This window comes from Oncorhynchus clarkii, chromosome 16 (genome assembly GCF_045791955.1).
Source record: "Oncorhynchus clarkii lewisi isolate Uvic-CL-2024 chromosome 16, UVic_Ocla_1.0, whole genome shotgun sequence".
Lineage (NCBI taxonomy): Eukaryota > Metazoa > Chordata > Actinopteri > Salmoniformes > Salmonidae > Oncorhynchus > Oncorhynchus clarkii.
The window spans coordinates 50,578,248-50,702,567 of record NC_092162.1 but is presented as its reverse complement, the minus strand read 5'-3'; the positions used below and the strand labels follow the sequence as shown (position 1 = coordinate 50,702,567).

Here is a 124,320-nt window from a genome sequence, read left to right as displayed (position 1 = left end):
AGATGATTATTTATTTAATGTTGGTGATTTCATTACTTTTTTTTCCTTCTTTTTTTTTTAAACACCTGTCCCTTATTTTATGGTCAACCCTGTTATTTGAAATGAACTCTCGTTTTAATATGGTGAAACTATTCCATGTTGGAAAAAAATGTTTCAAAAGAGACATTGAACATTTAATAGTAAAATCTGAAAGCAGGTGAGCTAGTTCTACTCATTTGGCCGTTTTGTGTTGGAAAACTGAGTGGGTCGAGTATGATACGTCCACCCTGTTACCCATGGATAGACAGGCTAGAAATCTTTTAACAATTTCATGGTTTGTGAAATTGCCACTGCTGCACACAAGCTTCCATTCCCTCTGTCACAAGGGGATTTATGGCTGCTTTAAGGTTAAGTCGTCAACCCTGTTACTTTATTTGACACTTAATAAGCAGTTAATATAGTCATTTTTTAATTTAACCTCTGAGATGGGGATTTTTTTAAATATATATTTATAATTTGAACATGTGCTCTTTATGACGGAATGTTATAATTATGTGAAATAAAACGTTTATTTTCACCAAGTTACGCTACTCAAAAGGTACCTATTTGGTGGAACGACCCATTTAATGATGGATTTAATTTTGAAAGGTATTGTGTCAAGCTTTATCAAGTCAGGATTACAGGCCTTTTTTCAAAGTGGTTTGAAAATACAAATGCCCAACATGTTTGAATTAAATAGATGATTTAGGATTAGAAATGCTTGTTGTGATGATTTCAGAGAATGTAAAGTGTAGTTTGATATGCAATTTCAATGTGACAGTAAAAGTATTTTTTTTTAAATCACAACTTAGATTTACCATTCTTTTCTTGTTCTAATTGCTTTATCCTTATTTCTTATTTGGTGTTTAGTAACAAGTGTTTTATGGGATGAAACTATTTGCTTTGAGAATGCAGATAACAATACCATTGTATTATTTTTCCTCTCAATGCATTTCATTGATAAAGTACTTGCTTCTGGTAATGCCAAGAAAGTATCAGTTTTCTTCAGTCTTAATTGACCAGCTCATCCATATCCAATAGTTTTTCCAGATCAGTTTGTGCTCTTGCCAACACACCAAACAATAGAGTTGGCAAGAGCACAAACAGATCTGGTACCAGCCTATATCCAAAAGACTGTGTGCATCATTTATCCCAATGCTCTAAAAAGATGACGGTTTGTTAGTGACTCTCTCTTCACTACTTGACTTTTTGCTTTAACTTTTTTGGATCGTCTTATTTCACATCTTATGCTCCTTGTTTCATTTATGAATATAGAAGTCTACAGTACTTTTTTTTATTAGTTTACTAGATTTTCATTTGGAAAAGGGATTTTCTGGGGGGGAGGGGTTTATTGCCTTTTGTATAATTGAACTTTGTAAGCATATTTTACTGCTTTTTATAGGAAAATTACAAATTTTATGTTCAATTTAGGTAACTTTCATCAGTTACATCACTCTTATTGTTGCTGTCTTACAGACAAATTAACAATTTATTGATTTCAAAAGTAAACTCTTTGTTTTATACTTTATTTAATAGTCTATTTATTTTTTACTTGTATTTATTGTTCATAATTACACTGAGCTGGGATTTATTCGAAATTGAAGGCTGTCTTGTCATAAACTATTCGTTGCCCTTCATTCATATTTGATTCCATTCGTTGCCGTTGACCAATGATTGACGCGCCAAAAAACACCACTTACAATAAAGCCTGAAATTTGACTTCCTTTTGCATTGTTCACTTATTGATTTGTATTTTACACACACACAGTACTGAGGATTTAGGTTTTCTGGATCCTTGTTTTTTTTCCCCAGATTGGCTACATGGGAAAGAATGTGTAAACTAAACATGGATAGCATTTTAATGTGGCTGTTTACTCATTTTGAGTCACAAACATCTATTTGCTTATGTTAAAGAGTAGAGCGTTACAATAACTTAATTCCAGTATTGGCTTGATATGAATGCAGTTCGTGTCAACATCACTGAAAAAATTTGAGATAGAAAGGGCATTAGATTATCATAGCAAATAAATTAACAGTGAAAAGTTGGACTTGATAACAGATTAATCACAGTTGGTCCAAACGTTAAACATTCTCAATTTCTTGATCATTATCTTGTGTTTTTGTTTGTTTCAAAAGAGATGATATCTTGATCTACAATTAAATGACTTTCCCCATTTGGGAAATCACCAGCGTAGTATCAGAACTTCTCCCAAGAACTTTAGGCTTATGTTTAACTCAAAATAATAAGACCGATCATTAGCCACTTACTCAACTGGCATCATTGACTTTTCGAGATTTAAGATCTCTAATGAGTCGGGTCAAAATGCAGATAACTGAAAACCGCTGTGCCATGCAGTCTAGCAAGACCAGACCTGCCCTTCTCTAAATTGCACTTTGTGGTGTTGACCAAGCCTCTCCTAATCTCATTCAGGCTGACCTTGGGGTCTGGCGTTGTCCATTTTGAATTAGCTGGGATTGATTAATGCAGGTAACAAAGCCTATAATGCCTTCCATTAGATAAGATGAACATAGGAGAAAAGTTATGTAAATGTTTAAATACGGAATTAATATAGCTGGGAAAGTCGGCCAACACAGAACTAACAGGTAGACGAGCATGGGAACAGTGATAGTCATGTAAGCATGACCTTGTCATGGTCTTTGTCCTTGACTTAGCCTAGAACACAGTGTGTGTTCTAAGGCGCATGCAATGCCTAGAAATGGTCAAGAAAGTCTACCATTTTCCATCCTTAGGGTTCTCATATGTGGTGGAACCTTTCTTTAAATGGTCCCAGAGTGAAAAACAAGAGCAGAACCACAAACTATTTATTTGCTAAATGTGTGTATCGATGTTTGTGTGGGAATCCATGTGAATGTATTTAAGCCAACAAACAGTTGCTGTGACTACACAGACTGAATTGACATTTTGTATTTGTTTTCTTATTTTTGTGCTGTGTCTCTGTATCCTGACAGGGCCCTACACACTGATACTCCAACACACATACAAACACTCCATCATTTGCTCAAACACACATAATATGCACATGCATTTATAATGACCCTAGACACACTCACATACAGTCATCATATATGGCGGCATGTAGCCTAGTGGTTAGAGCGTTGGACTAGTACCCGAAAGGTTGCAAGATCAAGGTAAAAATCTGTTGTTCTGCACAGAACCAAGCAGTTAACCCACTGTTCCTAGGCCGTCATTGAAAATGAGAATTTGTTGACTTGCCTGGTAAAATAAAAAAACATACACTGCTGCTACTCTGTTTATCCTTTATTCTGACGCCTAGTCACCTTTCCCCTATACATATCTACCCCTATCGATCCACTATCACTGCACATTGTGAATTTGGTACTGGAACTGACCTTGTAAGTATGCTTACTTACTTTATCGTGTTTTTCTTATTTTTATATTGTGTGTTTTTGGTCTACCTTGTTATTTTTGGTATTACATTGTTATTGATTAGTGCATTCTTGGGTTTGGAGCTTGCAAGAAAGGCATTTGACTGTATTACAACATGTGACATTAAAACTTGAAACTTTTCAGTGACTGTATGTAGAGTAATTTCATTGTGCGTTTGTGTGTGTGTGTGTGTGTGTGTGTGTGTGTGTGTGTGTGTGTGTGCATGCATGCATATATTTGTGCGCGGCTTAGCTGCAGGCCACAATAGTATGTGTGGTGATTGTGTTGAAGGCTGTGAGTTGATGCCTGCGAATGGGACACATGGTTAAAGTAAAGCCTACCCTGTGGATTCTTCTGTGTGGTGGCCCGCTGTGGCTTTCCCTCTTTTTAGCTTTCCTGCTTTTTGTGGCTTTAAAGATGTCTCTGTTCTTCTGGAAAATGGCCATTGTGGAAAAGAAATGACCATGCTACTGTTCATGTATGACTTCTCCCGTCCACTCCTTTTTTATTCTGCCATACTCTCATTTTCATGTGTGGATTCAAAACCGGCAACACTGTGGAATTTACATCCATACTAATTTTAGAGATGGGTTCCTGACCAAAAAACACATCCTCCAATTTGTGTCTATATTGGTCTTCCTTCTTATTTCAGCTCTCCTTTCCTTCCCTTACTCTCATGCTTTTGAAAATGATTCTCTTTCCCCAATTTTCCAGTTTTCTTTGCATTTTCATCTAAAAAGTCCTATAAGATTTTTGCAGTGTTTCCGATTGCATACATTTTTTGGGGTACTTTTACCCCTTTTTCTCCCCAATTGGTAGTTAGTCATGTCCGATCGCTGCAACTCCCCTACGGACTCGGGAGAGGCATGCCTCCTGCAAAACACAACCATGCCAACCCGCACCGCTCACTTAACCCGGAAGCCCGCCGCACCAATGTGTTGCAGGCAACCGAAGTCAGCTTTCAGGTGCCCAGGCCCACCACAAGGAGTCACTACAGAGCGATGGGACAAGTAAATCCCAGCCGGCTAAACCCTCACTTAACCCGGATGAGGTTGGGCCAAATGTGCGCCGCCTCATGGGTCGCCCGGTCACGGCCAGCTGTGACACAGCCTGGGATCAAACTTGGCTCTGTAGTGACGCACTGCAGTGCCTTAGACCGTTGCGCCACTTGGGAGGCTAGTGTTTCTGATTGCTAGCACAATTAATGATTTAAATGGATGCCTGAATACTGAAGGTAAAAGCTACTTTTTGTCTCTGTTGTCTAGTACTAGGCTCGGGCCCCAGAGACACCTTTTCATACCGGCGCGGTACCAGAAAACAGAGACAAAAGGTTTCAGTCTGTGCTTCTGAAAAAGTCTTCACTCAAGAACTTCTTTTACCTATTTTACAGAATACTGTTTAATTGCCATTTATATGTCTGTGTGGAGTCTCATTGGTGCTTCATCGCAGGAGGATTTTGCTCTACAAAAGCCTTTTGATTTTAACAACACACAGCCTGGGTGGTATAGTCTTAAATAGTTGTACATATGGGGTCCAGGTTCGGTCTAAATTATATTCAATTTGGATTAGCCATTTAACCCCCTGGAGTCGATTGACGCACCATCTAAGTAAGTAACCCACACAAAAAAAAATCCCCATCAAAATCTGTCAGTTTAAGCTATATTAGTTTTTTTGCTTTGGATGTGTCTCAATCCACCATAACCGCCGATTTCACACTTCCGCATCTGCGGTGAAAGGTGGCAGAGCAAGAGCAGTGTGTCAGACCATGAGACATCCTGAAAATCGATCTTCTCATGAAAACTTCTGCAGCGTCCGAACGGTTTGACCTAGAAACTATTATGGTCACCACTCTATGGAAAGGGGAGAGTGACTCTCCCAAACATGGCAGTGTTCTCCGTTTTGCTCTGCGATCACCACAAGTGTCACGGGACTCACCTGAAGGTAACCGGTACCGGTTTAAAAAATGAAAGGAAGTATGAAGATAGTTTTGAGCCTACCCAAAAAGGGGTAAAATATGTGTAAAGAAATAAATAAATAAATATATATTTCCTGAGCTTTCCTATCGCCTAGATATAGGACAGACACCTCAAAACTTTGTTTCTTATGATTTATATTTTGACTGTCTTTTTTGCCATTTATGAATGTGTTATTCAGTGCATTTCTCTAAACTATAGTAGTAAAGGCCAAATTCAATATTTTATCAAATACATTTTATATATATATATATGTTTTATACCTAAAGGGGTCCTAAAATTCAAAATCAAATAGCTAAATGAGCCATAGTATGACCATCTTAAAACAATTCCATATGTCAGCTTAGAACCCCCCACCCCTCCCCCAACAGTTTAGACTTTTAAGAATTACGCCTCAATATTATTCACTCTCCAGTGTTGCTACCTCCTCTGGATATAGGAACCTTCAGGGTTTAGCACATTTCACAGAAAACAAAGAAACACAAAAATGATAAGACCATTCTTCCATTTCTCGTTCTCATTTCTCCACAGTCTTGCGCAGCCCCCCCCCCCCCCCCCCCCCCCCCTAATTTCCTCCTGTCTACATATGTTTTGGGGGCCATTAATCGTTGGTGCACAATGTGAACTCCACCAGATAATTACAGTCATTAAACCAATTAGGAGGCAGATGGAGGAGGAGGCTTCGTCTGGCCCTGAGGCCTCCTGTCCCTGTTATCAAGGACTGAGCCTCGGCTCTGGCATCGCTTTAAGAACCAAGGGAAATTACTTCAGCCCAGTTTTGGATTAATGCAATTTCCTGACAGTGCAACCAAAGACCTTGCCAATTTAGCTGCAGGCAAGGCATCATAGCCCAAAAGCCCACGTGTTTGAGGACAAAACGGCCATTTAGGCTTGTGTCATCGAAACGTGTCGTGCGGAGCTAAAAGTGCTACCTGTAGTTTTGCAGAGGAAGGGAAAAAAGGGAGAAGTAGATTAGGAAAGACAGGAGAAGGGGAAAAAGAGAGCAGTCAATTCTCTCCACGTAAAATAATCTCCTTTTTTTATGGAGGTATATGAGAGAGTTTCTAATTACATGAGGCTTATTTGATCGAGTAGAAGTTTCATAATGTTTAAGCTGTTATAAATGTACTGATATAAGTGGATGCACGTGGAATTCCAGCAACTTTGAGAAAAACAACTTAGTTGTGTCTGTTGTTCACTCGCGCATCTGCCCTCTCATTGGCTAGAATGGTCCCACCTGATCTCACCTGCCTTCCATCATTGAGGACATGTATTCAAGCGGTCACTTGAATATCTTGTCAATATAATAGATAATCTTTCCAGTGGTTTTCAATTCCATCCTGCAATCGTTGAGTCAATGTTTTGGTTTCATTGTGCTAGGAACAGTAGAAGCATTATGCATGTTTAGGGAATACAGTTCTAAGCCATCAGCGAGTCAAATGGGGTAAAACTCTCAAGTAGCAATCCACATGTTGGGACAGCCACAGACACCTCCCTGTAAATCTTAGTGGGCCCCAAAAAAAAGTGGGATGCATGCCAGCAAAGCCAGCAAAGCCAGTACACAACACAACACTAAACAATACATTAATTGCATTAATTGCACTAACGGTGATAAACGGTGCCCACAAACTGTTAGGGCCTACATAAAGCTGTCCCAACAGCAGTCCCAACATCTTACTGCTGCTACACCTGGCTAACATAGGAGCTTTGTATGGCAGCAAAACAGTTAATTCAGCCTCATTTACTGACTTTTAAACAAACATAGCTGATATGGCTGACTTGCTTAAACAAATATGGTTTCTAATGACAATTGAGATGTACAAGCTATGGCATAAGGGGACGACAAGCGGATAAGAGGCAATACGTAATTTAGATTAAGACATTAATGAGCGAGCTAGGGCGGACATAGTCAATGTAACTATTTGTATAGCACTTTTGAAACGTACAGCGACAGAATTCAAAACATGGGCCATTCTTACAGTGTTCTCCCTGTACACCAATTCCGAACCGTAGGATAAATGAAGGGGGCACATAAGCAGACAATGAAAGATCTTACAGTATTCAATGATTACATTTCTCTAAAACAGGTTAAAGGCTACATGTGCACCACCAAGTCAGAACAGTAGGCGAAATTAAGAGGGGTAAATAGACCAAATTATTAGGGTGAGGCACATGGGCTACTAACATCTTACTACACAACATACACTTAGTATTAATCTCTTGACTACAGTGTACATATATCCCTGGCATATTAACAATATTTATACAGCAGCATACAATGTATTTTTGGATTCACCTTGTTGTGCTTCAACAGGAAGGTGGCGCTGCGGTCCTTCGTGGGCAAATGTTATCATCAAAGTCTGGCATTCTCTGGATTTATGGTACTTTCAAAACAACTGGGAACAAGGTTGAATCATGATGACGTCATTGATCTTCAGGTCGTAACTCTTGAAAGAGGCCGGATTTACAATTTCGAGTTGGATGACCGTTCAAAATGTATTTTCCCAGTCGGAGCTTGTTTATTCCCGACTTCCCAGTTGTCTTGAGCTCACTGAAGTCAATTTTTCTCAGTTCAGAGTTAACAGTTGTTTTGAGAGCGGCACAAATCATGCTTCCTTGACAGCATGGCCAATGTTGAATGTTTATCATTTTAAACACGTAAAATATCCCCTTAATCCCAGATTTGGTACCAAAGAGCCACTGTCATTGATTCCTTCCAAACCACTCATTGTTGAATTTGCGATTTCCAACTTGTTGTGTAATGTTTATGACCTATGGATGATGAGCACTGATACGTTTTATTTATAATTTCTCTTTATATGACATGGATTTAAAAGGATTTGTCGACTTTATTCATGATGATGACTGCTAGCTAAGATTTTGAAAGTATGATGTTGACATGTATGATGTTGTCAGTCCAATCAAAGCTACTGTAAATATAAAATGATTTGACGTCAATTTATCTGTGGCCAACGACCTTGAACCTTCTTAGATAGGCACTTCTAATGTAAGTCTATGGTAGCACCCATGGGGTGAGAATTTTCAAGGTCTCCACTTAGACTCGGCGGTGACGTAGTGTCCCCATGGGTGACAGAACACTGAGCCAATCACGGCGCAATGCTCCGTATTACCTGCTGGCTTGCCTCACCACCACAGAAAGCACTGAGCAAGGCTGAAACACATTAATTTTGGAGCTGCCTTACTCAAGAAAGAGACCAAGGTTTATTTCTTTTTTATTTATTTTTATATAAAAATGTTTGCATAAAATGTGGGGTGGGTTGCTACTGTATGTTGGTCATGTATCTGTACCCTTCGTTGTTTCAGTCAAATGTGCTTGGCCTATGTGTCGGTGAACTCTGAAAAGAGTGCAGTTGTGATGTTAGCAGATTGAGCAAATAATGGTCTTCATGGAAAGTCTTTTGAATTATGGCACTTTTTAAATACAACTAGTAGATGGCCCCGGCAGAGATGGTCGCCTCGCTTCGAGGCTTCGAGGAAACTATGCAGTTGTCACGTTCTGACCTTAGTTCCTTTGTTTTGTCTTTTGTTTTAGTATGGTCAGGACGTGAGTTGGGTGGGTTGTCTATGTTAGTTTGTCTATGATTTTCTATTTCTGTGTTTGGCCTGGTATGGTTCTCAATCAGAGGCAGCTGTCAATTGTTGTCCCTGATTGAGAACCATATTTAGGTAGCCTGTTTTCCATTGTGTTTTGTGGGTGGTTGTTTTCTGTCTTTGTGTGTCTCCACCAGACATAACTGTTTCGGTTGTTTTCTTCGTTGTTTTGTTATTCAGTGTTCAGTTTACATTTAAAAAAGATGAACACGTACCACGCTGCACATTAGTCCTCACCTTTTTCCCAAGACAGCCGTTACAGCAGTATTTAGTTTTTTATGTATTACATTAAAAAAGATGAACACGTACCACGCTGCACATTAGTCCTCACCTTCTTCCCAAGACAGCCGTTACAGCAGTATTTAGTTTTTTATGTATTACATTAAAAAAGATGAACACGTACCACGCTGCACATTAGTCCTCACCTTCTTCCCAAGACAGCCGTTACAGCAGTATTTAGTTTTTTATGTATTACATTAAAAAAGATGAACACGTACCACGCTGCACATTAGTCCTCACCTTCTTCCCAAGACAGCCGTTACAGCAGTATTTAGGTTTTTATGTATTACATTAAAAAAGATGAACACGTACCACGCTGCACATTAGTCCTCACCTTCTTCCCAAGACAGCCGTTACAGCAGTATTTAGTTTTTTATGTATTACATTAAAAAAAGATGAACACGTACCACGCTGCACATTAGTCCTCACCTTCTTCCCAAGACAGCCGTTACAGCAGTATTTAGTTTTTTATGTATTACATTAAAAAAGATGAACACGTACCACGCTGCACATTAGTCCTCACCTTCTTCCCAAGACAGCCGTTACAGCAGTATTTTGTTTTTTATGTATTATTTCTTACATTGTTATCCCTGAAAACATACAGCCCAATTATTACATACAGCCGGGAAGAACTATTGGATAAAAGAGCGATGTCAACTTACCAACATTACGACCAGGAATACAACTTCCCCAAAGCGGATCCTTTGTTCGGACCACCACACAGGACATTGGACCTAATCTCAGAGGCCGACCCAAAACAACATCGCCGCAGGAGAGGTAGACGGAGCGGCCACCTGATCAGACTTCGAAGGCATGAACTCCACCCACCACTTCTGAGTATGTTACTTGCCAATATCCAGTCTCTAGACAACAAGGTGGACGAAATTAGGGCAAGGGTTGCCTTCCAGAGAGACATCAAGGATTGTAACATTCTCTGTTTCACGGAAACATGGCTTTCTCGGGATATGTTGTCAAAACCACAAAGTCTCTTTTAATGAACTTTCTGATACATTTTTGTCCATTCATTTGTGTCGTTTTTGGCGTCAGAAGCATGTCAACACACTGGCGACAGAGAGGAACATGGAGAGTCAATTCAAGCTTCTCAGTAATAACACACTCTGACAATAGAAAGTTGTTGATTTAGGCACAGGATTTGAGAATAGTTATTTATCTACGCTCTCTAGAAAGAGGTTTCAAAAGGCGTGGGGTTGAGACAGGTTATGGGATAGAGGGGAGAGGACATGAGGAGAGTTGAGGGCCAGGCTAGTGCACTCCAGGGAAGGCAATGATTGACACATCTGGGATTTCTCCAGAAGACATATTCTTTGAGTGTATGTTTCAAGTAGAATCCTTGGCATAAAGTTGGGTGACACGTGTGTGTGTGTGTGTGTGTGTGTGTGTGTGTGTGTGTGTGTGTGTGTGTGTGTGTGTGTGTGTGTGTGTGTGTGTGTGTGTGTGTGTGTGTGTGTGTGTGTGTGTGTGTGCGTGCATGCGTGCATGTGTGGTTATTTAATTTATTCAGTGTTGGAAATGCTGCACTTTTATCTGAATACCAGCAGAGGTCAGGCTCCTCCTACATACTATTCTTCCTCCTCTTCCACTTAGATAATATAACTTAGCCACATCGCCTTCAAAGCTTCACTGCTTTAATCTTGCTACTTTAAAGGATATCTTTGCAGGCTATTTTCAGTTAGCTGATCCTAGGAATGCAGGAGATTTTCAGTAATTACTCAATTTATCACAACTAATCTAGTTCTCCATCTTCAAACACATGTCATCACACATTCACCTCCTCCCTCCTTACCTGACTAGCACAGCAAAGCTGGAACACATAGAGTAGGGGGTTGTCATGGGAACATGATTTTCCCAATGAGGAGGATTCAACCATTGCAGGGGATGATGTCACCACATGGAGACCCAGTTAGAACATTATAAGGGTTTGTTGGAACTTTGATGGGTTGAGACAAAGTAGACAAAAGGAATATAACATGTGTGTTAACATCTTGTGTTAATTTCGCTCACTAGATTTTACAGCTATATAACACTTGGATCTAGGAGTTTAGTATTGTGTAGACAGACACCATAAAACTCTGTAATCTCAACTGGCAATCGCGGCTACCGTCATGGTTCCATGTGTATGACACATTACTGATACATTTGGCACTCAAATCCAATGTACGCTCATGGTCAATGTGTGTGAACTTAATTATTATTATTTTATTTATTTATTTAACCTTTATTTAACTAGGCAAGTCAGTTAAGAACATACTCTTATTTACAATGACGGCCTACCAGAACACAAAAGGCCTCCTGCAGGGACGGGGGCTGGGATTAAAAAATAAAATAAAAATATAGGACAAAACACACATCACGACAAGAGAGACCTAAGACAACAACATAGAACTATCAAGCATATTGTCTGTGGCTAGATACTAGTATAATCATATCACCACATCACAGCAGTGTTGTGGGCATAGCTCTATCTCTATATGTCTCCTCTCTCCATAAGTCAGAGGTGGAAGTGTGAGTGTGAAAGAATATTTCAGGATACACTCAGGTGCCTCAGCAGCCAAAGGGTGCAGAGAGAATAAAGAGAGGGGGAGGAGAAAAGTGGAGGGGAGGGACACCAAGGCGGCTGCAAACGGGCATTCAGGCTTTCCCCCATTTCACACTCTCCTCTCTCTCTCTCTCTCTCTCTCTCTCTCTCTCTCTCTCTCTCTTTCTCTCACTGTCTCGTTCTTTCTCCTCTCCAGTACGAGAGATGACAGGCAATGATTTGGCATACTGCAAGAAATAGACCTGGCGTATCATCCCTCTTTAGTTTACTTTGTTCTCGCTGCCCCTCAGCTTCTTCCTGGACCAGTCGTCATATTTGGTTTGTTTCTCTCTCTCTCTCGCTCTCCCCTTATCCCCACATCTCTCTGACATGATGGTAAACCGATAACTGACCGGCCGTCTCGTCACTATGGGTGCCTGCCTATGCAAAGGTCACAAAGGTCAGTGCCTCTGTATGTTTGTCCCTCTGTGTGTCCGTCAGTCCCTCCTTCTGTCTATCCTCTCTGTCCAGGGATCTGTGTTGATTTATCTGTGCTGACTTGATATAAGAGAAAGGGGGATACCTCGTCAGTTGTACAACTGAATGTATTCAACTGAAATGTGTCTTCCGCATTTAAACCAACCCCTCTGATACCTAACCTTTGTTGGGAACGTCACAGTACAAATGTAACTTTTTAGGAGATCAACAGCACTTTGAAAAGGAAATACAGATGACTTTCTCCACATTTTGTTCCGTTACAGACTTATTCTAAAATTGATTAATAAAACAATATCCTCAGCAATTTATACACAATAACTCATAATGACAAAGTGAAAACTGTCACGCCCTGGTCGAAGTATTTTGTGTTTATCTTTATTTATTTGGTCAGGCCAGGGTGTGGCATGTTTTTTTTTATGTGGTGTACCAAAACATGTCCGCAGCATTGAAGGTCCCCAAGAACACAGTGGCCTCCATCATTCTTAAATGGTAGAAAATTGGGAAAACCAACATTCTTCCTGGAGCTGGTTGTCCAGCCAAACTGATTTCCAATTTTGCAAACGCCTCATGTTGTGGGGGAGCTTTGCTGCAGGAGGGACTGGTGCACTTCACAAAATAGATGGCATCATGAGGTAGGAAAAATATGTGGATATATTAAAGCAACATCTCAAGACAGTCAGGAAGTTAAAGCTTGATCGCAAATGGGTCTTCCAAATGGACAATGACCCCAACCATACTTCCAATGTTATGGCAAAATTGCTTAAGGACAACAAAGTCAAGGTATTGGAATTGCCATCACAAAGCCCTGACCTCAATCCCATAGAAAATGTGTGGGCAGAACTGAAAAAGCGTGTGTGAGCAAGGAGGCCTACAAACCTGACTCAGTTACACTAGCTCTGCCAGGAGGAATGGGCCAAAGTTCCCCCAACTTATTGTGGGAAGCTTGTGGAAGGCTACCAGAAACGTTTGACCTAAGTTAAACAATTTAAAGGCAATGCTACCAAATACTAATTGAGTGTATGTAAACTTCTGACCCACTGGGAATGTGATGAAATAAATAAATACAAGTTTAAATAAATCATTCTCTCTACTATTATTATGACATTTCACATTCTTAAAATAAAGTGGTGATCGTAACTGACCTAAAACAGGACATTTTACTAGGATTAAATGTCAGGAATGGTGAAAAACTGAATTTAAATGTATTTGGTTAAGGTGTATGTAAACTTCTGACTTCAACTGTATGTATATATATATATATATGTGTATGTGTATATATACAGTGGGGAGAACAAGTATTTGATACACTGCCGATTTTGCAGGTTTTCCTACTTACAAAGCACGTAGAGGTCTGTAATTTTTATCATAGGTACACTTCAACTGTGAGAGACGGAATCTAAAACAAAAATCCAGAAAATCACATTGTATGATTTTTAAGTAATTAATTTACATTTTATTGCATGACATAAGTATTTGATCACCTACTAACCAGTAAGAATTCCGGCTCTCACAGACCTGTTAGTTTTTCTTTAAGAAGCCCTCCTGTTCTCTACTCATTACCTGTATTAACTGCACCTGTTTGAACTTGTTACCTGTATAAAAGACACCTGTCCACACACTCAATCAAACAGACTCCAACCTCTCCACAATGGCCAAGACCAGAGAGCTGTGTAAGGACATCAGGGATTTAATTGTAGACCTGCACACGGCTGGGATGGGCTACAGGACAATAGGCAAGCAGCTTGGTGAGAAGGCAACAATTGTTGGCGCAATTATTAGAAAATGGAAGAAGTTCAAGATGATGGTCAATCACCCTCGGTCTGGGGCTCCATGCAAGATCTCACCTCATGGGGCATCAATGATCATGAGGAAGGTGAGGGATGGGTCGTGGCTGGGTCTTCCAGCATGACAACGACCCGAAACACACAGCCATTGCAACTAAGGAGTGGCTCCGTAAGAAGCATCTCAAGGTCCTGGAGTGGCCTAGCCAGTCTCCAGACCTGAAGCCAATAGAAAATCTTTGGAGGGAGCTGAAAGTCCGTATTGCCCAGCGACAGCCCCGAAACCTGAAGGATCTGGAGAAGATCTGTATGGAGGAGTGGGCCAAAATCCCTGCTGCAATGTGTGCAAACCTGGTCAAGAATTACAGGAAACGTATGATCTCTGTAATTGCAAACAAAGGTTTCTGTACCAAATATTAAGTTCTGCTTTTCTGATGTATCAACTACTTATGTCATGCAATAAAATGCTAATGTATTACTTTAAAAATCATACAATGTGATTTTCTGGATTTTTGTTTTAGATTCCGTCTCTCACAGTTGAAGTGTACCTATGATAAAAAATTACAGACCTCTACATGCTTTGAAAAGTAGAAAAACCTGCAAAATCGGCAGTGTATCAAATACTTGTTCTCCCCACTGTGTATATATATATATATATATATATATATATATACAGTGCCTTGCGAAAGTATTCGGCCCCCTTGAACTTTGCGACCTTTTGCCACATTTCAGGCTTCAAACATAAAGATATAAAACTGTATTTTTTTGTGAAGAATCAACAACAAGTGGGACACAATCATGAAGTGGAACGACATTTATTGGATATTTCAAACTTTTTTAACAAATCAAAAACTGAAAAATTGGGCGTGCAAAATGATTCAGCCCCTTTACTTTCAGTGCAGCAAACTCTCTCCAGAAGTTCAGTGAGGATCTCTGAATGATCCAATGTTGACCTAAATGACTAATGATGATAAATACAATCCACCTGTGTGTAATCAAGTCTCCGTATAAATGCACCTGCACTGTGATAGTCTCAGAGGTCCGTCAAAAGCGCAGAGAGCATCATGAAGAACAAGGAACACACCAGGCAGGTCCGAGATACTGTTGTGAAGAAGTTTAAAGCCGGATTTGGATACAAAAAGATTTCCCAAGCTTTAAACATCCCAAGGAGCACTGTGCAAGCGATAATATTGAAATGGAAGGAGTATCAGACCACTGCAAATCTACCAAGACCTGGCCGTCCCTCTAAACTTTCAGCTCATACAAGGAGAAGACTGATCAGAGATGCAGCCAAGAGGCCCATGATCACTCTGGATGAACTGCAGAGATCTACAGCTGAGGTGGGAGACTCTGTCCATAGGACAACAATCAGTCGTATATTGCACAAATCTGGCCTTTATGGAAGAGTGGCAAGAAGAAAGCCATTTCTTAAAGATATCCATAAAAAGTGTCGTTTAAAGTTTGCCACAAGCCACCTGGGAGACACACCAAACATGTGGAAGAAGGTGCTCTGGTCAGATGAAACCAAAATTGAACTTTTTGGCAACAATGCAAAACGTTATGTTTGGTGTAAAAGCAACACAGCTCATCACCCTGAACACACCATCCCCACTGTCAAACATGGTGGTGGCAGCAGGGACAGGGAAGATGGTTAAAATTGATGGGAAGATGGATGGAGCCAAATACAGGACCATTCTGGAAGAAAACCTGATGGAGTCTGCAAAAGACCTGAGACTGGGACGGAGATTTGTCTTCCAACAAGACAATGATCCAAAACATAAAGCAAAATCTACAATGGAATGGTTCAAAAATAAACATATCCAGGTGTTAGAATGGCCAAGTCAAAGTCCAGACCTGAAACCAATCGAGAATCTGTGGAAAGAACTGAAAACTGCTGTTCACAAATGCTCTCCATCCAACCTCACTGAGCTCAAGCTGTTTTGCAAGGAGGAATGGGAAAAAAATTAAGTCTCTCGATGTGCAAAACTGATAGAGACATACCCCAAGCGACTTACAGCTGTAATCACAGCAAAAGGTGGCGCTACAAAGTATTAACTTAAGGGGGCTGAATAATTTTGCACGCCCAATTTTTCAGTTTTTGATTTGTTAAAAAAGTTTGAAATATCCAATAAATGTCGTTCCACTTCATGATTGTGTCCCACTTGTTGTTGATTCTTCACAAAAAAATACAGTTTTATATCTTTATGTTTGAAGCCTGAAATGTGGCAAAATGTCGCAAAGTTCAAGGGGGCCGAATACTTTCGCAAGGCACTGTATATATATATATATATATATATATATACACACAGTGGGGCAGAAAATTATTTAGTCAGCCACCAATTGTGCAAGTTCTCCCACTTAAAAAGATGAGAGAGGCCTGTCATTTTCATCATAGGTACACTTCAACTATGACAGACAAAATGAGAAAAAAAATCCAGAAAATCACATTGTAGGATTTTTTATAAATTTATTTGCAAATTATGGTGGAAAATAACTATTTGGTCACCTACAAACATGCAAGAATTCTGGCTCTCACAGACCTGTAACTTCTTCTTTAAGAGGCTCCTCTGTCCTCCACTCGTTACCTGTATTAATGGCACCTGTTTGAACTTGTTATCAGTATAAAAGACACCTGTCCACAACCTCAAACAGTCACACTCCAACCTCCACTATGGCCAAGACCAAAGAGCTGTCAAAGGACACCAGAAACAAAATTGTAGACCTGCACCAGGCTGGGAAGACTGAATTTGCAATAGGTAAGCAGCTTGGTTTGAAGAAATCAACTGTGGGAGCAATTATTAGGAAATGGAAGACAAGACTACTGATAATATCCCTTGATCTGGTGCTCCACGCAAGATCTCATCCCTTGGGGTCAAAATGATCACAAGAATGGTGAGCAAAAATCCCAGAACCACCTAGTGAATGACCTGCAGAGAGCTGAGACCAAAGTAACAAAGCCTACCATCAGTAACACACTACGCCGCCAGGGACTCAAATCCTGCAGTGCCAGACGTGTCCCCCTGCTTAAGCCAGTACATGTCCAGGCCCGTCTGAAGTTTGCTAGAGAGCATTTGGATGATCCAGAAGAAGATTGGGAGAATGTCATATGGTCAGATGAAACCAAAATATTACTTTTTGGTAAAAACTCAACTCGTCGTGTTTGGAGGACAAAGAATGCTGAGTTGCATCCAAAGAACACCATACCTACTGTGAAGCATGGGGGTGGAAACATCATGCTTTGGGGCTGTTTTTCTGCAAAGGGACCAGGACGACTGATTCGTGTAAAGGAAAGAATGAATGGGGCCATGTATCGTGAGATTTTGAGTGAAAACCTCCTTCCATCACCAAGGGCATTGAAGATGAAACATGGCTGGGTCTTTCAGCATGACAATGATCCCAAACACACCGCCCGGGCAACAAAGGAGTGGCTTCGTAAGAAGCATTTCAAGGTCCTGGAGTGGCCTAGCCAGTCTTCAGATCTCAACCCCATAGAAAATCTTTGGAGGGAGTTGAAAGTCCATGTTGCACAGCAACAACCCCAAAACATCACTGCTCTAGAGGAGATGGATGGGCCAAAATACCAAAATATGCATGGAGAAATGGGCCAAAATAAAAAAAACGTGTGAAGACTTACAGAAAACGTTTGACCTCTGTCATTGCCAACAAAGGGTATATAACAAAGTATTGAGATAAACTTTTGTTATTGGCCAAATATTTATTTTCCACCATAATTTGCAAATAAATTCATTAAAATCCTACAATGTGATTTCCTTGATTTTTTTCCCTCATTTTGTCTGTCATAGTTGAAGTGTACCTATGATGAAAATTACAGGCCTCTCTCATCTTTTTAAGTGGGAGAACTTAAAATCGACTGTGTGTCTTTTTTGCACAATTGGTGGCTGACTAAATACTTTTTTCCCCACTGTATATATAAACTCCAGTTTATCAAAGGCCTTCTCAAAGTCAGCTATGAATACCAGGCCTGGTTTCCCAGATCTTTCATTGTGTTCTATTGTTTCAGGTACTTGTCTTGTATTACCTCCAATGTATCGTCCATGTAAAAAAACTGTCTGATTAGGATGATTAATATCCGACAATACCTTTTTAATTCTATGTGCTAAGCATTTTGCATCACGACGCTGAAGTGTAAGAGGCCTCCAATTGTTTAGGTATGTTAAAGAGTCCCGCTTCGGTAATACAACATACAACTGCAAGCACAGATACAAGACCCTCACAGAAGACTGCAAAACAGAAATTCCAAGTTCCATGTTCAAGAAAAATATATGGGAGACTGGGGTTGTCTAACGGGTTGATCGCCACAGTGCTAATTAATGTGTAATATTTTCATGGTTAAAATGTGTACATTCTTTAAAATAATTCATCCACCTAGTCAATTCTTTGAGGTAATTGGAATTTGTGTTTTTCATAGGTGAAAGTAAACTACATTTTTGGTATTTTCTTTGTAAATGTTTGAATTATGGTAGTATCCATGAACATATGTAAAACCTAAATCTAGGTCAAGCCATGTAGTAACTAGCATCTTAATTCGGGAGGGGTGATTGTCACATGGAATATGGGGGTTGGTTGTCATTATCGACTGTGTGTCTTTTTTGCAGTATGTGTGTGTGTTTGCATCTGTATGTGTGCGTGTGCATGCGTGTGTTTGTGTACTCTAGGGGGCATCTTGAGGGGACATCTACAGCAGTGGAGGCTGCTGAGGGGAGGAAGGCTCATAATAATGCCTGGATTGGAACAAATGGAATGGCATCAAACACATGGAACACATCAAACACATATTTGATACCGTTCCACTGATACCACTCCAGCCATTACCACAGGCCCGTTCTCCCCAATTAAGGTGCTGCCAACCTCCTGTGATCTACTGTCCAAAATGTTTTATTGTCTCATACACCGGATAGGTGGAGTGGAACATGTTGTTATACAGGATGAGTCATAGTAGCACGTCACCCATGGAGCAAATTAGGGTTAAGTGCCTTGCTCAAGGGAACATCGAAAGATTTTTGACCTAGTCGGCTCGGGGATTCAAACCAGTGACCTGACCCAATACTCTAACCGCTAGGCTACCGGCTGCCCTCCCCAATTGCCCACAGACACTTTTCACTTTCCATTACTAGTGTGGGATGCAATTTGACCCCACAAGGACAACAGACTTGCTATTGGTTTCAAAGTGTAAACAGCTCCTTATAGAGCGTGATAGAGCCCATCTGCCTGTATGGATGGATGCGGGATAGATTTGTAAATCTTTGATCCAGCTGGGAGCGATTTGTTTATGCGTGTTTGTGTGTGTTTGTGTTTGTGTGTGTGTGTGTGTTCGTGACTGAAGTAAATTGATTGGGATCACTCTCCTTCTGCTGCTCCCATGTTCCATAGCAACAGCCAATTGTCTTGACAACAACTCCTGGGGGACCCCCAATGTGTGTGTGTGTGTGTGTGTGTGTGTGTGTGTGTGTGTGTGTGTGTGTGTGTGTGTGTGTGTGTGTGTGTGTGTGTGTGTGCGCGCGCGTGCGTGTGTGCGTGTGTGTACCTCATCTGATTACACAGACCCCAGAGAAAAGACTTGGACCGTATTAATTCATGTCCCTTGTAGATCTCATCAACATCAATTAACCAACACAGAGGGACCATGTTAAAGATGAACATTGTGCCAAGTGGCTATAGCTAAATGACTGCATGTAGATTCAGCGTGGCTACCTCATCCTCTTCACAGGTACTCTACATGCACACACGTCACAGATAACTGCTGAGGGGAGGACGGCTCATAATAATGGCTGGAACGGAGCAAACGGAATGGCATCAAACACATGGAAACCGTGTTTAATGTATTGGATACCAATCCACTCATCCAGCCATTAACATAAGACCGTCCTACCCAGTAAGGTGCCACCAACCTCCTTTGACGCACGCACACAAACACATAACACCAGTGTGTTTGATTCCCTACAGAGCTCCAGAGTGCTCCCCAGCATCCCATGGAGGTGCTGCAATCCCAGCCTGTCAAGGTCTGTTCTCACAACACTGTTTAACGAAACAACATTGTTATTCCCAGACTATTTTCTGATTGCCATTATTTAACTACTGAAAGTTGAAAGATTGTTCAAGTCTAACATAGAATATCACCATAGAAAACGTTCCAATATTGCTTTTAAAAAAGCATTCAGAATTTACTCTAGTCAAAGCCCCAATGTCTGTCCAATGTCTAGTCGTGTCTAGTCATTGAATATCCATGAGTATTGATGTGTCTATTCCTCATTTTATATTTTAGTTGAGTTTTTGTTGCAACAATTTAATTGGATCTCACTCACTTTTACGTGTTAGCGGGAGTGCAGATTAAGATCGTTAACTGTCACTTGTTTTCCTCATTATCACCTCTTCCTCTGGGAACTGTGTAGCTTGGGTGTCTGTGTGCATGTGCGCGTGTGTTTGTGTGTCAACTTCAGTGGAGGCTGCAGAGGGGTGGACGGCTCACAATAATGGCTGTAACGGAGCAAATGTAATGGCATCAAACCATATGTTTGACGTATTTGATACCATTCCACCCATACCGTTCCAGCCATTACCACGAGCCTATCCTCCCCAATTGAGGTGCCACCAACCTCCTGTGGTGTACTTGTATGTATGCCTGTGTGTGCGTGCATGCCTGTGTGTGTTTGTGTGTGTGCACGCATGTGTCTGTCCTTGTCGGTGTCTGTGTCTATTTGAGTGCACAGATGTAGGATCTTAATTTGACCACCCTGTTGTTGCAGGAAATGTCCTGCATAGCAGGAAATGCAAACTTATAGTGTATTCAAGGTTTAAAAAAGTTGTAATTTCCACTTTAAAATGTCAAACTTGATTTGCCCTAACAAAAAATGTATTCACCCTTACAAAAATGTAAATTAATTATAATCCACACTATAATTCACATTTCCTGTTGCTGCAGGATTATTTTCCTGCTGTGAGAAACTGGTCAAATTAAGATCCTACACCTGTAAGTATATTTGAGTGCATTTGTGTATTTCTATATGTATGTATATTCTAGTATGAGTGTGTGTACCTTATGCATTTGTGTGAGTGCCTAAAGTTGCCCTGGTGTATTGTGTGTGTGCAGGGCGGCCACGCTCCATCTAACGGCAATATGTCAGAGAAGAAGAGCAGCAGTAGTTATGACATTGGGGAGTTGGCCACTTCCTCCCTGATGGGTGAGACATGCTTAGATTGACTTCTGTTTATGCTGTTCTCAAGCTCTGTTTAGTTTTCATTATGAATCGTTCATTTGAGACGGAAAAGCCAGCCAGTCTCTCTGGGAGATTGCTAATGTAATTTCACTCGCCCCATGTGTCATATCTCTCTCTATCTCTATGCATGCACACGCACACACTCACATACACACTCACAGACACACTCGCTCTCTGCTTCCCTAGTCTCTTCTCCCTTTGTTCTAAACTCCTTTACCCTTCCATCTGTTTATTTTTGCTTCACCTCTTCAGAATCTCCAGCTGGAAGGTAATCATTGTGACTAATGTGTTCTGGCTTTTTTTCCAGAGAGAACCCCCTTTAATCTTTTATAATCATAATATATTAATATATTCAATAAATAGAGTGCTGAGGGGCTACTGTAACTGCTGAAAGGTTCATAGATTTTCCCTCTAATGAAGACTGCCTTCTTTGAGAAAAGGCAGAAAATTGCTTTGTCAAAAGGCTCTCTCAACTGATGAGAATTCAATAAATGGTTTTTGTAAGATCACCAGGGTCAGGAAGAATTTGAAGACGTATTGTATCATATTTAGGTTACTGGTAACATTCCCTCCCTTTGTAACCTTAATGTAGTAGCTTCAGTCTTGTGCTGTGAAAAACATTTACAGTCTCCATGGCTTCTGTCTTCATTTCACCTTCATCTATTACTCTTCTTGAAATGCTCTCCCATTCTCCCCTACATGCCCTTTCCATTTTTACATCTTTCCTCTCCCTCTTTTCCGTCCCATCAAGCCTTTCCACCTTTCCTACTTATGTAATTTCCACCATTCCCTTCCCTGGTTCTCTCCCTCTCTCTCTCTCTCGCTCAGGACTGGTGGCGATGATCAAGGAGCACATCACCAAGCCCACGGCCATGGCCCAGGGGCGTGTTGCACACCTCATAGAGTGGAATGGGTGGGGGGGCGGGTGTGAAAGAGGCGGCGACTTGCAGGAAGATGAGCAGCTCTATTCCCACCTGACCGACGAGATCAAGGAGGCCCGCTTCGCCGCAGGTTAGCAGAGAGGAAACAAAGCCTTGAGTATGTCCCAAATGGCACCATACTCCCTATATACTACCCTGGTCAAAAGAAGTGCACTATATAGGGAACACAACCCTTACATTTCAAGCTTCTGCCTCTAACCTCAGGGAACTCTTTTGCACCTTTTCCTCCCTCCTTAATCCTTCTCTTTCTACCCTCTCTCCAGAGCAGAGAAAATAATCTCTGCCCATCTTCCAAAAACATTTGAAACCCTAGCTCTTCAATGAGTATCTTAAATAATCCCAATTGACATTTTTTCCTAAAAACACTCACTTTGATGATAGCTACTATATTGAGGAAAAATTTACTTATTATGACTGAAATAAGTGGTTGTCCCACCTAGCTATCTTAACCTCTACAGGATCGGTGCCACCCCCCTGCTGGACGGTTGCGCTAACGTTGGCTAATGTGATTAGCATGAGGTTGTAAGTAACAAGAACATTTCCCAGGACATAGACATACCTGATATGGGCAGAAAGCTTAAATTCTGGTTAATCTAATTGCACTGTCCAATTTACAGTATCTATTACAGTGCAATAATACCATGCAATTGTTTGAGGAGAGTGCACAGTTATGAACTTGGAAATGTAGTAATAAACCAATTAGGCACATTTGGGCAGTCTTGATACATTATTTTGAACAGAAATGCAATGGTTCATTGAATCGGTCTAAAACTTTGCACATACACTGCTACCATCTAGTGGCCAGAATCGGAATTGCGCATAACTTGGAATATTACATTTTGGCCTTTCTCTTGCATTTCAAAGATGATGGAGCAAAGAAAAACAATAAAACACACGTTTTTTCTTTGTATTATCTTTTACCAGATCTAATGTGTTATATTCTCCTACATTCATTTCACATTTTCACAAACTTCAAAGTGTTTCCTTTCAAATGGTATCAAGAATATTCATATCCTTGCTTCAATCCTGAGCTACAGGCGGTTAGATTTGGGTATGTCATTTTAGGCGAAAGTGTAAAAAAAGGGCCCGATCCTTTTAAGATGAATACACTAACGGTATGTCACTCTGGATAAGAGCGCCTGCTAAATAACTGAAATGTAAACGTAACATTTAAAACTAGAGGTAGACCAGTGTCTCTTGTTCCTGGTTCACTTTGTCACTGATGCAGGGGCACAACTTTGGTTTTAGAAGTGGAGGGGGCATATATGGATTTTTTTTTTTTTATCCTGTCGGATGAACACTCCAAACAGGCTATCTGACCACTCAGAGGCGTCCGTATGGTCCTAAAGCATACCGTAGCTTTGTTTTCCTATCACATTCCAATGATAAAACTGGGGGGACAGTTTTACCCCCGTCCCCAGTGAATGTTGCGCCCCTGCACTGATGAGGGATGGAGCCGGTAAGCCAACAAGCGGTCTTCTTACCCATATGTCCCTTGGTTTCTCAGGAGTAGCAGAGCAATTTGCCTTGGCTGAAAAGGCCATGAATGTCTGGTCGATGTACGAAGGTCCAGAACAGCTATCCTCCAGCTTAGACCCTCTGCAAGGTACTGACCATTCACTGACCAGTTCCACATCAAATGTGGAGGCTTCTTGTATTTAGTTAAATACCATTTCTAACCCATCTTTCACTTTTTTGTTTCACTAACTGTTTTAGCCCATGTTGTCATGTTCTCTTATGTAATAACCCCTGAATGATAATTTCTGTATTGTCAACTTCCTGTCCCCCAGACAGCCACTTTATGTCTAACTTTCTGTTAGACGTTGGCAACGTTGGGCTCCCACAGCAGCTGTACAGTATCCACACAAAGGACAACAACAGCTACGATGCTGGCTACCTGGGGCCTCCACACCCCGTCTTTTCTGTTTCCCCCATATCTCCCCCCTCTCGGCCAGACAGTGAGCGGCGCCCCCCAGAGGACGGGAGGACTGGAGCTTCAGAGGCCACCCCCGTTCAACACGTAGACAGTAGCTCCCTATATGAGGATGAGGTTTTTTACAACTAGCAGAACAGAAGAGAAGACACTGTTTGGGGGACACTTCCATCCCCACCTTTAAAAATGGAGATGAAACAGAAGCACTAATTTTGGACCGGTGACTGATCAAAATTCATGTAATCTAAAACACAAAATGAGGAACAGTTCTCAGAAAGGAGAGGAATAATGCCACCGCAAGGAATTGTGACGTAGACATATCTGAGTGAGACTTTTTATTTTCAGTTGAAATGTACAGGTTTTAGACACAGATACGGTGTACGCAGAACCACCTGTAGCCTTTGAGAAACTTTTTTGAATGTACAACATTGTAAATTTTCAAATCATGTGAACCATGGAATTGTACATAGGAAAATACATCAGTCAAGAATAACTATTCTTCTTTGTGTGTATATATTGTGTTCATTGTACCATAATACGTTCAATTATGTGACACGTATGGTGGAGTTGCTCATTCACATTGCAGTTTTTGAATGAATCCAATTTCAATTAAATGGACTGAAAAGATAGATAATCAGAAAAATTGCCACAATGAAATGTCAAGCTTGAATTAGCGTTACACTCCAGAATGTCTCCACTCAGGGTCTTCCTATAGCTCTATGAGAAAGGAGAGCGGGAGAGAGTAGGGTGGCAGACATAATGTGTGTACCCAATTATCTGAGTCCCCATCTATGATTAGACATTATTCACACTTGTCTGCTAGGGAGAAAGGGAAGAGGGAGCAGAAGGAAGGATCCAAGGAAAAGAGAGAGTGAGAGAGAAAGAGAGAGAGACAGGGAGATAAAGGGAGACTAGAATATTACCGTTATCTCGCCCCTTGTTCTTTCAATAGACATTTACACAATGCTGTAGTACACATTGGGTCTGTGCTTTTGTTCCCCTGTTGCAGCCCTACAAAGTCCAATTGCGGAAATGGCAGAGGTGTAACTATGTTAGAGCTGTCAAATCGCTGAGCAGCTGCTTGTGGGTCATTGTCACTAAGCCAGACCCGTCCCACTCGCGTTAGAAGTTCAGAACGAGAAAGTGTAGGCTATATATCAAATTGAAAATCATTAAACAAAATAATGAGGATTCCTATCAGCCTAATTGAGGTGTAGATTACATCTAATTTCGAACATACATTTACATACATTTCGAACAGGTAAACAAGGCTGCATGGGATTTCTCTTAATGCGACTCCATTTAGCCAATGGCAATGTCCGCTTTAGGTATAATGCCGGAAGCCGCTTGTGGATGTGATAGCTCTAACACAGTTTCACTTGCGACACCGCCAAAACAACCACTATGTGTGTGTCGGCTACCGTGGATCTCATAGAATCTAGCCCTAAATCAGACCTGTACAACAACAATGGGTCCTTCTGCTCAAAGTGAAAAAGGACTGAATTGAAGGGAGAAAATTGCTGGGAGCAACGGATAAGTAAATAATGGCCTGAAGCAGAAGAGAAGTTGTTTGCGGCATCACAGAATCCACTATTGGTTGAAGTTGCTCTAACTCACAATAAGGCATAAGAGCACATGCAATATCCTGATAAATAACACACTAAGGCTAAGGGATGTTCTTGAGCACGACGTGTAATTACTTTGAATATCACAGTGTCCTTAGAGATATCTCTGGGTCAGTAAACAAGATAGTCCAAAACCGCAAGGGAGTTACATCTCCTCCAGCAGAACATAACATTGGTGATTAGCAAAAAGCTTATCATTACAAAATTAAGACAAAGTATCATTATTAGCATTATGAAAATCAATATTATTCGGCGTAGTTAGGGATAGGTCCTTGTTGGGAGTAAATAATAGCTTAGAGGTCATCAGCCAAATCTGCCATCATTCTCTTCATCTGTGAGAAAGATAGAACAAGAGATAGAGAGAGAGTGAGAGAGAGAGAGAGAGAGGGAGAGAAAACAAGAATGAGAGCTGATGGAGATGTACTGTATATGTATTAGTATGGCTGTGTATGGAAAAAACATACAGTACCAGTCAAATGTTTGGACACACCTACTCATTCAAGGGTTTTTGATATTTAAAAAAAAAAACTATTTTCTACATTGTAGAATAATAGTGAAGACATCAAAACAATGAAATATATTTTACATTCTTCAATGTAGCCACACTTTGCCTTGATGACAGCTTTGCACACTTGGCATTCTCTCAACAAGCTAGTAGTCAGGTAGTCACCTGTAATTTCAATTAACAGGTGGGCCTTGTTAAAAGTTCATTTGTGGAATTTCTTTCCTTAATGCGTTTGAGACAATCAGTTGTGTTGTGAGAAGGTAGGGGTGGGTACACAGAAGATAGCCCTATTTGGTAAAATACCAAGTCCATATTATGGCAAGAACAGCTCAAATAAGCAAAGAGTAACGACAGTCCATCATTACTTTAAGACATGAAGGTCAGTCAGTTGCTTCGTGGTCTTATGGAAGGGTTCCAGACCTTGGCTGAACGCCTTGACCAACTGTTGAACACATTGCTGGAGCAATTCTGCGAGTTGTCTGTTAGGCAACGTACCATGACGGTAACCTCCCAGCCCCTCAGTAACCTGGCTGTTAGCAGTGCAGCCTACCTGGTCACCCCGGTTTCCCAGGAACCCTGCTTACCTCCCCCGGAACACTTTGATGGAGAGTTGGGCACCTGTCGGGCATTTCTCGCTCAGTGTTCCCTCATCATCAAGCTGCTGCCCTCCTCCTTCCCCTCGGACCGCTCTAAGATAGCGTACCTCAACACGCTGATGTCCGGAAGGGCTCTTGCGTGGTCTACGGCAGGCAAGAGGAGTTCGATGCTCCATTGTCCGGGACAGAGGCTGCCCGGAAGTTACTCCGGCAAGACTCCCGCAGTGTGACAGACTATGCAGTAAATTTCCGCACGTTGGCAGCTGAGAGTGCCTGGAACCCGGAAGCGCTGTTTCACATGTTCCTGCACGGAGTATTGGAGGAGGTAAAGGACGAGCATGCAGCCCGGGATCTACCGACGGATCTCGACTCGCTCATCGCCTTGACCATTCAGATTGATTGGCGATTACGGGAACGAAGGGAGGAGAGGAGATTTGATTTCACTCGCCCGTCCAAGGATTCCACCTTGCCCGAGTTCCCCTGAGAGTCTCCGAAGACTGCCAATTCACCTCTTCCCGAGCCTATGCAACTAGGCAGAGCTAGGCTGTCTCCAGCTGAATGGCTATACAGTCTTCACACTAAGAGTTGCCTGTATTGCGGGACTACTGGTCATTTTGTCTCCACCTGTCCACTAAAAGACCAGGCTCACCTGTAGGAGTGAGTACTTTGGCGGGCAATACGGAGAACTTTTCCTCTCCCCTTACTCGCACCCCTTTTCATGCCATTTTGCTGTGGGGGAACCAGCCGAAATCTCTGGGGCTGATGAGAGCTGGTCTGCTGGTGCCATCAAGGGCTGGAGCCCATTCTGCCATAACCATTGCCTGAAGTCAGCGCAGCCTGCCCCGGAACGTCTTCCTGGTGGCTCGGAAGTTGCCCCAGACCTTTTTGCCATTACCGTGGAGTACCAGGACCTCCTGGAGGTGTTCAGTAAGGCCCGGGACACTTCGCTTCCGCCACACCGACTATATGACTGCGGGATTGACCTTCTCCCAGAAACCACTCCGCCCCAGGGACAACTGTACTTTCTGTCGGGTCCAGAGACCCAGGCGACGGAGACCTACATTAAGGACTCCCTAGCTGCAGCGTTCATCCGTCCTTCTGCCTCCCTTGCCGGCGCAGGGTTCTTCTTGTGGAGAAGAAGGACAAAACCCTGTGCCCGTGCATTGACTACCGGGGTCTCAACAACATCACAGTGAAGAACCGCTACCCCTCATCTCCTAGGCCTTTGAGCTGCTCCAGGGGGCCACCGTGTTCTCCAAGCTGGACCTACAGAACGCCTAACACCTGGTGCAGATACAGGAAGGGGACGAGTGGAAGACTGCCTTCAACACGACAAGCGGTTACTACGAGTATTTGGTCATGCCATTTGGCCCCTGCTCTGTTCCAGGCTCTGGTTAATGATATTCTCTACGGCATGTTGAATCGGTTCATCTTTGTTTACCTCAATGACATCCTTGTCTTCTCCAGCTCCGCCCAAGAACACGTGCTCCACGTCCGACAGGTTCTCTAACGCCTCCTGGAGAACCAGCTTTTTGTAAAAGCAGAGAAATGTGAATTCCATCCCTCTCCCATCCCCTTTCTGGGTTGCATCATAGCTGCAGAGAGTGTACAGATGGATCCTGGAAAAGTGAGAGCGGTGGTGGATTGGACCCAGGCTACATCCAGTGTGCAGCTGCATTGTTTCCTGGGGTTTGTCAACTTTTATCGCCGCTTTATGCAGGGTCACAGCACCCTGGCCTCCTCCCTGTCTGCCCTCACCTCTCCCAAGGTTCCGTTCACGTGGTCCCCAGCTGCTGACCGGGCGTTCAGCTTCACCACAGCTCCCATCTGGGTTTATCCTGACCCGTTCGGCCAATTCGGGGTGGAGGCCGATGCTTCGGATATTGGAGTGGGGGCTGTCCTGTCCCAGCGTCCTGCCCTGGACCTTAAGTTACATCCCTGCGCCTTCTTCTCCTTCTTGTGTTGGAGGAGTGGAGGCACTGGCTGGAGTCGGCGGAACATCCGTTCATTGTGTGGACCGACCACAAGAACCTGGAATATCTCTGCACCGCCAAGCGCCTCAAATACAGGCAAGCTCCCGGCTTCAACCCCAGAACCCGAGACCATCCTTCTCACCTCATGCCTGGCGACGGCACTCAGCTGGGGAATAGGGAAGCAGGTTGTGAGGTGCAGCATTCGCGACTGAACCCCAGTGGGGACCCAGATAACCGGATGTTTGTTCATGACGAAGTCCGCTCCTCGGTCCTGGAGTGGGCCCACTCCTCAAGTATTGCCTGCCACCCAGGCTCCAGGTGGACACTGGCCTTTGTGTGACAGCGCTTTTGGTGGCCTACCATGATTCCTGATGTCTTCTCGTTCGTCGCCGCATGCACGATCTGTGCACAGAACAAGACTCCTCGGCAAGCTCCGTCTGGTCTCCTTCAACCTCTGCCTGTCCCTCACGGTCCCTGGTCTCACATATCCCTGGACTTTGTCACAGGTCTCCCCCCGTCTGATGTCTACACCGCCATCCTGACTGTAGTGGATCAGTTTTCCTAAGCCGTCCACTTCATTCCTCTCCCCAAGCTACCCTTTGCCAAAGAGACGTCACAGATCATGGTGCAGCACGTCTCTCGGATCCATGGACTGCCAGTGGACGTGGTCTCCGACCGGGGTCCTCAGTTCTCGTCCTGGTTCTGGAAGGTATTCTGCACACTCATTGGGTCGTCAGCCAGCTTGTCCTCCGGGTTCCATCCCCAGTCCAACGGCCAGTCAGAGCGAGCCAACCAAGACCTGGAGACGACTCTGCGCTGCCTGGTCTCCGCCAACCTCACCACCTGGAGCCAGCAGCTAGTGTGTGTTGAATACACCCGCAACACCCTTCCTTGCTCTGCCACGGGTCTATCACCCTCTGAGTGTTCCCTGTGGTATCAGTCCCCACTCTTTCCTGAGCAGGAGGAAGAGGTCGGGCATGCCTTCGGCCGAGATGTTTGTCCACCACTGTCGTCGTACCTGGAAGAGATCCTGGTCGGCCCTTCTCAAGACTACCTCCAGGTATCGACGACAAGCGCATCGCCACTGTACCCGGCTCCCCGGTATCCTCGGAAGACCCAGAGTTACCTCTGCTGCAGAGGATACGTTCATTAGAGTTACCAGCCTCAGAAATTGCAGCCCAAATAAATGCTTCAAAGAGTTCAAGTAACAGACACATCTCAACATCAACTATTCAGAGGAGACTGCATGAATCAGGCCTTCAAAAGGACAATGACCCAACACACCTCCAGACTGTGTAGGTGCTATTTGACCAAGAAGGAGAGTGATGGAGTGCTGCATCGGATGACCTGGCCTCCACAATCCTCAGACCTCAAACAAATTAAGATGGTTTGGGATGAGTTGGACCGCAGAGTGAAGGAAAAGCAGTCAACAAATTCTCAGCATGTTGTGGGAACTCCTTCAAGACTGTTGGAAAAGCATTCCAGGTGAAGCTGGTTGAGAGAATGCCAAGAGTGTGGAAAGCTGTCAAGCAAGGCAAAGGATGGCTACTTGAAGAATCTAAAATGTTAAATATATTTAGATTTGTTTAACACTTTTTTGGTTACTACAAGATTCCATGTGTTTTTTCATCATTTTGATGTCTTCACTATTATTCTACAATGTAGAAAATAGTAAAATAAAGAAAAACCCTTGGATGAGTAGGTATGTCCAAACTTTGGTACTGTATGTCTCATATAATGTGTAGCTGTCTAGGCTAGTAGTAGGCGTGGTAATGTCTATGTGTGTGTGTGCATGCGTGGGTGCATGTCGGGAAGCACTCGTCACCTCTGGCCATGTGACAACACCAGATAGCCTCCCCCTTTCAGTCACAAACAAGCTCTCGCCACACAGCACACTGAGGACGCCATGAGCCTGACACAAGTGAGAGAGAAGAATTCACTGGCAGATGAAACTGACACACGTCCAGCTGAGACGGAGGCTGGCCTTATATTGACACCATACACCTACACAGATGTGTCCCTGACAAGTGAGTGTCTCCTCAAACTCCTCACCTCCTGGACAGTGGTATCAGGAGAGAGCTGGACAGAAACAGGCCGAATAGAACACATATCCACCAACTGTTTCTTCAATACCTGATAAATAAAGTAATGGTATGTCATGTTTAAAAACAGAATGTGACATCTTGTCAATGTCGAAACACCTAATAAGAGTGATAAGACTCACATACCCTTCCTTCGTTTCCTGGTTGAATCAATCCACTGACCTTATTGTGGTTGTGGCATAGAAATGTCTGCAGGTCCGATCTGTTAATTGATCCCAGCAGAATCCTTGAGTCTTCAAACCAAGAGCGAACCAAGAGCGAAGCATAGGACAGGGACGAACACAATTAGTACTGCAGTGTTATTAAAATCAAATCAAATCAAATCAAATTGTATTTGTCACATACACATGGTTAGCAGATGTTAATGCGAGTGTAGCGAAATGCTTGTGCTTCTAGTTCCGACAATGCAGTAATAACCAACAAGTAATCTAGCTAACAATCCCAAAACTACTATTAACTGCAGTATTGTGTAGCTATGAGAAACACAATACTCTTTCAAATGAATACATACAAATGCCTACAACTTATTTAATTGCTGTCATACATCTCACCTGACCTGATGGACCTTTTCTCACTTATTTCTTAATTCCCCATCTCCTATCACAGCACTGTCATATCAAACTGAGACAGTAAAAGCTTTTACATAGTTCATCATTTCTATCTCATGCCCATAGCAACATGGCGACTGCCAGTTGACGTATAAGTGATAGGTGGGTTGCCATTAACTATTGTGGAATAATGTCACAGGGACCCCGACCATATGTTGGACAAAAAACCTTCAAACTAGGTTTAAATGTTGTAAGTCTGTCCCAGTAAACAAATCAAATCAAATCAAATCAAATCAAATTTATTTATATAGCCCTTCGTACATCAGCTGATATCTCAAAGTGCTGTACAGAAACCCAACAAGGCAAGGGAGGGCAGCTGTCGTTTTGCCATCAGAACCCCCCATGCGGCAAACCGCTGTTCTATCACCATCAGGTGGACAGGGGCTTGCCGCTATGCTAATTATCTCTACTAGGTTTTGAAGTGGGTACACTCACCCAGTGTGTCAACCACAGGGATTTGTGTCTGGCTGCAGGTGTTGAGAACCTGCTGAACCTCCGTTGGCCCAGCTGTCCTCTCCAGCACTGGACCTCCAGGACCCAGGACCTTCCCTATTGGGACAGAGAAGAGCCTGGGGGAAACACAAGATCTCTCATGTCAATAACTGGGGTATTTACTTTGATTCACTTATGAAATGCAGCTGTAGTCCAATCATTTAAGGAGGATCCATTAATACAGTGCCTTGCGAAAGTATTCGGCCCCCTTGAACTTTGCAACCTTTTGCCACATTTCAGGCTTCAAACATAAAGATATAAAACTGTATTTTTTTGTGAAGAATCAACAACAAGTGGGACACAATCATGAAGTGGAACAACATTTATTGGATATTTCAAACTTTTTTAACAAATCAAAAACTGAAAAATTGGGCGTGCAAAATTATTCAGCCCCTTTACTTTCAGTGCAGCAAACTCTCTCCAGAAGTTCAGTGAGGATCTCTGAATGATCCAATGTTGACCTAAATGACTAATGATGATAAATACAATCCACCTGTGTGTAATCAAGTCTCCGTATAAATGCACCTGCACTGTGATAGTCTCAGAGGTCCGTCAAAAGCGCAGAGAGCATCATGAAGAACAAGGAACACACCAGGCAGGTCCGAGATACTGTTGTGAAGAAGTTTAAAGCCGGATTTGGATACAAAAAGATTTCCCAAGCTTTAAACATCCCAAGGAGCACTGTGCAAGCGATAATATTGAAATGGAAGGAGTATCAGACCACTGCAAATCTACCAAGACCTGGCCGTCCCTCTAAACTTTCAGCTCATACAAGGAGAAGACTGATCAGAGATGCAGCCAAGAGGCCCATGATCACTCTGGATGAACTGCAGAGATCTACAGCTGAGGTGGGAGACTCTGTCCATAGGACAACAATCAGTCGTATATTGCACAAATCTGGCCTTTATGGAAGAGTGGCAAGAAGAATGCCATTTCTTAAAGATATCCATAAAAAGTGTTGTTTAAAGATTGCCACAAGCCATCTGGGAGACACACCAAACATGTGGAAGAAGGTGCTCTGGTCAGATGAAACCAAAATTGAACTTTTGGGCAACAATGCAAAACGTTATGTTTGGCGTAAAAGCAACACAGCTGAACACACCATCCCCACTGTCAAACATGGTGGTGGCAGCATCATGGTTTGGGCCTGCTTTTCTTCAGCAGGGACAGGGAAGATGGTTAAAATTGATGGGAAGATGGATGGAGACAAATACAGGACCATTCTGGAAGAAAACCTGATGGAGTCTGCAAAAGACCTGAGACTGGGACAGAGATTTGTCTTCCAACAAGACAATGATCCAAAACATAAAGCAAAATCTACAATGGAATGGTTCAAAAATAAACATATCCAGTTGTTAGAATGGCCAAGTCAAAATCCAGACCTGAATCCAATCGAGAATCTGTGGAAAGAACTGAAAACTGCTGTTCACAAATGCTCTCCATCCAACCTCACTAAGCTCGAGCTGTTTTGCAAGGAGGAATGGGAAAACATTTCAGTCTCTCGATGTGCAAAACTGATAGAGACATACCCCAAGCGACTTACAGCTGTAATCGCAGCAAAAGGTGGCGCTACAAAGTATTAACTTAAGGGGGCTGAATAATTTTGCACGCCCAATTTTTCAGTTTTTGATTTGTTAAAAAAGTTTGAAATATCCAATAAATGTCGTTCCACTTCATGATTGTGTCCCACTTGTTGTTGATTCTTCACAAAAAAATACAGTTTTATATCTTTATGTTTGAAGCCTGAAATGTGGCAAAAGGTCGCAAAGTTCAAGGGGGCCGAATACTTTTGCAAGGCACTGTATGTGTGGGTGGCTGTAAAATGTTTGAGCGGTTTGAAAACGTGTCTCTTTGATAAAATCTTTGGTTTTCGCATACACTTCCTTCAGTGCTTCATGTTGCTACTGAGCTAAAACATTTTGTTGACAGAAAGTTGTGTTAAAAAAGATGTCATCTTTGAATAACCAAAATAAAATCTTTAGGGAATGTTATGATAATGTTCTGTGCTAGCTGGGTAACGTGTCCTGTGTGACTCACCTTGGGCAGACCTTGAGCAGGGAGGGTAAGTGCGGGAGCTTCTTGCTGATGGAGAGGGCATCGTAGAAGGATGGCCGCTGCCCAGAGCGTGCCAGGGCATTGGCCACCAGTGTGGCGAGGAGAATGGGTGCGGCGTGAGTGGACTGGCCGGTCAGCTCCAGAGCCAGGAGAGCAGGGGACAGCGTGTGTGTGACCGCTCCTGAGAATGCTGCTGCACCTTAGATGATACAGCATGGACAATACAGTATAGCTCATTGCCCATGCTTTAAAGGATGGAACCTTATGTCATCCATGTTCCTATCTCTATTTGATAGGTATGCTGAACACCCCAAATTCTTAATTTAGATCAAACAAATTAGAACTTAGCCCAGTCTGTTTGTCCTCTCTGGCCAAATCCTTATGGAATTGTCATGGCAAACATGTTTGGAGTTACAACAGATGCATGTAGGAATTGGCAAAAGAGAACAAACAGAATTTCCCTTCTGAAATGATTAGTTTATCATTCTGTTTCTAGCTGCTAACCATGTAAATAAAGATACCATTGTTTATATTTATCAATTCCAAATGACATGTCTGTATACAATTAGTTTACCAGCCAGTGCATAGCCTCCAGGGTTGATTGGATTCCTGTCCTGGTCTAAATAGACACCATTTAGGGACACAAATGCCAATCCTTCCCCGAATAAACGTCCTATAGCAGCACCTGATCAACAGCAACAAATACAGGGACAATTGTTAACATCAAAAATGTAAATGAACACACATTACTTAGTATTGGGTGGCGATACTCATCGGCAGTTTGGTCACATGTTTGGCCACATGATTTGGTTATTCTCCCCTAGCCTAAGTGCCAGTCTGTTCGTGCTATCATAACATGTCTTTAACTATGGCTTGACAGTGACATGGCTTGACAATGACAGCAATGGAGTTGTCATTAGCAAAAGAGCACAAACATATCTGGGACCAGGCTGATTTAACCCCTCTCACTTACCATAGATAAAGACAGGCATAAAGTATCCGGCTGGCAGGGGTAAGGTGCAAGCCAACACCAACATCCACAGCTCCACAACAGAAACAGTGAAAGACAGTGGAAGTCAAACATTCTGCTCAAATATTCAAGAATTGCATTTAACTGTCAGAATGACTGTAATTATTGTGATATGAATAGGAATCTGTATGAGTGTGAAAATTGCCTTGAGAATCAGCTGAAATGTAACTATTTAAATTAGCTTTCCACAATTGAACCATTTAAATTAGCTTTTCCACAATTTTTTCCCCACATAAAAGCTTTTTCACACAGATGTACTGATTCACAGTCCATGTACAAAGCCGGAGTAGTGCACAACGGTCAAATTAATGTATAGTGCCAACTCCAAGGTCCGCCAGAGGGCGCAATTATGTCTTGTGTCGTTTTCTCCTATGGCGTTCCAACTGGATCTGCCCAGACGTGATACCCTCGCGACAAACAGCCACATAAAACATCCTCCATTCAGGCTGCAAAGGTGCCAGTTTCCCCCTAAACTATCTTTAATTCCGAACAGCCCTAAAAAACCTGTGAAAAATATGCAGACCCTTAAGATAATGTTTTATGTGGCTGCTTGTCGCGGGGTTACACGAGTGTATAACCATCTGGGCAGATCAAGTTGGGACGCCAGAGGAGAAAATGACTAAAGGAATAATTGTGCCCCCTGGCGGAGCTTGGGGCTGATATATTTGCACTGCTTTCGTTAACAGCATCTCTTGTGAATTCGAGATAAAGGTTTTACAAATGTTTTCACATTATTCATATATAGATTACTCTTTCAATTCTATCCATTATTATTTTCCTCCCATGTACCTTCATGAATAGGAAGAATCCCAGAGTGAGGTATGGATTCCCTGAAGGAATCCACTCTGACCAGGGACACAAGTTTGGCTGCAAAACCACAGAGGCATTGTGGGATTGAGTGGTCCACTGCCTGCTGTCCAGGAGGGAAGAAAGGAGCTGCTTAATGGTGAGCTGTGGTAGAAAAACAAAGCACCTTCCTTCAGCAGGGTTCACCGAAGAAGAAGAAGAAGCTGGAGCCTTCCAACTTATCCATTCAAAATAACAATCCTGCGACAATACTTTCAATGTCATGTCTTGTCAATGTTGTCTCATAAAAATCCTTCTCACCTTGGAAGCCATATATTGACCAGCAGAAAGAGGGAAAGTCACAGATGCCAGAAGGAACACCACCATAGCGGAGTATAGGGCCTTCCTAGAGAGAGAGAGAGACATCCAAACAGCATCTTATTATTTCATGGAATGGATCAACAGTTAGATCAACATCCAACTTATGCGGTTATATGTTTTTGTGTAATATAAAATGGCTGATTCACAGAAAAATATACAATGGAGTGTTTCTAAACACAGGTTGCTCACTCAGTCGACAAGACTTTGATTAGGATTTTGTTTGTCTTTATGAACAGCAGTATCCAACGGTGACAGAATAGGTAGACACAGCTAACTGCTCCGCACAGAAGCCTGATTGGGGAGATAAAGAAATACACAGTTAGAGCTGCAGGAGCATACAGTACCAGTCAAAAGTTTGGACACACTTACTCATTCAAGGGTTTGTCTTTATTTTTTACTATTTTCTACATTGTAGAATAATAGTGAAGACATCAAAACTATGAAATAACACATATGGAATTATGTAGTAACCAAAATAGTGTTTATATTTGAGATTCTTCAAAGTAGCCACGCTTTGCCTTGATGACAGCTTTGCACACTGTTGGCATTCTCTCAACCAGCTTCATGAGGTAGTCACCTGGAATGCACTTCAATTAACAGGTGTGCATTGGTAAAAAATGTATTTGTGGAATTTCTTTCCTTCTTAACAAGTTTGAGCCAATCAGTTGTGTTGTGACAAGGTAGGGCTGGTACACAGAAGAAAGCCCTATTTGGTAAAATACCAAGTCCATATTATGGCAATAACAGCTCAAATAAGCAAAGAGCAAATACAGTCCATCATTACTTTAAGACATGAAGGTGTAAGGCGTCTAGGTGTAGCAGGTAAGGAGGAGTCAGGAGCAGGACACAGAGATGAGTAATTCACGTAACTTTACTCAAAACAACAAATATTCCAAGAAGGAAAATAATCAAGCTCACAAATACAGACCAATTTACAACTGAACAAACACGCACAAAACCATGGGGGAACCAGAGGGTTAAATAAGGAACATATAATTATGGGAATGGAAACCGGGTGTGTACAATGAAGACAAAACAAATGGAAAATTAAAAGTGGATCGTGGCGGCTAGAAAACCGGTGACGTCGACCACCGAACGCCGCCCGAACAAGGAGACAGTAGTCATGACAGTACCCCCCCCCTTGACGCATGGCTCCAGCAGCGCGCCGACACAGGCCTCGGGGACGACCCGGAGGACAAGGCGCAGTGCGATCCGGGTGGAGATGGTGAAACTCTCGCACCAATGAAGGGTCCAGGATGTCCTCCACCGGCACCCAGCATCTCTCCTCTGGACCGTACCCCTCCCACTCCACGAGGTACTGAAGGACTCTCGCCCGACGTCTTGAGTCCATGATGGCTCGAACAGCATACGCCGGGGCCCCCTCTATGTCCAGAGGGAGCGGAGGAACCTCCCGCACCTCAGATTCCTGGAGTGGACCAGCCACCACCGGCCTGAGGAGAGACACATGGAACGAGGGGTTAATATGGTAATCAGGGGGAGCTGTAACCTGTAACTAACCTGGTTCAGTCTCCTCAGGACTTTAAATGGCCCCACAAACCGCGGACCCAGCTTCCGGCAGGGCAGGCGGAGGGGCAGGTTTTGGGTCGAGAGCCAGACCAGGTGCGAACACCGGGGCCTCACTGCGGTGAGGAAGGAAGGAGACGGCAGGACTTAGAAAACCGATCCACAACGACCAGGATCGTGGTGTTTCCCTGTGAAGGGGGAAGATTCGTCAAGAAATCCAACAACAGGTGTGACCACGGCCGTTGTAGAATGGGTAGGGGTTGTAATTTCCCTCTGGGCAGGTGTCTAGGTGCCTTGCACTGGGCGCACACTGAGCAGGAGGAAACATAAACCCTCACGTTCTTAGCCAAGGTGGACCACCAGTACTTCCCACTAAGACTAAGACTAAGAGGGCACTGTCTGACCGATGCCAGGATGACCAGAGGAGAGTGACGTGTGGGCCCAATAGATCAAACGGTCGCGGACAGCAGACGGAACGTACAGATGCCCAGCTGGACACTGGGTGGGAGTGTATGTAACTGCCGATGAGTATTGCTCTGTATGTAACGTCCGCTCGATGTCCGCGTCCAGCTCCCACACCACCGGTGCCACCAGGCAAGAAGCCGTAAGTATGGGAGTGGGATCCATGGGCCGCTCCTCTGTGTCATACACCCGGTACAGTGCGTCTGCCTTAGAGTTTTGGGAACCTGGTCTGTAGGATAGGGTGAAAACAAAACGGGTGAAAAACATGGCCCACCTTGCCTGGCGAGGGTTCAGTCTCCTCGCCGCCCGGATGTACTCCAGATTGCGGTCGTCAGTACAGATGAGAAAAGGGTGTTTAGCCCCCTCAAGCCAATGCCTCCACACCTTCAGAGCCTTTACGACAGCCAACAGCTCCCGGTCCCCCACATCATAGTTTCGCTCCGCCGAGCTGAGCTTCTTCTAAAAGAAGGCACAGGGGCGGAGCTTTGGTGGCGTACCCGAGCGCTGAGACAGCACAGCTACTATCCCAGCCTCGGACGCGTCCACCTCCACTATGAATGCCAAGGAGGGATCCGGATGAGCCAGCACGGGAGCCGAGGTAAACAGAGCCCTCAGGTGACCAAAAGCCATGTCCGCCTCAGCTGACCACTGCAGTCGCACCGGTCCCCCATTCAGCAGTGAGGTAATGGGAGCCGCTACCTGACCAAAGCCCCGGATAAACTTCCGGTAGTAGTTGGCAAACCCTAAGAACCGCTGCACCTCCTTTACCGTGGTTGGAGTCGGCCAATTACGCACGGCTGAAATGCCGTCACTTTCCATCTCCACCCCTGACGTGGAAATGCGGTACCCTAGGAAGGAGATAATCTGTTGGAAGAACAGACATTTCTCAGCCTTGACGAACAGGTCATGCTCCAACAGGCGACCAAGCACCTTGCGCACCAGGGACACATGCTCGGCGCGTGTAGCGGAGTACATCAGAATGTCGTCGATATACACCACTACACCCTGCCCGTGCAGGTCCCGGAAAATCTTGTCTACAAATGCCTGGAAAACTGATGGAGCATTCATCAACCCGTAAGGCATGATGAGGTACTCATAGTGCCAGAGGTGGTACTAAATGCCGTCTTCCACTCGTCGCCCTCCCGGATACGCACCATATTGTAAGTGCTCCTGAGATCCAATTTGGTGAAGAAGCGCATTGACTCGATCGCACTGGCTATGAGAGGCAGCGGGTAGCTGTACCTCACAGTGATCTGATTGATACCTTGATAGCCGATACACGGGCGCAGACCTCCATCCTTCTTCTTCACAAAAGATAAACTCGGAGGCAGATGAAGTGGATGGCCGAATGTATCCCTGCCCCAGAGATTCGGAGACATATGTTTCCATAGCCGCCGTCTCCTCCTGTGACAGAGGTGTGTGTCTACCAGGAGATTTATCGCACAACCCCCCGTCGATGGGGTGGTAGAGTCAAATCGGAGAGCCAAATCGGCATATTCTGAGGGGATGTGCACGATGGAGACCTGGTCTGGACTCTCCACCGTAGTCGCACCGATGGAAACACCTACACACCTCCCCGAGCACCTTCGTGACCCTCCCTTGAGAGCTCTGTTGCCACGAAATAGGGTAGGCTCGGCACCACGGGAAATGCAGGAGAATCAATAAGGAAGAGACTGATTCTCTTCTCATGACCCTCCTGCGTAACCATGCATAGTGGAGGCGGTGGCCTCCCTAATCAGCCCTGACCCTAATGGTCGACTATCTAAGGTGTGCACAGGGAAGGGCATATCAACAGAAACAATGGGGATCCCTAAACTATGGGCAAATGAATAATCAATAAAGTTCCCAGCTGCACCTGAATCTACTAGCGCCTTATGCTGGGAATGCGGGGAAAACTCCGGAAATTCTATAAACACAAACATGTGAGCAACAGGGGGCTCCGGGTGAGTCTGGTGCCTCGACTCCCTGAGGAACCCCCCCAGCACCGACCAGCAGTGTGCCCTCTACGGCCACAGATAGTGCAGGGAATGGCCCCACCTCCAGTCACCCTAAGAGCAGCACCTCCTAGCTCCATGGGTGTCGGAGGTGCTGGGGGATGGAACTGGCGGACCCCGATATGGATGTCCCCGGGTGGCCAGCAGGTTATCCAGCCGGATGAACAAGTCCACCAGCTGGTCGAATGTAAGGGTGGTGACCCTGCAGGCCAGCTCCCGACGAACGTCCTCGCGCAGACTGCACCGGTAATGTTTCATCAGGGCCCTGTCATTCCCTCCCACGCCGGCGGCCAGGGTTCGGAAGTCCAAAGCAAAGTCCTCTGCGCTCCTCTTCCCCTGCCTTAGGTGAAACAAGCGTTCCCCCACCGCTCTACCCTCAGGCGGATGGTCGAAAACCGCCCGGAAGCGGCGAAATCCTCATAGTGGTCCAATGTCGCGTCGCCCTCTCCCCATACGGCTTGGGCCCACTACAGAGCCTTCCCGGAAAGACAGGATACGAGGGCGGACACTTTCTCGCATCCCGAAGGAGCCGGGTGGACAGTCGTCAGGTAGAGCTCCAGCTGGAGTAGGAACACCTGGCACCCGGCAGCCGACCCATCATATTCCCTCGGAAGCGTGAGCCGAATCCCACTGGGACCAGGTTAAGGAGGGGTGGACAGCGGTGTAAGTTGTTGTGATGATGATGGGGGCGCTGGACAACCTCCTCTCTCCCATCACTCCATTGTTTGCAGCACGCGACCCATGGCTGTGCCAAGACTATGCAACATGGCAACGCGTGCTGCTGGATGTGCTCCTCTACTAACAAAGGAGGGCTTTGTGCACCTGCTGACTCCATTTTCAGGTGCGTGTTTCTGTAAGGTGTCTAGGTGTAGCAGGTAAGGCGGAGTCAGGCGCAGGACACAGAGATGAGTAATTCACTTTACTCAAAAAAACAAATATTCTAAGAAGGAAAATTATCAAGCTCACAAATACAGACCAACTTACAACGAACAAACACGCACAAAACCATGGGGGAACCAGAGGGTTAAATAAGGAACATATAATTATGGGAATGGAAACCAGGTGCGTACAATGAAGACAAAACAAATGGAAAATGAAAAGTGGATCGGTGGCGGCTAGAAAACCGGTGACGTCGACCAACGAACTCCGCCCGAACAAGGAGAGGGACCAACTTCGGCGGAAGTCGTGACAGAAGGTCAGTCAATGCAGAAAGTTTCTTCAGGTGCAGTTGCAAAAACCATCCAACGCTATGATGAAACTGGCTCTCATGAGGACCACCACAGGAAAGGAAAACCCAGAGTTACCTCTGCTGCAGAGGATAAGTTCATTAGAGTTACCAGCCTCAGAAATTGCAGCCCAAATAAATGCTTCACAGAGTTCAAGTAACATCGACTGCTCAGAGGCGACTGCGTGAATCAGGCCTTCATGGTCGAATTGCTGAAAAAAACCCACTACTAAGGGACACCAATAAGAAGAAGAGACTTGTTTGGGCCAAGAAACACGAGCAATGGGACATTAGACGGGGGAAAATCTGTCCTTTGGTCTGATGAGTCCAGATTTTAGATTTTTGGTAGGCTAGGTGAACAGATGATTTCTGCATATATGGAATTTACCGTAAAGCATGGAGGAGGTGTGATGTGTGGGGGTGCTTTGCTGGTGACACTGTCAGTTATTTATTTAGAATTCAAGGCACATGTAGTGGCTTCCTTTCCTCTTTACCATAGCCACTGCCCAAGCCTGAAGCGGGGTTGTTTGGTACGCATACAGTCCACACTCAAGGTTTCCAAACGGCCAAAAATTCAATGACATCCAGGGATATGGTGCAACAAAAATGTTTATTCTTCTCATATCTAACAAATAAATTATTCTCCAATCAACTTAAAGCATAGAATACTTGATATGGAAAATCCATATTATGACCTGTCTGTATGGTCAAAAAACTACCGCTCCCGCGTCTAGCAAGGACTCCTTCACCCGAAGGCCCAACTTCCTGCCTTTATCCGAACACACAGTACAATGAATGGGCAAGAGGGGGGGGGGGAGTTACACTAACAACAAATGAATATATCTCAATCAGGTAAATATAAATCATAAAGGTACGTACCTAATTTTTCATCATATACATTAATATTTAATATATTTACACAAATGTACATGGAGCTCGGTATGTTCAGTCTTTTATACAAATATGTCCAAATCGGCTCTAACAGCACACTTAACCAGCATGGTTACCACAGCATTCTGCAGCAACACGCCATCCCATCTGGTTTTCACTTAGTGGGACTATAATTTGTTTTTCAACAGGACAATGACCCAACACACCTCCAGGCTGTGTAAGGGCTATTTGACCAAGAAGGAGAGTGATGGAGTGCCAGATGACCTGGCCTCCACAATCACCCGGGCCTCAACCAAATTGAGATGGTTTGGGATGAGTTGGACCGCAGAGTGAAGGAAAAGCAGCCAACAACAGCTCAGCATATGTGGGAACTCCTTCAAGAACTGTTGGAAAAGCATTCCAGATTAAGCTGGTTGAGAGAATGCTAAGATTGGGCAAACCTGTCAGCAAGGCGTGGTGGCTACTTTGAAGAATCTAAAATCTAAAATATATTTAGATTTGTTTAACACTTTTTTGGTTACTACATGATTCCATATGTGTTATTTCATAGTTTTGATATCTTCACTATTATTACACAATGTAGAAAATAGTAAAAAATAAAGAAAAACACTTGAATGAGTAGGTGTGTCCTTTGACTGGTACTGTATGCATTTATATAGCCATAGCACAGGCAACAATGGGCAGTTGGAAGTCATTGAGAGAGGGGAAAGAGTGAAATGTAGGAGTCTACCCAGAGAAAAGGTATGGTGGAGAAAAGCTCATAGGTATGATGGTAACATATGGAAGCAAGACAAAGTTTAACATTTGCAATCTAATGAAAGCTGAACAACATCACTTACTCTGATGCAACGATTACATGAATAACAATTTTAACAATTTTGAACACTGTAGATGAACTATAAATATAGAACATGTAGGGTGGCACAGCCCCAAAGTGACTCATTAACTGTATGCAAGGTTTCCTTTGTGTTGTCTTAGGAATGCTGCATTATCTCTCCAACCCCCATTTTCCCCCATTTCTGTGATGCAGAGGTTTTGTTGTCTTTCAATCATGTAGGACTGATGGAAGTTGACTCACTTAACAAGTCAGATGCTTATAACACGTTCTAAGCTTCATTGTCTCCCTCTCTTTCTTTGTTCCTGACCTGGGCTGGTGAGATACACTCTCTCTCTTTCTCTCTCCACCCCATGGACTCTGGTGGCATGGCCTTTCAGACTATGACTTCTCTCTCTCACTCTCCGGTCATGCCTAGAATAATGCTTTGTAATGCTTGTTAATGCTTTGTAACTTGAGCGTTATGCCTTGTATGTGATTTCATTAATTTTACAATGATATTAAACATCTGCCTTTGATATAGACAATTCATATTCCCTTCTTGATAGTCTATTCCTGTAGCTCTTTAAGAGTATTGGTTGTATATCACTAAATCATTTTATGGAGTCAGATAATTTATTTATTATACTTTGTCACATTAACTTTATAGTCGTATTATGGGTCTCGTGTGAGGTATACAGGATATATACGCATATCAAATATTACCCCACTATAGAAGATTCACCAACATAGTGACAAAACAGACTTACCCCAATATTGCAAAGACCAGAATCTCCAGTGGGTAGAACGGCAGGTCTTCTGAGAAGCTGGTTTGAAACAAGGCCCGAAGAGTCTCTGGAGGAGGCATAGAACACAGTCTTCTACCCTATCACTCTATACTACTGCACACAACTCTCTCTTGGCCTTTCGTAATCAAATCACTATATAATGCATCTCGATTCAGTACTAAAACAAGTACTTTAGGCTTTGACCCTCATAGACGGGCTAGCTGAGAACGCAACGAAAATGGTAAGCTAGCTTCAGTGGAGCAGAAGGCTGTGTGTTGTTGTGATTCTGGATGCCAGATATTGATGACAAGAAACTGCCATGTGGGGAATCGTAAGTAACTTGCTTCAGTTAGTTGTATCTTGGTCTTGATGTCTTGGTTTGAGGTGTTTTGACTGATGTCACGTCTATGCTAATATGGAAAAAAAATCTCTAGCTAGCTAACCAAAACCGTAACGATGTATTTGAGAAACAAAAAGTGCTCATTGTGCAATTTTATTTATGTTTTCAATAAATATTGGAGATGACGAAGCAACCAATCTGCCTAAAGCTCTAAGGTGTGGTGATAACAGAAGCCATCTTGGTCAGGGATACATTCCAAACATGTATTATATTTAATTCTATTGGTCACCTCACCTTGCTCGCCGCTCCACATGGAGAGCAGATGGAAGGTGAGCGCTCCGCAGGCCGCCGCAAAAAAGCATGGGCAGTAATCTTTTAGGGCGAAGTGAGAGCTCATCACCTCCACACTAAACAACACACCTAGGAATTAGGAGGGAGAGAGATACAGGGGAGAGGGTGTGGGGGAGGCAGAACAGAAAAAGAAGGAGGACGAGAGAGAGGGGAAAGCGCGATGGGAAAGGATCGAGAGGAGAGATGTACATGTCAATTTCACACCTCAGAGAGAGACAGATGAAGTGAGATGATACATTTAAATACAAGATACTGGAATTCTAATACTCTATTCTAGATACTGTATGGTGATGTGGCTTCTATACACACCACTGATAGGGGCCCCGAAGCAGCTGGCTACTCCAACAGCAGCAGCCACGACCAGCATCGCTCCTTCAGTTCTCTCCTATAGAAAAAACATGGAGAAGAGGACATGAGTACACAACATATTGCCCCTTTATGGATTTTTTTTCTTCTGTAACACAGTATTACCTCCTTCACACCACGGAGAACAGTGCAGAGTTGGTTCAGATAGGCTCCCACCATGGTGGAGAGATGCACAAATGGACCCTTTAAGTTGGAACGGGGAAATAAACATAGAAAAACCCAGGAAATTAATAGATCGGGAAAAAACAGAATTTGTGTCTGTGTGCATGAGAGGAGAGCGAGAGAGAGAAAGTAAAACATAAGAAAAAAGAGGAGTATCATACCACTTTTCCCAGGAAGACAGTGCTGCCGGCTGCCAGTGTGCAGATGAGACCCACGTATTTGGCAAATAGGTTGGTGAGGGACAGGTAATGTGGCATGTCCACACCAGACAGTATGGTCCTCACCTCTGGAACCCCAGAACCTGAAGGCGGAAAGCCAAAGACAGGAGCCAACCAGGGGCTTAGACCTTTAACCTCAGTGGACCTGTGTGGTATCATTTTTTCCAACCAACTATTTTTTACTCTGCACATTACTGGGATTTTAAACAAAAATGCAATATAATTATTATTTTAAAGCCTGTTGCACAATGATATTTCACAGTTTTCTACATGCGTTAGGACATGGTAGCAAAAAGTTATACCAAACAAATGATAACAGTCAAATTCTCAAGTGTTAGTTTGAATCTAAGCAGTCCTCAAATAGCCTATAGGAGATGACCAATAGCTTGTCAATCCCTTGCACTGAATGTAGAAACAGAGAAATACTGACTAGGACAATGCCACTAATTATTTCAGGGTAGATTCATCAATTCAATGATGTTTGACTTTTTCTGCCTGCCAGACGTATTGTTTCATAGGTTCACTAATTATTTCATAGTAGGTTAATTGATAAGATCATGTTAGACTTTTTCTGTTGGCTACATAGCTCTAAATGTCATTCTGTGGATTTGGAAAATACCCTAATTGTTTTATTTTCCTGTCAGTTAACGTTTATGTAACTTGGATAAAAACACCATGTTGGGACTTTGTTACATTGTCAGGGCGGGACAAATTATTAAACTCCTACCTGCTGAGAATGGACAGATGCTTTGAGAGAAAGATGTGGATAGAGCAGAGAGTGAGACTGGGTACAGGGTCCAGCACAGGAACTGCAGGAGACAGTGGCCCTCCAACTGACTATACAACCACTGGTGAGCTACAATATGAGAGAGAAAGAGGGAGAGAGAGAGAGAGAGAGAGAGAGAGAGAGAGAGATGTGGAGAGAGAGAGATGTGGAGAGAGAGAGAGATGTGGTGAGAGAGAGAGAGAGAGAGAGATATGTGGAGAGAGAGAGAGACATCACTCACCCAGCTACATACTCTATACTGAATGTTTGTGCATATGTGTGTGTGTTTCTAACCTCGAAGCAGCTTTGCCACACTCAGGTCCATGAGAAAACTAAGGAAGGCGGTCAGAATCCCGAGAGCAGTGAAACAGTACCACTCCATACCCATCAGGGAACCCATGACACATCTGACCATCACAAGAAAGTCTAGACAAAGAGCAACATGTGTTAACTTAGCAGACTTACCACAGACTAAATGGTAATAGAACACACTGACAATACATGAAATAAGAGCAGATTACCCTTGAAGTAGGCACTTACAATATTTCTTAATCCCGTACAAGCATTTTTTGGAACAATATCGATTTTCAAAACTGAGCCCACAAGACATAGAACTCTGTGGTCTTTTGCAAAACAGTAAATGTGTTTCAAAATATACTTGCCTCAACACATAAATACATCATAAATAATCAAAACTGTATTATACTGTCAAAACTGCAAATACATTCAACAAAAGAACACAATTGCCTGCAAAAAGATTAATGCAACCATACATACAGCATCTCCAAAGTCCAAGCAGACAAACCAGAAAGTTAGTTTGTTTAAAAAAAATCCCAGTAGATCAATAAAAACAGTTTGCAGTCAGTAAATCAACATGATCAAAATTGTAAGTACAACTATCCAAAGCTGCAGAATTATGGACAATTACTCTAATTTTATGCGTATTTCACCAAACAATTTCATACACATCAAATCAAATATTATTACTTATAAAAAATATACAAAAAAGAAGCACATTGTGTGCAGGATTTATTCATCTGTATCATAACATTCCAATTTCATGTATTCAATACAATGGCTGGTTTGCTAATAGTTTTGTAGACTTTCCATTGGCGCACAGAAACACAATCCACTAAAGAAATAAGGACAGGTGAATACAATGGAGGAAGGCAACCTATATGAATTTATAGGCCTCAGCAAAGCAAATCTCTTTAATGGAAGGTGACATTGTTTGGAGATGATGATTTAGGAGTAGGTCAAGTTACTTAGGAGTAACCAACTTTCTCTGCATCTCTGCATGTCCACAATATTGTGAAGAATCATAAAAATAAGACAGTCCCTATTGCCTAGATCTTTCCCTATATTGTACATTGTATGACACTACTCAAATGGGGTGATTTAGAATGTATTAAAGTAGTATTTACTGATTGTCGGAAACAGTGAACACATTTACACACATTTCTCTTCTGATGAAAACAATGCGTTAATATTCTGTGAACTAAACACTTAACAGTGAATTTTGTATTCACTGATGACATTTGCATTTTGCAAAAGGTGAGCTTTTGGGGCGGCAGGTAGCCCAGTGGTTAGAGCATTGGGCCAGTAACCAAAAGGTTGCTGGATCAAATCCCCTGGCTGTCCAGGTAAAAATCTGTCGTTCTGCCCCTGCCTAGTTAAATAAAGGTAAAAAAAACGTGAGATATGCAAAGCAGTTACAAAGACAAGAAAATGATTTGATCTTTGCTGTTCTGCTATAGATACGTTTCAATAGAGATCCAAAAATTGCTTGTACGCAATTGAGAAAAACTGTAACATTATATAGATGGGTTTAGCATTGATCGGCGGTAAAAAAAATAATGTAATAATCCCTTTTGCCTGACCTTTTACCCAGGAGCGGGACCGTTTCCATGGTTTCCACGGCTGCTCATCGGTGAGGATTAGGAGTCTTTGTCCCTCTATGAATTTGTCCCTTTGATTTTGTAGCTCTACGTCCTTTTTGTCTCCTTCATTGACTTTTGCTGAGTCAATATGTTGGACGCAGTCCATTTGCTTGAAGCTGTTTGTGGAGTTGTTCAAGTTCCACAAAGGTGTTCTGAATGTTCTATTTTATATAGTTGCTTGGGTATTTCAATGGTTAAACTGTGTAACTATCATTTTATCATGACATTTAATTTTAAACACCTGAACATTTCTGTACTAATATATATTTGAAAGAAAATGCATTTACCCAATTCACAAGTGTTCTGTGAACTAAAAGAATAACCAAAATCAAGTATGTCACATCAATTGAATGAAAATACAGAGGACTTGCCTTCAAGATGCCTGTGTGGTATTGGTGTGTTCTATTCACAAATTAGACCACTTCTAATGAATTACCATACTGGTCATGGGTGGAAGGCCCCATTTGGAATATATTAACAATTTGAAAGAACTCAATGTTCTCGTCCCAAATGGCACCCTATTCCCTTTATAGTGCACTACTTTGAGCAGGGCCCATAGTGCTCTGATCAAAAGTACTGCACTATATAGGGAATAGAGTGCCATTAGGTATGCCACCAATGTGAGGAATGCCCTTCACCTGCCATTGCTGCAGGGTGTGTATTCCTGAGTTTTTATTTGCAACTTTTGTACTTGATTAACTTCAGTTTCATATGCTTTTATTATTCTAAAAGATTGTTGAAAACAGAACTAGCCTCACAGCGCTAACTAAATGTAAAAAATGGTTTATATGTTCTATCTCAATGTGTCTCAGTGTGTGAAAGAGACCAATATGGCCAATGGATATTATGTATTTGGAAAAAGTCTTATTTGCAACATCTAATATGGGTAACATTTCTTATGAAATATAATGCCTTCTGTCATCTCACAGTATGACTGTGATGTCTCATAGCATAGAAAGTGTTACATCCAATATGACCCTCACTTTACCATTGGTGAGAATGTGAGTAGTAGAGCAAGGAAGTTATATGGGAGAAAGTTGGAGTCTGGAGAGAGGTGATAGAAACAGAACACCTTAGTTGACCTTCTGTATGTGTCTTGTTTGTGCATATAAAAGACTGCTGCTTTAAAGCTCCTCAGATGTCACAAGTCACCTTCAACATGAAAGAATGTGCATGGGAAATATAGGAGCCTTCGTGTTAAGGTTTGGTTTCTGGTCACCTGCTTTGAAATTGTTACTGGAATTTATTCAAGCAACCTGCCAATGTCTCTTTCTCTTTTCTCTCTCTCACCTCTGCTCAAGGTGACCCCCCCAAGGTGACACACACACACACACACAATATTTTTCTTCCTATTTCCCATAAGCCCCCTTCGGTCACCCTTTTCCCCTTCATTCACTTTTTTTCAATGAACACTCAGCAGTCAGTGTCATTTTACAGCTACCGGTACGTATGTGAATGACACCCCATTCTGATTTCTCAACAACTCTATAATGGTCTCCATGGAAACACCACAATGAAGTGAACATGAAAACTGATATTACAAGTTAGTAACTTTCCTACATTTTTGTTTTTAAATAATTAATGAAGGTTTTTAAGGCTGATTCCCTGACCTGTCAATGTTTTTAATTAGCTGTTTTATGATTTTGTTATACTCTTGTGAATTCTATGTTTTTTTACTAGATTACCTGTAGTTTTTCATGTTGTCTGTCTGTAATTGTGTAATGACTTGTGTTAAATCCACGTCAATCAGTGTAGATGAAGGGGAGGAGACAAGTTAAAGAAGGATTTTTAAGCCTTGAGACAATTGAGACATGGATGTGTATGTGTACCATTCAGAGGGTGAATGGGCAAGACAAAATATTTAGGTGCCTTTGAACGGGGTATGGTAGTAGGTGCCAGGCGCATCGGGTTGAGTGTGTCAAAAACTGCAATGCTGCTGGGTTTTTCACCCTCAACAGTTTCCTGTGTGTATCAAGAATGGTCCACCACCGAAAGGACGTCCAGCCAACTTGACACAACTGTGGGAAGCAGTGAAATCAACATGGGCCAGCATCCCTGTGTTGACTTGTGAGCCCCTCAGACCTCACAAGTCACTTTCAATATGAAATAATGTGCATGAGAAATAGGGGAGCCTTTGTGTAAAGGTTTGGTTTTTGGTAGTCCGCTTTGAAATTGTGACTGGAATTAATTCAGGCTCCCAGACAATTTTTTTCCCTAACCCACCTCCACTCAAGGTGAAGGTAATTATTGGTCTGATGCATGTGCAACCACACACAAGTTAATTTGTATCTTCCTCTTTCCCTTAAAGAGCAACTGCTCCTAAAAAACAACTTCTCATTCAGAAAACAGCCTACAACGTGTAAATAAGAAAAGTCAGTCTCATCCAAAACAGAGTTTTGAAGGTTTGTTTAAATGAAGGTTGGGTTTGTATAAATCCTGCCCACAGCTGGCAGAACACAAGTAATCATCCATTTAAAGTGCAGCTGCATGTGATCCAATCATAATGCCATGGTACATTTCTTAATTAACCAAATCTAAAATGAGGCCAAATCAGGAAGTGCAGTTGCAATTTAAGCTACCTTCAGTATTATTTTACAGCTACGTATGTGAATGACACCCTATTCTGATTTCTCAACTCCGTACTGGTTTCCATGGAAACAACACAATGAAGTGAATGTGAAAAATGATATTACAAGTTTGTAACTTCCATACAAAATCATCTTGGTTGGAACTCAGTGCTCTAATCTGTTTCCGGGACCAGTGGCATTCAGTCAGTCAGACACACAGTGGGAGAGTGAGAATGGGAGTGTTATATAATACATGGCAGCTGAGACAAACACAACCACATGCCCAAAAATAGGAATGATAGTGTGTGTGTGTGTGTGTTAGAATGTCTATGGGTCTATCTGCTGTGCACATTTCCCACTATCCAAAACACATGCCTTGTGCTGGTCATAGCTAATGGCGTCAGTGACCTCTCCAGAAGTGACTCAATGTCACTGATGAGACACATGAGTTACTGGGCTGTGTGTATAAGGTTCACTTTTAATGTGCGTTCCCTCTCTTAATGCCTCAGAACAGCACATGCTGAGAACGATAACACTCCCTCCCTCCCTTTCGCTCTCTCCCTCCCTGTCTCTCTCTCTCTCTCCCTGTCTCTCTTCCTCCCTGTCTCTCTCTCTCTCTCTTTTTCTTTCAATCACTCACTTCTCTGGCAAACTGCTCTTTCTGTCTCTCTTGTTAGTTTCTCTTCCCAAATATCTCCCTCTCCAGCACCCTTCATCTTTGTCCCTGTTTCCCCCCACTCCCCTCTCCCTCTCTTATCTCTCTGTCTCTCCAAATCACTAATCTGTCTAGAATAGAAGCCCACTCAGACAGGTCTCTTGACTGGAGACATGGTCAGTCTCTGTGGGGAGGTGGTGAGTTGCTGAGCCGGATTTAGACGATTAGTAGTGGACTTAGCATTTACACTGATAGGATGGAATATGATGTGTCACAGTGCAGTAAATTGTATAATTGGAATCACTTCTACGTGACCTTAAAGGACAGAGCAAGAGACCATACAGAGCTGAACTTTTATTGCCCTTGATTCATCCATTATTTTGGGCTTCCCCTCGTGGATTAAGGAGCAGTGAAGCTGAGAAAAGTAAGTCAATTAGTTAATTAATTGCAGACTGTTATTTACAACCATTTCAGTGGACAATGTTGATTTTTTCGGGCAAAGTATCATCAACATTGACGAGTGGCTCAAAGAGACTCAAAATGTTCCATTGATGTCCTGAATTCCCTACAGATATTAATAGCTACTGTGCCCTCCCAAACAATGTCACCTAATCCCTGGTGCAATCATCAGTCCTCCACCAAAGGCTTTGTTTTCAGGCGCATTCTTTCCACCTTGCCTCTTCTCTGAAGTAAAAAACAAACAGTGTAGCCTACATACTAAGAACAAAGGACAGGAATACAAAGGTTAGCTGCACTTTATTAATTAATTAGAAACAGCATATTTAGAAACTGATACACAGTAGTTACTTCATTTAGATATGAACCACAAGTACTAATTGGTTCAGTTACCACTAGTTTTGTAATAGTAATTACTTGAAATAAGTATAATAACACCAATTGTAACCAATATGTGGGTGAATAGCAGGCAGCAGAAGTTTTATGGCCAAGAGTACATGTTATGTAACCACTGATCCACAATATGATCAAATGTCATGACAAGAAAGGGAAACTGATGCTTACAGAGAAAAAAAACAGATAGAGAGAGTAGAGGAAATAAGTAGATAACTATTTGGGGTATTGAGTGTCTGGAATGCCAACTGTTGACTCATCCCCTTCTCTTGCCTTCCTCTCACCGTCTCTCTCTCTCTTTGTCAGAGCCCCCCTCTCTCTCTTAACCTCAAGCCCTCATCGCCCATAACTTTTCCGACCCCAGACCCGCTCTCTCTCTCCCTCACATGATAAATATAGCTCACTGTTATCCTTCAGAAACGCACACGTGACCCCCACCACACACACAAAAAAAAAACATAGCTTGGATCCAAATATATAAGAGCCTGTATGTGTGACTGACTGGCTATGCTCGTGCACACACTTAACCGACACACTTATCCAAAAGATAGACACAGACACACATTTTTAAACAGTGGGAAAGTAAAGATAGCATTTTACGAACTACCCAAAGATCTGCCCACTTTCCCTCTGATGTAAACTGAGTGGACTGGGCCAAGACTGAACAACAAGGATATCTTCCCTTTCTCTCTTTAAAAAGCGGATCCTTTTCCCACCTCTCAGGCAGATAGCCATCAATGAGTGTGACCAACTCCTCTGCCTACAGATCGGAACGCAGCTTCCAGCAGACCTCTTCCTCCTCCTCATCCTCCAACAACCCATACATGGAGAAGAGCAGGGGGCTCTTTGCAGAGGACTTTGGCTCTTTCATGCGTCCTGGAACGGATGCCTTGGGATTTCCCAGTGAGTTGATTTTACATGAATTCCCAATTTTGGACCAGCATAACATAATGATATATTAGGTTGTAATATTCTACTTATTCCATACATATAGTATCAAATTCCATTGCTGAATGAATTTGTCTGTGGATAATTCATGATGTATTAGATGTGTCTCTGTGCCACACACACGTGTATTCATGTGTGTAGATTGCCTGCTGAACTCTCTTTAAGGCTCTGCGCGCATGTGTTTGACCCAACAGCTACTCAACAGGACTTCACAGGGCAAATGGGAGGGTTGTTTGGTGGGTATTAGCAGTAGGGCAAAGCAGGGTATTTTGGTGCTGTGACTGGTATGCCCGTGCCTCCGGAAAAAGGAGGAGGTGGCTGCCGATGGAGGGAAGACAGGGCTGGATGGGAGGGGGGATGTTGGACACACTGCCAGCGCCGTGACCTCACACACAGAGAATGACTGGGATGAGGTGTAGGAGAGGACGGGCCAGACTGTTGCATATCAACCAGCATTCACACACACTGTCAAACTGGCCATCATGTAGCCAAAGCAGACAAGTAAGAGGCACCCAGGCAGCTCACACAGCGGAATGCTCATTTCCAATTTGGGGACACACGTTAACTAATTTACATTCTAACACAACACTTTAAAAAAATAAAATAATGCATAGACAGTAAACAGGCCAAACCTTTGGACTGTGTGTGAATTTATTTTACATATTAATGTTTTTAAGGTGCATCTAAGGTTAATTAAGTAAGAATGATCATCTTAGTTATTATATAAGGATAAGAGTGATTGGGCTGCACTCAACCAGTCAAGAATGGATAGCTCTCAGTAAGCACATTACCATATGTCTTGGTTGTGTTTCCAGGTCGGACAGGGACAGCAGGGAAGATCAAGACAATGGGAGACAGCTACCAGTTCACAGTGGATGTCCAAGACTTCTCTCCAGAGGACGTCATTGTCACCACCTCCAACAACCAGATCGAAGTACATGCAGAAAAGGTGGGCATATCTCTTTTTAGTGACAATTAAATTCTCTATGATTTTGAGAATTTTGTTTCTAAAATATTTTAGAAATATTTGAGATATGAAAAATATCTTGGTCATTTTCTCATGTCTATCTACACTTCAACAGTTGGCAGCGGATGGCACAGTGATGAACACTTTCACCCACAAGTGCCAGCTACCTGAGGATGTGGACCCCACCTCTGTGACATCATCATTGGGCACCGAGGGAACGCTAACAGTCAAGGCCCGTAGAAACCCATCCAAGCATGAGCTCACACAGACCTTCCGCACTGAGATCAAGATCTAAGAAGACAGACAGGACTCTCCCCTGAGCCATGACCCCTGTTCCCTCACTGCCTGTATTTTGTAATGCTATATTCCGTTTTTCTCATTTAATGTCTTTATCATTATATGTTCATTCTGCCCTTTAAGCTGGAACGTTTTTTTCTTCTGCCATACCACCTCCTCAAAATACCACATCCTCCAATAGCTGCCTTGGATTGACAACAGTTAGCCTAATTTGTTCTTGTGTTTTCCCAGTTATTACACATCACCTCCACACATACACACATCACCTCCACACACACACACACACACACATCACCTCCACACATACACACATCACCTTCACACATACACACATCACCTCCACACACACACACACACCACCTCCACACACACACACATCATCTCTACACACACGCACATCCCCTCCACACACACACACATCCCCTCCACACACACACACATCCCCTCCACACACACACACATCCCCTCCACACACACACACAAAATTGAGAATGCTGGGGGGAGGATGGCTCATAATAATGGCTGGAGCTGCGTGAATGGAATGGCATCAAACCATGTGTTTGATGTATTTGATACCATTCCACCTATTCTGCTCCAGCTTGCACACACACATCCATCCATCAACTAAGTAACTTCTTCTACGGAACTCTACAGATACTGCTACCATTGTGCATTGTAATAGTTGTGTGAATAAAGTAGTTGATTGATTTTTCATTTCGAGAATATAAACGTTTGTGTGCATCAATGTATGATGTTTCATGTTTGTCTATTCATGGCTCAGAAGACCTAGGCCAGTGTCAGAAAAAAGAAAAAGTGCACACCACTAAGAATGGCCATAGCTAAATTTATATTTTCTTACCCCTTTCAAACATTTACACTTAAGCTGTCCATTGTTTTTAGTATGTCATTATGAGGATTAAAAGAACATATACTAGTTTAGGCACAACGTAGTAGTGAAAGAAATTCTTACTGTGAGAACCATCTTGAATACGACCAGGTTTAGTGCGCCATCACGTGGCCATTTTTTAACACCATTCCACGCTCAGAAATAAAACTGCGCGTGCGCATCATGTAAACTATCCACCCGGCCACTATCAATCGATCAGAGAGTGGAAGATGGCGGTGAATCGAGTCTTTGGGGCTAGATCGATCACCGAAAAACTCGATTGAACGAATTCAACGGATTGTGAGAAAATATTACGAAACAACAACATAACAAGCGTTTGGAGTGGAGAAACCTGCGATTCTTGAGAGGTAATTTTAATGCACTCCTTTTGAAAGATGGCGTATGCTTAAAGTACAGAACGAGGCTCTAAGGACAAGCAGAAAGAAAGGCCTCTCTATAGCCAAACGCCATCTTGTTTGTCCAAAACATGCATGTCTAGACACGCTAAATTAATCCCGGATAGCGAGGGTAGAAGGATATAGGATTCGTAATCAATCTTCTGCATCGTCAAAAAATTAATTCATGAAATTCCTTAAATTACAAATTATTTGTGAACCATTGGTATACAGTCTGTCGCATCGATGGTTAAACTAGGACTTTTAAACAGTCAATTGTCGATATAGGCCAACCCTGGCTTCTTTTGATACGTTTAATATTGCATTGCTATAATTGTTTAAATAAAACAACACCCTAGAGTACCACAGAATGAGTCATATTACCCATAAAACCTAGCAGTCAAACAGGGAAATGGTTCCAATCGTTTTCCCACCATTCATTTTCCCCATAGTGGATTTTAGAAACATTTCAAATAAGAGCTGTGATTTTTGTAGGCTTACCCAAACGTGACGTTTTGATGCCTTTTATGAATATTGTAACGACCCTGGGTTTATAAGCGCGGAAATCGTCTCTGCCGCACGAGCATGCTTTTGCGGCACAGTCGATAGCGTGCCGGACCTCGGACTAGAAGGTCGAGGGTTCGAGACCTGCTCCCTGCTGTTTCATTACAATATATTCACCACCCAAAAAATACATGCTTATTATCTGCTAATAGGGCTATCATAAAAAAACTACAAATGCCATGATGATCTGGACGAGACTACCAAATCAAAGCAATGGTAAGAATCTCTGGATTAACTAAACTATCTGTTAGCTAAATTTAGTAATCAATAAATTGGCACAAAAAATATATATATTGGCAATTCTGTGAATGGTCATGTGCAAGTTTTAAATTGACATAATACCTGTTAGCAAAGGAGTCCGCTAGAGATGTCTACTTTAATGCTAATTAGCATTTTTGAATCTGAGAGTAAATAGAGACGAATATATTGACAAGAATCACCTTGTCCGAGAGAGTTATCAAAACATCATGCCAGGGTAAGCCTACGCCCCTATTTTAAGTGTTTCTGAAGTCCCTTATGGGAAAAAATTAATGGTGGAAATACAATTGGAACTGTTTCCCTGTTTGACCGCTAGGTTTTGTGGGTATTATGAAACCTCCACTGTGGGCTCTATATCTTGTGAGCCCCGATTATTTAGTTGTCAGGAAATGTCAAATTATTAAATTACATATGATAGATGCACTGAGGAATAAACCAACCGTGGGTGATTATATCATAATTATTAGTCACATTTTAAGTGAGAATCAAATCAAATTGTATTTGTCACATGCGCCGAATACAACAAGTGTAGACTTTACCGTGAAATACTAACTTACAAACCCTTTCCCAACTATACAGTTAAAAAGTAAGAAAATTAACAAATAGAAAAACAAAATAGTAACACACAATAAAATAGTAATAATGAATCCCCTCTCCAGACATGTTTTTGTTTAAAGTTCCAAACATGTAGGTTAGTTTGACAGTAGTAATGTGTTGCCTCACCTGCTTGACTAAGTATCAATACAACTGTAACCCTATCCACTGTGTCAATGGCTTCCCAAGGCGCCCACTCTCCAGGATGGACTTTCCCTGGCACAGTGGCAAGGTTTTGGAACAGCTCAATCACCAGCGTCAGCTGGGCCTGCTTTGTGACTGTACCTTTGTGGTGGATGGGGAGGACTTCAAGGCCCACAAGGCTGTGCTGGCTGCCTGCAGCGCCTACTTCCGCACCCTCTTCCTGGACCAGAAGGATGTGGTGCACCTGGATATTAGCAACGCAGCAGGTACATAAGCCTTTCCCTGGTTGATGAGTTAGGATTTCTGCAATAAGTGGATGTCTGCTGTTGCCCCTAAAAGCCTTGTTCGAAAATGATAACACTATTATGAATTATGGTATTCCCCACCTAAGACAAAAATATATGGAGGGAAAACACTGAATTATTTTCTTTACCTTAATATCCAAGACCATGTTCAACATCATGCTTAGGTTGCCTGCCTCAGTCACAGCAGGGCTCATGGACCCATCCCTGTGTATTCTGCAGGTCTGGGCCAAGTCCTTGAGTTCATGTACACGGCCAAGCTGAGTCTGAGTCCTCAGAATGTGGAGGATGTGGTGGCGGTGGCCACGTTCCTGCAGATGCAGGAGATAGTCAATGCCTGTTCTGCCTACCAGTCTCTGGCAGTCTCCACATCCCAGACAACACAATACTTAATTGACCGTGAGTACAGTACAGATCAGTTCACAAACAGCGGTTATTAGTACATAGTCATTAGCATGCTCGCTTTAACAAGACCACTAATGTTATCAGTACATTTTTTTGGGACAGCTGAAGCAGGCACACTGATTTTCTTCAGGAAATTGACAATTTCTGGTTAATATTGTTCTCACCCATAATTTCTTCCAAACCATAAAGACAAGATTGAGGAAGGAGAGCAAAACACGGAGAAGGAGCCGTCAGAGACAAGGTCACATGATGAGGAAATCCCAAACCCCTCAGCAGAGGATGAAGGGCCAAAGGGCTTTCAGGAGGACCCGAAGGAGACCACCCTGGACGATGGCCAGATTTCCAGAAAAACCCCAGACAAAAAGACCCCGGGGAGAGGAAGACCCCCCAAAACCTCCACCTACGCCACACAGAGAAAAGCTGCAGCTGAAAGTGAGGAGGTGGAGAGCACCGCCAAAGATGTGCCTGAGTTTCAGGATGACCCCTCGGATGCGGACTACACGCCCAGTATGTGAATAATTTGTCTTCATACTTTTCATTGATGATCTGTATGTTTGATATTGCTGTGCTGATGAAGATTTATTTTGTACTTAGAGTTGCCATTCAAGTCTGCAGCATCTAGGTCTTACATGAGCACCAGGAGAAGAAGGACACGGAGAGCTCCTCGACGCAACCTCTCACAGGGTAAACAAACAGATTGACTGACCTTCCTAGGAGTAGTTACATATCTGCCATGACTGGATAGGTTAAAGCTACCTTGCTTTCTCCTATCCAATCATATCGGATCAGTGACTACAAGTAAGGGAAGATGGAAGGCTATCTTTTCTAAATATTTGACTGCAGTGGGCCACAGTGTCTGATGGTTATGCAATTCCTATTCATAGATAATGACTCCAATGAGGGGAGTAGCGCACCAAAGACAGTAAATGAAGAGAAAAAAGAGGTGGAGGAGGGCGAGCTGGAGGAGGAGGAAGAGGAGGGAGGTGGTGAAGAAGAAGAAGTAGAAGAGCAGGAGGATGAAGGAGATGAGGGAGAAGACGGCCAGGGGACAGAGAGCGGAGAGGAGAGGAAGCAGCTACGGTTGGGTGCTGTCACCGACCGCACCGAGTCACGGTCCTACGGCTCTGTGACTCACAAGTGTGAGGTGAGAACCGCGTGCTTGTTTATGTGTGTGGTTACTTTGCACACTGTGATTAAACATGGAAATTATCGGCTTGAATGTTTTTTCATGATCCATTCCCTATTAGAGGACTTATTGTTTTAAACTGTTTGTATATTGTCCTATCAAATGGAGGATATTGCATTTACACTCATGTAATTGGGGGTTGCGCATTTCTAACTTACGTGCCATGTATTTTCTAGGACTGTGGAAAGAAGTTCACCCACACGGGGAACTTCAAGAGACACATTCGCATTCACACAGGAGAGAAACCTTTCAGCTGCCGTGACTGCCACAAGGCCTTCTCCGACCCGGCTGCCTGCAAGGCTCACGAGAAAACACACAGGTTTGTATCAAGCTCATCACCTGTCTTTCTCATGGGCATAATGACAAACCAATCCCTTTGTTCTATTTCTGGGGCCTTGTTGATGTTCTCTTTGCAGATCGATTGGTTTACTTTCTCATTTTAGATGTGCTTGAAGAGATCTACCCTCTCTTAATGTTCAAAAACAAGACTTTGTATGAACGAGGCGATTTGTGCAACACATCCCCTTGTAACTTGTTGATAATAACGATGATCAAATTGATACTGAATTAAATTCAAGACAGTCATAAAAATCTGAGTTTCGTTACATCAACATCCTCTCAAACCTCTCAACACCTGAGTAAATATAAGTAGCTATATCTTACTTAAATATATCTTATGTCTCTCTCTCCGTAGCCCCCTGAAACCTTACTGCTGCTCCTCATGTGGGAAGAGCTACCGGCAGATCAGCCTGCTCAACTTGCACCGGAAGCGTCACACAGGCGAGGCCCGATACAGTTGCAGAGACTGCGGCAAGCTCTTCACCACGTCTGGCAACCTGAAGCGCCACATGCTGGTGCACAGCGGCGAGAAGCCGTACCACTGCGACTACTGCGACCGGGCCTTCTCCGACCCCACTGCCAAGATGCGCCACCTGGAGACCCATGATGCCGACAAGGGCCATAGGTGTCCGCACTGCGACAAGCGGTTCAACCAGGTTAGGACCACTACTAAAACACAACTACACTGATAATGTTGTAGTGTTTTTGTACAACCCTGTATATAGTTTCTCTCTATCCTTGCATTGAAATGTTTAACTGTACTCTAACCTGGCTATTCCTCTGTTTGGACAGACTGGGAATCTAAAGGCTCACCTGAAGATCCACATCACAGACGGCCCTCTGAAGTGTAAAGAGTGTGGCAAACAGTTCACCACCTCAGGTAACACCAGACTAGACGAGAGGTGGACTTCTGGGCTTGTAGTCATTAAGCGTCTCAGAGAGTAGGAGTTCTGATCTAGGATCAGGACCTCACTGTTCATGTAATCTTATTAATTATGATCTAAAAGGCAACACTGATTCTAATGAATAAGTTTGCATGGGAGGACCTGATCCTAGATCAGCACTCTTACTTTTACACACTTTATGAACACAGGCCCTGGTCGCTCTCTGTGTTGCGATATATATATATATATATATATATAACTAGTCTCTGGTCTTCGTATTGGTATATAACTGTAGTTTTGTTTCCCAGGGAATTTGAAGAGACACCTGCGTGTTCACAGTGGGGAGAAGCCCTATATCTGTATGCACTGCCAGAGAGCTTTCTCCGACCCCGGGGCGCTACAGAGACACGAGCGCATACACACAGGTAACAGTCCTAGAAATTGATTTATATGACGGTTCACATTTACCTCATGCTTTGTACTGTGTAGCCTTAACATGTGTGTAACATAAACATGTGCAAAAATAACAGGAAATGCCTGTGCAGTGCATCATTGGTTAGAGACTGTAATGTAACTGTAGTGTGTGTGTGTGTCTCCTGTAGGGGAGAAGCCGTGTCTGTGTCTGATCTGTGGGAAGGGGTTCACCCAGGCCAGTTCACTCATCGCTCATGTCCGCCAGCACACCGGAGAGAAGCCCTATGTCTGCGACCGCTGTGGCAAAAGGTAAACACACACACACACACAGTATGATCCTATTGGTATAACATAGAGCCGTTTATGTCCTCTCTCCGACTTCAGGTTTGTCCAGTCCAGTCAGCTGGCCAATCACATCCGTCACCATGATAACATCCGGCCACACAAGTGTCACATCTGCAACAAGGCGTTTGTCAACGTTGGGGATCTCTCCAAGCATATCATCATTCACACAGGTAGGAAGTACCATTGTGAGTGAGCAGAAAGTGAGGTTCCCTGGAAGTAGTGGATATTAATGTATTCCACACCCTTGGCGACATTGACAGAAAGCAGATTTTTTTCTGGTTTTCAGGGAAACCGTATTTTCAACCTAACTTCTGTTTTCTCTGAAAAACAGAAGTTGGGTCTCTGCTCAGGCATCTTTCTATGTCTGCTACTGTACATTAGGTTAATGGATAGTCAAAAAATAGTACATAATATGTAACAAAAAAAAAATGGAATATAGGTATATTTCCAGTGAAGAAACCCAACAGCTTTGTTATCTGGGTACATTATATCCCCTCTGTCTTTAGTGTCCCTGCAACCTCCTTACCCTGAGGTATAACATTAGTCTACATTCAAGTCATTTTTTCATCCCACCATCCCCTAGGAGAGAAGCCCTTCCTGTGTGACAAGTGCGGCCGCGGGTTCAACCGCGTTGACAACCTGCGCTCCCACGTCAAGACCGTCCACCAGGGTAAGGCCGGGATGAAGCGCCTGGTGGTTGCTGGGGGCGACAGCGACGATGGGGGTGACGGGTTTCACGGTGGGTCGGCCTCAGAGATGGACGACAACGAGATCAACATCGTCACCGTCACCACTGAGGACATCGTCACCCTGGCGACAGGGGCCCTGGCTGGCAGCTCTGTGGCCCAGCTGACAGGTCAGACCGATAGCAGTTCAGATAGGGGGAGGAGAATGGTGGTATGCAGTGGATGTGACTGTAATAGGAATGAGTTGAAAGGAATGTGGCTGTGTGAGAATAAGAAAGAAATGGACTCGGAATAATGAAGAAAATTCTCCTGTTGTGCGTTTCTATGGATTCTGTCTGTTTCCAGTGGTGCCTGTGGCTTCATCTGTCTCAGCAGATCTTGGTGATCTCTGCTCTAAAAGCAGAGATCACCAAGGCTGTGGAGAAGGTGCAGGAAGCAGGTGAGACTGGCCAACACAGCTTTGATCAGCTATTACTATTCATCACTTGGATAACACGGAATGTAATATCAGTATTTTTTTGTTTATTAATTAGACCATTTAAAAAAAACAAGCACACATAAAACTTAAAAAGACATTCATGCACATTAATAAAATCATTGAGGATAACACACAATAAAGTCTGGGGCTATAGATGATACTTCCTTATACACATACTGTACATCCTCACCATCAGTCTTCTCTGTTCTTCCCAGACCCCAACACTCAGATCCTGTATGCGTGCGACTCATGCGGTGACAAGTTCCTGGATGCCAGTTCGCTGGCCCAACACGTGCGAATCCACACGGCCCAGGCCCTGGTCATGTTCCAGGCTGACTCGGACTTCTACCAGCAGTACGCCGCTGCTGCAGGAGCCACCGCCGTGGGGGAAGTTGTTACCACAACCTGGCAACCCACCTCCGAGCAGGTCATCCAGGGAGGGGAGCTCGTCTTCCACACCCGTGAGGCCGAGGAGGAGGAGGAGGAGGGGGGGGGAGAGGTGGTGGCCCAAGCTGACTCCCAGCCGGAGGGGAAAGATGAGGCTGGAACAGAGGGAGAAGAGATGGAGTGTGAGGCTTAGGGAAGAAAAGTACATTGAAGAACTGATTATATCTGGTGTGCAATGACACCCCAAGTTACAGTGCGTTGAGTGAGTAATTAGTCATAATTTTTGACAATTTCCTGCCCTGTGTGGGAAAAGGAAAGTAAGATTTCTAATCAGGAGTTTACATAATCATTAATAGAGATTTATAGAGATTTAGCAAAGCATTGTCAGCCTCTTCTGACATAAGTTCCCCTAATTCTAGAATATCTTTAGACGGTAGCAGTAGTATGTAACATGCTATAGTCAATTTTGCACTGTATGTTTAAAATGTATATTATCAAATATAGAAATGGGCTATTCATTTAGAAAATCGTCATGCGGTATATCCCAGGGCAGGAAGGTCAGTTGATACATCACACCACTTTTGTTTTTCTTCTCCCTGACAGTAAAAAACAGATAGGTAGTAAAATATTGCCTACAGATTCCTGCCTTGTTTTACTGAGATAGTGTAAATGTTCCTCTCTTAGTTTAGGTATTTTAGTATACTTCATTGAAGTATTTTAATTAAAAGCACAAGTGTACATAAACGATTGATAGACTACTTTGTGTAGTGCTACTAGCATTTTGAGTGAGAAGGACTTGCTAGAAATGTTGTTTCTCTTTCACATTGCACGTCCATGGTCGACAGGCAAACAATGTAAATGCTGTGCACGTTGACGTTTGTTCTATTTCCTACTAACCTATTATAATTACTCTTTGTGGAGATAACTGAAATCACTTCCTATTGGTGGGATCCATATGAGAAATGACAAGTTGTGGATTCATTCCACAAGTTGACAAGATTATTTTCAAATTGATCCCTGTGTAAATCATGAAACAGCCCTGCACTGTCATTCCTCAATGATTTGTAGCACTGACTTGGCAGGTATTAAGAAGTACAAGAAGTCATTAACTGACTATGTATGCTAGCCTATATTAGCATAAAAATATGTTTCCTTGAGAAAGCTTAGTTTAATGGCAGCAGGAACACCTAACATCGCATACCAATGTGTGTAGATTATGATTATATTCAGTCCTGGTTGATACTGGGTCGTGCAAATCTTTTTTTAGTTGAACAATACAGATTATGACATACACCTTCGGTTTTAAATTAAATCAATGGCTGATTAAATATGGGGTGAGGGGGAGAATGTATAAAAACTGATCAATAAAGACGGCTACATCAAAACAGAACTGAGCTGCTCGTTTTTCCCCCCTTCACTGTTAAATGTATGTGGTTGAACCTAACACCACACGTGTTCCTTGGGTGAATAAAAAAGTTGAGTAACACTGAAAACTGACCGGCATAATGCATTATATGTTGCATATTGGGACAAGAATGTATGACCCACTTGTGTCTTTAAATTATGATTATGCACAGTATTGCAGATCATTTATTGACAAAAAATACAAACAATTAAGTATTCGCACAGATATTACAGAAAATCACACTCCCTCATAATAAAATAAAAGTGCCCTGGTGGTGTTCATTGTCAAACTTGAATGCACGATGGACGCGTTCTTGTGTGCGATTGGCTGAATTCTGAGGCCAAAGGTAGGTTTACTGCTAAAGCTGACGTCGGCTTATTTCCCAAAATGGCGACGCGGACATCAGACATACAAACGAGCCGGGGTAGTACTACGTTATTATCCAATAAACGGACCGTAAGCATGGCTCAAACAAAATCCAGACTGTTGGGAAACAATTGTATTTTCTTCTTAACAATATCGTCTATGATGCACATGGCATTGGCTGACGGAAAGACACTCGTTTTGTTGGACAACCTCAACATAAGAGACACCCATTCAATCTTCTTCCGCAGTCTGGCAGGTGAGAAGGAATACTCATGCTTTTCTCAATCATTGATACTTAGGTAGCTAATGGTTTCGCAATATTACATTCAATAACAACGTGTTTTCGTTCAGATATTAATCCAAGTTAGCGCTCGTATCTGTCCACTACTAGCTAGCTAATCTTAGCTACTTTTGTTAATGTTGCATAGGAAAAGGTGTCACTGCTGGGGCGTGTGGCATTGATTTTTGTCAAATAGTACCTAGCTAGCTCCCATTGTCGATGTTGAAGACGAAGATAGCTCGTATCTGTCCACCTGACGATGTTAGCTTTTTGCACTAATTGTGATTGTAGTGTACTGCTGAGCTACATCCTGCACATTTTACAGACCCCACTGCGCATGTGCGGTTACATGACGTTTCCCAAATGTATATCCAAGGCAATACACATTTTTTAATACAAGCATCCCTCAAAGTAGTGCATTCTTTATATGCACTAGAAATGACTGGTTAACAGCATATCCTAGGGGATCAAATGTGTAAAGCAAATACGTTTGCAGCGGGCTTATGTAGCTGTTTCTTTTTGCAGATCGTGGTTTTGACCTTTCATTCAAGACTGCAGATGATCCTTCACTATCCCTGATCAAATATGGCCAATTTCTCTATGACCACCTCATCATCTTCTCCCCATCCGTGGAAGGTTAGTTAATATTGCAGTTGAACATTTTTGTGGCATTTCACAACTTTACTCAGTGACTCTTGTTACAAAGTTTAAACTATTCAATGCATATGTTTTTCCTTTAAGACTTTGGTGGCAACATCAATGTTGAGACCATCACATCATTCATTGATGGTGGAGGCAATGTCCTGGTGGCTGCTGGCTCTGATATTGGTAAGTGCAAAGATGGATTATTCTTCCATGATGCGTGTAAAAACCACACAAATGGCTTCTTCTTCATTTACTCTGGAACTAGTGCCATTGTCTTGTCCTCTCTTTTGCCCTAGGTGACCCACTTAGAGAGCTGGGCAGTGAATGTGGGATTGAGTTTGATGAGGAGAAGACTGCTGTAATTGACCACCACCATTACGATGTGTCAGACCCTGGTGAGGTAAGCAGAAGAGATGTAGATAACATTCTAATGTGAACCTTTAAGATGTAGTTTTTGCAACTGCTTATTGAGGCACTGTTTGCACACCTGTCTGGTAATGTAGACTTCTCAAGAAAAGATGTGGCTTGAGTGTCCATTTGAATTACAGAGCACTTGAGGTGGGTTATGATCATAAGATGTAACTGTTTTTCTTTCCCCTAGCATACCCTGATTGTTGCTGATCCTGAGAATCTGCTGAAGGCTCCCACTATTGTTGGGAACCCCAGTGACAAACCCATCCTCTTCAAGGGTGTTGGGTGAGTCTATCATTACAGTGGAGAACAATTATTTGCTCTTAACAAGGGTTATTACTACACTGTTATTGGGTTGTTTCCCATGGTGAAGGATTGTTGTCATCTTCTCCCCTTCTCCCAGCATGGTGGCAGACCCAGATAACCCCCTGGTCCTGGACATCCTGACTGGCTCCTCCACATCCTACTCCTACTTCCCTGACCGGCCCATCTCTCAGGTAATACCAGCACTGTTTCCTTCCTTATCAAACATTCTCCTTTGAAAATGTAATAAATAACTTATGTGCATGTATAAGGTGTTTATCCCTGGAACGTTGTATTTTGGTCGACACTATGTTCTCCTTCTTTCTGGACAGTACCCCCATGCTGTTGGAAAGAACACTCTTCTGATTGCTGGACTCCAGGCCAGGAACAACGCCCGTGTGGTATTCAGCGGCTCACTGTACTTTTTCAGCGACGCCTTCTTCAACTCAGCTGTGCAGAAGGCCACACCTGGCTCCCAGAGGTAACTCTCTCTCCTAGTGCTTTTCATCATCTGCTCTGCAATTGCCTGCCCTACTTTTTCACTTTAATTGTCCAATAATCACCCTTGTATTTCTAGAAATGGAACTGTTTTAATTCCTGTCTTGCACCTCCTTGAAGGTACGCTCAGACTGGGAACATGGAGTTGGCTGAGGCTCTGTCCCAATGGGTGTTCAAGGAGGCCGGCGTACTCCGGGTGGGAGCTGTTACCCATCATCCTGTGGGCGAGAGCACCCCTCCTGCAGCCTACACAATCTCAGACCTTGTGGTGAGGCACTGAAGGCCATGATTTAATCTATGATGACAGTATTTAGCAATTTTTATGTTTAACGGACATTCAAAGTTGAAAATATGCCCGTTGAGCTCATGAGTGAGCATGAAGATATTAGTTTTCATCAAGTGGCATGGCATTGTTTCTGTCCCTTACTTCCGACACAGGAGTACAGCGTTGTTATTGAGAAGCTGTCCAAGGGCAGTTGGGTTCCCTTTGACGGAAAAGACATCCAGCTGGAGTTTGTGAGAATTGACCCCTTCGTCAGGACCTACCTGAAGAAAAATGGTATGAATATTTCACAGACATGACCAATGTTCTCTTTAAGTAGCCCGTGAAAAAATACCTGCCCCTGCAGAGATGCACAAAATTCAACTTCTCTGAACTTGACTTGATTTTCACACTGTTAGTTTACAATATTTTTCAGCTCAACGTTTCCCTCTACTGTGGTAATTGTGATCGACTCAATATCAGCCCCTTTCAATGCAACATACCGAAATAAAGCAAACTATGAAATATTGTTTTTGTTGTAGGCAGTGTATCGAAATGGGGATTCTACAGGCACGAGCGACTGCAACTTACGAGTAGCCTAGATGCGCTTGTTTTGAGATCAAGGTGCAGAGCCCGTGTGCACATTTGTTGATTTTCTTTGCTTGTTAGTGAGTTATTATCCCAGTTATAGCTAGTTTTTGGTCCGCAATGGAGTGATTGCTGCCTACAAAATGCATGAAATGTGTACATTTCTAGCCATCTTTGAAAAGTAAGTCAGGTTAAGAGGGGCAGTATTGTATTTTGAGACGGGCTTGAAGAATTTAATGGGCAGAGGGTAGCATACATTTTTGTCTGATTCTCTAATATAATGTTATGGGAATAATGAATAAGGTGGTTTCTTGCATCATACAATACATTTTCAGTCACATACTTGTCTGAAGGACAAGTGGCTAAAAAGGTTAATGTCAAGCTCTGCATAAAGTTTTTAAAAAGTCTCATGGAATGTAGGCCTATATTGAACGCCACACATTGGCGGCTACTGTAGGCTGTCATAGAATAGCTGTTTTTACATGTGAAAATGTTATGGGATGCCTTTTCTCCATTTATTTTTTAATTTTTATGGTAGGCCATTCTGATAGACTTACATTATGATCAAATAGCCACTAGCTTAATTTGCTACTGTTAAAATGGTAACTTAGTGGGTACAGGCTCAGTGTAAACGCATGCCGGACGTTGCTTAAAATGTTCACAACATTCAAGTTTCTGCTCAGCAGACCTGAAATGTGCTCAGTGCTGGCAAAAAAATAGAGGGAACGTTGGACATGAATATTTTTCCATGATTATTTCCATAATTCTTTTGTTGTAATTCTCACGAGGCAGAATAGTTTTCCAATAACCCAAATCAAAGAATTGTATTCAAAAGTGTGCATCTTTAAACTTTCAAAGTTCTACAGCTGCATCATTAAGAGCATCTTGACTGGCTGCATCATTGCTTGATATGGCCATTGCTTGGCATCCGACTGCAAGGCACTACAGAGGTTAGTGCGTGCGGCCCAGTACATTACTGGGGCCAAGCTCCCTGCCTTCCAGGACCTCTTAAGGCCTTCCTCTGGTGGTGTTAGAGGAAAGCCCTAAAAATTCAGACTCCAGCCTCCCTAGTCAGACTGTTCTCTCTGCTACCGATACATCAAGTCTGGAACCAACAGGACCTTGAACAGCTTCTACCCCCAAGTCATAAGACTGCTAAATAGTTAACCAATATCTACAATGGACTATCTGCATTGACACTTTTTGCACTAACTCTTTTGACTGCTCACATATGCTGCTGTTACTGTTTTATCCATCCTGTTGCCTAGTAACTTTATCCCTAACTATGTGTACATATCTACCTCATACCCCTGCGCATTGACTCGGTACTGGTGCCAAGTTATCGTTACTCATTGTGTATTTATTAATGTTATTTCTGCATTGATGGGAAGGGCTCGTAAGTAAGCATTTCACTGTTAGTCTGCCCCTGTTTACGAATCATGTAACTAATACAAATTGATTTGAAATGTGATTTTTTTTTTATTTCTTTTTTTTTTCTCCTTAACAGGAGATAAGTACAGCGTCCAGTTTAAGTTGCCTGACGTGTATGGAGTGTTTCAGTTCAAGGTGGACTATAACAGGCTAGGCTACACACACCTGTACTCCTCCACTCAGGTGAGGGAACTGTTACATTAAAACATGTTTTGTAATGGAAGGTACCTATCACACTATAAGAAAACAACATAATATAGTCCTGAACTGTAAGAGGCTCATTTGCTAATGTATACATCCTCTCCATAGGTGTCGGTGCGACCCCTGCAGCACACCCAGTATGACCGCTTCATCCCCTCTGCGTTTCCTTACTATGCCAGTGTCTTCTCTATGATGGGAGGACTCTTTGTCTTCAGCATAGTCTTCCTTCACATGAAAGAAAAGGAGAAGTCAGACTAGGGTGATAAATGTGTATTAGGGGAGGGCTGGTAGATAATGGGGGTGAAGGTTCTTGGTTGCTTAAATTGTCTGTCAGAACCTGCAAAAAGAGTTGACAATTGTAATTGTTGCTTCTATATTGGTTGTGGGGGCATTTAATTAGGGCTTTGCAGGCCAACTTACTCAGCTTTTGTACAAAAAAAAAACAGTTCATGTATAAAATAATCACTTAAATTATCTGTGAGCATTCTAAAATTAAGTTGGGAATTGGATGTTGTTGCGTCCAGATCTCAATATCAGGTGAAGCACTTGTTTGGAAATATTCCATGAATTGGTTTTTTTTCCCCCACCCACTTGTACGAGGATTAAAAACACATTGATATGGAAATGGACTGAATATTTTAGTTGTCTTATAAAATCTGTTTCTGTGGTAAGCCTAACATATTTTCAACTACTAGAACGTTAAACAAGTCCTTGAAAGCTACAATAAAATGTTGACATGACATTAGTCAATAACATATCCTGTAGCAGGACAGGACATATATTACATTTTTTTGCGAAAATATATCCGTTCCCACATCTGTCTACAATCATTTTGTTGGTGTGTCACGAGCTCATTGACAGGCGGTTAGTGACGTAGAACTTGGAATCGCTAGCTGCTGAGCTTATCATTGTCAAGAACTTATTCCTCCACTAGACTAAACATTGGGCCTGAACTTGCTCATGGTCTCGCAATTTCACAATGATAAGTTTATCTAAAGTAAAAGTAAGTTTGAAGAAGTGTATATATTAAAGGACAATTCGGATATTAAAATACTGGGTAGCTAGCTACACCGAAACTGTACGCAACCTATGACAGCGGGAGATTCATTCTCTAGCGCTAAGGTAACGCGTTGGCTAGATAGCTAGCAAGCTAACTTGTTAGCCAGTTTAGTTGAATAGTCATTCGAAGCGTTTCCGAGGCTAGTATTGAGACCGTAGCTAGCTAACGTCAGCTAGGAAACTAGTCAACGTTAGTAGCTAGCACTTGCCACTGTCTTGTGTGCTAGTTTAACTACGGAAACGTTAATACGGTAACGTTATCGTTACCTAGCCAGCTGCTTGCTTGATGGTTTATGTTGTGTGCTAGCCAATTACTGTACCAGCATTAAATATATATGGCTAGCTAGCTTAGCTATCAGTTGTCTAGCTTTGAGAACATCAACAGACCACATCGAGACTTCTGGGAATCAGCTGACAGCTGCAGGCAGCCAAGGAGACCAGTGATGGATCAACTTAAAGTCAAGGACCGAATATTGGAAAACATTTCTTTGTCTGTCAAGAAGGTAAGTTTGATATTATGTCTCGTAAGCACACATTCTTCATGCTAGCATGATTAGCTAGCTAACTTATTTGAAGACTAAACATGAGTATTACCCTAAGTTACGTAGCAGGCGTAAAAATAAACGCATGCTAGGATAAGTAGGCCTGGTTCATGAAAGAAAACAGTTGACTGTAAGGTCCTTGAACATTGTTTAGTTAGCTAACCAATATGGATTAAGTATATCAAATATGGGTATTTGTTTACTAGCTAACGTCACTAGTATTGTATTGGTTAGTCGAGACATTCAATGTCTGGTGAAAACTAAGCACAACAGCACTAATCCTGCTGCTGCCTGACTGCCGCATATCGATACTGTCACGTAATAAACTTGCTTCTAAAATTCTTTGTCATGGTCGATTCAGCAACCCTTGGGTAGCTAGCTAGGTCTATTTGAAGGACAACATATTGTTGCTAATTTTCCAAACACATTTCAATAAACTTGCTTCAGATTAACATGAGTACTGTGAAAACATTGACATTCAGTATTTGACTTCTAGGTGTTTTCATAAATTAGGCTGAACCCTGTTTGAATGTTGACATTCACCCTTTGCATAAACCTGTGCAGTGTGGTAACATTGAGTCCCATCCTTCCAAAGTATTTGTGCTGTGCCAGACGACCACTGCTTTATAGACCTTGCCTGATATGATATTCAAATCATCTTCTGCCTATATTTGGTTAATTCCTGTCCCCAGTCTGTCTCGTGGTCACGTTACCATCAGGGGACTGGAATTTATTACATTTCTACATTCCAGTATATTCAGTCAGTGCTGTTTAACTGGTCTTTTCTGAGGTGACGCACAAAAGTCTGATTAATTTAAGTTAGTCATGGTAATACCATTTAGGGGATCAGATATACTGTAGCATTTAACCAATTTCAGGCTCCATACTTCCATCAAAGCCTATACTGTATCCTCAGACAGACGTTGCACAATCATGCTTGTCAGCTGTCAATATTTGATGCATAGGGTACTCCTCTCAGGGTCTCATGACTAGGGAAGAAATCACCATATTTCTAGTTTGGCTGTGGGCCTACTCACATCAGTTCCACCTGTTTTGTGCACTGACTGCAGTTGCAGAGTTACTTTGCTGCCTGTGAAGATGAAACCCCAGCCATTCGGAATCACGACCGGGTCCTACAGCGGCTGTGTGAGCACCTCGACCATGCACTGCTCTATGGGTAAGAAGACTGAGAGAGACCAATCTTCTCAGTACTTTGATACATCCTAACTCTGACATTGTCTGTGATTGTACGTTTTGAACTATGTTCTTCAACTCTCCTGTTTTGTGCATTGCAGGCTGCAGGATATCTCCTCAGGTTATTGGGTCCTGGTTCTACACTTCACCCGCAGGGAAGCGGTCCGGCAGATAGACGAGCTCCAGCACATAGCAACCAACCTTGGGCGAAGTAAGAACACAATAATTTTCACCACATCTTACGCACACATTCACATCAGTCTTGTGGGCAACTTAAGAGACAAACATTTCATAGTAGTAAACACGAATACATGCCATTTCTGTAAATAAATTCATACACTCCCATTTACTGTCATAATGTGAATGACATTTGTTAGTGGTTTGGCAAATGTAAGTTCCTCTTGTGTCACATGCCAGAAATGTAGCACAAGACTGCTGTTATTTGAGGTCAGGATTACAGTAATTACCACTGTGGTTTGCACATGTTTGTTTCTCTTTTTACAGAGAGGTTTCTTTGTAGGTATACTTGTTTGACTTATTTGCAAGTTCAGACAGGAAAGAAAGAATAGAGGGTGCTTGTAAAAATGATCTTCTTATACACATGTCCCTCGTACTGAGCAATTCTTTTTCTGTTGTGTTTCTGTGCAGGTCGTGCCTGGTTATACCTAGCACTGAGTGAGAGCTCCTTAGAAAGCTACCTCCGTCTCTTCCAAGAGAACCAAGGATTGCTGCAGAAGTATTACTTCAAGTGAGTCTTCTGACCTAAAGAGCATCATATTATTCCTTTTGACTAATGCGTGTAGCTAGTCTCCTTATTGTAAATACACCATTTGCTTTGAATCTCTCCCCCAGAAATGCATTGGTATGCAGCCATGATCACCTCACGCTCTTTCTCACTTTGGTGTCGGGACTGGAGTTCATTCGCTTTGATCTGGAGTTGGTCAGTATTAAACCGTTGTTTGAAACCATTAGAATTCACATCAATACCCCTAATTTACAAAAGTCCAACAGTTCAATGTTCAGGCTTTATTGTAACAAACGAAGGTACAACTTGGCTTAACCAAAGAATGTAAACAGAGTACATGGTTGGTGCGTAAAACCCAATAAATAATTCAGTCAAAAAAGAGACATGTATAATGTAATATCAACAACACTCTCAAACCTCCATTGTTTTGTTTTCTGGGTGTTAGGATGTCCCCTACTTGGACGTGGCCCCCTACATGCCGGAGTACTACAAGCCCCATAACCTTCTGGACTTTGAGGAGCGTCTCCCAAGCTCAGACAGCCTGTCCCTGCACTCTTTCACCTCCACCAACCTGGAATGGGATGACAGCGCCATCGCCCCGTCCAGTGAAGGTCAGGGGCTCCACCTTTCTCTTTCTTGCTTTCTCTTTCTTGCTTTCTCTTTCTCTTTCTCTACCTTGGTTTCAGTCTCCACCGTGTTATGCGGTCCATTAGCCTAATTCATAGGCCGGTGTGTCGAGTAATGGGGTGTTGAAGCTGATGTTGGATCGATCAGGTTAACCCGTTCATGGGTTATTACGTAGAAATAATAGTCTAGTGCTCACATTGAAGTGATTTTCATTGAGCACCCAACACAGTATGGTGTGAATGTTCTCATACAGTATCTCTCATCACTTTCCACAAACCATTGAGTCTTAATTTTTTTTATTGTAGTTTTCTGTCTGCCTTGCCATACATGTGTCTGTTATCATCATATGTGTATCATATTTCTCTCATATGTCATGTTTTCAGTGTGTGCCATTGTCTCTTCTCTCTCGGGCCTTCCTGTTCTAATGTTGAGTCTTATCCCTCCTTTTTAGATTATGATTTCGGTGACATCTTCCCCGTGTTGCAGCCAAGTGCAGACTGGGAAGGTGGGACATGGTTACCCCTCCCCTATCCTCCCTCCCTCTCTGTCTCCGTCCTCACCTCTCCTGCCACCCCCTTCCCCGTCTCACAGCATCATGCATGTCCTCCATCCCACTGTGTGTGCTGAATGCATGCTGGTCCTCTGTGTGTTTGTGTAGCCAGTGGTTTAATTGGAGTATCTTAATTGCAATATCAATACTGATAAAGAACAAGCAGCTAGCTAATGCTAAGAGGGAATGGTAGAGAAAGGAATCAAAGGGCTTTTGATTAATCTACTGCTAGTTTCTTGGGAAGTAGGCTAAATGGATTGGTAATGCTTTTACACTTCTCTTTGAAGACACTGCTGAATCAAGCATCACTCCTTAATATCATTACATTTGTAGAGTACAACAGGAGGAATATCATAATGATGCCTAGATGTTAACATTTTTTATGTATATATAATTTTAGGGGCATTTTGTGCTCACCTTTATGCAATAAATTATGATGTGGCACTATTGCCAACATTTAATACGATTTATGGCAAGGTAAGTTATTTTCTAAGTAGAAATTTCTATGCACTGGTGAATTGTTAGACGTTGACGATCATATTTTAATGAACCACGCAACATGTTTCTCTTTGAAGATGTGATCCTAAAGCTAATGCAGCATTGATGTGGAATATTACTAATGAGAGCTGCATTGCCTAATGAAATGGTACTCACTCTGTCTGGTATCTACTGGCATATATGTGGAATATTCTCTTTCTCTTTGTGGAAACATTGGAATGCATGTATTTGGTCTAGGTTCAACCCAGCCTTTATAGCTTTTGTCACCAACATTAGCATGTGGCACTGCATTCATTCACTTGACATAGGCTAACTAGTTTAATTTAAGTATAATTTCTCCAAGCAAGTCCTGGTATGTTGCATTGATTGACTTCAACAATATCAATTAGGCACCTAATTTTAACAGATAATGAAACATCCTAAATCAATTTAATAAACACTTGTGCCCTTATGTATGCTTTATCAACTATATTGTACAGTAAGCTATGGTAGGATGGTTTAGCCAAGGCCTTTGTCGCTTATGTCTGTCTTCCTGCCTGTGTGACCTTCTCACCCCTGTCCCAGCCAAAGCACCAGTATCTATTCTCATTCATTTACACCCAGAGTGTGTTCAGTAGCCTGTGGCATACTGTACGTGTGACTGTTCTGCTATTCATTTGACTGTGTGTGTGTCCCTCCATAGAGGGTGACCTCACCGACCCAGTCAGCTGTCCTCGCTCAAATGCCTCAGACCCTCAGACGGTCTTCAGTGATTCTGTGATTCTCCGGGCAGCCGCTGCCGTCATCACAGTGAGGGGAACGCCGCCGCCACCGCCCCGCAGCCCCACCTTCAGACACAACCCCTTCAACGAGTACTCGGACACCAACACCTCGGCTGACATTACACCCGTCCACACAGCCAGCTGCCACCACGACACCAGGGACGACATGGAGAGCATCAGCAACGAGCTAGAGGTTATCAGGTACAGCACACACCCCGAACATTAGCCTCTGTGGCTTAAACTACATGGGAATTAGCCTAGTTAGGTGGTTATCCTTTTATGTTACCCATACTTTTCTCAGCCTCAACACAGAGCTTGGAGTTGTTGAATCCAATTGGCACATTATCACTTAATCTCGATGTCTGTAAGCTAAAGTTATCAGATCAACAAAGCCCTCGGACACCCGACAAGGCCCAAATCCCTGTCATTCGCATGAAGAAGAGACGGAAATATCGGGGACGTAGGTCGGGGTGCCTTGTCATTAGAGGCGGATTATCAACCAAACGTTGGATCCTTACAAGGCACCCCTACCCACTATTAGCCAACGTGCAATCATTTACAAATAAATTGGATGAGCTCCAATCAAGACTATCCTACCAACGGGACATTAAAAATAACTTGTAATTAACATGTAATAACTTATGTTTCAGTCGTGGCTGAACGACGACATAGATAACATACATCTAGCTGGGTTTTCAGTACATCTGTAAGATAGAACAGCTGCCTCCGGTAAGACAAGGGGGGGTGGTCAGTGTCTATTTGTAAATAACAACTGTTGCACGAAGTACCAAGTACTTAATATTAAAGAAGTCTCAAGGTTTTGCTCGCCTGAGGTAGAGTATGTCATGATAAGCTGTAGACCACACTATTTACTGTAGACCACACTGTTTCATTTAACAGTTCATCTATATTTTTTGTAGCTGTCTATTTACCACCATAAACCGTTGCTGGCACTAAGACCACACTCAACAAGCTGTATAAGGCCATAAGCAAACAAGAAAATTCTAATCCAGAGGCGGAGCTCCTAGTGGCCAGGGACTTTAATGCAGGGAAACTAAAATCAGTTTTACCTAATTTCTACCAGCATGTTACATGTGCAACCAGAGAAAAATAAAAAAAACTCTAGACCACGATTACTCCACACACAGAGACGCGTACAAAGCTCTCCCTCGCCCTCCATTTAGCAAATCTGACCATAATTCTATCCTCCTGATACCTATTTACAAGCAATAACTAAAACAAGAAGTACCAGTGACTCACTTAATACAGAAGTGGTCAAATGATGCAGATGCTAAACTACAGGACTGGTTTGCTAGCACAGACTAGGAATATGTTCTGGGATTCTTCCGATGGCATTGAGGAGTACACCACATCAGTACACGATCCTCAACACAGAGGCCCATCAGGGGTGCATGCTCAGTGTCCCCCTGTACTCCCTGTTCACCCATAATTGCATGGCCAAGCACGACTCCCAACACCAAGTTTGCAGCCGACACGACAGTGGTAGGCCTGATCACCGACAACGATGAGACAGCCTATAGGGAGGTCAGAGACCTGGCAGTGTGGTGCCAGGATAAAAACCTCTCCCTCAACGTGATCAAGACAAAGGAGATGATTGTGGACTACAGGAAAAGGAGAACTGAGCACGTCCTCATTCTCATTGACATGGCTGTAGTGGAGTAGGTTGAGAGCTTCAAGTTCCTTGGTGTCCACATCACCAATGAACTATCATGGTCCAAATATACCAAGACAGTCGAGAAGAGGGCACGACAACACCTATTCCTCCTCAGGAGACTGAGACTGAAAAGATGTGGCATGGGTCCTTAAATCCTCAAAAAGTTCTACAGCTGCACCATCGAGAGCATGGTTGCATCACTGTCTGGTATGGTAACTGCTCGGCTTCCGACCGGAAGGCACTGCAGAGGGTAATGCGTACGCACAGTGCATCACTCGGGCCAAGCTTCCTGTCATCCAGGACCTTTATACCAGGCGGTGTCAGAGGAAGGCTCTAAAAATTGCCAAAGCCTCCAGCCACCCTAGTCAGGTACCGCATGGCAAGTGGTACCAGAGCGCCAAGTCTAGGTCCAAAAAGCTTCTACCCCTAAGCCATAAGACTCCTAAACAGCTAATCAAATGGCAACCCAGACTATTTGCATTGTTCCCTCCCCATTTGTACGCTGCTACTACTCTCTGTTTATTAGCTATGCATTTTCACTTTACCTCTACCTACATATTACCTCAAACAACCTGTGCCCCCACACATTGACTCTGTACCGGTACCTCCTGTATATAGCCTTGCTACTGTTGCTCTTTAATTATTTGTTATTTTTCCATTTTCTTTTTACTTCAGTTCATTTTAGTAAATACTTTAACACTTATTTTTCTTAACTGCATTGTTGGTTAAGGCTTGTAAGTAAGCATTTTACTTAGGGATGCACGATTTATCGGTGAGCATATCGGAATCGGAAGATATTAGCTAAAAATGGCAACATCGGCATCGACCCGATGTCAAAGCTGACGTGCATACCTATACAACATAGGTAGATGACGTAATGATGCCACAAAAAGTACAGGGCTACACAGAACAAAAGCAGAGAAATACTAAGCACACACTTCCAACAACTAAAGAAGTTCAAGTTGAGCAGTCATTTGAAAGAATAAGAACATTTCAGCGAGACAACTCAAAGTCGAAATCCATTTAACGCCAAGATAATGGAATTCATTGCCCTTGAAAATCAACCGTTCTCTGTCGTGGATGATGTTGGCTTTCGTCGACTGGTCGGGCACCGGTACATAGTGGAGTTTGGAGTGTGACTGTTTGAGGTTGTGGACAGGTGTCTTTTATACTGATAACAAGTTCAAACAGGTGCCATTAATACAGGTAACGAGTGGAGGACAGGGGAGCCTCTTAAAGAAGGTCTGTGAGAGCCAGAAATCTTGCTTGTTTGTAGGTGACCAAATACTTATTTTTCACCATAATTTGCAAATACATTCCTTAAAAATCCAATCCAATGTGATTTTCTGGATTTTTTTTCTCATTTTATCTGTCATAGTTGAAGTGTACCTATGATGAAAATTACAGGCCTCTCATCTTTTTAAGTGGGAGAACTTGCACAATTGGTGGCTGACTAAATACTTTTTTGCCCCACTGTATATATATCCTACCCTGCCTTTCTAAGGTCTTCGAAAGCCAAGTCAACAAACAGATTACCGACCATTTCCAATCCCACCATACCTTCTCCGCTATGCAATCTGGTTTCAGAGCTGGTCATGGGTGCACCTCAGCCACGCCCAAGGTCCTAAACGATATCTTAATCGGCATCGATAAAAAACAATACTTTGCAGCCGTATTCATTGATCTGGCCAAGGCTTTCGACTCTGTCAATCACCACATCCTCATCGGCAGACTCGATAGCCTTGGTTTCTCAAATGATTGCCTCGCCTGGTTCACCAACTACTTCTCTGATAGAGTTCAGTGTGTCAAATCGTAGGGCCTGTTGTCCGGGCCTCTGGCAGTCTCTATGGGGGTGTGTCTGGGTTCAATTCTTGGACCGACTCTCTTCTCTGTATACATCAATGATGTCGCTCTTGCTGCTGGTGATTCTCTGATTCACCTCTAAGCAGACGACACCATTCTGTTTACTTCTGGCCCTTCTTTGGACACTGTGTTAACAACCCTCCAGACGAGCTTCAATGCCATACAACTCTCCTTCCGTGGCCTCCAATTGCTCTTACATACAAGTTAAAACTAAATGCATGCTCTTCAACCGATTGCTGCCTGCACCTGCCTGCCCATCCAACATCACTACTCTGGACGGTTCTGACTTAGAATATGTGGATAACTACAAATACCTAGGTGTCTGGTTAGACTGTAAACTCTCCTTCCAGACTCACATCAAACATCTCCAATCCAAAGTTAAAACTAGAATTGGCTTCCTATTTCGCAACAAAGCATCCTTCACTCATGCTGCCAAACATACCCTTGTAAAACTGACCATCCTACCGATCCTCGACTTCGGCGATGTCATTTAGCAAATAGCCTCCAATACCCTACTCAATAAATTGGATACAGTCTATCACAGTGCCGTCAGTTTTGTCACCAAAGCCCCATATACTACCCACCACTGCGACCTGTACGCTCTCGTTGGCTGGCCCTCGCTTCATACTCGTCGCCAAACCCACTGGCTCCATGTCATCTACAAGATGTCATCTACCAATTCTTCCTTTGGCCGCCTCTCCTTCCAGTCCTCTGCTGCCAATGACTGGAACAAACTACACAAATCTCTGAAACTGGAAACACTTATCTCTCTCACTAGCTTTAAGCACCAGCTGTCAGAGCAGCTCACATATTACTGCACCTGTACATAGCCCATCTATAATTTAGCCCAAACAACTACCTCTCCCCCTACTGTATTTATTTATTTATTTTGCTCCTTTGCACCCCCATTATTTCTATCTCTACTTTGCACATTTTTCCACTGCAAATCTACCATTCCAGTGTTTTACTTGCTATATTGTATTTACTTCGCCACCGTGGCTTTTTTTTTGCCTTTACCTTATCTCACCTCATTTGCTCACATTGTATATAGACTTATTTTTCTACTCTGTTATTGACTGTATGTTTGTTTTACTCCATGTGTAACTCTGTGTTGTTGTATGTGTCGAACTGCTTTGCTTTATCTTGGCCAGGTCGCAATTGTTCTCAACTTGCCTACCTGGTTAAATAAAGGTAAAATAAAAAAAGGAAGGAAGGAAGAAAACCGTAACAGAATCACCCACCACAACAGGACCAAGCGGCGTGGTGACAGGCAGCGGAAACAGGAGCAGCGAAATCCGGATTTCTGGACATGGGAGGAGATATTGGATGGAAAAGGACCCTGGGCACAGCCTGGAGAATATCGCCGCCCCAAAGAAGAACTGGAGGCGGCGAAGGCAGAGAGGCCTATATTTAGGCAGCCATATTCTTTGAGTGTTTTGTGGGTGATTGTCCCTGTCTCTGTGTTAGTTTGCACCAGTATAGGCTGTTTCGGTTTTCGCGTTACGTTTCTTGTTTTGCATTGTTCGTGTTTATTCGTTATTAAACATGTATCAAAATTACCACGCTGCATGTTGGTCCGCCTCTCTTTCGATAGAAGAAAACCGTAACACATACACCTAGCTCCAAACACCTGACTCGAGAAATAAGCTGATCAACTACGTCTGCAGCAGACGTGATACCCTCTGTCGTGGCATTTAAACGTCTGCTCAACAAAACTGCCGACACAGACCGTGGGGTTAAAACTTACAAAGTAATCGAGGCTGTGAACAAGCGATTCGGTGCCATTCTCTCTAAGCCTCTACTGTGTCGCCACCATGCTTGTGTGTGTGTGTGTGTGTGTGTGTGTGTGTGTGACCTTTTTTATTTAACTAGGCGAGTCAGTTAAGAACAATTTCTTATTTACAATTACGGCCTACCCTGGCCAAACCCGGACGATGCTGGGCCAATTGTGCGCCGACCTACAAGACTCCCAACCACGGCCGGATGTGATACAGTCTGGATTCGAACCAGGGACTGTAGTGAGAGCTTTTTTCCCTGAGATGCAGTGCCGTAGTCCGCTGTGTGTGTGATAACTTTTTAACTGTACTAGAATGCTTAAAAGGCCGCAAAAATCTTTCATATTGGTTATTGGTATCGCTTTTTGGGGGGCAAGGAAAATATGCGTATCGGCCAAAAATGCCATATCAGTGCATCCCAAATTTCACTGTCAGGTTGTATTTGGCTCATGTGACAAATAAATATTTGATTTGTTTTATTGGCACACACATACAGGTCAGCAAGCCTTGTAGCTCTATGGCTTGGAAAATGTGATTTGTTAATTTATACAATGGGCCCAGGAAGAGTACACATGAACTACCCATTATGACGTGGTTGTTTCTTTTCCACCAGGATGGCCAGACGAAGGAAGCCATCCAAGAAGCGCTGTAGCGTGAAAAGCTCCACAGTGAGCGGTGACCAGAACAATGTGGCCTTCGAGCAGGCGGAGGCAGACAATAGAGCCCCGGCTGGATGTGAGGGACCAGAAGGAGACACCTGGAGCCCCACTGTGGGGTTGCCGCAGACGGCGAGGAGGAGCAGCAGGAGGGAGACAGGGGAGGAGGAAGAGTCAGAGGGCCTCCTGCGGCTCCCGGAGATGACAGACACCTCCATGGACAGCGTTGGCCAGCCCCTACGTGACGTCATGGACCGGCTCAACGGTGCTCTGGATGGGGAGAAGACCTGGGGGCGACCAGCTGGAGAGGAAGAAGAAGAAGAGGAGGGGGTGAAAACCCAGCAGAGTTCCCTCCCCAGAAGGCCTTCCTCCACCAGCCTTGAAGCCAACCCGCAGCCCCCGGGGCAGCAGCCCTTTCGAGGGGATTCGATGGGTGAGCCGCCTGACCCGGAAGCCAGGGACCCCCCCCTGCTGCGCCCTGCTCTGGCCCCGAGTCCCAACTTCCTGCAGGCCCCCCCGGCTCCTGCAGACTTTTACTGCTTTACCCCCCACAGTCCAGATGCTGCTGCCCTGCGTAGTGGCCACCATGACACTGCAGGGCATGGCCAGTCACAGGCTCTTCTTGGTGGCCATGAAGTTGAGGCAGAGGTACCGCCAGGACAGGACCCCTCCCTAGAGGAGGAAGAGCATGATGAGGAGGAAAAGGATGAGGCAGTAATGGTTGAGAATGGATTGGCTGCTGGAGAAACTGAAGAGGAGACGGAAGAGGACAGGCTCAGTCCAACGGAAAACTCTCATCCTGCAGAATTCAAGTGAGTTGAGGGTTACTTAACACAATTTTAGGTGAACCATGAATGAAACCTTTTTTTTCATGGTGCAATATGTCAAATTTAGATTTCTGGTTTCTAAAATGTTTTAATGTCCGTCTGATTTCAGGTTGTGACATAACAAGCAATGTATAGTGTAAAGAATCATTGTACCATCTAAACCGCTAAGAAAAACATTTTAAATAACCAGAAATATACAGTGCCTTGCGAAAGTATTCGGCCCCCTTGAACTTTGCAACCTTTTGCCACATTTCAGGCTTCAAACATAAAGATATAAAACTGTATTTTTTTGTGAAGAATCAACAACAAGTGGGACACAATCATGAAGTGGAACGACATTTATTGGATATTTCAAACTTTTTTAACAAATCAAAAACTGAAAAATTGGGCGTGCAAAATTATTCAGCCCCTTTACTTTCAGTGCAGCAAACTCTCTCCAGAAGTTCAGTGAGGATCTCTGAATGATCCAATGTTGACCTAAATGACTAATGATGATAAATACAATCCACCTGTGTGTAATCAAGTCTCCGTATAAATGCACCTGCACTGTGATAGTCTCAGAGGTCCGTTAAAAGCGCAGAGAGCATCATGAAGAACAAGGAACACACCAGGCAGGTCCGAGATACTGTTGTGAAGAAGTTTAAAGCCGGATTTGGATACAAAAAGATTTCCCAAGCTTTAAACATCCCAAGGAGCACTGTACAAGCGATAATATTGAAATGGAAGGAGTATCAGACCACTGCAAATCTACCAAGAGCTGGCCGTCCCTCTAAACTTTCAGCTCATACAAGGAGAAGACTGATCAGAGATGCAGCCAAGAGGCCCATGATCACTCTGGATGAACTGCAGAGATCTACAGCTGAGGTGGGAGACTCTGTCCATAGGACAACAATCAGTCATATATTGCACAAATCTGGCCTTTAAGGAAGAGTGGCAAGAAGAAAGCCATTTCTTAAAGATATCCATAAAAAGTGTCGTTTAAAGTTTGCCACAAGCCACCTGGGAGACACACCAAACATGTGGAAGAAGGTGCTCTGGTCAGATGAAACCAAAATTGAACTTTTTGGCAACAATGCAAAACGTTATGTTTGGCGTAAAAGCAACACAGCCCATCACCCTGAATACACCAACCCCACTGTCAAACATGGTGGTGGCAGCATCATGGTTTGGGCCTGCTTTTCTTCAGCAGGGACAGGGAAGATGGTTAAAATTGATGGGAAGATGGATGGAACCAAATACAGGACCATTCTGGAAGAAAACCTGATGGAGTCTGCAAAAGACCTGAGACTGGGACGGAGATTTGTCTTCCAACAAGACAATGATCCAAAACATAAAGCAAAATCTACAATGGAATGGTTCAAAAATAAACATATCCAGGTGTTAGAATGGCCAAGTCAAAGTCCAGACCTGAATCCAATCGAGAATCTGTGGAAAGAACTGAAAACTGCTGTTCACAAATGCTCTCCATCCAACCTCACTGAGCTCGAGCTGTTTTGCAAGGAGGAATGGGAAAAAATGTCAGTCTCTCGATGTGCAAAACTGATAGAGACATACCCCAAGCGACTTACAGCTGTAATCGCAGCAAAAGGTGGCGCTACAAAGTATTAACTTAAGGGGGCTGAATAATTTTGCACGCCCAATTTTTCAGTTTTTGATTTGTTAAAAAAGTTTGAAATATCCAATAAATGTCGTTCCACTTCATGATTGTGTCCCACTTGTTGTTGATTCTTCACAAAAAAATACAGTTTTATATCTTTATGTTTGAAGCCTGAAATGTGGCAAAAGGTCGCAAAGTTCAAGGGGGCCGAATACTTTCGCAAGGCACTGTAGTTTTATAATATTGCTGTATGAAGCTGATATGAGTAAAATGAAACTTACAGAGGAGGGGAAGCAATCATAATGAAAGATGTATAATTCACATTTCTATCTGAAATCAGTCAGGTCGCACACCAAATTACACAATGGACCTTTTAAGTATATATTTTTTGGCAATACTTTAGCCACAGTGGTGTGCTGATTCTGTGTGGTTTCAGGGTGGACAACAATCACCTGCTGCTGCTCATGATCCACGTCTTCAGAGAGAATGAGGAGCAGCTCTTCAAGGTAAGCCTCTGTTTCACTGTGGTATATTATGTTGGGGGGGGGGGGCATACATTATGATAATTTGAGCATTTATCATTGGATTTAAACCCTCCCTGTCATGGATTTAACAATATTAGAATTTCCCTCCAGCCAATGCTTCCCTCCAATCCAAAGCATTTAAATCCTTAAAAGGGAGTGTGCACACTAGGAGAAGCATTGAGAATCGGGACGCTGCCACAACCATGTCCATTCTGAATACATAACTGGGGAAAAATTATTCAAATGTATTGGTGAATAAACAAGTACTATTAGTATGCTTTGCAGTGTATATTTAGAGTTTATATGAACCTTTTTTTAACTAGGCAAGTCGGTTAAGAACAAATTCTTGTTTACAATGACGGCCAAACCCTAACCCGGATGATGCTGGGCCAGTTGTGCGCCACCCTATGGGACTCCCAATCATGGCCGGTTGTGATACAGCCTGGATTCGAACCAGGGTCTGCAGTGACGCCTCTAGCACTGAGATGCAGTGCCTTAGACCGCTGTGCCACTCAGGAGCGGTGCAGTCCTGAGTGTTTAGTTCTGTCTATTCCCAGATGGTGAGGATGAGCACGGGTCACATGGAGGGGGACTTGCAGCCTCTCTACCTGCTGCTGACTGACTGTTACATCTACCTGCTGAGGAAAGGTGAGGGTTTACTGCTCATCACGCTCTCAGATACTCTCTTTCTTACTGTTTCTATCTATCTCTCGCTCTCTCTGTCTCTCTGTCTTTGTGTGATGGTCATTACATTTATATTTAATGGCTGCCTTTGACTTTGCTTGTCATGCTCTATCCTATCTATCTACAGTGCATATGGAAAGTATTCAGACCACTTGACTTTTACACATTTTGTGACATTACAGCCTTATTCTAAAATGGATTAAATAAAAAAAAATGTTCTCATCAATCTACACAATACCCCATAATGAAAAAATGTTTTTTAGAAAATTTGCAGAATGTATTAAAAATAAGAAACAGAAATACCTTATTTACACAAGTATTCAGACCCTTTGCTATGAGACTCAAAATTGAGTTCAGGTGCATCCTGTTTCCATTGATCATCCTTGGTGTTTCTACAACTTGATTGGAGTCCACCTGTGGTAAATTTAATTGATTGGACATGATTTGGGAAGGCACACCTGTCTATTTAAGTTCCCACTTTTGACAGTGCATGTCAGAGCAAAAACCAAGCCATGAGGTCAAAGGAATTGTCCGTAGAGCTTCAAATCAAATTAAATCAAATTTTATTTGTCACATACACATGGTTAGCAGATGTTAATGCGAGTGTAGCGAAATGCTTGTGCTTCTAGTTCCGACAATGCAGTAATAACAAGTAATCTAACTAACAATTCCAAAACTACTGTCTTGTACACAGTGTAAGGGGATAAAGAATATGTACATAAGGATATATGAATGAGTGATGGTACAGAGCAGCATAGGCAAGATACAGTAGATGGTATCGGGTACAGTATGTACAAATGAGATGAGTATGTAAACAAAGTGGCATAGTATAGTATAAAGTGGCTAGTGATACATGTATTACATAAGGATACCGTCGATGATATAGAGTACAGTATATACGTATGCATATGAGATGAATAATGTAGGGTAAGTAACATTTATATAAGGTAGCATTGTTTAAAGTGGCTAGTGATATATTTACATCATTTCCCATCAATTCCCATTATTAAAGTGGCTGGAGTTGAGTCAGTGTCAGTGTGTTGGCAGCAGCCACTCAGTGTTAGTGGTGGCTGTTTAACAGTCTGATGGCCTTGAGATAGAAGCTGTTTTTCAGTCTCTCGGTCCCAGCTTTGATGCACCTGTACTGACCTCGCCTTCTGGATGATAGCGGGGTGAACAGGCAGTGGCTCGGGTGGTTGATGTCCTTGATGATCTTTATGGCCTTCCTGTGACATCGGGTGGTGTAGGTGTCCTGGAGGGCAGGTAGTTTGCCCCCGGTGATGCGTTGTGCAGACCTCACTACCCTCTGGAGAGCCTTACGGTTGAGGGCGGTGCAGTTGCCATACCAGGCGGTGATACAGCCCGCCAGGATGCTCTCGATTGTGCATCTGTAGAAGTTTGTGAGTGCTTTTGGTGACAAGCCGAATTTCTTCAGCCTCCTGAGGTTGAAGAGGCGCTGCTGCGCCTTCTTCACGATGCTGTCTGTGTGAGTGGACCAATTCAGTTTGTCTGTGATGTGTATGCCGAGGAACTTAAAACTTGCTACCCTCTCCACTACTGTTCCATCGATGTGGATAGGGGGGTGTTCCCTCTGCTGTTTCCTGAAGTCCACAATCATCTCCTTAGTTTTGTTGACGTTGAGTGTGAGGTTGTTTTCCTGACACCACACTCCGAGGGCCCTCACCTCCTCCCTGTAGGCCGTCTCATCGTTGTTGGTAATCAAGCCTACCACTGTTGTGTCGTCCGCAAACTTGATGATTGAGTTGGAGGCGTGCGTGGCCACGCAGTCGTGGGTGAACAGGGAGTACAGGAGAGGGCTCAGAACGCAACCTTGTGGGGCCCCAGTGTTGAGGATCAGCGGGGAGGAGATGTTGTTGCCTACCCTCACCACCTGGGGGCGGCCCGTCAGGAAGTCCAGTACCCAGTTGCACAGGGCGGGGTCGAGACCCAGGGTCTCGAGCTTGATGACGAGCTTGGAGGGTACTATGGTGTTGAATGCCGAGCTGTAGTCGAGTCAAGACAGGATTCTGTTGAGGGACAGATCTGGGGAAGGGTACCAAAACATTTCTACACGATTGAAGGTCCCCAAAAACACAGTGACCATCATTCCTAAATTGAAGATGTTTGGAAACACCAAGACACTGACTAGAGCTGGCGGCCCAGCCATACTGACCAATCGGGGAGAAAGACCTTGTTCAGGGAGGTGACCCAATGGTTACTCTGACAGAGCTCTAGAGTTCCTCTGTGGAGATGGGAGAATCTTCCAGAAGGACAACCATCTGCAGCACTCCACCAGTCAGGCCTTTATGGTAGAGTGGCCAGATGGAAGCCACTCCTCAGTAAAATACACATGACAGCCCACTTGGAGTTTGCCAAAAGGCACTTAAAAGACCCTCAGACCATGAGAAACAAGATTCTCTGGTCTGATGAAACCAAGATTAAACTATTTGGCCTGAATGCCAAGCATCACGTCTAGAGGAAACCTGGCATCATCCCTAGGGTGAAGAATTGTGGTGGCAGCATCATGCTGTGGGGATGTTTTTCAGCGGCAGGGACTGGGAGACTAGTCAGGGTTGAGGGAAAGATGAACAGAGCAAATACAGAGAGATCCTTAATGAAAACCTGTTCCAGAGCGCTCAGGACCTCAGGCTGGGGCAAAGGTTCCTTCCAACAAGACAACAACCCTAAGCACACATTCAAGACAACGCAGGAGTGGCTTCGGGACAAGTCTCTTATTGTCCTTGAGTGGCCCAGCCTGAGCCCACACTTGAACCTGATATAACATCTCTGGAGAGAACTGAAGATGGCTGTGCAGCAACGCTCCCCATCAAACCTGACACAGCTTGAGAGGATCTGCAGAGAAGAATGGGAGAAACTTCCCAAATACAGGTGTGCCAAGAACACTCAAGGCTGTAATTGCAACAAAGTACTGAGTACTTTCCAAATGCACTGTAGATAGATAGGACAGAGCGTGACAAGCAATGTCAAAAGGCAGCCATTAAATATAAATATTTTGCTCTGACTTGTGTAAATGTGATATTTCAGTAGTCTTTGCTTTGTCATTATGGGGTATTGTAATCAATTTTAGAATTAGGCTGTAACGTAACAAGATGTGGAAAAAGTCAAGGGGTCTGAATACTTTCCGAATGCACTGTAGCTGTATGTCTGTTCATCCCACACTTAAACACTCTCTCTCTCTCGCTCTTTCAGGTGCAGCGGAAAAGCCCTATACAGTAGAGGATGCCATCTCTTACAATGAGTTGGACTTTGTCTCTGTAAGTTGTCTATACTGCTGGGATATGTTGTCTAGTGTCAGGATTGTCTGTGAATTGTTTCTTGTAATGTCGAATGGCTGCAAGGACACAATACTTTTTCTTCAAGTTTTAGCTTTAGGGTTGTCTTGGTCAATGTTTAGCTTCAGGGTCACAGTGTCACAATGTTCATGAGGTCAGATGGTTCATGATGAGTTTACTAGATTTGCGTTGTTCCAGTCATTGTTTATGGGAATTCCAAGATGGCCGGCAATCTTGCAACCAATTTGAAAACCGTTGACTGTGACTTTCTGTCATTCAAATGTTCAAATGCAAATTGTAGTAGATCCTTCATAGACACATGTGCAGCGGTAGCAATTTACCAAAAGTAAAATCCCAATGCTTAGTTTATGGACTAGAGTCTTGTAATGAGTTTCATTTTCCAAATAGTGTTGATTCCACCATATAATTTTATGAAGTACTTTGGACTGTATGAGGGAAGTGAATGAAAGATGCCTTGAAGGGATACTTTGGGATTTTGGCTATGAGGGCCTTTTATTTACTTCCCCAGAGTCCGATGAACTGACTCTGGGGAAGTGACCGGAAGTCTAAAAAAATGAAAAGATTACTTTTATATTGCACATTGCTGCAACAAGACCTCCACCTAAAAAGCTGATGGACAGAAGAAGGGAAAACGACAAGAAGGAAATTACTGTCAATGTCCAGTCCACTAAGTTGTGCTGTGTTATTGTCCCTGTCCGTCTCTCAGGTGGGCTTGGACCAGCAGACATTCCTGCTGGTGTGCACCAACAGAAGACGGCAGTTCCTCCTGGACACGGCCGACTCATCGCTTACTGTGTGAGTGCCTCCTCTAATCTGCTCTCCCTCCTCCCTGGCTTCCTCTCCCCATCTCCTTTCCTCCATCTGTGCTAATTCTAAAGGACTGGACTGTGGAAAGCAACTTCCTAGTTGGCATGCTCTCGCTTATGTTTCCATATCAGTACGAATGAAGGAGAAGAGAAGCAGAATAAGTTACTCTTTATCCCTCCCCCTCTCTTCTAACCCACCATCCTCTTTTTTCTTTCTTTCTCTCTCTTCCCCAGCTGTTTTTTGGCAGCCCTGACGTCGGCCATGATAAAGGGGTGCAGGGAGCCCCCCTACCCCTCTGTGCTGACTGACGCCACCATGGAGAAACTGGCCCTCACCAAGTTTGTCTCCCAGGAGTCCCACTGTGAGGTGAGGACCACCAATTTTTGCTGTCTCACTTAGCTGGGCCTGCACACATCCTTCATTTCTAAAATATACAAATAAAGACATTTCATTTTGAAAGAATGCCTATATACTGATTTTATGCTCTCATGAAATGAAGTCTTATTTTGATTGGAATCACATTACAATACACACTTAACTCTCATCAATCATGGATCTGATGGAGTGGTTATAGGCATAGCTATGACTAGCCACAGACATCACCAACTCAATCAGTATGCTCAACACATGTACAACAATGTGTAATAGACAAGGGATACACTTGTGTAATGATGCGTTGTGTCTGTGTAGGTATCTCAAGTGATCATTCGCCTGTATTCTTTGATTCACTGGGAGGACCCCATGGATGTGACTCTGGCCACCCAGACAGCCCTGGTGGGCGCTGGGGACTCGTCCAGCACTAAAGAGGGCCCCCTACTCTACAGAGCATGCACCACCTACCTGGGCAAGGAGCTGTGGAAGAGCTGTTACCTCGTACTGAGGTATGTATTGGCAGTCATAGGCTTTTAGAGGAACAATATGCTGAAATCACTCTGCCATTGCCTGGTTGCTAAAGTTCTAAACTGATTGCCTAATTTCTGTTTATGTGATGAAACAAGCAGTGTAGAGAATCATTGTAACGTCTAAACCTCTGTGTAATATATTTTCAATAACCAAAAATATTGTATCTTTAGCTGTTTGAAGCTAGTGTACAAAATCGAAAGTAAAAAAAGACGCAAAAACAAAAGTTAAGGACGGTAAACATAACACCCATAAAACAGATCTATCGCTTATAAGACTTTCAATGAGAATGACGGATCTATAACTCACATTTCTGTGTGAATTTGGTTGGGTTGCCCATAAAGCTACATATTGCACCTTTAATAAACCCATATAATAAGACATCATACAGGCTCGTAATTGCTTATAACAAGTAATAAAGCATTGTACCTGGATGCGTTTTCCAGGAAGTGTTACTGATATTACGTTTGTTATAGAATGTTATGTGTAACTTTACTTGAACAGGTTGAAGCACAGCTACAGTAACACATTCCTGTTCTTATTTTAATGTAACTGCAATATTCAATGTAATAATATAATTATACATTTGCACATTTCATTGTGCTCAAAGCAAGATTATAAACTGGGTTGTTCAAGCCCTGGATGCTGATTGGCTGAAAGCCATGGTATAAGAGGCCATATACCACGGGTATGAAGCAAAACTACTTATTTACTGTTCTAATTACATTGGTAACCTTTTTAAGATGGTAATAAGGCACCTCATGGGTTTGGGGGGCTAACAGCTTAGCCGTAGTATATTGTCCATATACCACACCCCCTTGAGCCTTATTGCTTAAATATATTTCAGTATGTGTTCCTCTTGTCCTTGTTCAGCAAAGGGGTTCTCTACCAGTATACAGAGAAGACTGATGGGACACCACTAATGTCCATCACTATGGGGTAAGGCATGCACGCCGTGTTACTGCTCATCCTCCAACATGTGTGTTGTGTCTGTTTATGAAGGGATTATTTCCACAAGGGAATGGATCTGTGCCTAGCGCTTTTATGGATCAAGTTGTTTGGACAAATGCACTGGGTTCAAACGTAGGTGATTGCACTTATTTTGCTGAATTTTCCAAAGTCATAATTTGATGAAATACCCATAGTCGGGTATCTATCGCTATGAAAATATATATATTTTTTGTAAATAGTAGGCTATTGACTTTTCCTATTTTCATTGTTTGACCATCTTCTGTGTGCTCTCTCCCACCCTTCCTCGCTCTCTCAGGGGTGAGTACTGCGGAGGTTGCCGGCGCTCCAACAGCACAGAGCAGCCTCATGCCTTCCAGGTGATCCTGACAGAGCGGCCTCCTCTGGAGCTGAGCGCCGATAATGAGGGAGACATGGCCGACTGGATGCTGGTGCTCTGCCAGTCTGTCTCCAAAGGGGTGAGGGCATACACACACACGCTGCACTCTGACACACATGCACACTGTACCGTGAGAATAATGAGAGTGAGCATGGCTGACCATGCAGATTTTGCCATGCTATAGCCATGAGGGGAAGAAAACCCTACTAGATTAAAAACATATTTTTGCATGAACTGTCCCACACCATGTCATTCCCTATCTCCCAACATTGAGTTCAGTTCCTCCAGGTTCAATCAAAGATTCACTGCATACAAGGGATCTTTCTCTGATTTTTAAATCAGAAATATGTTTGTTTTCATTTAGTTCATGGTTTTTCTACATAGAATTGTTGTTGTTTTTGTACCGTCTATGTCCAATCTTTTTTTATATAAACATTTCCGGGATAGAAAAAGGTTTTCAGTGTAAACTTAAACGATTAAAACGATATGAAGTATGTCGAAATCATAATGGACCTAATATACTTTTTCAAAAAGATCTTTGAGAACGAACAATATTTTTGTCATTGATTTTATGTTGAGTCACTCGGGATAGCATAAGCCATGGCAAAATGTGTAGAATTGCAGGAAATTAGCTTTAAAATAGCACATTTTCTCTCGGCCCCATGGAAAGATCTGAAAAATTGCAGGATTTTGCTTTAAAAGATACATTTTGCAGCCAACAGGAGGGCATCTAAAACTGCATCATTGGCCACAACCCTGCCATGCCCACCATCTAAGCCAGATTTTGGTCCAGAAAAAAACCTGTCGTTTTAACAGTAGCTCTGAAGTACATAGGTTAAGTATATCTGTATTTTATCAATAAATTAGACTGGTTTCCCTATAGCTGTTTTTATTCTTTAAACCTCCCTTCTGTCTTCAGGTGATCCCCCAGGGCGTGGCCCCCACACCGTGTATTCCTTGTTGCCTGGTGGTGACAGACAGGAAGCTGCTGACATGCCACCAGGACTGCCAGACTAGCTTCTTCCGCTCGCTGGGCGGAGCTGATCTCTCTGATGTCACTGCTGTCAGTCTGGAGGACGACAAAGAATACTGTGTTGTTGTGAGTCACCTCACGCCTGCCTTGTCCTCACTTGCCTGTGCCCTCTAGTCTTTTCTCTTTGTCTCAATTAAAATTTAATTTGTTCTATTGAATATGCCACCACTATAAAAGCGTTTTAATTATATGAAGAATCTTGTAGATCAGTGGTTCCCAAACTTTGTTTGTAGTCCCGTACCCCTTCAAACGTTCAACCTCCAGCTGTCTACCCCCTCTAGCACACTTTCAAATGTTGTTTTTTTGCCATCATTGTAAGCCTGCCCCACACACACACACTGAGTTTTTGTCACAATTCGGCTCGTGTGAAGTCACAAGAGCTCTTATAGGACCACGGCACAAATAATAATATAATAATAATCAATAATTTTGCTCTTTATTTAACCATCTTCCATATAAAACCTTATTTGTTAATCGAAAATTGTGAATAACTCACCACAGGTTAATGAGAAGGGTGTGCTTGAAATGATGCTCATAACTTTGCAATGTTGGGTTGTATTGGAGATAGTCTGTCTTATTTAATTTTCCGCACACAGTCTGTGCCTGTATTTCGTTTTCATGCTAGTGAGGGCCGAGAATACATACATACATACACCTTAGCCAAATACATTTAAACTGTTTTTCACAATTCCTGACATTTAATCCTAGTAAAAATTCCCTGTCTTAGCTCAGTTAGGATCACCACTTTATTTTAAGAATTAAATGTCAAAGATTTATTTCAGCTTTCATTTCTTTCATCACATTCCCAGTGGGTCAGAAGTTTACATACACTCAATTAGTATTTGGTAGCATTGCCTTTGTCTGTATTGCTCTTGCCATAATTATTATATTATTATTATTATTATCTCTGTATATAGGAGTTTGCAGTGGACAGGGCTCAGTTTCTGCCTCCCTGGGTGTTGTACTTCAGCGGATGTGAGGAGAGAGACCGCCTGCTGGAGGCGCTAGAGAGTGCCTGGAGAGACATTTTCCAGGTAAGGGAGAGAAGGATCAAAGAGGAAGGGGTTTGAGACAGGCAAGGATAACAGTAAAAAAGGATCAGCTCAATAACATGATTTCCCTGTGTCTCTGTCCCTCTCTTGCTCTCTTTGTCTCTCGCACTTTCTTTTCAACCCTCTTTTCTTGTGATCCAGGTGTGTCTGCCTCGTAGGAGGGTGTCAGAGCCGTCGGTGCAGAAGCATTGTGGCGAGGCCTTGGCTCTGATGAGGAGTGCCTGGCAGAGAAGTGACAGCCTGGCCCGGGGACGTGCCCAGAGAGAGCCCTGGTGCTGACAGACAGGTGGATGGACAGATAGGACAAAAGGCTTTCACTAACACTCCTATCTATTCCTACTCTACACATCAGGGTCGTAGTCAATTTCATTCAAATGTTATCAATTCTGCAAGTGAATAGAAAATATACCATTATTTTCTATGTGGATTTGTTCAATTGTCAAATTTAATTTCAACTGGGTGACTGAGTTTGAATGGAATTCACACCAAACCTGTTACATATAATTATGACAACAGCCATATAGATAGAGTGAAACGCACTCTCTGTTGTGTCTACATTATGAAGAGTATACGGTAAGTTAAGCATATGAGGATGTGTCTTCATGGGATGTTGCGAGACAGACAGCAGTTTGAATCTCAGTTCACACTCCTGGCCTTCACAAATATGTATGTAGGGCTGTGACAGTCATGGCATTTTGGATGACGGTTATTGGTCAGGCAAATGACTGGTCACTGTTTTAATCGTTTGAGTAGCAAAATGTTTTTTATATAATTTTTTTTTTAAACACTCATTTTCTCCTCTCCTTCGCTCCTTACTGCACGTGCTGCTGCTGCAGAGAGGGGGTCATTGCCTAGGCAACTAAAGACTGTTGCTAAAACGTCTTGCTTCTTTCAGCAAGGAGCAACAAAGTTTCATCATGTTGTAAAGAGTCCATGTTACCTCTGAAAGGGACTCAACTGCACAATGCCTGTGGTCCTGTCTTCAGTCGGCTCATTCAATGTAAAAAAAAATATATATACATATTTTTTACTGTTATTTTATTTTCATGATTGTCTTCATCCGTAATCGTCAGTTACACAATTACACAGTAGTTGTGCCAGCCCTATATGTATGTATGTATGTATGTATGTACGTTCTGCTTGACTTTCCTCTTCTCGTTGAGTCGGCCGTCAGGGGAGGAGGTGCACTCGTTATAGAATAAGACGTTCACTCACATATGAGGTTCTTTTGAACCTTAACCAACACACTACATGTCTAGTGCGTATGTAAAACACGGTATAGTATTGAATTATAGTATTGTATTTTTATCAATCCTTACGCAAATGTACATTGCCCATCTCTCCATGAATCCAGACCTACATTGATTTAGTCTTTTATAGGTTTGTCTGTTGTCAAATACCTCAAACAAAACCCTTCTCTCCCATGCAAAGGTTGTGATAGTTATTCTTCAGTCACTTGAAGTGGCATACACTATTAGTTACAGCACTCATCTCTTGCCTTGGTCGGCCATCTTGGTTTACCATTGGGTTTTCCACCTTTTAGTAATGTCGGGTTGGATGGTCAAAGTTAATATTAAAGTATCAGAGCGGAGAATGGTCTCAACCTAGCATGGATACACTTTTAACAAAAAGGATGAGAGGAGAGAGTAACTTGCTGTTGAATGCGAGATTGCACATTGCTTTTGTGTTTCAGCCGGGGTGATTTTATTTGAGGGTATTGATAAGTTCATTGGGGTTCTGTGCGAAGTTCATGTTCAGTGCTGCTTTTAAATATAAGCACAAATGGGAGCAAATAGTTTTTCATTTGTAACACGACTTGTTATGTGAGTCTAATTGTATGCAATTTATAAAGGAGATATATTTGCTTTTATTTTGCGTGGTTCTAGTCATTTGGCACACACCTCTATCCTTTGAGGGGAGTGTCTCTCATTGCATTGTATGTGTTGCAAGTGGCCTGGTCAAGATGTGGGATATGTCAATGTTCTACAACAGGTGGAGGCATCAGTGCATCTCTACTTTATTGCACAACCTGTAGTTTTATTGCTCTGGAGACTCTGTTGCGCAATGACAGACCATTGCTTTTAGTCCAGTAGTTATAGTACAACCAGTCCATATGCATTAGTAAATAAATAAAAAGCAGTTTGACTAGAGATTACACTACTTTATTCATTTGATTTGACATTGCATTAATCCAATTTACCAACAATGTATCCCCCACATAATTAAATGCAAATCCTCACATTCATTTGTTTGACAATGTAGCTAATTATTTATGTAGACATGTTATGTGAAAGTAAGATTTTTGTGTTGCTGTTGACAAGAGGGGAATTTATCCAATGCCATGGCTATCCTGAAATTGCTCAAGGGCAGCGTGATGCTAAGACTTTAAAATGTATGCCAAACAAAAAACCAGTGATAGCAAAGTTAAACAAACCATACAACTCTGCACAAGGACTACTTTGAACTATTTCCACAGAACATTTGACAAAAACACATCTACTTGAACAGTAAATGTGTTTGTCAAATTTTCAATCAACATTTTTAAAAGTCGTCGTTATGGTTTGTTTAATTTTGCAATCAGTTTTTTGTTCACCATAGATTTTTTTAAAGTGAAAAATCTTGAGTCTCAGGATCACTCTGTTACTGTGGAATTTACTTCAATCATCAGGAGAAGGTTTCTGGAGGCTTTCAGTTTAATTGCCTGTTGCTCCTAATAATCGCTTCCTTTTTCATTACCTTCATTTGATTGGCGATAATGACCTCAGGCCCTGTTTTGACCAAATAAAGTACTACTCTTGAATGTGGCCTTATACTGCTGCTGGCTTCTAATCGAACATGATTAAAAATCAGTGAAATTAATTTGCTGGGTTGTGAATACACAATGTGTGTGTTCCCTGTCCTCCAATTGCATTATAGTAATAGGCGTAATTACTAAACATTCTCTGCTTTGAGCATTTTAAGTGCCACGTGGTCTTGCCTCTATTCTACTGTTTCTGTAGGCGTGGGAAGCCGACATCCCAGAATTTTGCTTCTCAGGTTAGAAATGTTACAAATAATTTAAATGTAGTAGCCTAGATCCCATGCAGAAAAGACACCTCAAGCCAGAGAAACCATGTCCTACATTTTAGTTTCAACTGACTTCCGCTATTTTATATCCCCTTTATTTTGTTGGTACTTATCCCTTAGTTTTCTAAGTAGTGGAGTTAGAGAGCTCAATGGAAGTAAGAATGTTAAATTATGTTCTAGAGAAATGTACAATTGCGATACTTAAGTATTTTAAAGGTTTGTCAATATTTGATTGAGGAAAGGAAATATGAAGCATCTTGGATTCATATCCAGAGTTAAGTGAAGTTTGTCTTTATGAACAGTAATTTAAATGTTGGACATTGCTGGCCAATGGTGGATTACTTCTTTTGATTGACTACTTGTGAAAATAAAATTGTTTTTACATTTGTTTTTATATCTATATATATTCTTTGTATTGTGTTTAGCTGTCTTTTTTTATTTGAAATGTATGAAACTAATGGGATTGCTCTATTGTATGATAACCTGTGATCATCACACTAAAACCTGCATGTATTTAGTGTTTTTATATTGCTAATAACGAATGTACAAAAAACCTTGTGAATAGAACAACATGAATAAAGAAATTCAAACCATAGCTTTTCAACAACTAGTCTTTGTTTTAATGACCTTAACACGGGTGTTCTAAGTTATTGAACAAAGTCCCTGCCGTCTGTGGATGCCTGGCTTGTAACTATGACTATGGAGAGTAAGGACTAGATTATTCTCTCAGCAGCCTTTTTTTGGTTTCCTGTTTTGCTTCGGATTAATTTAGCTGTGTTTTTGTTTGGATTTTAGTTTCTTTGAAATTAATATAAGGCACCTTTGGGTCTTTGGAAGCGCTATCTAAATCCCATGTATCTATGTACCGGAATGTAACAGTTATTAACTGTGGTTACTACTAAAGCATTCTTGTGATCAACACCATGAGGGATACCATGTCCAGAAGCCCCCATAACCCCTTGGAACTTGTAGATCAGAAAAGATTGGATAGCTAAGGATAACAAATATGGCACTGAGCAGCTTGATACAAAACTTTGATACATTACAGATTGGGATCATTGTAGTTCTGAATGCAAAATAGCCTAATAATATGTGAAACAATCTTACAAGCCAGTTGCAAAGAGTGATTGGCATGTCTATGTCCTCAATTGTCGTTGTCTCCCCAATTGGCAAAGTATCAACGAGGATTGTACCCCAACACCAAAACCAGGATACAGTGGCTCTGAGAAGTCCTCTGACAAAAAACTATGGAGCAGAATCATGGAGGAGTCAGAGATGCTGTAAAAAGACAGAGTTCCTGCTTTGTGATCTAAATAAACCCCTATTCTAGGGGATGAGACCTTGGCAGTGATCTTGGTTTCAATGTTATCGTGCCATGCTGAGTAACTGGTGTCAGAGCACTGTAAGCTCCATGACTTTACATTGTACCCCAGGCCACACGCTAGTTCCCTGCCTCCCCTCTGAATGCTCTCATAGGTCACTCCAATGAACACTCCTTTGCCTCTCCAATCTGCCTCCCAGTAGTAACGGGCACCGGTCAAGCCCTCCCAGCACAGCACTTGTTCCCAGAAGTCAAAGGTCTTCGGGAGACGTGACCTGGTCCTGGATTGACTTCTGGACTTGACCAGAGTCACCTTGCGGTTCTGGTCAGAGAAGCACAAGTTGCGGTGTGCTGTATCAGTGTCTAGAGTGAGTTGAAAAGCATCTGAACAAAAAGAGACAACAGTCTTCACTGTTCAGGTTATTCTCTTTCACATTCCTTCTTGTTAAAACTAGCCTTACTGTACATACAAAGCCATAACTCTGTCACAATGACTCACAGTGTAAGAAGTCGGGTCTGGTCTTCGGAATTCCAAATGTGAAATCTCTGCTCACTGGAGAGACGAGTGTTAGTATTTTAGTTAACAGATTGGGCATTCGACTAGTTGTAGAGACACTACCTTAGGGTCCACATTCAATAATAACATTCAATAAATAATATTCTGCAACGAAAATAAGGATGCACTTACTGCTCCATGCTTTTTGCAATCGCACCGGTGGCATTGGCTGGCATTCAGAATGGGCTCTTCTCACTTGAAGAAAAAGTGGAAAATCCATGATTTAATTTTCATTCTTTGGTGTGCAGGAAAAAAGACTATAGAGGCAAATGTCTTACCTTGCCTGCCCTGAGGTTTGGTCATAGGTATTGGAGATTCCAAAATGTCCACATTTGCAACTGCAAAGAGGATCAAGAAATGCCCAAATAGGTTATTGTAAGTTTGTATTCTTGTATTATCTTTCCATTTAAACAGAACCCTCCTCCATTCACAGACTGAAGAAAATCTCACCGCTGCCACCAATTTCACAAGTAAAACATTTAAGTTACCTTACTAACCTGCTTGTTTAATCTTTTCTAAGAAGTCAACATTCATGTCCTTAAGCAGCTCCTTGAATTCAGTGATAATTGACGTCACAGCTCCAAATGAATGTCTTTCACTGATAACACTAGGTTCACAATCCGGTAGCAGGCTGATGGGTTGCCACCTCTACAGAGACCAGAGAAGCATTAATCAATAAGTTAGTTTTTTTTCTTCTTTTGGTATAATTTCAGTTTTTGGTCTCATACCTTCCTTATTATGTACTGTTACAAAACCAATAACTGGCCTGCTAATATCGTTGCACTCACTAAGTCTAGGGGTCTTAGTTAACTGTCTGTAACCTAATTTGAGGTGTGCATAAATGTGAGAAGTAAACGTGCGTGACGAGGTATTGAATGTACAGTCGTGGCCAAAAGTTTGGAGAATGACACAAATATAAATTTTCACAAAGTCTGCTGCCTCAGTTTGAATGATGGCAATTTGCAAACACTCCAGAATGTTATGAAGAGTGATCAGATGAATTGCAATTAATTGCAAGGTCCCTCTTTGCCATGCAAATGAACTGAATCCCCAAAAAACATTTCCACTGAATTTCAGCCCTGCCACAAAAGGACCAGCTGACATCATGTCAGTGATTCTCTCGTTAACACAGGTGTGAGTGTTGACAAGGACAAGGCTGGAGATCACTCTGTCATGCTGATTGAGTTCGAATAACAGACTGGAAGCTTCAAAAGGAGGGTGGTGCTTGGAATCAATTCTTCCTCTGTCAACCATGGTTACCTGCAAGGAAACACGTGCCGTCATCATTGCTTTGAACAAAAAGGGCCTTCACAGGCAAGGATATTGCTGCCAGTAAGATTGCACCTAAATCAACAATTTATCGGATCATCAAGAACTTCAAGGAGAGCGGTTCAATTGTTGTGAAGAAGGCTTCAGGGTGCCCAAGAAAGTCCAGCAAGCGCCAGGACCGTCTCCTAAAGTTGATTCAGCTGCGGGATTGGGGCACCACCAGTACAGAGCTTGCTCAGGAATGGCAGCAGGCAGATGTAAGTGCATCTGAACACAAAGGGAGGCAAAGACTTTTGGAGGATGGCCTGGTGTCAAGAAGGGCAGCAAAGAAGCCACTTCTCTCCAGGAAAAACATCAGGTACAGACTGATATTCTGCAAAAGGTACAGGGATTGGACTGCTGAGGACTGGGGTAAAGTCATTTTCTCTGATGAATCCCCTTTCCGATTCTTTGGGGGATCCGGAAAAAAAGCTTGTCCCGAGAAGACAAGGTAAGCGCTAACCATCAGTCCTGTGTCATGCCAACAGTAAAGCATCCTGAGACCATTCATGAGTGGGGTTGCTTCTCAGCCAAGGGAGTGGGCTCACTCACAATTTTGCCTAAGAACACAGCCATGAATAAAGAATGGTACCAACGCATCCTTCGAGAGCAACTTCTCTCAACCATCCAGGAACAGTTTGGTGACGAACAATGCCTGTTCCAGCACGAAGGAGCACCTTTCCATAAGGCAAAAGTGATAACTAAGTGGCTCGTGGAACAAAACATCAATATTTTGGGTCCGTGGCCAGGAAAATCCCCAGACCTTAATCCCATTGAGAACTTGTGGTCAATCCTCAAGAGGCAGGTGGACAAACAAAAACCCACAAATTCTGACAAACTCCAAGCATTGATTATGCAAGAATGGGCTGCCAAGTCAGGATATGGCCCAGAAATTAATTGACAGCATGCCAGGGCGGATTGCAGAGGTCTTGAAAAAGAAGAGTCAACACTGCAAATATTGACTCTTTGCATCAACTTCATGTAATTGTCAATAAAAGCCTTTGACGCGTATGAAATGCTTGTAATTATACTTCAGTATTCCATAGTAACATCTGACAAAATACCTAAAGACACTGAAGCAGCAAACTTCGTGGAAATTAATATTTGTGTCATTCTCAAAACTTTTAGCCATGACTGTATATGCACCCATGAGACTGCCACTTTACTTTAGGCCCAGGGCCAGCTCTTCCTTGACCTTTTGGTCGGTCAGTCCAAGCTGATTATTATTTGTTCAGATGGTGACGAAACATAAATATGTACAATATAATATGCCCATAGAACCAGCAGCCGCACAGCTTTTCCAGCTGGAAAACTGACTTAGGCTGCGTTTAGATGAGTAATGCAAAAACCATCATACAGTCAGCATGGGGGACAAGAAAACAAGAGAGGGTGGCGGCAAAAGCAAGCCAGCGTGACGGTATGCGTTGCTATGGTGATTTCCCTTAAACAGTGCAAATCAACACCCAGCAGAAAACAACGCTAAGGCAGATGTTGAAATATTTTAACTCTGGCGGCAACTCCCGTCTACCGTGGCTGCCGACGCCATTCACCGCCAGCCTCAATGGCATTTACCGTCATATTCTCATTGAAAACAATGTCATCCTGTTTGCTGTCTACCTCATACCATCTAAATGCAGCATTAATTGCGTGCACCTGTCAGCTTATAAAGACTTGGCTCAGCATTGAGACCCGGTTGGCACTACCACCTGGGGGATGGCATGTGTGTGTGTCCCAAATGGAAGTTACCTGGAGAAAGAGTATGCTGTCTTGTGTTTGGGCGAGTTTCTCCAGATCGCTGTTTCTCCTTTGCAGTGTTGTTATGTCCTGTCTCAGTCGTGTCTCTGCTCTTGCTGCCTGAGCAGCCAGAGTCTTCTCCCTATCTTTGATCGAGTCCCTCACCTCTGCTCTCCTCTTTTCTAGGGAGTGGATCAGCTCAACGAAGATCATGTCACTGACCTCCACGGCAGCTTGTGCAAATCCCTACAGGGAGTGGGAGTACAGTCAAACATGGGCTCTATTCCAATATCCACTCTACTACTTAGCAATGGTCCGGGCATGCATTCTAAGTGGTATGTTAGTATGAGAATGGGAACCTACATGTCATATTCTGTTTAGTCGACAGCATCCTAGTTGTTTAGTCAATAATTTTATGTCATCATCAAGGCTCTATTTTGGAACATAGGGTACGTTAATGAGGAGGACCATCCTCCTGCCTGGACGAGCCTCCACTGGCACAGCATGCCGAAGGGTGGCAAACTGAATGGTGGCTCAGTAATGTTAACTACTTTTTTGTAACTCACTTTAAGAGATCCCGCAGCCTCTCCCAGTTGTGTCAGCAGCTCCTCTTTCATCTGGAGTTTACTGTTGGATTTGATCTGTTCCACTGCCAACAGTGCCTTAAGGAACAAACCCATACATTTCAGTTAAGAAGGCCATAATAATTCTCACTCCAACATGCAATATGGTAGGCCATACTGACCTAAGAACAGTAGGTTTGAGTTAGAACTGTATTCAAAACATTGCATACTGTCCCACACCTACCACTCTCGTTCCAACAGATCATACTTTAATTTACTTTAAATGTTACACTTGTGCATATCTAGAGGTCTTGTTCATGGAGCTACTCACTGACAATATTTATCTAATTATCCACATACAAATGAAAACCCACCTGCTGCTTGACAATTGACAATTTGCTATGACCCCTTGCCGTTCCTCAAGTTATAAAGCGTTAACGTTAGTTGCTTACTGGACCTTGGCAATCTGTTTGAAATTTTAACTAGTTATAGTTAGCTAACAAACAAACTACTGTGAACAAATGTTTTCCCTCTACAGTATATGGTTAATTTTCAGAATGAGATAATTAGGTGAAAATTGGGCATTGCTTGTTATTAAACAAGTGTAGCTGGAGCTGGGCCTGGCTTAAGATGGATGTCACCATAGAGGTGAAAGGAACACAATAGACTTTCCCTCTTTCTCACTTTTTCAATACAGTGGATAAGAAGGGGTATGCCAGCTGTACTCTCTGCCTGAAAGAGATCAGTTATTCCAACAAAGAATGCTGGCACATTGTAGAACAGATGTCCATAGGCAGAAAGTGTACAATGTAATAATTTGCAGTGTAGCCCAAAGATATTGCTTTTGTGTTGAACTTGACAGTAACACTTGGGTGTGAATGGGATTATTAAATTTTTTACTCAGTGAACGTTATTTCTGCACACATGTAGTTTTGTGCACTTGATCGATGTCTAGTGGTCACTATTATAGAGCAAAAATAGAAAGTATATTTGTTTAATTCTATTTCTACTTTAAAATGTTTTTTTTTCTTCCCTAAGTGCAATATTTAGATGCGTGTGGTCACAAGCGTTCTATTATAAAGAATGTCATGGCTAACTGCAATATTTGTGTATTGTTCTTTCTCAATTGCAGTAAAGTCTAGGCAACAAACAACATTGAATTGCTTTCTTTACATTTTTTCAGCTGTGAGTTAGGTTCACATTAACCACTTTTTATTTTACACACAGACTGATCATGTAAATCATATTATTTTTAGTTTAATTAGTTAACCTGCATTTCCCCCAAGCAGGGATTTTTTGCATGTTTCAGTGACCTTTTTGGGCTCTCAGCAGTTTGCATCCCTGGTGCTTCTGTAACAGATGGTTATCCAGGTGGACTCTAAGGTGAGACTGGCAGTAGGACAGCTTACACCCCCGACGGGCCTTGACAGACTTTGCCTTCCTCCCAGCCTCTACACGAGTGCACACCACGTCTTCAGTCGAGCAAAGTAATCTACTTTAGCTTCTCCACCATCTTTTCCAGCATTGTGTTCTTAGTGTGGGGCACCTGCAGAATGTCTCTCGACAGTAAGGACAGAAGGAATCTTTGTTGCTGCTGCTGATACTACCACTCTCATCCATGCATTTTCTGATGCAGTCGAGGCAGAAGTTGTGTCGACATGGAAGATGTCAGGGTGTTCAAACAGACTGGACAGCTGATGTCCTCCCTTGTCCACGGCTTAGAGACCATTTTGTCACAGTGTATACATTTTTTTTATAAATAATGTTGTTTTATAACACCGGTTCAGCATGAAGTTTTGTGACTAATGTTACCTATCAGGAAGTGTAACATTCAGGACTCATGAGGGATGAACCAGTTTGAGACTTACTGGAAATAAGAGCTCCTTCTGACACGAGAATGCATGCAACACTTTTAGAATGCAGTTGTACTGTGTACGTTTTTGCTAGTTTCTTCATTGTTGGCTCGTGTTTGGTGTCATGGTAACTATAGAAAAGATGACCTCGTAGTTTTTTTTTAATGCGCACAAAGGATCTATCGTTCCTCCTTTTTTGTAAAAGCATGAGACCCAGCATGAGTGGCACTGACACTGTCTACCCCTCTCCCTATCCTCCCCCTATCAATTTCTCAAGTCTAGAAGCTCACTTACAATATTTATCGAATTATCCAAATTCAAATGTCCTTTGGTTATGAAAACCCACCTGTTTCTTGGCCTGTTCAGTCTCAGCGGAGACAGTTTCATGGCTTTTGTGTTCCTCAACTGCACACAGAGAACAGATACACCTCCTCTCGAGTCTGCAGTACATGTCCAGCGGTTTGTCATGCTGGGGACACAGCTTCTCCAGTTGCAGCTCCTTGGCCACCACACCCACCAGAGTGTGCTTCTGTAACAGAAGGATATCCAGGTGGGCTCTAAGGTGAGACTGGCAGTAGGACAGCTTACACTCCCGACAGGCCCTCACAGCCTTTGCCTTCCTCCTGGACCCTAGAAGAGTACACACGTCACACACCACGTCTTCAGGCCCATCGTACGGATACCCAGGAGAGGTATCGAGTAAAGTCATCTTTAGCTTCTCCACCATATTTTCCAGTATTGAGTTCTTAGTCAGTGTGGGGCGCAATCTGAATGTCTCTCGACAGTAAGGACAGCAGGAAACCGCGTTGCTTCTGCTGCTGATACTACCACTCTCATCCCAGCATTTTCTGATACAGTCCAGGCAGAAGTTGTGTCCACATGGAAGAGTTGTAGGCTCTGTTAGGGTGTTCAAACAGACTGGACAGCTAATTTCCTCCTTTGTCCACAGCTTAGAGTCCATTTCGTCCAAGTGTATAAAAAAAAAAAAAATACTGTTGTTTTATAACACTGGTTCAGCATGAAGTTTTGTGACTAATGTTACCTATCAAGAAGTGTGGCAGCTTGTAACATTCAGAACTCCTGAGTGATGAACCAGTTTTAAACTTACTGGAAACAAGGAGCTCCTTCTGACACATGAGAATGCACGCATCACTTTTAGAATGCAGTTGTACTGTGTAAGCTTTGGCTTGTTTCCTCATTCTTGGCTAGTGGTTGGTGTCATGTTTTAATGAGCACAAAGGATCTGTTGTTCCTCCTCTTGTAAAAGCAGGAGTCCCGGCATGAGTGGCATTGACACTGTCTCCCCTTCTCTCCTCTTCCCATCCCCTTCTCAAATCTAGAAGCTTCCTAGAAGCTCAGCTTTATAACCCCTCTCTGGCGATTGTTAATATTTCACACTACCCCCACCCCCTTCCACCTCTCTCTCTCTCCCTATGTTGTGACTGCGGTAATGGGGGAGGGGTAGAGATGAAAAGCAGCAGATGGAAAACAAAAACCAAGAAGCACGTGTGTTCTTCTGAATCAGAACATCTCTGCAGTTTTCGGGCATGAAAAATCTATCCCAATCCAACTAACAAAGCCCCACCCTGGTCCCTTATGTTAAGACCGTATCTATGTACTGGTGTATTGGCACATTTGGCAATACCGATAAGTGACTTGGCTGTGAGAGAGGTGTGGCCAAGCTGAAAGGGCTGGGCTTCTTCTATTGGTAATAATTAAATATTCATGAGTATGTGCCAGTAAGAGAACCAATACACACATTGTGTGTATTAATGAAGACTGGGGCAATACACTCCGACAGGAAGATCAGAAAACTCCCCTCCCCTCTCATATGCCCTACAGCATTCACCACCCCTAAGATAATGCTGGTCCTCTCCCTACCCTTTAAAATCTTACTGAGTAGGTGTTACATTATTTACTGGTGTAAGGGCATGTCCATGTTTCCTCTGCTGAAAGGGATGGTGAAAAACTCTGCTTCTTTTTGGCTGGGAGGATTACGGTATACCATTCTGTTCAGCTCTGTCCCTGTGGAGGGAGGAGAGAATGATGCAGAGAGAGAGGACAGAAGGCAGAGATTACTGCAGATCCACACACTCTTCCCTCCCATTCCCAGCCCCCTCTCCACTGAGGTAGTATTATCATTTCCTTTCCCTGCTCCACTCCTCCATCTCTTGCTGGAATACCAAATCCATTCTTCCTCTTCATTAACCCCAATCTATCTCCTTAATGTTGAGTGCTAAGCAGAGATGCATTGGATCCCATTTTTGCAGTCATACTTTGGTATGACTCGTCCGGAGATCGAACTCCCAACCTTCCAATCTCAGGGTGAACACTAACCACAGGCCCACTGAGTTGGTCCAGATTCTTGGTAACAGATAATATAAAGAAAATGTCACCAATCAAATTCTAACTCGTGTCTTTGTCTGGCTGAACCTGAATCAGACTTTGTTCTAGTGTGGGAGGTGAAACAGAGAAAGTGTCGCTCCCAAAAGAGGGGGAGATTGGAGACCAGCAGTCAGGGAGGTCGGGGGAGGGCCAGAGGAGGAGAGAAGCAGGTCTGAATGGAGAAAAGACTCTGGCTGGCTCGATGGAGGGACAAATTCACCCAAAACCTGCAGAATACCGGCCTGCTGCTGGAAAAGGTAACATATGATGTACATTTGATGTACACTAGATCACCTAGCTCAACAAGTAGTTAGATCTAGTCTTCCTACCCAATAACATTATATTTGCATGTTATCGTAGAGAGGACAATTGCTCCTTAATGTTAATGCTCTGACAGTTATATGGTCAGTCTAATAATGCTTATGTGTCATACTGTACTAAATAATTCATTATTTTGTGACTGTTCTGTAATGTAATGATTTTTTTGGCATTAGGAGGAGACAGTGAGCGAGGAAAAAATCCATCCATTATCTGAAACTTAGCGCACCCTGGGATGTGTTGGTTTATTACGCAGAGGAGCTCATTCTAAGAGTGCCCCTACAGGTCAGTGCTAATACCAAATACAGTAGTATAGAATACGGTAATCCCAATACTATGGTGTGTTATGAAGAACATTGTTTTTGTGTATCAGGCTCAACCAAACCCAGACTTCGATACGTCTGACTGGATCCTTCGGAAGCTATGCATTCCAAACATCATGGCTGAGTCCGTGCCCAGCAGGCCACCAGCAGGCCACCAGCAGGCCACCAGCAGGCCACCAGCAGGCCACCAGCAGGCCACCAGCAGGCCACTGGACTACTACACTTGTGCCTTTCGCAAGTCAAATGGAGAAGTGAGTACCTAGATGGAGAAGTGAGTACCTAGATGGAGAAGTGAGTACCTAGATGGAGAAGTGGGGCTCCCAAGTGGCGCAGCGGTCTAAGGCACTGCATCTTAGTGCTAGAGGCGTCACTACGGGCGTCACTACTCTGGTTCGAATCCAGGTGTGTGTGTGTGTGTGTGTGTGTGTGTGTGTGTGTGTTTCTTTGTTTCTTTGTTTCTTTCTCAGGGCCCCTTTGAGCTGCCAGAGTATGAGGTGTGTCCAGATGAGCTCAACCAGAGGCAGGTCTTGTTCCAGTATTGGTCCCGCTTGTCTCTCTGGTCCTCTCTGTAGGCTTGGTCCGAGGGCACCAACACTCCTGCATGAGTCCTGAAACTCAGTCACTTACAATGCTTTTCTAACACATTCATTTGAGGTTCATGGTTTGAAAACTGTACAGTACTCTTATTATAATTATCTTTACTACAAATCGAGACCAAAAGAACGCTCAAAGGGGTGCTATTACAATATAATTACAGTATAATTTGAGGAACAGAGTGGCCTAGTGTAAGTCGCAGTCTGGAGCTCTGCAAATGTACAGGCTCAATTGAGTTACCAGTACCAGTCTTAGACGTACCAGTCTTAGGACATAATGCATTGCTTCGCTGTGTGTGTGTCTTATAGTAACATCACCCAGAATGCATCACAAACTATACCAATTACATAATTGACAATTAACTTCAATAAAGGGATGAAAAAGGTCAACAAAAACATTTAGGAAATATATTACACATGATACATATCCACACATCAATAATAGTGGTAAACCATGTTTTAAACTTCTGTACAACACAGGAATATGAACATATGCTTTAGCTTCCCTGCAACACTCAAACTATGCGCTCTAACGCACCCACTGTTTGACCATCAAACCTCGACCAGGAAGTAAGGTGTGTGAGAGAGTGAAAACGTGTGTGTGTGTGCTTGTGTGTCCGTCTATGCGTGTGTCAGGGGGGAAATAATAATATACTATATGCCATTTAGCAGACACTTTTATCCAAAGCAACTTAAAGTAATGCGTGCATACATTTTACGTATGGGCGATCCCAGGCATCGAACTGGCGTTTTAAACAACATGCTCTTCTAACTGAGCTACCATGTCTTGTCAATGTTCCCTGTGTCTCCCATGTGTTTCCATGGCAACTGCTGACCATTGTTTTCTCAGTCATCTCCGTTACCCAGTAGTTAAATGTGTGCATAACTTTGTCACTTGTTTTCTCGTCGTTTATTTACACTCAGAATCTGTCCACGAGATAATACTTTCTCGGGACCAGTGTTTGATGGCTTGGTGGGGACTCAGTCGATTTACCAGGCCATAAAGATAGGGAGTCTAAAGATTAAATAACATAGTGAAGGAAGAAAAGCATTGAGTCTCTTACAGGCCCAAAGACATTAGTGTAACTCTTCATGTTCATTGTGGTTTAGTAATATCAATCACTGTACTGTATAAAAGCAGCCAGAGAGCCTCTGATGATGTACTCTGTAGCAAGCAATCAACGGATAATAATAATTCAAATGTGTCTGAAATTGCACTCACTTCACTACTTTTGAGTGGTGAATTGTGTATGTGATTCTGTGCCTGACTGTCCACAGCAAGGATATCTGTAGCAGTGGGAACAGCTACCTGATGTGTCCTCTCTGTAAGACCTGCAAGCCCTGGAACATGTCTGATATCTGCCCCATGGCTAAGGTACTGTACTGTTTATATTTAGACCTAGGTCTCCTTTACAAATGTGCCCTGTATATGCCCAAACTATAACTATATATAAAACATCAAATCACCCAGAAAAACAGTTACTCCACAAATGAGTCCCCAATCAATACTCTAAATTGCCCAAACGAAACCAGAACATCAAGATGAAATGTATTTAGAATTTAGTTCCAGGAATACGGTGCATTAAAACTAAAAGCAGATCTACCTAGCTCGGTGGAGACCCAAGGAACCTCGAGTTATCCAATCCTGTGAACTGATTCCACAACCCTGGTGTCTATACTTCAACAGCAAAGTTAGGTAAAACAGAAATGATGAAGTAGGGCCTAGTAAACAAAAAGGGAGTAATATAGAGATATACGGGTCTTTAGCCAAGTCCAGCCAGCCTTTTGATACAGAATGCAGTGATGAAGATCAAAACTGTCACCTGTCAACAAAACCACGGGCACTATGGTAGATGGCATCCAAAGGTTTAAACAGCTGCCCTTTTAATAAATAATATCACCATAATCAAGAACAGATAAAAAGGTTGACTGAATAATCTGCTTCCTACTGCTTAGAGAAAAGCACAATCTGTTTCTGTAGAAAAATAACAACTTTAAATCTTAGCTTCTTAACCAGCTCATCTATGTTTTATAAATGTCAAATCCATATCAATCCAAATGCCTATAGTATTTATATTGACAGAAACATGTTCGATTGGAGAACCCTCTAATGACTAGTAGTAATGTAGTTCATCTTTAACATTCTTACGAGAGTTTGAAAACAACATGTATTTTGTTTTGCCTGTATTAAGCACAAGTTGTAAATCAGAAAGGGATTCCTGCATAGCTATAAAATCTGACTCTGTAAGGACCGACGCCAGAGACGAGAAGCAGGTACGGGGAGTCAACATTTAATGAAGAACAGACATGAAACAAGACAGGCACAGTGTCGGCACACGGGCAAAACAACGACATTCAACAATCTATGCAGCAGCGGGGAGAAGAGATGGGGAACTGACAAATATGGGAGGTAATAAACAGGTGATTGAGTCCAATAATACGCTGATGCGCGTGACGTGGAAAGGCAGGTGTGCGAAATGATGGTGGCAGGAGTGCGTAATGCTGATGAGCCTGTTGCCCTCGAGCGCCAGGGGGGAACAGCGGGTGCAGGCATGACAGACTATAGTTTTGACACATCCCGATCAACAGTCGGGGCAATAGCATACATAATAGTATCATCTGTATATAGATTAAGTTTACAATTTTTAACAAATTGACGGATGGTGTTTAAATAGTGAAGATAGTAGGTCCCAAAAAGTGGAACACTATCATTGTGAATAAGCTTAGACGTTCTTACAAAGATGGATCCCGCTGAAATAAAATGGTGATTAAATACCTCAATTGATTGCATTCTTTCCGTAATGATGCCAACTAATTTGTTGTGGCAGAGAGGAGGAAGTCGAACCCATCAGGAATTTGACAGTTTTCCTGAATTTAGCAGGGTTCCCATTACAATCTGAAAGACCGGTTACATAATCAGATTTGAGACTTTTTGATTTGTCTTACAAAATGATTCCTCAGTTGCTTAAAGCATGCCAGTCAAGGCCTAAGCTTGTGTTCCTGACCTTGACCCAAGCATTGTCTCTTTTATGAATGACTTCTGATAATTCCGAAGTGTACCAGTCATTCGATCTACCCTCCATTTTTTGAAGAGAGCATGATTATTTAAAAATATTGAAGACATCTGCAAAAAGGCTGAAAGCTAAATCAGGTTCAGGGATAGGAAATACAATCAAGGTCAATAAAATAAAGATAATGTAAAAAAGTTTTTAAAGTTCCTCTTTGTGATGTGACAAGGCTTCATTTTTTTTGTATTCTCACATCTCTGACACAAACAACCGGGCAATAATCACTAATGTCTTGGGTGAAGACACCAGTAGAAACATATTTCTCTGGTGTATTCATTAGGATAAGATCAATCAGAGTTGACTTTGAAGGATCTTTAGGGTTGGGCCGTGTAGGCGTAGTCACCAGCTGGGTTAGGTTTAGATAATTACACATCGTTTAGATTGTCTGTCTGAAGCCTGAAAATCCCGATCATAATTTAGGTCACCCAGGGTAATAACTTCTGATTTAATAAACTAGTTAACTCCTCGAGTGCATAAACGTTAGTGGGGGATGGTAGACCCCTATAACAGTTTGATTTTTCCCCAGACAAAGGCTTAAATATAGCAGCAAAACTATTTGGGGAAGGGAAATGGTTTTCAGTATAGAGACAGCGAAATGTTTGTCAGCTCTGAACACATTATAACACTCAATATAAAATATCAGAGTTCAGAATGTCCCCAGAGATCCAAGTTTCAGTCAATACCAGAATGTCCGGATTCATCTGCATAGCCCAGATTTTGATGTAATCCAGTTTAGGAAAACAAGAGGCTCCCACGCTGAGGTCTGTCCAACGCTGGTCCGACCAAGCTGACTCCACACTCATCATCACGTGGACTGGGAGATGTTTCGTATTGCGTCAGATAACAACATTGACGAATACGCTGATTCGGTGTGCGAGTTCATTAGAACGTGCGTTGAAGATGTCGTTCCCATAGCAACGATTAAAACATTCCCTAACCAGAAACCGTGGATTGATGGCAGCATTCGTGTGAAACTGAAAGCGCGAACCACTGCTTTTAATCAGGGCAAGGTGTCTGGTAACATGACCGAATACAAACAGTGCAGCTATTCCCTCCGCAAGGCTATCAAACAAGCTAAGCGCCAGTACAGAGACAAAGTAGAATCTCAATTCAACGGCTCAGACACAAGAGGCATGTGGCAGGGTCTACAGTCAATCACGGACTACAGGATGAAATCCAGCCCAGTCACGGACCAGGATGTCTTGCTCCCAGGCAGACTAAATTACTTTTTTGCCCGCTTTGAGGACAATACAGTGCCACTGACACGGCCTGCAACGAAAACATGCGATCTCTCCTTCACTGCAGCCGAGGTGAGTAAGACATTTAAACGTGTTAACCCTCGCAAGGCTGCAGGCCCAGACGGCATCCCCAGCCGCGCCCTCAGAGCATGCGCAGACCAGCTGGCCGGTGTGTTTACGGACATATTCAATCAATCCCTATACCAGTCTGCTGTTCCCACATGCTTCAAGAGGGCCACCATTGTTCCTGTTCCCAAGAAAGCTAAGGTAACTGAGCTAAACGACTACCGCCCCGTAGCACTCACATCCGTCATCATGAAGTGCTTTGAGAGACTAGTCAAGGACCATATCACCTCCACCCTACCTGACACCCTAGACCCACTCCAATTTGCTTACCGCCCAAATAGGTCCACAGACGATGCAATCTCAACCACACTGCACACTGCCCTAACCCATCTGGACAAGAGGAATACCTATGTGAGAATGCTGTTCATCGACTACAGCTCGGCATTCAACACCATAGTACCCTCCAAGCTCGTCATCAAGCTCGAGACCCTGGGTCTCGACCCCGCCCTGTGCAACTGGGTACTGGACTTCCTGACGGGCCGCCCCCAGGTGGTGAGGGTAGGCAACAACATCTCCTCCCCGCTGATCCTCAACACTGGGGCCCCACAAGGGTGCGTTCTGAGCCCTCTCCTGTACTCCCTGTTCACCCACGACTGCGTGGCCACGCACGCCTCCAACTCAATCATCAAGTTTGCGGACGACACAACAGTGGTAGGCTTGATTACCAACAACGACGAGACGGCCTACAGGGAGGAGGTGAGGGCCCTCGGAGTGTGGTGTCAGGAAAATAACCTCACACTCAACGTCAACAAAACTAAGGAGATGATTGTGGACTTCAGGAAACAGCAGAGGGAACACCCCCCTATCCACATCGATGGAACAGTAGTGGAGAGGGTAGCAAGTTTTAAGTTCCTCGGCATACACATCACAGACAAACTGAATTGGTCCACTCACACAGACAGCATCGTGAAGAAGGCGCAGCAGCGCCTCTTCAACCTCAGGAGGCTGAAGAAATTCGGCTTGTCACCAAAAGCACTCACAAACTTCTACAGATGCACAATCGAGAGCATCCTGGCGGGCTGTATCACCGCCTGGTATGGCAACTGCACCGCCCTCAACCGTAAGGCTCTCCAGAGGGTAGTGAGGTCTGCACAACGCATCACCGGGGGCAAACTACCTGCCCTCCAGGACACCTACACCACCCGATGTCACAGGAAGGCCATAAAGATCATCAAGGACATCAACCACCCGAGCCACTGCCTGTTCACCCCGCTATCATCCAGAAGGCGAGGTCAGTACAGGTGCATCAAAGCTGGGACCGAGAGACTGAAAAACAGCTTCTATCTCAAGGCCATCAGACTGTTAAACAGCCACCACTAACACTGAGTGGCTGCTGCCAACACACTGACACTGACTCAACTCCAGCCACTTTAATAATGGGAATTGATGGGAAATGATGTAAATATATCACTAGCCACTTTAAACAATGCTACCTTATATAATGTTACTTACCCTACATTATTCATCTCATATGCATACGTATATACTGTACTCTATATCATCGACTGTATCCTTATGTAATACATGTATCACTAGCCACTTTAAACTATGCCACTTTGTTTACATACTCATCTCATTTGTACATACTGTACTTGATACCATCTACTGTATCTTGCCTATGCTGCTCTGTACCATCACTCATTCATATATCCTTATGTACATATTCTTTATCCCCTTACACTGTGTACAAGACAGTAGTTTTGGAATTGTTAGTTAGATTACTTGTTATTACTGCATTGTCGGAACTAGAAGCACAAGCATTTCGCTACACTCGCATTAACATCTGCTAACCATGTGTATGTGACAAATACAATTTGATTTGATTTGATTTGAAGTACGCTCCTAATGTTCGGAGGCATCAACCCAACTCAAACAAGCTATATTTAATAGGAAGTAACAAGGTATGAGTGTCTGATGTGCTTATCTAAATCTTTTCAGAATACATACAGTGCCTTGCGAAAGTATTCGGCCCCCTTGAACTTTGCGACCTTTTGCCACATTTCAGGCTTCAAACATAAAGATATAAAACTGTATTTTTTTGTGAAGAATCAACAACAAGTGGGACACAATCATGAAGTAGAACGACATTTATTGGATATTTCAAACTTTTTTAACAAATCAAAAACTGAAAAATTGGGCGTGCAAAATTATTCAGCCCCTTTACTTTCAGTGCAGCAAACTCTCTCCAGAAGTTCAGTGAGGATCTCTGAATGATCCAATGTTGACCTAAATGACTAATGATGATAAATACAATCCACCTGTGTGTAATCAAGTCTCCGTATAAATGCACCTGCACTGTGATAGTCTCAGAGGTCCGTTAAAAGCGCAGAGAGCATCATGAAGAACAAGGAACACACCAGGCAGGTCCGAGATACTGTTGTGAAGAAGTTTAAAGCCGGATTTGAATACAAAAAGATTTCCCAAGCTTTAAACATCCCAAGGAGCACTGTGTAAGCGATAATATTGAAATGGAAGGAGTATCAGACCACTGCAAATCTACCAAGACCTGGCCGTCCCTCTAAACTTTCAGCTCATACAAGGAGAAGACTGATCAGAGATGCAGCCAAGAGGCCCATGATCACTCTGGATGACCTGCAGAGATCTACAGCTGAGGTGGGAGACTCTGTCCATAGGACAACAATCAGTCGTATATTGCACAAATCTGGCCTTTATGGAAGAGTGGCAAGAAGAAAGCCATTTCTTAAAGATATCCATAAAAAGTGTTGTTTAAAGTTTGCCACAAGCCACCTGGGAGACACACCAAACATGTGGAAGAAGGTGCTCTGGTCAGTTGAAACCAAAATTGAACTTTTTGGCAACAATGCAAAACGTTATGTTTGGCGTAAAAGCAACACAGCTGAACACACCATCCCCACTGTCAAACATGGTGGTGGCAGCATCATGGTTTGGGCCTGCTTTTCTTCAGCAGGGACAGGGAAGATGGTTAAAATTGATGGGAAGATGGATGGAGCCAAATACAGGACCATTCTGGAAGAAAACCTGATGGAGTCTGCAAAAGACCTGAGACTGGGACTGAGATTTGTCTTCCAACAAGACAATGATCCAAAACATAAAGCAAAATCTACAATGGAATGGTTCAAAAATAAACATATCCAGGTGTTAGAATGGCCAAGTCAAAGTCCAGACCTGAATCCAATCGAGAATCTGTGGAAAGAACTGAAAACTGCTGTTCACAAATGCTCTCCATTCAACCTCACTGAGCTCGAGCTGTTTTGCAAGGAGGAATGGGAAAAAATGTCAGTCTCTCAATGTGCAAAACTGATAGAGACATACCCCAAGCGACTTACAGCTGTAATCGCAGCAAAAGGTGGCGCTACAAAGTATTAACTTAAGGGGGCTGAATAATTTTGCACGCCCAATTTTTCAGTTTTTGATTTGTTAAAAAAGTTTGAAATATCCAATAAATGTCGTCCCACTTCATGATTGTGTCCCACTTGTTGTTGATTCTTCACAAAAAAATAAAGTTTTATATCTTCATGTTTGTAGCCTGAAATGTGGCAAAAGGTCGCAAAGTTCAAGGGGGCCGAATACTTTCGCAAGGCACTGTACATTCACCTCTATGCCAAATGTGTTGCTTTTATCACATTAATGAACAATCTTTATGGATATTTTAGCTTAGCCGTCCCACTACTACTAAATCCATAGATGGCAGGCGGATGTGTTTAGGGTGCCGTCTCTGTGGTCACTAAAGATCCCATGGCACTTATCGTAAGAGTAGGGGTGTTAACCCCGGTGTCCTGGCTAATTTCCCAATCTGACCCTCATACCATCATGGCCACCTAATCATTCCTCTCCTCTGTAACAGGTTGTTGCTTTAAATTAGAATGTGTTATCAGTCAACTTAACTGGTAAAATAAAACATGTAAATACATGTGGTGTGTCTGTGTTGGCAGGTGGGCTACCTGTTTGACCACCCTGGACAGTTTTCTTCAGTGTGTTCATGTCATTCTAGGCAGTCAACTTACTGGAGTACTGAAAATGTAAGATGGCCACCCTGGCTCAACATTGGGACTGCATGGACTGCATGGTCTGGATTAGAGCCAATTCATTAAAGGACTTTCATTCATTTCAATTTCTATACTTTTGTAATTCTGTGATGTGTTACCATACATACTGTAAAAACAGAGCTCAACGGTTAGCAGTCATCAGCTAACCTTAGGCTGGTCAACTCCTGCCAGTCTGCACAGCACGTTTCAACCCAGAGCTTACCGGACTGCTCTTTCTCCATCTCTGGTTTCCTACCGAAAGCTCTGAACCTTTTCACCTGGATCATCGCAGCTAGCTAGCTGCTATCCAAGTGGCTACCCACCTGGCTAACATCTCTGTCCCGAAGCAAGCACCAGTGAGCCTGGAACTAGTCTCGTGCTAGGCCCAGCCCCCGGCTAGCTTAAGAGGTCCATCAGCCACTCCTTGCGCTACAAAACATATTTTGCCAATTGGCCTGGACCCCTTTTACTGCCGACATGGAGCCCTGCCGATTCCACCACGACTGGTTCACCGACATGATCCGCCCGAGGAGTGTCAACAGGCTCCTCCGTCGCGACGTTAGCTGAAAGCCCAACCGCTAGCCTGCTGGCCGTGGCCCGCTAGCTGTCTAGAGCATATCGGACTGCTAGCTGAAGAGGACCATCAGCCAATTTCTTGGGCTACAATGCCTATTTCGCCAATTGGCCTGGACCCTTTTACTGCCGACATGGAGCCCTGCCTATCCAACACGACTGGTCTGCCGACGTAACCGTTCGAGGGAGCTACAACAGACTTTCTTCTGTCGCGACGTCCCCCCTAAGGCCCTTCTGCTATCCCCGGCCCGCTAGCTGTCTGAATCGCTGTGTCTCCAGCTCGCCTAGCCTCCAACTGGTCCCTATGATCACTCGGCTATGCATGCCTCTCCCTAATGTCAATATGTCTTGTCCATTGCTGTTTTGGTTAGTGATTATTGTCTTATTTCACTGTAGAGGCTCAATATGCCTTATCTAGCCATTTTGTTTCACCTCCCACACATGCAGTGACCTCACCTGTTCTAAATGATGTCGCTAGAGACAAATTCTCTCTCATCATCACACAATGCCTAGGTTTACCTCCACTGTATTCACATCCTACCATACCCTTGTCTGTACATTATGCCTTGAATCTATTCTTCCACGCCCAGAAACCTGTTCCCTTTACTCTCTGTTCTGAACGCACTAGACGACCCGTCCTTATAGCTTTTAGCCGTACCCTTATCCTACTCCTCCTCTGTTCCTCTGGTGATGTAGAGGTTAATCCAGGTTCTGCAGTGCCTTGCTCAACTCCCATTCCCCAGGCGCTCTCATTTGTTGATTTCTGTAACCATAAAATCCTTGGTTTCATGCATGTTAACATTAGAAGCCTCCTCCCTAAGTTTGTTTTACTCACTGCTTTAGCACACTCTGCCAACTCGGATGTCCTAGCCGTGTCTGAATCCTGGCTTAGGAAGGCCACCAAAAATCCTGACATTTCCATCCCTAACTATAACACTTTCCGACAAGATAGATAGAACTGCCAAATGGGGTGGAAATGCAATCTACTGCAGAGACAGCCTGCAGAGTTCTGTCATACTATTCAGGTCTGTGCCCAAACAATTCGAGCTTCTACTTCTAAAAATCCACCTTTCCAGAAACAAGTCTCTCACCATTGCCGCTTGTTATAGACCACCTTCTGTCCCCAGCTGTGCCCTGGACACTATATGTGAATTGATTTCTCCCCATCTATCTTCAAAGCTCGTACTGTTAGGTGAACTAAACTGGGACATGCTTAACACCCCGGCTGTCCTACAGTCTAAGCTAGATGCCCTCAATCTCACACAAATGATCAATGAACCTACCAGGTACAATCCCAAATCTGTAAACACTGGCACCCTCATAGATATCATCCTGACCAACCTGCTCTCTAAATACATCTCTGCTGTCTTCAACCTGTGTCCGTAATGGGTCTGCGGTCAAGCGACCACCCCTCAACACTGTCAACTGCTCCCTAAAACACTTCAGCGAGCAGGCCTTTCTAACGACCTGGAAGAATATTGATCACATTCCATCAATAGAGGATGCCTGGTTATTCTTTAAAAGTGCTTTCCTCACCATCTTAAATAAGCATGCCCCATTCAAAAAATGTAGAACCAGGAACAGATATAGCCCTTGGTTCACTCCAGACCTGACTGCCCTTGACCAGTACAAAATCATCATGTGGCGTACTGCATTAGCATCAAATTAGGAACCAATATACACAGTTAGGAAAGCAAAGGCTAGCTTTTTCAAACAGAAATTTGCATCCTGTAGCACAAACTCTAAACCGTTCTGGGACACTGTGAAGTCCATGGAGAATAAGAGCACCTCCTCCCAGCTGCCCACTGCACTGAGGCTAGGAAACACTGTCACCACCGATAAATCTACAATAATTGAGAATTTCAATAAGCATTTTTCTACAGCTGGCCGTGCTTTCCACCTGGCTACCCCAACCACGGTCAACAGCCCTGCACCCCCCACAGCAAATTACCCAAACTTCCCCCATTTCTCCTTCACCCAAATCCAGGTAACTGATGTTCTGAAAGAGTTGCAAATCTGGACCCGTACAAATCAGCTGGGCTAGACAACCGACTATCCTACCGATCCTTGACTTCGGCGATGTCATTTACAAAATAGCCTCCAACGCTCTACTCAGCAACTTGGATGCAGTCTATCACAGTTCCATCCGTTTTGTCACCAAAGCCTCATACACTGCCCACCACTGCAACCTGTATGCTCTCGTTGGCTGGCTCTCGCTTCATATTCGTCGCCAAACCCACTGGCTCCAGGTCATCTATAAGTCTTTGCTAGGTAAAGCTTCGCCTTATCTCAGCTTACAGGTCACCATAGCATTACCCACCCTTAGCACACGCTCCAGCAGGTATATTTCACTGGTCACCTCCAAAGCCTATTCCTCTTTGGCCGCCTTTCCTTCCAGTTCTCTGCTGTCAATGACTGGAACGAATTGCACAAATCACTGAAGCTGGAGACTCATATCTCCCTTACTAACTTTAAGCATCAGTTGTCAGAGCTGTACATAGCCCATCTGTAAATAGCCCACCCAACTACCTTATCCCCATATTGTTATTTATTTATTTTTTGCTCCTTTTCATCCCAGTATCTCTACTTGCACATTCATCTTCTGCACATCAAGTCACATCTATCCCTCCAGTGTTTAAATTGTAATTACTTCGCCATTACGGCCTATTTATTGCCTTACCTCCCAAATTTTACCTCCCAGTTTTTGTTTTCCTATTGTGTTATTGACTGTGAGTTTGTTTATTCCATTTGTAACTCTGTGTTGTTGTTTGTGTCGCACTGCTTTGCTTTATCTTGGCCAAGTCACAGTTGTAAATGAGATCTTGTTCCCAATTGGCCTACCTGGTTAAATAAAGGTGAAATATTATTTTTTTTGCCTCATTTCAAATAACTGGTCACATACAGTACTGGTGACATCAGTTTTACTGTAGTATAGTTCACAGATATAGAGACGACTGCTGTGCTTACATACAGTGGGGTCGAAATTATTGACGATCTTGATAAAGATGAGCAATAATGACTGTATAAAATAAATAATTCAAATACTGAGCTACAGTATATTGTATGCTAAAAACATTTGGGAAATTAAATGATTTCATACTAATACAATTGTTCAGAGAAAGAGAATTAGTTTAACATGTAATACTTTTTTTCTCAAAAAGGTAGGGGTCAAAATGATTGACACCCCTAAAGATTCGTTTATAGAACTAGTCAAAAGTTTAGTATTTGGTCCAATATTCCCAGCACGTAATGACTATCAAAAGCTTGTGACTCTCCAAACTTGTTGGATACATTTTCAGTTAGTTTTGGTTGTTTCAGATTATTTTGTGCTTAATAGAAATTAATGGTAAATAGTGTATCGTGTCATTTTGGAGTAACTTTTATTGGAAATGAGAATGTGGATGCTACCATGATTATGGATCATCCTGAATAAATTCTGAATAATGAGAGAGTCAAAAGGTCATACTCCCAAAATATGAAAACCTCCCCTGTTATTGGTAATAGTGAGAGATTAGCATGTCTTTGGGGTATGATCTTTGACCCTTTAACTTTCTCACTCATCATTATTCACAGTTCATTCAGGATTATATGTAATCATGCTAGCATCCACATTAATGTAGAAGTGTTCATAAAGTATTCTTATTTACAACAAAAGTGACTCCAAAATATATTATTTAGCATTTCTATTGGGCACATTAAACACAACCAAAACTTACTGCAAATGCATCCAACAGGTATATATATATATATATATATATATATATATATATATATAGTCATTATTGCTAATCTTTATCAAGGGTGTCAATTTCAGACCCCACTGTATGGTGCATGGCATGTTTTTGTATCTAGAAGCTTCCGCGGCCTGAGTTTGCGGACATGGCTCCAGCTATGGAGCACAACCCAGTGACGGGAGTGAAAGAGCCCTACTTCCCACACAAGGCCCGGCTGTCCCGCATTCTCACTTGCTCCATGGTCATCATGATCATCATGGTAAGACACTGAGTTTTACTCTCTTCGTGTTCTTCGTAACCCTACTTGACAACTGTCGACCCATATCAAAATTGTTTGTACTGTCAAAGGTACTGGAGTCCTTTAGTTAGTAGGCAGCTAAAGGCCTACTTCCAAGAAAACATCTTAAATGGAATGCAATCAGGTTTTAGGTCTGGCCACAGCACTGTTTTAGCAACATTGAAGATTTTAAATGACATCCACTGTGCTCTTGATAAGAAGTTACATTGTGTGTGTGTGTCTTTATTGATTTGTCGAAGGCTTTTGACACCGTGGACCATGCTGTGTTAGTGGAAAGGTTAAAATGTTGTGGAATTACTGGTCATGCTCTAGATAGGTAATTTATAAACCAATCAAATTGTACACAATGTGTAATGGCGGATGGTTGTAAATCTGAGTCCATAGAGGTGTGCTCAGGTGTTCCGCAAGGTTCAATTTTGGGCCCACTGTTGTTCATTTTGTATATCAACAACATTGGGAATCTTATTGAAACAGCGGCTGTTAATTTTTATTCAGATGATACTGTTCTTTATTCAAGTGGTAGTAGTTTATCTTTATCTTTTGAAAATGCCCAAAGATCATTTAACATCATACAACAGAATCTGTATGATTTAAAGCTGGTTCTAAATTCAGGTAAAACAAAATGCATGGTATTTTCAAATGCCTAGCATGTTACTAATCATGTCATTGCTACATTGGCTGGACATACTATAGAGCAAGTTAAAGTGTACAAATATTTGGGTGTGTGGGTTGATAAGCTAAGCTGAGCTTCACTGTGCATGTAGAGAACTTGATAAGGAAGCTCAAGCTGAAAATAGGTTTTTATTACCGGCATAAGAGTTGTTTTTCTTTTGAGGCCAGGAAGGAGCTGGTATGATGTACATTAATGGCGGTTTTAGATTTTAGTGATGTTATATATACAAGCCTCAACCACCACCCTGAGATCACTTGATTCAGTGTATCGTGCAGCCCTCAAGTTCATTACAAATCAAAAATGTCTAACACATCATTGTGATCTCTACAGCGCTGTTGGCTGGTCGTCATTGACCTTGCGTAGGCTTAAACACTGGTATACACTGATTTATGAGGCCATATTGGGTAAAATGCAATTTATCTATGTTCTTTTTTTTAGTCAGGTCGGTAAATAAATATTGATTACAGTCCCATTCTGATTTGCTTCTAACAGTACCAAAAATTAGAACAGGTCATGGTAGAAATAGTTTGTTACTTAGCTCCGTGGTTCTGGAATTCTCTCCTGAACATTTAAAAATTTGATGATCTAGTATCATTGGTGGAGTTTAAACACTTGATCGATGTATATATCATAGAAGAGTGTAATTGTTTTTAGGCCAGCTGTTTTTAGTCAAGACTTTCATGTTTTTAACGTAAAATGTTTTTGTTGTACTGTATGTGTGTTTCATAGTTTTGTTTACTGTTGTTTTAGTGTATGTAAGTTGTTTTGTCTGAAACGTTGTTCCCTCTGCTTGTAACGTTCGTCGTCTTCCTCTGATGAGGAGTAAGAGAGGTCGAACCAATTTGCAGCATGGTAAGTGTCCATTTTAATAAGACAAACTGAACACTACAAAAATACAAAAAAAGAATCATCCACAACTCAAAAGTGAAACCAGGCTACCTAAATATGGTTCTCAATCAGGGGCAATGATAAACAGCTGCCTCTGATTGAGAACCATACCAGGCCAAACAAAGAAATCCCAAAACATAGAAAAAGGAACATAGACAACCCACCCAACTCACGCCCTGACCATACTAAAACAAAGACATAATAAAAGAACTAAGGTCAGAACGTGACAGTATCCCCCCCCCCCCAAAGGTGCGGACTCCGGCTGCAAAACCTAAACCTATAGGGGAGGGTCTGGGTGGGTGTCTGTCCGCGGTGGCGGCTCTGGTGCGGGACATGGACCCCACTCCACCATAGTCCTTCTCCGCCTCTTTACCCACCTCCGTGGCCTCTAACGCGGCGACCCTCGCCACTGACCTTGGACTGGGGACCCAAGCCACAGGTCTCGAATGGATGGGAGATTCCGGCAACACCGGACAGGCGGGAGACTCTGGCAGCTCCGGAGTAAAGGGCGATTCCGGCAGCTCTTGGCTGACCGGCGGCTCGGGCAGCTCCTGGCTGTCCGGCGGCTCAGGACAGACCGGCGGCTCCGGCAGCTCCGGGCACACCGGCAGCTCAGGATAGACGGGCGGCTCCGGCAGCTCAGGACAGACGGGAGACTCCGGCAGCTCAGGACAGACGGGAGACTCCGGCAGCTCAGGACAGACGGGAGACTCTGGCAGCGCTGGCCAGGAAGAAGACAGCGCTGAGCAGGCGGGAGCACCTGTAGAAAGGAGACGGAGAGACAGCCTGGTGCTGGGGGCTGCCACCGGAGGGCTGGTGGGTGGAGGTGGCACCGGATAGACCGGACCGTGAAGGCGCACTGGAGCTCTCGAGCACCGAGCCTGCCCAACCTTACCTGGTTGAATGCTACCCGTAGCCAGGCCAGTGCGGCGAGGTGGAATAGCCCGCACTGGGCTGTGCTGGCGAATTGGGGACACCATGCGTAAGGCTGGTGCCATGTACCCGGCCCGAGGAGATGCACTGGAATCCAGATGCGCTGAGCCGGCTTCATGGCACCTGGCTCGATGCCCACTCTAGCCCGGCCGATACGAGGCGCTGCTATGTGTCGCACCGGGCTATGCCTGCGCACCAGGGACACCGTGCGCCTCACGGCATAACACGATGACTGCCCGGTCCCTCTTTCTCCACGGTAAGCACGGGGAGTTGGCGCAGGTCTCCTACCTGACTTCGCCACACTCCCCGTGTGCTCCCCCCCAATACATTTTTGGGGCTGCCTCTCGGGCTTCCAGCCGCGCTGCAGTGCTGCCTCCTCATACCACCGCCTCTCTGCTTTCGCTGCTTCCAGCTCAGCCTTGGGGCGGCGATATTCTCCAGCCTGTGCCCAGGGACCCTTGCCGTCCAAAATCTCCTCCCATGTCCAGGAGTTGCACTTTCGGCTGCTGCCCGTTACCATGCTGCTTGGTCCTTTGGTGGTGGGTGATTCTGTAACGTTTGTCGTCTTCCTCTGATGAGGAGTAAGAGAGGTCGGACCAATTTGCAGCGTGGTAAGTGTCCATTTTAATTAGACAAACTGAACACTACAAAAATACAAAATAACAAAGTGAAACAAACGAAACGGTCCAGTGTGGTAACAAACACTAACACGGAAAATAATCACCCACAACTCAAAAGTGAAACCAGGCTACCTAAATATGGTTCTCAATCAGGGACAATGATAAACAGCTGCCTCTGATTGAGAACCATACCAGGCCAAACACAGAAATCCCAAAACATAGAAAAAGGAACATAGACAACCCACCCAATTCACGCCCTGACCATACTAAAACAAAGACATGTTAAAAGAACTAAAGTCAGAACGTGACACTGCTGCTATTGGACCAGGTCTCTCTTGGAAAAGAGATGTTATCTCAGTGAGAGAAACCTGTATAAATAAAGGGGAAATTAAAAAATCAATGTGAGTCGTGTAGTGATGACCTCATCACCAGTGTGCTGTATTTCTTTCAATTCCAAAATTGGTCTGGAAATATTTTGTCTGAAAACATCTGATAACCTTACATTTTGTAATGTCCTTTTAAGCAGTATATTGAAAGGATTATAATATGATTATGTAGTGTTTTTTATCATTTCTGTTCATTTTAATTTACTGTACCATCTAAAATGCTTTTGTATGTCAATCTACCCCTTTCAGGCTTTCTTGATTGCCTTCACATCAGGTTTCTTACCGCGACTGCTTTACCAGTAAAAGTTTGACAACAATCTGAACGGATATGTTCATTTCACTCTGGCCTATGCTCCACCCAGCTCCACCAGCCATCCCATGTGCAGGTAATAGTGATCATAAATACACACTGGAACACACTATAGTAGATATAGTATAGCTGTTGTATATACTTAAGGCATAGTTCATTGAAATGTTTAGATATGTGATTTCGTAGCTTGACAGCGGTCTATGGAAAAGGAGTAACTGCAATCCACACTTTAGTTTTGTTAGACTAGCCACTGCCAACAAATGCTA

At 43.0% G+C, this 124,320-nt stretch overlaps 7 protein-coding genes across 11 annotated transcripts; 5 read left to right on the top strand and 2 right to left on the bottom strand.

The window, feature by feature from the left end:
• Positions 1-11,934: 11,934 nt before the first annotated feature.
• LOC139367680 (family with sequence similarity 131 member C) lies at positions 11,935-24,705 on the top strand. The gene is made up of 6 exons (XM_071105964.1): positions 11,935-12,287; positions 20,071-20,126; positions 21,215-21,305; positions 22,170-22,352; positions 23,790-23,888; positions 24,073-24,705. Exons 1-6 carry the CDS (start codon positions 12,257-12,259, stop codon positions 24,345-24,347), a joined length of 735 nt encoding a protein of 244 aa, XP_070962065.1. The 5' UTR covers positions 11,935-12,256; the 3' UTR covers positions 24,348-24,705.
• Positions 24,706-24,893: 188 nt separating this feature from the next.
• Positions 24,894-48,315, bottom strand: LOC139367681 (chloride channel K). Its single transcript, XM_071105965.1, has 19 exons — positions 48,150-48,315; positions 46,564-46,695; positions 46,231-46,359; positions 45,447-45,586; positions 45,229-45,306; positions 45,067-45,142; positions 44,701-44,826; positions 44,049-44,133; positions 36,558-36,659; positions 36,309-36,393; positions 35,991-36,152; positions 35,145-35,214; positions 34,746-34,856; positions 34,154-34,370; positions 32,060-32,193; positions 31,179-31,249; positions 30,967-31,047; positions 30,740-30,826; positions 24,894-26,172 (listed from the first exon to the last, which is right to left on the bottom strand). Exons 1-19 carry the CDS (start codon positions 48,313-48,315, stop codon positions 26,134-26,136), a joined length of 2,091 nt encoding a protein of 696 aa, XP_070962066.1. The 3' UTR covers positions 24,894-26,133.
• Positions 48,316-51,218: 2,903 nt separating this feature from the next.
• Positions 51,219-55,206, top strand: LOC139368659 (heat shock protein family, member 7 (cardiovascular)). 3 transcript variants are annotated; one of them, XM_071107823.1, is made up of 4 exons: positions 51,219-51,855; positions 53,047-53,183; positions 54,044-54,177; positions 54,311-55,206. In XM_071107823.1, the coding sequence occupies exons 2-4, from the start codon at positions 53,105-53,107 to the stop codon at positions 54,488-54,490; spliced, it is 393 nt and encodes a 130-aa protein (XP_070963924.1). In that variant the 5' UTR covers positions 51,219-51,855; positions 53,047-53,104; the 3' UTR covers positions 54,491-55,206. The 3 variants fall into 3 exon arrangements, with proteins under 3 accessions (XP_070963924.1, XP_070963922.1, XP_070963921.1); XM_071107821.1 differs by having other exon boundaries at positions 51,284-51,855; positions 53,004-53,183; XM_071107820.1 differs by lacking the exon at positions 51,219-51,855 and having other exon boundaries at positions 52,587-53,183.
• A 342-nt stretch (positions 55,207-55,548) lies between these two features.
• LOC139368658 (zinc finger and BTB domain containing 17) lies at positions 55,549-63,188 on the top strand. Its single transcript, XM_071107819.1, is given in 16 exon segments — positions 55,549-55,746; positions 57,379-57,599; positions 57,858-58,034; positions 58,230-58,547; positions 58,635-58,724; positions 58,925-59,184; positions 59,403-59,545; positions 59,921-60,221; positions 60,358-60,445; positions 60,758-60,874; positions 61,052-61,172; positions 61,248-61,378; positions 61,792-62,064; positions 62,240-62,274; positions 62,276-62,333; positions 62,588-63,188. Coding segments are annotated over 15 exon segments (2,682 nt in total). The 5' UTR covers positions 55,549-55,746; positions 57,379-57,394; the 3' UTR covers positions 62,953-63,188.
• A 1,351-nt stretch (positions 63,189-64,539) lies between these two features.
• Positions 64,540-69,812, top strand: LOC139368656 (dolichyl-diphosphooligosaccharide--protein glycosyltransferase subunit (non-catalytic)). The gene is made up of 11 exons (XM_071107817.1): positions 64,540-64,786; positions 65,336-65,446; positions 65,552-65,638; positions 65,752-65,855; positions 66,057-66,151; positions 66,270-66,363; positions 66,502-66,650; positions 66,788-66,935; positions 67,106-67,226; positions 69,025-69,131; positions 69,258-69,812. The coding sequence occupies exons 1-11, from the start codon at positions 64,552-64,554 to the stop codon at positions 69,405-69,407; spliced, it is 1,401 nt and encodes a 466-aa protein (XP_070963918.1). The 5' UTR covers positions 64,540-64,551; the 3' UTR covers positions 69,408-69,812.
• A 145-nt stretch (positions 69,813-69,957) lies between these two features.
• Positions 69,958-96,839, top strand: LOC139368654 (pleckstrin homology domain containing, family M (with RUN domain) member 2). Of its 3 annotated transcripts, XM_071107813.1 has the most exons (21): positions 69,958-70,711; positions 71,821-71,927; positions 72,046-72,155; positions 72,593-72,692; positions 72,797-72,884; positions 73,135-73,300; positions 73,768-73,821; positions 75,047-75,326; positions 81,052-81,906; positions 83,955-84,024; positions 84,600-84,690; positions 87,937-88,001; positions 88,747-88,835; positions 89,081-89,213; positions 89,538-89,728; positions 90,621-90,686; positions 91,015-91,174; positions 92,015-92,194; positions 93,046-93,162; positions 93,322-93,466; positions 94,017-94,151. In XM_071107813.1, the coding sequence occupies exons 1-20, from the start codon at positions 70,652-70,654 to the stop codon at positions 93,457-93,459; spliced, it is 3,120 nt and encodes a 1,039-aa protein (XP_070963914.1). In that variant the 5' UTR covers positions 69,958-70,651; the 3' UTR covers positions 93,460-93,466; positions 94,017-94,151. The 3 variants fall into 3 exon arrangements, with proteins under 3 accessions (XP_070963914.1, XP_070963913.1, XP_070963916.1); XM_071107812.1 differs by having other exon boundaries at positions 93,322-96,839; XM_071107815.1 differs by lacking the exon at positions 73,768-73,821 and having other exon boundaries at positions 70,432-70,711; positions 93,322-96,662.
• Positions 95,329-104,733, bottom strand: LOC139368655 (tripartite motif-containing protein 16-like). The gene is made up of 8 exons (XM_071107816.1): positions 103,928-104,733; positions 101,732-101,827; positions 101,178-101,411; positions 98,621-98,771; positions 98,402-98,461; positions 98,256-98,318; positions 98,067-98,120; positions 95,329-97,951 (listed from the first exon to the last, which is right to left on the bottom strand). Exons 1-8 carry the CDS (start codon positions 104,540-104,542, stop codon positions 97,383-97,385), a joined length of 1,842 nt encoding a protein of 613 aa, XP_070963917.1. The 5' UTR covers positions 104,543-104,733; the 3' UTR covers positions 95,329-97,382.
• Between the last annotated feature and the right edge of the window lie 19,587 nt (positions 104,734-124,320).

Bases quoted from the DNA above. Each gene is read 5' to 3' on its own strand.
- LOC139367680 (XM_071105964.1), top strand. From the start codon at position 12,257: ATGGGTGCCTGCCTATGCAAAGGTCACAAAG. The intron at 12,288-20,070 runs GTCAGTGCCTCT...GATTCCCTACAG, and splicing joins CCTATGCAAAGGTCACAAAG to AGCTCCAGAGTGCTCCCCAG. The intron at 22,353-23,789 runs GTTAGCAGAGAG...TTGGTTTCTCAG, and splicing joins GGAGGCCCGCTTCGCCGCAG to GAGTAGCAGAGCAATTTGCC.
- LOC139367681 (XM_071105965.1), bottom strand. From the start codon at position 48,315: ATGGACTGCGTCCAACATATTGACTCAGCAAAAGTCAATGAAGGAGAC. The intron at 45,587-46,230 runs GTAGGAGTTTAA...TTCCGCCTTCAG, and splicing joins CATCTGTCCATTCTCAGCAG to GTTCTGGGGTTCCAGAGGTG. The intron at 31,048-31,178 runs GTCAGTGGATTG...TTTATTTATCAG, and splicing joins TATGCCACAACCACAATAAG to GTATTGAAGAAACAGTTGGT.
- LOC139368659 (XM_071107821.1), top strand. From the start codon at position 53,018: ATGAGTGTGACCAACTCCTCTGCCTACAGATCGGAACGCAGCTTCCAG. The intron at 53,184-54,043 runs GTGAGTTGATTT...TTGTGTTTCCAG, and splicing joins GGATGCCTTGGGATTTCCCA to GTCGGACAGGGACAGCAGGG. The intron at 54,178-54,310 runs GTGGGCATATCT...ACACTTCAACAG, and splicing joins TCGAAGTACATGCAGAAAAG to TTGGCAGCGGATGGCACAGT.
- LOC139368656 (XM_071107817.1), top strand. From the start codon at position 64,552: ATGGCGACGCGGACATCAGACATACAAACGAGCCGGGGTAGTACTACG. The intron at 66,651-66,787 runs GTAACTCTCTCT...ACCTCCTTGAAG, and splicing joins GCCACACCTGGCTCCCAGAG to GTACGCTCAGACTGGGAACA. The intron at 66,936-67,105 runs GTGAGGCACTGA...CTTCCGACACAG, and splicing joins ACACAATCTCAGACCTTGTG to GAGTACAGCGTTGTTATTGA.
- LOC139368654 (XM_071107812.1), top strand. From the start codon at position 70,652: ATGGATCAACTTAAAGTCAAGGACCGAATATTGGAAAACATTTCTTTG. The intron at 88,002-88,746 runs GTAAGTTGTCTA...TCCGTCTCTCAG, and splicing joins ATGAGTTGGACTTTGTCTCT to GTGGGCTTGGACCAGCAGAC. The intron at 89,729-90,620 runs GTATGTATTGGC...GTCCTTGTTCAG, and splicing joins AGCTGTTACCTCGTACTGAG to CAAAGGGGTTCTCTACCAGT.
- LOC139368655 (XM_071107816.1), bottom strand. From the start codon at position 104,542: ATGGACTCTAAGCTGTGGACAAAGGAGGAAATTAGCTGTCCAGTCTGT. The intron at 101,828-103,927 runs GTGGGTTTTCAT...TTGTTCCTTAAG, and splicing joins CTGAACAGGCCAAGAAACAG to GCACTGTTGGCAGTGGAACA. The intron at 98,319-98,401 runs GTAAGACATTTG...TTTTTCTTCAAG, and splicing joins CAAACCTCAGGGCAGGCAAG to TGAGAAGAGCCCATTCTGAA.